General features: G+C 37.1%; 3 protein-coding genes across 3 annotated transcripts; all 3 read left to right on the top strand.

Annotated features, from left to right (window-relative positions):
- Positions 1-32639: 32639 nt before the first annotated feature.
- On the top strand, positions 32640-73564 carry BRDT (bromodomain testis associated). Its single transcript, XM_061168447.1, has 17 exons — positions 32640-32834; positions 33838-33975; positions 35388-35502; positions 39213-39382; positions 40209-40562; positions 42727-42855; positions 43668-43856; positions 44457-44629; positions 44706-44995; positions 45083-45196; positions 45630-45773; positions 52952-53010; positions 56248-56419; positions 63773-63879; positions 66983-67188; positions 67751-67925; positions 73481-73564. The coding sequence occupies exons 1-17, from the start codon at positions 32646-32648 to the stop codon at positions 73562-73564; spliced, it is 2808 nt and encodes a 935-aa protein (XP_061024430.1). The 5' UTR covers positions 32640-32645.
- Positions 73565-87156: 13592 nt separating this feature from the next.
- On the top strand, positions 87157-119306 carry EPHX4 (epoxide hydrolase 4). Its single transcript, XM_061119986.1, has 7 exons — positions 87157-87455; positions 89592-89677; positions 96815-96972; positions 98589-98717; positions 102618-102721; positions 106417-106565; positions 118849-119306. Exons 1-7 carry the CDS (start codon positions 87225-87227, stop codon positions 119078-119080), a joined length of 1089 nt encoding a protein of 362 aa, XP_060975969.1. The 5' UTR covers positions 87157-87224; the 3' UTR covers positions 119081-119306.
- Positions 119307-121856: 2550 nt separating this feature from the next.
- LOC133074531 (lysophosphatidylcholine acyltransferase 2B-like) lies at positions 121857-123557 on the top strand. Its single transcript, XM_061168446.1, has one exon. The coding sequence runs from the start codon at positions 121857-121859 to the stop codon at positions 123555-123557; it is 1701 nt and encodes a 566-aa protein (XP_061024429.1).
- The last annotated feature ends 4364 nt before the right edge of the window (positions 123558-127921 follow it).

Genomic DNA, 127921 nt, shown 5'->3' with positions numbered 1-127921 from the left:
GTCTGACTCCAGGACAATACCCAAAAAAGTCCAGAGGTTATGCCTGGAATTGTAGACTCTGAAATTCAGTTCTGAAAGTAACTCATTACAAGAAAAAAAATGTTTGTAACTATATACAGTGGTGGGTATTAATGAGACTTATTGGGATGATCATTTTGTGATACTTACAAACATTGAATCATTATGAAGGATGGCTGAAACCATACATATAATATAATGCTGCATGTTGATTTTTTTTTTTTTTTTTAAGAAAAAGAACTGGAAGGAAATTTGGAGATGATTGAATCCAGGGCTCTTGTTTTACAAAAGGAAAATCAGATCAAGATCCCAGTGGTTAGTGACATCTAGGCCTAGAAGAGAGGCTTCTGTCCCTCACTTTTGCATACCACCATCAGGAAAATGACAGCAAGCCTATGGATTTGCTAAAATTACTAACCAAGTTAGGATGGAGCCTTGTGGAACCACGAGACCATGGAGAACACAGCCATTGTGGTGGTTAGAAGGATACAGACCTAGGAGTTAGGTGATCAGCAAGGCAGAAAGAAGTAACTAGGTGTGAGATCCTGGAAAATATGTATCCGTCCCTGTCCCCGGATCCTGACACAGGGCTCCTGAAACCCTTGTAACTTCCTGAGTGATAGAAGTGTCTTTCGTTCTAATGAGGCAAATCTGGTGGCTTCTGGACAGCCCCCTGAGGGGGACTGGTCACCAGAAAGAACAAGCCATGACTAGGAGCTTGGAACTTTCGGTCCCACTCCCCATTCTCTGGAGAAGGGAAAAGGGCTGAAAAGTGAGTTAATGATCAATCACGCCTGTGTGAGAGAAACCTCCATAAAAATCCTGAAAGTACGGGGTTCAGAGAGCTTCCAGGTTGCTGGACATGTGGGTGTGCTGCGAAAGGGGTGCCCCTGGGAAAGCGCCACACACTTTCCATGCACCGTGGGTATCTTTGCCATCAGAATGACGATCTGTAATGTAGCCTTTGTCCTAATGCTTTTTATTAAAAAGTAGGTAAACAGTAAGTAAACTGTTTCCTTGAGTTTCGTGAGTCACTGAAGCAAATTTATCAAACCTAAAGGGGACCAGGGAAACCTCTGATTTACAGTCTGTCAGAAGTACAGATGACAACCTGGACATGTAACTTGCATCTGAAGTTGGAAACGGGAGCGGGGGGTCAGGGGAGGTGGGGGTAGTCCAATAGGACTGAGCCCACAACCTGTGGAATCAGATGCTATCTACAGGTATATAGGATCAGAACTGAGTTAAATTCTTAGACTCCTCACTTACTGGTATGAGGGAACAAAAGCCCAACCCCTCACACTGGACTTAGGTGTAGAACCCCTTTGGTTGGCCTGCTCCTGACCAGTACTGTGAAGCATCAGTAACAATGAACAAGGATGACCCTGCAAACATGAGCAGGAGGCTCAGAGACTGAGATGGAGAATTCAGACTATTACAAGAGGCAGGAGGAGCTCAGGTGAGAAATGACAGGGGAGGGGAAGGTCTTCGGGGGAAAGGCGAGGCAGTAAATTGATATGCTTTGGAGTTTGTTTTCTCTCTCTCTCATCGGCTACAATTCCCACACGGATAATGCTGGCAAATAAAAGATACAAACTGGGGATATCGAGATGTGTCATCTTTATAAAGTAATATCTAATAGCTTCTAAAAAAATATACCTGTCACTTTTGCTCTAGGAAGAAATTGTTTTTTGTTTTTTTCCAGTTTTACTGAGATATAATTGACATATAACATTGTTTCAAGTTCAAGGTGTAGAACGTAATGATTTGACATATGTATATACTGCAAAATGATTACCACAATAAATTTAGTTAATATCTATCACCACACATAGTGTCTTTTTTTTTTTTTCTTGTGATGAGAACTTTAAAAATTTACTCTTGGGCTTCCCTGGTGGTCCAGTGGTTAAGAATCTGCCTTGCAATGCAAGGGACACTGGTTTGACCTCTGCTCCAGGAAGATCCCACATGCCTCAGAGCAATTCATCTCGTGCACCACAGTTTCTGAGCCCACACTCTACAGCCCTCGAGTTGCAGCTACTGAAGCCCAAGTGCCCTGGAGCCCGTGCTCAGCAACAAGAGAAGCCAGTGCAGTGAGAAGCCCTAGCACAACTGTGAAGAGAAGCCCCTGATGACAGCAACTAGAGAAAGCACTCTCACAAAAATGAAGACTCACCAAAATCTACTCTTTTGATAAACTTTCAAGTAGAAATGGTTCATGCGGGTTTTTTCCCAGTCCAGACTCCACTGTTTTCTCCACTAATGTTCTTTTTCTATTCCAAGATCCACAAAATAATACATTGCTTTAGTAAAGAATCTTTTGACAAAGTTCTTAATTTTAATATCGTCTAGTTTATTTACATTTTCTTTTCATAGATTTTTTGTGTGTCAAGACGTTTTTCCCTCAGATCATCTATATTTTCTATTAAAATTTTTGAAGTATTGTTTTTGACATTTAACTTCTTAACCCATCTAGAATTGATGTTCAGTTCAGTGAGACCCCATGGACTGCCACACGCCAGGCTTCCCTGTCCATCACCAACTCCTGGAGCTTGCTCAAACTCATGTCCATTGAGTCAGTGATGCCATCCAACCATCTCATCCTCTGTCATCCCCTTCTCCTCCTGCCTTCAATCTTTCCCAGCATTAGGGTCTTTAAGGGATTTGATTTGATGGTGCAAATTAAAGATCCAGTGTCATCTTTTTCCAAATGGACTTTTTCTCAGTTTTATCAATTTATTTATATACTTTAGTATCTTCTTATTGAGTTCCATAAAAAATTTTTTGAGATATTGATTAGAATTTCATTGAAATTTCAAAACAATTTAGAAAAAAGTGACACTGTTACAATATTGAATCTTTCTTCCTTTCTTTGGGCAAATTTTATCTCTACGTTTATTTGAGTCTTCCTTCTTTGATGTATCCTAATTAAGTTTTATAAGTCTTATATGTCTTCCCTAAGTATTTAATATTCTCTGACACTACTGAAAATGGTGTCTTCTTTCAGAAACATTTTCTAATTGTTTGTTGTCATGTAGAATCTGGTATTTAGCCACCTTGCTAAAAGCTGTTACTAATAATGACAGACTTATTTCCTCTTTCCCAATCCTATGCTTCTTATTTCTTTCTTTTGGCATCTTTCACTGACTGTGCCCTACAGTCAAAGTGATGATGAGAGTATTATTGTCTTGATAGGGTTCAGGACACACTGCCACAAAATACAGCTCCTTGGCATTTTGACTATCTTAAGCTGAATACGTTTGAGAAAAAGGCAGAAACTGGAAAGTCACCCTAACTTCATCCCCTTGCCCTTCTTCCCTGAAACAGGTCTTAAAACTTCCAGGTGTGTGATACACTCCCTGTACCAGGAGGAAGGAAGAAATTCCTTTTATTTTTTCCAAAATAAAAGTTCAAAAAAATTTTTTTAATTATTTTTTAATTGGAGAATCATTGCTCTACAATGTTGTGGTAGCTTCTGTTATACAACAACATGAATCAGCTATAAGCATACATGTATCCCCTCCCTCTTGAATCTCCCTCTCATCACCCTAATCTCACTCTTCTAGGTTATCGGGGGGCATCAAGCTGCTCCCTGTGCTATATACCAGCTTCCGGCTAGCTAGCTATTTTACACACGGTCGTGTATATTTGTCAATGCTACTCTCTCAGTTCGTCCCTCTTGCTCCTTCCCCTTCTGTGTCCACAAGTTCATTCTCTACATCTGCATCTCTATTCCTGCCCTGTGAATAGGTTCATGGGTACTATTTTTCTAGATTCCATATATATACATTAATACACAAAATTCGTTTTTCTCTTTCTGACTTACTTCACTCTGTATGACAGACTCTAGGTTCATCTGCATCACTACAAATGATCCAGTTTTGTTTCTTTTAGTGGCCGAGTAATATTCCATTGCATATATGTACCACAACTTCTTTATCCATTCATCTGTCGATGGACACCTAGGTTGCTTCCATGTCCTGGCTATTGTAAATAGTGCTGCAATGAACTTTAGGTACATGGATCTTTTGAATTATGGTTTTCTCAGGGTATACACCCAGTAGTGGGATTCTTAAATCACATGTATATTCTTAAGGAATCTTCATACTATTCTCCACAGTGGCTGTATCAACGTGCATTCCCACCAACAGTGCAAGCAGGTTCCCTTTTTTCCATACCCCTCCAGCATTTATTGTTTGTAGATTTTTTGATGATGGCCATTCTGCCCAGGGTGAGATGATACCTCACTGTAGTTTTGAGTTGCATTTCTCTAATAATGAGTGATGTTGAGCATCTTTTCATGTGTTTGTTGGCCATGTGTATGTCTTCTTTGGAGAAATGTCTGTTTAGGTCTGGAAGGAAGAAATTCCTATCACTAAAATCTGGGAATTTGGAACCAAGAAATCTGCAGAAACAAGGTTTTGATAATCACTACCCTCCTAGTCACTTCTTCACCACTTACTACCCTTAGCTCAAACCCCTTTGTCTCATCAATTCTTCACAGATTTATTATTTCTTTGTCTAAAAGGTACAAAAACTTCCTACTCTGGTCACTTCTTTGGGTTTTAATTACCTTGTGAAGTCTCCCATGTACATTAAAAGTTCAGTAAAATCTGTGTGCATTTTTCCCATTACACTTGGTTATTTTAATTTTCAGAGCAGCCAGGGAACCCTAAATTGTGGATTGAATTGCATCTCCCGAAAAGTTATGTGTAAGTCAAAAGCACACCCCGCCCCCACATCTGCAAGTGTGACTTTATTTGGAAATAGGGTCTCTGCAGACATAATCAAGACGTAAGGTGGCGTGTCTATAAGACAAGGAATGCCAAAGATTGCCGGAAACACCAGAAACTGAGAGAAGAGCATAGGGCAGTTTCTTCTCTGGAGTACATCCCTCTGGATGCCTTCATCTCAGACTCCAACTCTCTGGCATTGAGAGAACACATTTCCGTTGTTTTAAGTTATCCAGATTGTGGTACTTGGATACAGCAGCCCTGACAAACTAATGCAGCATCTCTTAAGAATAACTATCTTAAAAGAGTAATGAGTCCACAAGCCAAAGACAGAGAATTTTTTTTATTTACTTTGAAATTACCATTCCTAGATTGCTATATAAAACATTTCAATTTGTCAAATAAATATCACATAATTATCCTTAAACAGCAACCAGAAAAGAGGAAAATATCACCTTGATTTATGGCCTCACAACCTAAATTCACTCTTTCTGTGCGTGCTAAGTCACTCCAGTCATGTCTGACCCTTTTCGACCCTATGGACTGCCAAGCTCCTCTGACCAGGGGATTCCCCAGGTAAGAATACTTGAGTGGGTTGCCATGCCCTCCTCCAGAGGATATTCTCAACCCAGGGATCGAACCCTGGAAACCAGGGATCGAACCAGGGACCATCTCCTGCAACTGCTGCATTGCAGGCAGATTCTTTACTACTGAACCACCAGGGAAGCCCTTACTCTTTCCAGGGAGCATTTTAATCTACGGATAATGGCTTTATAAATGGTCTACCTTCTTAGAAACTACTATTGCTTAGTCTTTTAATCCTAAGATGATGTTTTATACCCTTCTCCACTTTAGAAAACTGTTATGTTATGGACCTTTGTTAGCCAACTACTGTTCATGGTAAATCAGTAAAATTAAAACACTTCCTTTGATCATGGTACATATAAAATACTCATTCTGCTCTTTTCCCCCTCTTTGCCTTTTTCTTAAATTGAAGTACAGGTGATTTGTAATTCTGTATTAGTTTCAGGTGTAGAGCAAAGTGATTCATATAAAATATGTTGAAAATGTATTAAACAAATATAAAATATATATTAAAAATACATGTATTTTATATTTTATAATATATATAAAATTCTGCTTTTAAAATGAATTTTGTTGGATAAAAATTTCTGAATCATTGAAAGGCAGACAATCAAATCACTACAGTTGCAGTCTCATGTTACATAGTCACTTGGTAACTTTCACACCCCAAAAGAAAGATAAAATTTAGAGGAATACTTTTCATTCACAAAATCCTGGCAAATTTTGGGTTTTTTAATGAGATTATGGTATAATAAAAATTGAGTACTTGGTCTTTGTTCCAATTCCTGGCACAGAAATCCTAAAACCCTTGGAATCTCTGGAGTGTGAAATGTCTTTTGTACGATAAAGAGATGATTCGGGTGGGGGCCCCTAGATAACTCCAAGATGGGATCCTCATCAAGAGAAAAACCGACCAGCTGGCAATAGGATTAGAACTTTCAGCCCCACTTCCCTGACCTCTGGAAAGATGGGAGGGACCTGGAGTTTGAGTTCAGTTATCAGTGGTCAATGGACTTCCCTGGTGGTCCAGTGGTTAAGACTCTGAGCTTCCAGTAAAGCATCTGACTACAATGCAGGAGACCTGGTGTTCGGAAGAGCTCCTGGAGAAAGAAATGGCAACTCACTCCAGTATTCTTGCCTGGAAAACCCCATGGATGGAGGAACCTGATAGGCTATAGTCTATGGGGTCACAAAGAGTTGGACACGACTGAGTGACTTCAATTTCATTTTCTTTATCAATGGCCAAAGAGTTAATCAGTCATGCCTGCGAAGTGAAACTTAGCTTAAAATCCCTAAATGATGGGACTCTGGGAGCTTCTAGGCTGGTGAACACATTGATGTGCTGGGAGAGTGGCATGCTTCCCACCCTCTATCTTGCCCTATGCATCTCTTCATTTGGCTGTTCCAGGGTTGTATCCTTTATGATAAACTCATAAACATAAGTAATGTTTTCCAGAACTCTATTATTTAATAAATGCTCTTCCTAGTTAAATTAGCTAGGGTAGATTCTGTTCTTTGCAATTAGAAACCCTAACTGATGCAGTGAGGTATCCTGGGCATAATTAGGAGCTAACAATGTTACCCTTACTCCGTTGTTCACTTTAAGTACATCCCAGTTGCAATTAACATCGGCCTGGTTAACAGCTATATAGAGTATTATGTAGTATAAAATATATATGTATGTATTTAGTCTTTCCTACCACTGGTGGTTCAGTCAGTAATGAATCCATCTGCAACGCAGGAGACCCAGGTTCAATCCCTGGGTCAGGAAGATACTCTGGAGAAGGAAATGGCAACCCACTCCAGTATTCTTGCCTGGGAAATCCCATGAACAGAGGAGCTTAGCAGGCTACAGTCCATGGGATCACAAAGAGTGGGACACAAACCACCAATCCTAATACAGAGCTCCTAAAAACCTTAGAATTTCTTCAGCAACTGAAGTGCCTTTTGTTATTCACAAGAGGCCCCCCAGGACCACACCTGAATTTATGCTAACAATGTGGCTGAGGGTAAGTCTCCTTAAATCCACAGCAGCTGGTCACCAGAAAGACCAAACCTTGAACAGAACAGTTCCCATATCTCACGCTATGCATCTCCTCCTTGTGACTGTTCCTGTGTTGTATTTTATTTTTTTTTTTTTTCTGGCCATGCTGCACAGCATGTGGTATCTTAGTTCCCTGACCAGTGATCAAACCCACGCTCCTTGCTTGTATTAGAAGCTCAGAGTCCTAACCACTGGACCTCCAGGGAAGTCCCTGAGTTGTATCCTTTATGAAGTGAAGTGAAAGTCGCTCAGTTGTGTTCAACTCTTTGTGACTCCATGGACTTATACAGTCCATGGCATTCTCCAGGCCAGAATAGGAACTGGTAGTCTTTCCCTTTCTCCAGGGGATCTTCCCAACCCAGGGATCGAACCCAGGTCTCTTGCATTGCAGGCGGATTCTTTACCAGCTGAGCCACAAGGGAAGCCCAAGAATCCTGGAGTGGGTAGCTTATCCCTTCTCCAGCGGATCTTCCCAACCCAGGAACCGAACTGGGATCTCCTGCATTGCAGGTGGATTCTTTAACAACTGAGCTTTGAGGGTGTATACTTTATAATAAACCTTAAAATGTAAAGGTTTCTGTGAGTAGTTCTAATGAGTTACAAATCTGAGGAGGGGGTTGTGGGAACCCCTAAATTTGTAGCTGGCTGAGCAGAACTGTGAGTAGCCAAGGTACCTCATTTGTGGATGGTGTCTGATATAGAGGCAGTCTTGTGAAACAGAGCCCTTAACTTGTGGGGTCTGTGCCAACTACAGACACTAAATGGCAGAACTGAATTAAATTTATGGAAATACAGTTGGTGTTGAAAAATTGGAGGACTGTTTGTGTCAGAAAGTCCACATAGTATACTATCTAGTTTGACTTTAAAAGTTTTCTATGAAGGAGACACATATTAAAGATAATAATAATGCAAACAAATAATAATAATGCTAATAAAATGACAAAACTGACATAAACTCATAAGCTTTCCATTAACCAAGAAAGAGTGTGGTTAATTAACCAACCAAGACAGACTAATTAGATATTATAAGCAGTCATCCAACAAATAAGAAAGTAATCTGCTTTTTAAAAGATTTTTATGCTATTGAAATAAAGCTTGAAAATGGACATGTGAAATTATTTCCGGAAGGACTGATATGGAAGCAGAAGCTCCAATTCTTTGGCCACCTGATGGGAAGAGTCGACTCATTAGAATAGACCCTGACTCCGGGAAAGAATGAGGGCAGGGGGAGAAGGGGACAACAGAGGATGAGATGGTTGGATGGCATCACCGACTCAATGGACATGGAGTTTGAGCAAACTCCAGAAGACAGTGAGGGACAGGGAAGCCTGGTGTGCTGCAGTCCATGGGGTCGCCAAGAACTGGACACGACTTAGTGACTGAACAAAAACAACAAAGTTCACCTTTAAGGCATAGTATCAATAAAAAAGACTTGGAGGCATAACTTATCACTTGTTTAGAAATTTCAATGAGTTTTGAACCTGTTTGTTAAAAATATTAAAAATGCAAAATCTCCCAATTCACAAAAACATTGATTTCCACCAAGAGAGAAAGAAATTTACTAGCCAGATTTTAACAAAACCTGCAAAATTGGTGGACTGAAATGAAGAATGACTATCAAGATTCAGAAAGTACATACAACTGTGTATTTCCATTTGACTCTATATCTTGATGAGATAGCTCTATCAGCTAGGGTTATCCTCTTTTTTTTTTTTTTTTTTACATTTATTTTTATTAGTTGGAGGCTAATTACTTTACAATGTTGTAGTGGCTTTTGCCATACACTGGCATGAATCAGCCATGGATTTACATGTGTTCCCCATCCTGATCCCCCCTCCCACCTCCCTTCCCATCCCATTCCTCTGGGTCTTCCCAGTGCACCAGCCCTGAGCACTTGTCTCATGCATCCAACCTGGGCTGGTGATCTGTTTCACACTTGATAATGTACATGTTTCAATGCTATTCTCTCGGATCACCCCACCCTCGCTTCTCCCACCTTAAAACCAAATACCAAAGCACACCAAACTAGATCTTTATCACAAAGTGTTAACCAAGACTTTAACTAGCAAATGTGTGTAAATATGTCATTGCTTTCATTTTATCACTCATTATATTAAATATTGTGGGTGTATGCTAAACTGACTATTTTTACTAATTTTTACTAATGGAGTGTTCGATCATGCCAAAAAATTTTAGATGTGTCTAGATCAGTGTTTTCCCAAGTATGGTCTATAGACCTCTACATCAGAAGCAGAATCCCACAGTACTGTTGTGAGTACTGTTCAAGATAAGCAGCAACAAATGGAGATATTCTCCCTGGGGATACTCACAGGGACTGAAAGAGAACCATGGAACAATTTTACCACCATATGGATTCCCTGTAATTTAATGGTTTGTCTGTGACGAATTTCAAGACAGTGGTGAAATGCTTCCAAAAATTAATTTAGATTTGCAGCATTTCAACATAGATTTCATGTTAAGTTAAAATTAGCATTAGTAAGAAACATGGACGTTATACCACCACCAACTTTATTTAAGGGTTTTTGTCTACTTAGTGAACTGGAGAAAGAAACCAGAGACAGGGAAGTCATGGATGGAAGGAAATAAATGAATGTGGCCAGAAGGAGAGCAGCAGAGATGGTCCTTCTACAGGATGTTCTTGCTCCCAGTTTCTGAATCTCCTAAAAAGACTCTTTCATTTCCACTGCCTTTTATCTACCCACCTTGAATTACTGAACCAAACTTGGGTCTGCTTGCCCAAGGCACAGCAAAGCCAATCAACTGACACCAAGTTGTAGTGAAGGAAAGTATAGCATTTACCAAAAGGCGCCCAATATGGGGCCAAGCATGGAGAATGAGCAGCTAATGCTCAAAAGACGGGAACTTCCTGGTGACTTTCAGGGAAGGATTTTTAAAGACTGTGAGGAAAAGGATGTGTGATCAGCTTATGCACAATTGTCTGATTGCTGATAGTAAGGTAACAGTGTGATGTTTCTGGGACCTCAGTTGTCAACTTTCTAGTTCCAGCTGGTCTGGGTTTACTTGCTGGTGGTCAGCAGGCAGTTAACTTCTTCCATTTAATGTGAGTTTTAGCATCTGCAGAACGATTTAAGCATATGGTTCAGGATATTATCTACAGCCCTTGAGGAAGAACTAAAGGTCCTTGACTTTGTTTATGGTTTTTGCTTGCTTGACTATTTTCCTTTGTTTCTGCATTTTCGCACTTCTCTGATTAAATTTTTTTTTTTTTTTTTAAGAAATCAAGGAAAGCTGCTGCTGCTGCTGCTGCTGCTAAGTCACTTCAGTCGTGTCCAACTCTGTGCGACCCCATAGATGGCAGCCCACCAGGCTCCCCCATCCCTGGGATTCTCCAGGCAAGAACACTGGAGTGGGTTGCCATTTCCTTCTCCAGTGCATGAAAATGAAAAGGGAAAGTGAAGTTGCTCAGTCGTGTCTGACTCTTGGCGACCTCATGGACTGCAGCCTACCAGGCTCCTCCATCCATGGGATTTTCCAGGCAAGAGTACTGGAGTGGGTTGCCATTGCCTTCTCCGATCAAGGAAAGCATAAGAAGCTAAAGCTTTTCTACAAACAAGAGGCAGGGGATGTGGTAATTGACTCTCTGAATATCATATTACCTAGTAGCTCAGTGGTAGAGAATCCACCTGCAATGCAAGAAGACCCAGGAGATGCGGGTTTGATCTCTAGGTCAAGAAGATCCCCTGGAGGAGGAAATGGCAACCTACTACAATACTCTTGCTGGGAAATTCCATGGACAGAGGAGTCTGGTGGGCTATATAGTCCATGGGCTCTCAAAGAGTGGGACATGACAGAGGGACTAAAACACACACATTGTACTTTTGAGACAATTTGTTTATTAGCCTAATAGATCAAGATAACACATTTATCTCATCACCTATAATTTGAATTGCATCATTTTTTTGGTAAAACTTATGACCAAGAAACATGAGCATTATTGATTCTGACTTACTTTCAAATCTCAGCCTTTCTAGGTAAATAAATACATAGATGTTATATGTTTGAAGTCTAGCTATACAAAAATTTTTTTAGTCAAGTAATTTTATCATGTTAATATTATCAAAAATATTTTTACTGCTAGCAAAATTTGCACTGTAAAATTTACCTGTGTGTTAATAATTATCCCTCAAAAGTACAGTAAAACAAATTAAAAGGAAAATAAACCAAAATGAACAAGAATTTCTTTCCTTTATCATGAGCTGTATTCCTGTTTGTCAAAATAAAATTCCTCTATTGCTTGTTTTTTAGAAGCCTTCGTGTACATTATAAATTTTACCTATGTGTCAACAGTTTAAGAAATGGCCAAGTTACAATGTACAGTCCCCCAATAGAAAGGCATTCTTAAAATGTATTAGGTCTGAACAAGGTGTCAGAATTCACTAAAATTAACAACACAAAAGCTCCTAAGAAATAAAAGAATAAGCAATAAAAGAGTTTTGACAAATTGGTTTGCTTTTCTTTACGTTTGTTTTGAACACTATAACTAATTTTGCTATCATAGCTCTTTCTCTGATTTGTTCAGAGGGGATTTTATTTTTTTTGCCCCTTTTCCTAGAATTGTATAGAAATTCACTCAGTCGTGTCCGACTCTTTGTGACCCCATCAACTGTAGCCCACCAGGCTCCTCCATCCATAGAATTCTCCAGGCCAGAATACTGGAGTGTGTAGCTATTCCTTTCTCCAGGGGATCTTCCCAACCCAGGGATGGAACCCAGGTCTCCCACATTGCAGGTGAATTCTTTACCATACAAGCCACCAAGGATGCCCCTTATGAACCCTTTCATCCCCCTTATGAACCACTTATTTTAGTTCTGATCACAGAATTCAGATATTGGAAAGACTCATGGGATTACTGAAAGAACTTTTTCAGCCCCTCTTACGTGGATCATGATTGTCAAAGACAATCAAAAGACTAGGTGTAAAGTTTTCCTCTGGTCTGTTTGCTTTCTCAATACAATAGAGAATATATTTGTAAACTTTCAGTTAATGAGTTTAGATACATAGGGTCTATATAATTTCAACGATATTTGAAAGCTGGTTGCCCATTTAAATTGCTGGCAACCCCACAAAATATTAAGGAGCTCCCGAATTCACTCTTCCATACAAGATAGTCTCTTCTGCAGTCAGTATAGAGCCCTGTCAGGAAACTTCGAGCCTCTTTCCAAGCCCAGTTAAAGGCACTGTCTCCTACTTTTACTTTAGCAAGTGGATTTCTCTGTTCCCTTTATCTCTTTGTCTCCTTCATTCTCACATTTGGTGAAGAGTGGGTCTTTAGACCTGAAAAGACATTTTCCCAAAGAAGATGTACAGGTGGTCAGTAGGTGCATGAAAAGATGCTCAGCATCATGAATCATCAGGGAAATGGAAATCAAAATTCTCACATCTGTCAGAATGGCTATCATTAAAAGGACTACAAGTAACATATGTTGGTGAGGATATAGAGAAAAGGGAACCCTAGTACACCGTGGGAATGTAAATTGCTACAGCCACTATGAAGAATAGTATGGAGGTCCCTCAAACAATTAAAAATAGAATTACTATATGATCTAGCAATTCTACTTCTGGTTATGTATCCAAAAAAAAAAAAAAATGAGAACACCAATTTGAAATGACAAATGCACCCCAATGTTCATAGCCACATTTGCAATAGTCAAGATATGGAAGCCATCTAAGTGTAAAATCAACAGATGAATGGGTAAAGGAGATGAATGGGTAAAGGAGATGAATACAACTCAGCCATAAGAAAGAATGAAATCTTGTATTTTTCAACAACATGGTTAGACCTGGAGGATATTATGGTGAGTGAAATAAGTCAGACAGAGAAAGACAAATACTGTATGTTATCACTTATATGTGGAATTGAAAAAACAAACAAACAAACAAATGAATATAGCAACAAAACCACAGATATTGAGAACAAACCAGTGGTTATTAGTAGGGAGAGCAAAGGGGGAGGGGCAGGATAGGGGATTAAGAGTTATCAACTACTATGTATAAAATAAGTAAGAGTTATAAACTACTATGTATAAAATAAGTAGGTGAGGGATAGTGAAAAAGTGATATAGCATTAATGGATGTCTGATCCAGTGAAGGTGAAGGATAGCTGGATTCCCTAAGTTTCTGATTCTCTTCTAGGACAGAAATCGGAAGTCCCTTTATTTTTATTTTAGAGGGTAGGGCTCACCAATGTCTCTGTTCAGTTCCTTTGATCAGGAAGTGACTGAAAATGCAATCAAGCCCAAACAACAGTCATTCAGTCGATCAGTTGATTCAATGGGCTAGGAATTTCTGAGGCCATCCAGATTAGGTTATTACCGTAGTTTCACAGAGACATTTTTTGTAACTTTTTGTTACTTTTTGTAATATTTTTTGTAACTGTACGTGATTTAGATTTTTTTGATAGAAATTCTTTGTGTCATACAATTTCACCATTCTACATGCAAAATCAACTTTCTTTTAGTGTTTTCCAGTGTTATTTTGCCATTTAAAAAATCTTCATACATAGGATTAATGAGGAAGAATTTTACAAATAAATTTTCTTAATCTGATTAAATTCTTAAGCTTTGTATTATACAAAATTTATGGCTTCTCTTTCAGATGGAGCCCCTGTCAACTGCCCACCCTCCCCAAATTATTTCTTTGTAATCTTTACTTACTTGAAATGATTATATTAAAATAATTACTTACTAAACATATTCATTCACATTCAAGTTTGAAACTTCGATGCTTTAAAGTATATATATAATATATTTAATAATATATAATATGTAATATATTATCTATTAATATAATTAATTATAATTAATATATAATTATATATTTATAATAAATATAATATAAATAATTATAATTAATTATAATATTATTAATAATAAAAATATAATACATTAATAATATATTTATAATATATTTAATACTATTTCCAAACTAAACAAATTGTTAGAGAAAATATTAAGCTTATACCTACTGGTAAATATTATACATTTTATTGTCAAAATCATTTAAAATCTGGTATAATTTCACTTTTTAAAAAGTGAATGGATATATAAGAGCTGAAAAGTTACAAATAATATTGATTTCTAAGGAAAGTAAATTCAAAATTTCAAGCCAACAAATTGAATAGGCAGGAAGCAAGACTAAGACTAGTCATGCTTCACCTTGAAGTTAGGAAATGTGCTATTTGATACAAAACCTTTTCATGCTTTGTTGACTAACTGGCTCTATTTCTTCAAACAATTATGGAGGCGCCTACAAGCATATACAGAAGAACTATACAAAAAAGATCTTCATGATCCAGATAACCACAATCACTCACCTAGAGCCAGAAATCCTAGAATGCAAAGTCAAGTGGGCTTTAGGAAGCATCACTACAAACAAAGCTAGTGGAGGTGATGGAATTCCAGTTGAGCTATTTCAAATCCTAAAAGATGATGCTGTTAAAGTGCTGCACTCAATATGCCAGCAAATTTGGAAAACTCAGCAGTGGCCCAAGGACTGGAAAAGATCAGTTTTCATTCCAATCCCAAAGAAAGGCAATGCCAAAGAATGTTCAACTACCACACAATTGCACTCATCTCACATGCTAGCAAAGTAATACTCAAAATTCTCCAAGGCAGGCTTCAATAGTACGTCAACTGAGAACTTCCAGATGTTCAAGCTGGATTTAGAAAAGGCAGAGGAACCAGAGATCAAATTGCCAAAATCCGTTGGATCATTGAAAAAGCAAGAGAGTTACAGAAAAAAAGTCTACTTCTGTTTCATTGACTATGCCAAAGCCTTCGACTGTGTGGATCACAACAAACTGTGGAAAATTCTTAAAGAGGTGGGACTACTAGACCACCTTACCTGCCTCCTGAGAAACCTGTATGCAAGTCAGGAAGCAACAGTTAGAACCAAACATGAAACAATCGACTGATTCCAAATTGGGAAAGGAGTACCTTAAGGCTGTATATTGTCACCCTGCTTATTTAACTTATATGCAGAACACATCATGTGAAATGCCAGGCTGGATGAAGCACAAGCTAGAATCAAGATTGCCAGGAGAAATATCAATAACCTCAGATATGCAGATGATACCACCCTTATGGCAGAAAGTGAAGAGAAACTTAAGAGCCTCTTGATGAAAATGAAAGAGGAGAGCAAAAAAGCTGGCTTAAAACTCAACATTCAGAGAACTAAGATCATGGCATCTGGTCCCATCACTTCATGGCAAATCGATGGGGAAACAATGGAAACAGTGACAGACTTTCTTTTCTTGGGCTCCAAAATCACTGCAGATGGTGACTGCAGCCATGAAATTAAAAGATGCTTCTTGGAAGAAAAGCTATGACCAACCTAGACAGCATATTAAAAATCAGAGATATTACTTTGCCAACAAAGGTCCGCCTAGTCAAAGCTATGGTTTTTCCAGTAGTCACGTATGAAGGTGAGAGTTGGACTATAAAGAAAGTTGAGTGCTAAAGAATTGATGCTTTTGAACTGTGGTGTTGGAGAAGACTCTTGAGATTCCCTTGGACAGCAAAGAGATCAAAGCAGTCAATCCTAAAGGAAATCAGTCTTGAACATCCACTGAAAGGACTGATGCTGAAGCTGAAGCTCAATACTTTGGCCACCTGATGTGAAGAACTGACTCATTGGAAAAGAACCTGATGCTGGGAAAGATTGGAGGCAGGAGGAGAAGGGGACAATAGAGGATGAGATGGTTGGATGATATCACCGACGTCATGGATGTGAGTCTGAGCACGCTCCCGGAGTTGGCGATTGACAGGGAAGCCTGGTGTGCAGCAGTCCATGGGGTCGTAAAGAGTCAGACACAACTGAGAGACTGAACTGAACTGACCTGAGTAAGAATTGGCTTTTGGATTAAGCAATGCAGAGGTAACAAATATTTTTATTTATTTATTTATATTTTGGCTGCACAGAGTCTTTGTTGTGGCAAGTGCTGGCTTCTCTAGCTGTGGCACATGGGCTCTAGAACCCTCAGGCTCAGTAGTTGGGATCCCTGGGCTTAGCTGCAGTATGTGGTATCTTAATTCCCTAACTGATGGAACCCAGATCCCCTGCATAAGGAGTGTAGAGTTTTATCCCCTGGGTCACCAGGGAAATGCCACAAATATTTTTATTTTTAGTGATGAATCAACTCCTATGTCTATATATATTTTATAGCCTCCAAAATTCCATACAAACCCATCTGTAAATTAAAATTCCTTTCACTTTGAGTTCTGGGGATACTTATGACTCCATGGAAGACCAGAGAGATAGATTTCCTCTTGTTGAACATGATAATGGAATGAAGGATGGAAACTTAAAATGTCTTTTAGCTACATTCATGTGATACCTGGATTTAAACTAAAATGAATATTTCATGGAACTATGTTTGATGTTTTTCTTTAAAAATGTCAGTCTTTTTTTTTTTTTTGTGACCCCTGCCAGACTCCTCATTCCATTGAATTCTCCAGGCAAGAATACTGGAGTGGGTTGCCACTTCCTTCTTCAAAGGATTTTCTGTACCCAGCAATCAAATCCAGGTTTCCTACACTGCAGGCAGATTCTTTACCGTCTGAGCCACCAGGGAAGCCTCCCAAAATGTAATTACAACTATTTCCATTTGTCATAGAATAGTCCTGTGATATCCAAGTCTGAAACTATACTTTCTTTTCAATATTTTAGAAGCTACTTTTCTCTGTAAGTCTTTCTATCACACGTTCCCGGCAAATCTCAGTATTGGATAAAAGCAACTATCTTCTCCATTACAGTCACCAATTTCTCAACTGTCTCAAATATGTCTTACTAACACACCTTTCCCTAGTCAGCTTTTTCTCCTGTTCTCTATAATTTTTTTTTTTTAAAGATTTATTTACTTCTTTGGGTGGCTGCACTGGGTCTTTGGGTGTTAGTTGCGGCACAAAGAATCTTTTTATTTAAGTTGCAGCATGCTCCTGCATTGGGAGATCAGAGTCCTATCCACCAGACCACCAGAGAAGTCCTCCTCTATGAAAAAGTGAAAGTGTTAGTCACTCAGTCATGTCCATCTCTTTGCGACCCATGTACTATAATCCACTAGTCTTCTGTCCATGAAATTCCCCAAGCAACAATACTGGAGTAGGTAGTTGTTCCATTCTCAGGGATGGAACTGGAGAAGGCAATGGCACCCTACTCCAGTACTCTTGCCTGGAAAATCCTATGGATGGAGGAGTCTGGTAGGCTGCAGTCCACGGGGTCGCTAAGAGTCGGACACGACTGAGCGACTTCACTTTCCCTTATCCCTTTCATGTTTTGGAGAAGGAAATGGCAACCCACTCCAGTGTTCTTGCCTGGAGAATCTCAGGGACGGGGGAGCGTGGTGGGCCGCTGTCTGTGGATCGCACAGAGTTGGACACGACTGAAGTGACTTAGCAGCAGCAGCAGCAGGGATGGAACCTGCATCTCCTACACTACAGGCAGATTCTTCACTGTCTGAGCCACCAGGGAAACCCTCCTCTCTAATTATTCTAAACCTTTTCACCTTCTAACCTCCTTCTTGCCTTCTCCCATATTCAGCCTGGATTGTATTTTGAACTGTACAATAAACTTCCTATTCAAAATCTCTACCCATAAATTTTACAGGCACCCTGAATTCATCGCATTCAAAACTGCACCAATGCTCTTCCCTCCACTTCAAACTTGCTCTTCCCTCCTACAATTCCCTTCCCAGTAAATGGTGCATTCCTTAAGCCAGAAGCCCCAAATCATCTTTATATCCAATCTAACACCAAATCCTGTGAAATATACTCCCAAATTAATTCATTCTCCATATTTTTCATTTTGCAACCATTTTAAGTTTTTAAAAAAATAAAAACTCAAATCTGGTTTTGTCACTCTCCCTCTCCTACCCACCCCTACCCTTAATTCAAATCGGATTTTGTCACAGTTCTTAAAACTCAGCAGGATCAAGGGCTAATGGACTCAAAGATAATACACTTTAGAGCCTTTCATTAATTTGCACTCATTGTGCTTACTGTCCAGTGGGGAAAATAAGACATGAAATATACCCATGGCTATATAAGTACAATCTAGTAATAAGTGCTATATAATTAAGTTGTAATGAGAGTGCCTTAAACCGGAAGATATAATCTAGTGGAGGCCTCCTTGAGGAAGTGACTTTAGGTTGACACCTGAGTATGGGATGGAAGGAAAAGAGAGAAGAGCTCACTACAGAAGCAGAGAGACAGACAGAGAAAGGAAACAAGGCACTTACCAAAAGTAAGTGGCTGGAGATGGGAGCACTGCAGGAGGGATGGTTGGAGCTGAACATAGATAAATCACATAAGACTTTGTAGTTCATCCTAAAAGTTTTGATCTCTATCTCTAAATAATGGGAAATAATTGAATGGTTTTAAGAGTGTTAACATGATGAGATTTAGCCTTTTTAAAAAAGATCACTCAGGTTTCTCTGTGGAGTATGCGCTTATTCCTTCCACTGGTTCTCAGAAGAAGGAGAGCCAAAAACATGAGAGTGAGCAAGATTTGCACTAAGTCATTCCTGGGTTTCATTTCCTTTGACCTCTCTTAGCTCTATCATGGTGATGGTCACACCAGAGGTCTATACCTGGGTTACACCCTAAGTCTTACTTTTGTGCTGCATGATGAGGTTTTATACAATAAAAACAAGTATTAAATCTAAATAAAGTAAATGCTGTGGTATTAACCCTTCCATACAATTCTTGGTCATTGGGTTACTTGGAAACAAAGACTAAACAAACAAGCCAAAAAAAAAAAAAAAAAAAAAAAGACTCTCTTTGAGTAAGATTCTTTCTGATGTAAAAATGCCTACAACTCATTATTTATGTTGACCTCTAGTAGTTGTGACTTTCTTGTGAACCCTTGATCCTGATGACCTTTACTCCCACATAAAAGAGACTGGATCAAGCCATACCAAGTTGTTAATTACCCTCAGATTTACGCTTCAGGAAACTGGAGTTGATTGGGTTTTGATGGGTTTATCAAGCAGTTCTCAGCTGTTTTTCTCCTCCCCTCCCTCAACCACTCTTCCATCTAGGAATGAATATTAAGGAATTTAGAAACATTGTTTGCAATTGGATCCAAAGGCAATTACTGTGCTAAATACATTTTTCGAATTCACTCCCACAAATAATGAGGAGGTACCGGCCAAGACTCTCAAAATCCAAACTGTCCCCTTACCCAGCTGTTGTGAAATAGATCATTAAGTGCCATTTTAAACCCAAAGAGCTCGTGTTGGCTCCAATCTCAGCTTTTACCAAATGCTAAGCACTCACTACTTTCAAGAGAATGGAGTTTTGGGGAGGGTGGGAGGAAAGTATGAAAAACAATGAAAACATCACAAGGCAAACTCATGAATCCTCATGACAACATGGAAGCTAATCCGCTGATTTGTTTCGACGGTACACGCCTTGAGGGCGGCGCTCCTACTATATCCTTCGCTCTCTGTACCCGGCCTGGCTCTCAGGAGGAAGCAAGCAGTCAGCAAACGTGCACTTGGTGCACGAAACACCCAGGGCCCCGGCCTAGGACCTCGGAGCTCAGCCCTCAGGCACCCTTCCAGCCGTCGGGAGCCAGGCTGGGTCACGTGACGCGCTCCAGCCAATGGGCCCGCCGCCCGCAGACCGTCGCGGATAAAGGCGCCTGTCGCTGCCCGCTAGCGGCCGCCATTGGGGTGAGAGCTGGCGGCGACGGACTGTGGAGAACTGCTTCCCTGCACCGCTTCATCTTGTGCAAGCTGAAAGGAGCAATCCGAGAGGTCCTTTCCACAAGGGGTAAGGGAACCCCAGCGGGAAGCACTACTCTGGAATCCAGGCCCTCGCTGTCACCCTGGGTAGGGAGTAACCGTTTTTTTCCTTTTCCCCTCTCCTCCCCTCCCCCATCAACATTGTGCAACAGAAAAGGCAGTTACAGAGGCCATCCCGGTGTGTGGCTGAGGCCCAGGTGAGCTGCCGGTTGCTTTCCTTTGGTCTTACCAGCGGCAAGCTCCTTGCCCCAGTGGGCCCTCTAAAAAAAAAAAAAAAAAAAATTTTTTTTGTTTTTTCTCTTAAACCCTTGGTTCTTCCCCCCACCCCCACCCCCCAAGGAAGGAGTGGGGAAAGGGAGGTTGGGCGAGGGGGGTTGGGAGTCTAGTTGTGCAACCGCCTCCCATTTTGAAAAACACTCATGTTCTTTGTAGTTCTCGTAGGTCTTGGATTGGTGGATCGCTGCTTGTAACTGTAGTTTCGTGAATGAAGGAGAGAGCAAGGAGCTTTAGATGTAGCTGACGTTTTAGTTCTGTTTATTCTGGGCGTCATCATTTGGGACAGGAGATTTCTCGTCCTTGATTCATTAATCCATTCAACTTAACGTTATTGAGTAAGCCCTTGGAATATATTAAAGCCTCTGTTGGGTGTTGCGGAATCTGGAGATGGGCCTGGCCTCAAGGCCCTGGCTTGTGTTAATAATTAAAATAAGGTATGTACAGGGTGCTTTGGGACCTGTGGGAAGCGCCCGTAGGGTTGGAAGGCAGCCTGGGAGGCTTCTGGGTAGGGGATTACTATCTGGGTCTTGAGACCAATAGAAGTTAGTCTGAAGAGTGAGGGGAGCTCTGATGAGGAGGAGAAATTTTCCAGAGGCTTGGACATGGTGTGAGTACAGAGTAGGGTGGGACAGTGGAGAAGGGCACATTTTTTAATGTGACTGGCACCGTATTGGGAGAGTAGCAAGAGATGAGTCTAGTGAGGTAGGCAAGGGGCTATAAGAGGCTTTGTCTGTGTATCATGAAAGGCTATGGGTTGAACAGTATGAGCTTAAGTTGATGAACAAAAAAATCAAAACATCCCCATTGCATTAATTTAGGTGGGAGATTATAAGTGATTGAATGAAGGAAGTGGTTTGGAGATAGAAAATAGGAACACTTAAATATTTTCTGAATATGTAAACTTATATTCAGATAAATTGTTTAGAGGTATTTGATACTTGAAGAGCCTGAGAACTGCAAAAAGGGAGTAAACAAGACCTCTGGGGGATATTAATGGGTTAAAGAAGATGAGATTATAATTCCTTTGAAATTCTAATCTGACCCACCTATTTGTTCCCTTAGCACCCTCTTCTTATCTCCATCACAGCAATAATAATATGTATCCTGTTTATAAATCTTTGTGAAGAGATTACTGTATCCCCATTTCCCAGCTCAGTCCACCATTGTAGGTGCTTTGTAAATATTTAATAAGTGAACAAACAGAATCTGGGGAAAGTGGTATCCTGGAAACCAGAAAAGAGTTTCAAGAGAATCACAATAGACTGGTGACAGATATAGCTGAGAGGGCAAGTAAGGTATAAGATTCAAAAAGTATCCATTGGATTAAACAAGTGAATATGGTAAGTATTAACTTCAGTGTAAGGGCAGTTTTAGAGGAATGGCAAGAAAAAGTCATGTTTGAGGTGGGGAGTAAAAACATCATTTTTCGAGGTGCTCTGATGTGAGATACAGAAGAGAAGATAGAGACCCCAGGGACAGAATAGGATCAAGAGAGGAATTTTTAAAATTGAGAAAGTTTATCTGGCCAGTAAGCTAGTATAGAAATACTTAAGATGTAGGCAAAAGAGAGCAAGTGTTATTCTAGAGTATCTGGGAAAAGAGTTCAGACAAGAAAATTGAGGGACAAGCAGATGAGAAGATTGAACTGTTATGAAGAATATGCATCATCTACAAATCACCTGTTTGACCTTATTAAATGAAGCCTGAAGAAACCATTTTCTCCCTTGAACTGGAGATGTCTAGCAGTATTTGAGCTCATCACAAGGGCAGATTACTTTTGACCTGAGTCCTAGAGGCATCAGGTATTCAAAATCCACACTTACCATCACTTTTATTCAGGATATACAGGAGATAAGAGTGTTTGAAAAAAACTAAGGGTTAAGCGGCCTTTCACAAACCTAATAAAGACAGAAAGCCCAAATACAAAGAAAGAATGCTTTGAGGGATGTAACACCAGAGGTGTATAAGCAAAAATAACTTAAAGTAGGGAAGGAAAGATAGCTTAAATTTAAGGTATACAGTGTAATGATTTGCTTTACATACATCATGAACTGATTATCACGATACATTTAGTAAATCCATAATCTCATATAGGTACAAAATTAAAGCAATAGAAAAAAAAGTATTCTCATGATGAGGACTCTTAACAGAATCCAAGTTCTTTATGCTGTACTGCTTCCTTGCATGTGTGAGATCTATGAACTCAACCAGAAGTGTCACCATTACAACAAAATAACCTATTCTCTGACATTTATCAAAATAGAAAATATTTTTAAACAATCTTCATTCAAAACGTCAAAAAATTTCAACTCTATTTTACATTGAGAAGTAAGTGTGAAAAAACAGTTTCTAAAAGGAAACACAAGAAGTTGCTAAGAGTTTAAGGAGGGATATCTGGTTAACTGGAGGACAAAAATGGGAAACTTTGTTGTGTACTGTTCAAACCATGTGGATGTTAAAATTCAAATAAACAATTTTTATGAAATCCATAAATGGCATATTGTCAACACTCAGTTCTTAGTGATAGGAGATTTCATCTGCCCATGCTATCTATATATCTTTGAAGAAATATATCCATGAGTAAAATGTTAAAAGAAATAAGATGACAACTCATCATAAACATTAGAAACAACAGTGGATTTTCACATAGGCAGTAATAGGTTACAGTTTATGCATAGTTGCCAGCAGACTTGTAACTCCATCGTTCAGTATGTTGAAGTATAAGTGATTTTAGATGAGTGGTTACCTTGAAGTAACCAATCTATTTAAGTGACAAATTACTTCTGACACCTTACTGATTGTGACCTACCATTATGTCAATAATGGTAAATCTTTGGAGGCTATGTTGCTAGACCATTATGCTGGCATTTTGTGTTTACTCTTGGTTATTAAGAGTAAAAGCTAGAAAGAATAAAAGTCTTCGGAGAATGTAAAATAAAACTGACAGCTATCTGACAGAAATTTGCCAGTTATCTTTTTAAGCCACATGAGCTTTTAAAAAGTTTTTAAATAAGGAACAAAATAGGGATTGGTTTCTCCAGTGGCTCAGCTGGTAAAGAACCTGCCTGCCAGTGCAGGACATGCAAGTTCTATCCCTGGGTCAGGAAGATCCCCTGGAGAAGAAAATGGCATCCCACTCCAGTATTCTTGCCTGGGAAATCCCATGGACAGAAGAGCCTGGTGGGCTACAGTCCATGGGGTCACAAAGAGTACAAGCACACACACAGGGAACTCCCTGGTGGTCCACTGGTTAGGACTGTCACTGCTGAGGGCTCAGGTTCATCCCTCGTAGAGGCTGAACTAAGACCTCACAAGCCTTGTGGTGTAGCTGGGAAAAAAAACAGGACTAACATAACTTTGAATACTAAGACTAGGATAATTATAAAGCAGTTTTATAAAGGAGTTAATACCTAGTCCTCTATTGCTGGATAGTTTCACCTCACACTAGAAACCAGGACCTCCAGCCAAATAATGCAGAGTACTTCTGAGATAATTATCAGATTACCAAATATTTGCTCTTTTTTTGCCCAGTGATGATTATCAGAGCTTTTGTCCATAGTCCATCTGCAGCATTAAGTCACAGTGTACTTTATTATTAAAGATTGCTGACATAGAAAAATGGATAAAATAGTACAAAGGACCCCTGTACAACACCAACAGTTGTCAACATTTTGCTGTGTTTGCTTGTCTATATAGGATTCCCCCCCAAATCTTTAAACATTTCACAAATGTGGCTATTCACACTGAAGTTTTCATTTATTTTTTTAATTGAAGGATAATTGCTTTACAAAATTCTGTTGATTTCTGCCAAACATCAGCATGAATCAGCCATAGGTATACATTGGAGAAGGAAATGGCAACCCACTCCAGCGTTCTTGCCTGGAGAATCCCAGGGATGGGGTCGCAGAGTCGGACACTGCTGAAGTGACTTAGCAGTAGCAGCATGCATATGTCCCCTCCCTCTTGAGTCTCCCTCCCCACCCCACTCCTCTAGGGTTGTCACAGAGCCCCTGTTTGAGTTCCCTGGGTCACACAGCAAATTCCCATTGGCTGTCTGTTTTACATATGGTAATGTAAGTTTCTATGTTACTCTCGGTACATCTCACCCTCTCCTCTCCCCTGCTCCCAACCCGTGTCCATAAGTCTTTCTCTATGTCTGTCTCCACTGCTGCCCTGCAAATTTCATCAGTATCACCTTTCTAGATTCCATATATATGCATTAGTATATGATATTTTTCTTTCTCTTACTGACTTACTTCACTCTGTATAATAGACTGTAGGTTTATCTACCTCTTTAGAACTGACTCAAATGCATTTCTTTTTATGGCTGAGTAATATTCCATTGCATATATGTACCATAGCTTCTTTATCCATTCATCTGTCAGTGGACATCTAGGTTGCTTCCATGTTGTAGCTATAGTACATTGTGCTGCAATGAACATTGGAGTACATGTGTCTTTTTCAATTTTGGTTTCCTCAGGGCGTGTGCCTAGTGTGGGATTGCTGCATCATTTGGTGGCTTTATTCCTAGTTTTTTAAGGAACCTCCATACTGTCTTCCATAGCGGTTGTATCAGTTTACATTCCCACCAACAGTGCAAGAGGTTTCCCTTTTCTCTACACCCTCTCCAGCATTTATTATTTATTGTTGTAGACTTTTTGGTGATGGCCATTCTGACTGGTGTGAGGTGACGTCTCATTGTAGTTTTGATTTGCAGTTCTCTAATAATAAGCAATGTTGAGCATCTTTTCATGTGTTTGTTAGCCATCTATATGTCGTCTTTGAAGAAATGTCTGTTTAGGTCTTTTTCCCACTTTTTTGATTTTTTTTCTGGTATTGTATGAGTTGCTTGTATTTTGGGGGAAATTAATCCTTTGTCATTTGTTTCATTTGTTGTTATTTTCTCCCATTATGAAGGTTGTCTTTTTACCTCCTTTATAGTTTCCTTTGCTGTGCAAAAGCTTTTAAGTTTAGGTCCCACTTGTTTATTTTTGTTTTTATTTCCATTACTATAGGAGTGAGTCACAGAGGATCTTGCTTTGATTTATGTCATCGAGTGTTCTGCTTGTGTTTTCCTCTAAGAGTTTTATAGTTTCTGGTCTTAAATTTAGGTCTTTAATCCATTTTGAGTTTATCTTTGTGTATGGTGTTAGGAAGTGCTCTAATTTGAGTCTTTTACACATAGCTGTCCAGTTTTCCCAGCACCACTTATTGAAGAGGCTGTCTTTGCCCCATTGTATATTTTTGCCTTCTTTATCAAAGATAAGGTTCCCATAGATGTGTGGCTTTATTTCCGCGCTTTCTATCTTGTTCTGTTGGTCTATGTTTCTGTTTTTGTGTCAGTACCATACTGTCCTGATGGCTGTAACTTTGTAGTATAGTCTGAAGTCAAGAAGGTTGATTCCTTCAGCTCTACTCTTTCTCAGGACTGGTTTGGTTATTCAGGGTCTTTTGTGTTTCCATATGACTTGTGAAATTTTTTGTTCTAGTTCTGTGAAAAATGCCATTGGTAATTTGATAAGGATCAAGTTGAATCTGTAGATTGCATTTGGTAGTACAGTCATTTTCACATTATTTATTCTTCCAACCCAGGAACATGGAATATCCCCATCTGTTATTGTTGTCTCTAATTTCTTTCATCAGTGTCTTATAATTTTCTGTATACAGTTCTTTTGTATCCTTAGGTAGGTTTATTCCTAGATATTTTATACTTTTTGTTGCAGTGGTCACACTAAAATTTTTGAGCATGTATTTAAACTTTTTTTCCTTACATAATTGTCCTACTGTTCTCACACCTATCGAACCAATTCCCTCATTATCTCCAAAAATGTCTCTCTCTCTTTTTTTTTTTTTTAACTACACCATACAGCACACAGGATCTTAATTCCCCAGCCAAGGTTGAACCTGTGCACCCTGCAGTGGAAGTGTGGTGTCTTAACCACTGGACCTCCAGGGAAGTCCTCGAAAATGTCTTTAATAGTTGCTCTCAAACCAAGATTTGACATAGGGTAATAAGTTGAGTTCAGTTATTATGTCTTAATTCAGAGCAGTTTCTGATTTTCTTTAAGTCTTGAGTTTTTATTTAAAAAAATGGGCCATTTGTCTTATAAAATATTCCATGTTATAAATTTGTCTCATGATTTTTGTTTTATTCTAGCACTGTCAAAAAAACTTTTCTGCTGTGATGGCAGTGTTCTATAGCTGCACTGACCCATACGATAGGCACTAGGAATATGTGGCTATTAAGCAGTTAAAATGTAGTTGAACTTTTTTAAAATTAATTAATGTTTTGGTTGCGCTGGGTCCTTATTAACGTATGTAGTCTCAGTAGTTGTGGTACCTGGGCTTAGTTGCCCCAAGGCATGTGGGATCTTCCCCAACCAGGGATTGAACCCATGTGTCCTCTGCATTGTCAGGCAGATTGTCAACCACTGGCCCATCAGAGAAGTTCCGAGGCTAAATTTTTAATCTTGGTAATTTTGGTTAATTTAAATTTAAAGTTACGTATGGCTAGAGGCTATCATACTGTATAGCACAGCTGTAGCCATTGAATTTTCTGTTACAAAAATGTTAAATCTATAAGCTTGTTACAGATTTTTGGTAAAAATTCTTTATAGATGCTATGTAGACTGTAGTTTGTCTTGTCTGGACATGTGTGTGTGTGTGTGTGTGTGTGTGTGTGTGTGTGTCTTTTATCCCAATACATAGTATTTAAGTCTTTACTAGTTAGTACTGTTTTCCTAAATAATACAAAAGCCTCAGTTTTGGATTTGACTAATTTGGTACAGATATCTGATTAAAATACCACAATTAAGAAAACGTGGACAAGTGTTGAAATAAAACGGTCATATGAGGAAGTGGTATGAGTAGTTATGGGTATATTAAATGCAAAAGGGAACAATTTTAAGAGTGTTGCTAGCCATTACAAATACTACAGAGGAGTCTGGGGAGATAACTGAGGAAGGCCAGAGAGGGATTTGGAATATTTCAAAATATGTTAGTGATCTTGGGAGAGCAGTTTCAGAAGAGAGCTGGAGAAATCGGATGGATATATTTGACCTTCACAAAATTTTTTGCATCCAAGGGTTTTTTGTTTGTTTTAGAGCAGCTTTAGGTTCACAGCAAAATTGAAATATACAGAGATTTCCCATGTATTTCCGGCCCCAGCACATCCATAGTCTCTTGTTAGGAGCATCCTGAAACAAAATGGTATATTTGTTACAATAGATGAACCATTTTGTTCATCTCTATACTTTTCAATTTTGTTGATACAACATTATAATTTAAAATCTGTTGTTTGTATTAGGGTTCACTCTTTGTGTTATTCTTCCTAAAGATTTAGGCAAATGTATAATGGCATGTATCCATCATTATGGTATCATACAGAGTATTTTCATTACTGTAAAAATTCTCTGCTCCATTTTTTTCATCCTTCTTTCTCCCTACCTCCTGGCAACCACTGGGGTTTTTACTGTCTCCATAGTTTTACGTTTTCCAGAATGTCATATGTTGTTGTTGTTGTATTTAATATTCCTTTATGTCTTTTTGTGTCTGTATAAATCATTTCTTTTTAGCACTAAGTAATATTCCATTGTCTGACTGTTGCTTCACAGTTTATCCATTCTGCTGAGGAACATCTTTATTGCTCCCAAGTTTTGGTAATTATGAATAAAGCTACTATAAACATCCACATACAGATTTTTGTGTGGAAAGGTGTTTTTAAGAAAAATAATTTTAAGATGCTGATTAGAACATGTTTGTAGGCAGAGATATCAGTAGAAGTTAATAACAGATAAACACACAGAAAATGAAACCTTAAGACAAAGCAGGAAGCAGAACCATGTGTTGCATAATCTTTATTTAAGTAAAGGAAAGCCTTCATAAATGTAATAAAAAAAGAAACATACAATAATGGAGATAAAGGAATAATGAAACAATAGGTTTCTGGAAAAAGGGAAAGAAGATCCTTATGGAAGAGAGGTGAGGCACTTAGGAAATAAGAAGAAACAGACTAGGAAATAAAAGAAACCAAGAAATTAATGTTTAAAGTTTCTTATAAACTTTATAGGATCTGAGATCATTTGCAAATGGGTATAGTGAGGCTGAGGTGTTTTTTTTTTTTTACTTTCATATCCCAGTTTTAGCATGTGGGATCTTAGTTCCCTGACCAGGGCTCAAACCATGCTCCCTGCATTGGGAGCCCAGAATCTTAGCCACTGGACTACCAGGGAAGCCCTGAGGCTGAGACTTTGAGGAGTGGAACAAATTTGAAAACGGTGTTTTATAATTGATATACATTCATTCATTCATCATTATTGTTATTTTTTGAAGACAGATTCCTGAGCAGCAGGAACTAACTTAGAAGTAAAACATTCTTGATTTCTCTCCCCACTTCTCCCTATATAAACAAGTCATATCTGCTCTATCTCTAACATAAAATTGAACCTGGACACTTTAATTCAGCATATGTGGGCTCTGTCTTATGCACTGAATCAATGCAAACAAGGTCCATAAGCTGAAACAGCGTTTACATTTTGGGGATTAGGGGGAAGGTTGGATTGAAAGTCTGACAGTGACAAGTAGGTAAAAATAATAGTGAAGAAGGTATTAGCTGATAAATTAGAACTGGGGAGGAGCTAGTTAAGTATGCCTATTTAAAATGAGAATGTGAAAGAAAGGTCACTCTAAGGAGCTGACAGTTTTGAATAGATCTGGAAGAAGAGCATTTCAAGCAGAGTGCAAAGGCCCAGAGATTAGAACTGGCTTGATGCAAAGAACTGAAAAAAGAGGATGGCTGGTGTGAAGTGATTGAGCTGGGAGAGTAGGAAAGGAGGTGGAAGGAACAATGAACCAGACCTTGGAAGGTTTCAGCTGAGTCTGGAGGTGATGGTGTTAGTCTTTGTTAAAGGATGGTCACTGAGGCTAGGGTCATAGTGGTGGAAGAAATGAGAATTTGAGATTTATTTTGGAGGAGGAATCATCAGAGAAATAAAATCAAAATTACAGTGAGATCCCATCTTACACCCACCAGAATAGCTAAAATGCAAGCTGTCCATAATACCAAATACAAAGATATGGAATAAATGGAATTTTTAGACTATTGTTGTGTATATAAATTGGTACATTTTGGAAAACTGGTGGTATCTACTAAGGTTGAACATATACATAACCTTTGTCCCAACAGTTTTACTTCTGGGTTTATACCCAACATAAGGCATGTACATATACACTAAAGCATTTCATGGCATTATTTATCATAGTTAAATATTGGAAAACCTAAAAGTCCCAATAGGAATGGATAAATTTTGATATGATTTTACAATAGAATACAACAGGCAAAAACACAGATAAATCTCAAAACAATATTGGTTAAAAAAGCCAGATACAATGTAACACATAGTAAACAATACTATATTTATGTAAAATTCAAAAACAATCGCAATTTAATGTATGGGGATAGAAGTCATCCTAGTGGTTATCTGTGGAGAAGGGAGGATGTAGTGATTTGGATATTCAAAAGGTAGGCTACCTTTAAATAATTACAAAGCTAGAATAAGTGCCAGTTTCAGTTGCAACACTGAAATAGCACCTTCTTTCTTTTCAATGACTTTTTATTGAGTTCTAGTGCATATAAGATGAGAAAAGTGAAATGGTGAGATAAAATTGTAAGACTGATAATCATCTCCAAGTTAATTCATTTTGATGTAGTGGTTCTTTTGCTTAGTGGCTCAGTTATGTCCGACTCTTTGTGACCCCGTGGACAATAGCCTGCCATGCTCTTCTGTCCATGGGGATTCTCCAGGCAAGAGTACTGAAGTGGGTTGCCGTGCCCTCCTCCAGGGAAACTTCCCATCCCATGGATCAAACCCAGGGCTCCATCATTGCAGGCAGATTCTTTATGGTCTGAGCTACCAGGGAACCCCAAGAATACTGGAGTGAGTAGCCTATTCCTTCTGCAGGGGATCTTCCTAACTCAGGAATCGAACCGGGGTCTCCTGCATTGTAGATGGATTCTTTACCAGGAAAGCCCCAGTAGTGGTTCTTAATCTTAACTATACATCAGAATGTCCAGGGAACTTAAAAAAGAAATAAAGCAGATTCTCAAGCCATATCTCCAGAGCTTGGGACCTAGAAGTGGGTTTATTTAGATACACATTCTGTAGACAGTGATTCTCTGAAAAGGCAAGACAACCTTGGGAGAAATACACTCCACAGACAGTGGGTGGGCCATCTCAGAAGGGCACTGGTATTTTTTTAAATGATCCACAGTTCCTCACACCCATTACAATGGCTACTATTAATCAAAAGAACAGAAAATAGCACATGTGAAGATGTGGAGAAATTGGAACCCTTAGATGGTAGGAATGTAAAACAATGCTGCTGCTATAGAAAACAGTATGGGATTCCTCAAAAAATTAAAAATTTCCATATGATCTAGCAATTCCACATCTGCAATTGTGGGGATATATCCCTACAAATTGAAAGCAGGGTCTTGAAGAGGTATTTATTTGTTGTTTAGTCACTAAGTCATGTCTGACTCTTTTTGCGACCCCATGGACTGTAGCTCACTGGGCTTTTCTGTCCATGGGATTTCTCAGGCAAGAACACTGGAGTGGGCTGCCATTTCCTGCTCCAGGGGATCTTACTGACCCAAGGATTGAACGTGCATCTCCTGCATTGGCAGGTGGATTCTTTACCAGTGAGCCACCTGGGAAACCCATATATTTTTTTTATAGCAGCACTATTCACAATAGACAATAGGTGGAAACTACTCAAGTGTCTGTCAGTGAATGAATGGAGAAACAAAATGTGTATACATACAATGGAATATTACTATTAAGATGAAGGAAATTCTTACACAGGCTACAACATGGATGAACCTCAGACCTTATGCTACGATAGATAGTGAAGTGAAAGTCACTCACATGTGTCCGACTTTTTGCAACCCCATGGACTATACAGTCCATGAAATTCTTCCGGCCAAAATGCTGGAGTGGGTAGCCTTTCCCTTCACCAGGGGATCTTCCCAATCCAGGGATCGAACCCAGGTCTCGCTCATTGCAGCTGGATTCTTTACCAGCTGAGCCACCATAAGCAAGTCACAAAAAGACAAATACTGTGTGATTGTACTTATATGAGATTACTGGAGTAGTCACATTCATAGAAACAGAAAATTAAACAGTGGTTGCCAGGGGCTGGAGAGAGGGGAGATTTAGGAATTGTTTAGTGAGTATAGTATAGAGTTTCAGTTTTGTGAGATGAACAAGTTCTGGAGATTAGTTGCTCAAAAATATGAAAATGCTTTTGAACAGTATGCTTAAAAAGAGTTAAGATAGTAAATTTTATGCTGTATGTATTTTGCCACAATTCTACAGCAAGAGTTGAAAACTAACACTGCTTTAATGCAATATATGTGTGTGTGTGTGTGCATATACTGGCTAAATGTTAACATTGATCTCTAAAAATGGACAATTTATTTAATAATCATACTTTTCATTTTGCTGATATACTTGGTAGTACCTTTGCTCTTTTATCCTTAAAGTAATAATATTGTCTAGGGATGTTAGATACCATCTCTCTGAAATATTCATGAAGCTCTAAATTATTCTATGTTAGTTGTAGTAATATGCGCAGTAGCATTTTAACATTTGTCATTTTTCTTCCTAATAATTCACTTTTAAAATAAATCACTTTATTTAAATTAGCCAGAAAAATTCCTTTGCCTTTCTCCCTTCACTAATTAATAGTTGTAGAATAAACTGTATACTCACATTACCTTTAATATTCCCTATTACTTCTTGTTTTTTAACCAGGAATTTATAGACTTTTCCTGCTAAGACCTCAATTTGTGTTTAAGAAAGGCAGAAAGAAATTATTGTAAGACACTGGAGTAACTTAAATCACCCAAAACGAAGGCATACATAATGAAACAACTTTTAGTACTTACATAGAAAAAGGTTCGTGTTTGTTTTTCAAATTGACTAATTTGTTTTTTTTTTTTTCTTTTTTCTTTTTCTGTCCTAAACATGATATGCTTTAAAATATGAAATCTACTTTTGAAGGAAACTTTTCTGTTCCTATAGAAACCATTTTAAAGGTGCTTTGAAAATAACTCCATTTTTTTGTTGTTGTTTTGGTTTCTTTTCTTTTTTTTAATAGGTACCTGTAGACAACACTAGAATATAAGGATTTGAAGCAGTTGAGAATGTCTCTGCCAAGTCGACAAGCAGCTCTTGTTAACCCTGCACCACCAGAGTACATAAATACTAAGAAAAATGGGCGATGGACAAATCAGCTGCAGTATCTACAGAAAGTTGTCCTGAAGGCTTTGTGGAAGCATAGTTTCTCCTGGCCTTTTCAGCAGCCTGTGGATGCTGTCAAACTAAAGTTGCCTGTGAGTATGTCTTATAATTATGTTTGTTTAAAACAAATAAAGCCCTGTAAATGTCCACTGACAGAATAATATTATGAAATATATTTAATAAATTATTCAGCACCACTAAAGAATATCCCAATGAATATTTTTTCCTTAGCCAAAAAACTCATTTTTCTGAGGATTGAAATTCTCATTTTAGCAATTTCTGGTAAATTATAAGTATATGCTTTCTTGTTTATAGCATATGTTCTTGATTTTTTTATGTAAGGTTGTCTTACATAAAGAGGACAAGTTAATTTGTATGAATTTTAGAAGTTCCTTCTAAATTTGTATGAATTTTAGAAGCTCCTTCGCCAAGAAGTCACTCTCAACAATTCCTGGCAGACGCAGGTGCTTCATGCACAGAATTCAACTTTAGGTCTTAGGTTAGAAATTTTTGTGCATACTAAGTCGCTTTAGTTGTGTACAACTCTTTGGAACTCGATGGACCGTAGCCTGCCAGGTTCCTCTGTCTATGGGATTTTCCGAGCAAGAATACTAAAGTGAGTTACCATGCCCTCCTCCAGGGGATCTTTCCATTCCAGGATTCAAACCCACCTCTCCTGCATTGGCAGGCAGATTCTTTACCACTGGCACCACCGTTTAGCCATCTGATAGTAGAATGCTTAAGAATTTGTAATGTAACTAGTAAACTGTGGAGCTGAGATTGTACTCATAAATCCTAGTTTCTTTTTCTTCATGCCCTTTACTTGTTATTTTCCAGGATGGTTCTACTCTTTTATTGTTTTGTTATGCTTTCTATTTTGTTATTGGCTTTTGTTTTTCTTCTCTCTGAAGAAAAATGTCATGGTAATCAACTTTGTTTCTTATCACAAAAGGTTTTATTTCCATATTATGGCTTTTAAAGGTAATCAATTTCTGTCTCTAGTTACAGATGTTTAGTTTCTTAAAATTCTTTATGTACCAATTGTTGTGAATTCATTTTTACAACTAACGTTTTGAATTTCTTCTTACACCACAGGATTATTATACCATTATAAAAAACCCAATGGATTTAAATACAATCAAGAAGCGTTTGGAACATAAATATTATGTGAAAGCTTCAGAATGCATAGAAGATTTCAATACAATGTTCTCAAATTGTTATTTATACAACAAGGTCTGTAAGCCTTATGCCATACATGCTAATTCTTTGCTCTTACATAGAGGAGATGTATATAAATGAACAAGTATGTGGATTTCAAATTTCAAGTCTTGATTTGGGGTACATTACATATTTGTAAAAATACTGTTTCTTACTTTATTTCCTAATTTTCACATAGCAGTATTTGTTCATTTTGTTGTGTGAATAGCTATAATGGCTTATTACATTTAAAAAAAATAAAATACCAGTGATCCTGGTTTCTGTGAGTAAAGTGTTATTTCAAAATGTTCTCATTTACGCTTCTGCTACTTTAGTTATAAATGAATGATAAATCTTATTATACGCTAAACTTAGTTAAATTTTTATGGTATGGATTGCTAGCTATAACCTAAGAAGCCAAATGAATGATATACTTCTAAAATTCATACAAATTAACTTAAACTTCAGACATGTTCTGTTTTATCCCAGCGGTAGTATTTGCATTTGTTAATGTATTAGCCTGTATGATAATATATGTGTACATTGTGAGCTTAATCTTCACTTTTATTTTCATCCATAAGATTGGATTTGTGTACTCAGTCTTCCTCCATATGGGATTCCCATTTCCCTAAGTACAGCATCTTTTTCAAGTGGTCCTATCACATCTAGAAATTTTTTAAATTTATATCTCATTTATTCAGGTACTGAAATGTAATAGAAATGTTGGTTTGGCTTCCAAGGTAATCATCAGTGCCACCTTATGTGTAATAGATTTAAGACTATAGTCAATATGAATTTTTAAAAAAATCATAACTAATGGTGTTCTGACAATACCATTGGTAAATTCATTTTAATTTAACAATTCTAAAGAGTCCACTTACATTTAATTTTTTAAAAGTTCAGTAATTTTCCTAAACTATTAATAGCTAACTTAGAACTGTGTCTCCACTTTAGGCTTTTGCTTTGTAATTTACTTTTTTCTCAGTAGTCAAGTAAAGCAAGTTGAAGACTTCTAAGCAGATAGTTAAGATTTAAAAACTTAGCTCTACAGTGTCACTTTATTGCTTAGTTAATTGAAAATTGAATCACATCAAGTCAAACCATGAGGTACTTTCCACAGCCATGAATATGTTTTGTTTGTAGCCTGTTTGTAAGGTGGAAATTCTGATTTCTAATACTTTCGTGTATAAGTAGATTGGTTGGATTATAACCCTCTAGTGCTCAGAAAGGCATCCCCAGTCCTTTTTAGAAGTTAAAGGGGTAGGATGTTAGAATTTTAAGTGTGAGCTGCTATACTGTTTTCTCAACTTAATTTAGAAGCAATAAATACTGTTTAGTAAATACTAAGAGTACTATGGCACTACCTTCACTAAGGTAGCCTGAATTATAGAAATTTGATACAGTGGCCATACTGTGTAAACTTACGTTGCATTCTGTGTATTTTCTAGCCTGGAGATGACATTGTTCTTATGGCTCAAGCTCTAGAAAAGCTGTTCAGGCAGAAATTATCTCAGATGCCACAAGAAGAACAAGTTGTGGGTGGTAAGGAAAGAATAAAGAAAGGTAAGCAAGAAAAAGTTTATGTTCTCTTTCTTTGTCATATCTATTTGAATGCTTGTGTATGTATGTATAAGTTTGATGACTGGAACTAAATAATAAATCCCTGGGAGTTCCCTGGTGGTCCAGTGGTTAGGATTTGGTGCTCTCACTGCCAGAGGAATGAGTTTGATCCGTGGTCGGGGAACTAAGATCTTGCAAGCCATGCAGTGCTGCCAAAAGTAAATAAATCCCTGAAAGGAGACAGACATCTAGAGGTCCTTCTGCATCCTATTATATTGGTATAAAATGTCCCTTTAAACAATCTGAACCTTGAGCACAAAGATGGCTGTCGTAATGACTGTCATACGGGATTAGGATTACATAGATTATGGCCTTGCAGCCAGGTTTCCTGTAGAATAGGGCCATTCTCATTGTTATTGTTGTTGTCTAGTTGCTAGGCTTCTTTGTCCATGGGATTTCCCAGGCAAGAATAGTAGAGTGGGTTGCCTTTCCCTTCTCCAGGGAATCTTCCTGACCCAAAGATTGAACCCACATCTGCTGCATTGGCAGGTGGAGTCTTTACTGCTGAGCCACCTGGGAAGCCCTATGCCATTCCCATCATAGTGGGCACCAAAGAAATCATAGTTGCAATTGCTATTTTAGTGGATCATGTATCTGTGTTGTATTAATTAAGAGGGCCAAAATTGCCAATAATTTCTGTACCAAAAGATCCCCTAGCTAAGAATGAAAAGTTGCTCTTGGGTTTGAAGATTCTCTTTTTCTAATTCTTAACTCAAAACTCTAGGAGGGAGGGGAATTTCCCTGGTGGTTCAGTGGTTAAGACTTTGCTTTCCAGTGAAGCGGGTGCAGGTCTGATCCCTAATTGGGGAGCTAGGATCCCACATGTCTTGTGGCCAAAATAACATAAAACAGAAGCAGTATTGTAACAAATTCAATAAAGATTTAAAAGTGGTTCATATAAAAAAATTTTTTTAACTTTAATGGGAAATGTTTTACAGCTAATATCATAATATTTAAATAAGAAATTATAAAATTAATCTGAGGTGTTCAGAAGGGTTATTGAAGAGGTAAACCAAGACTGTCACAGTTCAAATGTTGGTTTATCTTTGGGTCACTGAAGCTATAAACCTTGGTTAAGTTCTGTAATCATTCCATGTTTCTTCATCTATGATACCTGGAAATTATTTAGCTTTCATTTTTATAAATATTTGTAAGGTATATGTTAAGTGCCTGGGACATAGGAAACTTGTTCCACTTCAGGGGATGGTTGAGGTTGTTTTATTGATAGTATGATATACTTTTTTCCTAGTTGTTAATAGATCTTTCGGGTGGATCATGACTTATAGCTTACTTTCATCCATCCTGTGAGATAGATACTTACTGGTTAATAACTTTTTATTTTATTCTTATTTTTGAAAAAGATTGATCTTAAGTCTTACAGAATAAGCCTAAGCATTATAAAACTTCTTAAAATAATAAGGCAGTGCATTAGAATAACTGTCAGGTGAAATTACACATAGCGTGTGCTGTGGTTTGAGTGAGAAAGTGACTTGCACTGGAAAAGCTGAAGAAGGCTTTAGAGGTGATAGAACTCAAGTTTGGGAAGGTGTAGATTTCCAAGTGACTTTTAGTAGAAGCTTTCTATTGCTTAAGTCATGTTATTTTTATGCACGTTGGTAGGTAAACTGCCATACAATGGTAGCTAGTCTAAATAATGTGAGTACATGTTGATACTTTATGGCAAAGAAAAAACTTTGCCATAATTGAATTGATGTTGATTTATTGATTGAACAGATATTTAGGTACTTCTTATGTACCAAAACACTATTCTGAATTAGAGTTTACATTTTGGTAGTCAAAGAGATACATACATGATAGGTTCAAAGAACATTCCAGACAGAGGGGTCGGCAAACGCCTATAACAGGATCCTTTTCTCTTTTGTTACTTTGGGCCATTGCCTTCATTTATGATCTGAATCTTGCTTCCCTCCTTACCTTCTTAAGGATTTTATTGCTTTGGGTTATCCCGTTTCATGTATCATTAATCTTTCATTCTCTATCAGGTTAATTTTATTATGCTATAAATATGCTCTAGTATTTCATCTTTAAAACTCACCTTTTCCCTGTATCCTTCCTGCTTTTTTGCTTGCTTCTTACATACTCATGAACTCACTTCAGTATAGGCTCTAGCCATACTATATCACTAAAAAGGTTCTTATCATTTCAATTCTTATCAATTCTTTATGTTGCTAAATTTAAGTAATATTTTTCTATTCTCATTTGTCAGTATTTGCTTTAGAAGGCTACTGTCTCTTGAAATGCCTTTGTTTCTTGGTACACATTAGTTCTGTGGGTTTACTTTCTATTCTGTAGTCCTCTTGGCCTTATCAGTCTCTAAATATTGAGGTATTTTTCAGGGCTTGGTATTAGGTATACTTTTCCTAAATTCCATCTGTGTTCTATTAACTCCTAGATTTATAGGATTTGGGGAGTTAGGGATTCTTATATGTTGTATGTCAAATATGATAACAGCATAGAAAAAAGTGAACTAGCGACTGGTGGAATAGAGAAAGGGGGTTGTTTTATATAGGTTGGCAGGAGAAGGGAAGGTGATATTTGAGAATTTGAGTAAAGTCTGAAGGGAATGTTGAAGTGAACCATAAGGCTGTCTCCTGACAGGTGGAACAAATAGTCTGCCTATGCTTATCAGACTTGAGGACAGCAGGCCAGTAGTCTGGAGTGAAATAAGTGAACGGGGTAGGATGATAGGAAAAAGAGGTTGGAAGGACAGTAGACGTATGGGGAAAAGGGTAGAGAGGTCTTATGGGGTCCTGAGCAGCCACTGTGAGGACTTTAGCTTTTACTTGGAGGAAAAGTTAGAAACCACTGGACATTGAGCAGAAGTGTCTCAATCTTATTTGAATTTGATTGTTATTTTTGAGAATAGGATACAGGATGTAAAAAGCAGAAGGAAAGAAGGCCTCTTAGGATGCTAGTGCAGTAATGCAGGTTATTACCACCTGTAATAGTTGAATTCTGGATAAGAAGATAGAGCAAAGTAGTTTGCTGATGGATTGGAAATGGGGTTTGAGAGAGAGAGTGGAGTCACAGATGACTCCAGCGTTTCTGACCTGAGCAATTAGAATAGAATTACCCTGATGGAAGGATGGGCATTTGAAATATAATCATGCCTCAAAATCATGAGGGACAGGTTCCAGGACCCCTCCATGGATACCAAAATCTTTGGATGCTTGAGTTCTTTATATAAAATGGCATAGTATAGTGGTCCATCATATCCATGGGTTGCATCTGAGCATTGTATCCAAGGAGGGTTGAATCTGCATGTGCCCAACCTATGGATCCTGGGTGCTGATTGTAATAGATTTCAGGGTGGTGTGATCCAAATGTCTCCAGTCTTAGCACTCTCTGGGAACATACAGGACAAAAAAAACATGTACAGATATTCCTTTGATGAGAGAATCTTGTTCACATCTGTTCTGTGTCGGCCAGTGATGGACTAATATGCAGAGCATTCTGAAGACCTCACACAGTACCATATAGTTGTCTCCAATGTGTCTGAAATTTTTGCTGAGGTTTACAGCTATGTGAAGCTAAAATCACAAAAGTTGAACTAAATGTATTAAAGTAGGATGCTAAGAGAAAAATTGCTTTATGTCTTACTCAGATACTGACTCTTGTTTACATTTTACTAGGTACTCAACAGAATATGACAGTTTCTGTTAAAGGAAAACAGTCCCCCAAAGCACTGGGAAAACTGCTTACACAGCAAGTAATTCCTTCTGTATTTCCTGAAACATCTGTTTCTCCTTCAAACCTGGCACAAGGTGCTCCACTCAACACTGTCTCACAAACAGTCACCCAGGTAAGTTTACTTTCACTTTAAAATGTTTCAATGTAAGTTTTTTTTGTGATATCTATACCTTTTCTTGAAGTTTATAGAAAAATTGGTCTTAAGCATACAGCAGTCGGACTTCCCTCATAGCTCATTTGGTAAAGAATCTGCCTGCAGTGCAGGGAGACCTGGGTTCAATCCCTAGGCTGGGAAGATCCCCTGGAGGAGGAAATGGCAACATAGTATTCTTGCCTGGAGAATCCCAGGGACAGAGGAGCTTGGCAGGCTATAATCCATGGGGTCGCAAGAGTCAGATACGACTTAGAGACTAAAGAGAGAGAGAGATACAGCAGTCAAAAGTCTTTTTGTCTGTACATATTTTGTGAACAGAGACCTGGGGTGCAAAACAAATTTTAGAAATTTCTTAGGTAGAATCTGAACCGATTTATTATCTCTATAGTATTAGTATCAGTTGTCTAGCTACTTTTTGTGTGGGGGGGGTGATATAACTTTTATTGGTTCACAACTTGGTGGGTTAACAATTTTCTTTTTAAAATTGTGTACTGATTTCAGGTATTCAGAAACTTTTTTTCTTTTTTTAATATAACCATGACTTTTCCCCACCTTTGGTTGGTCTCAAAGTTGACCAGACAATTCTTCGGGATGTGGGAAGGAAATATTTGAACTATTTATTTTACCTATGAAAGAAAAATTAACTTTTCCTAAAAACATGGATGACCTGGTGCTAAATATCATTTCCTTTTTTTAACTGATAAGGGTAATGATCAAAGTTTGAAAACTGTTGCTCTGGATGTCACCTTAAATATAATCTTGTTTTCAAATTGTTTCACTTTAGGTTACAAAGGGTGTGAAGAGGAAAGCAGATACAACAACTCCTACAACTTCAGTAGTTAAAGCAAGTGGTGAATCTTCCCCAACACTTACAGAAAAAAAATCAGGGAAAATGCCACCTATAAAAGAAAATATGCTAAAGAATGTTTTGCCGGATTCTCAGCAACAATATAAAGTTGTAAAGAATGCTAAAGTAACCGAACAATTAAGGCACTGTAGTGAAATTCTTAAAGAAATGCTTGGAAAGAAACATTTGTCATATGCGTGGCCCTTTTATAATCCTGTTGATGTTAATGCTTTGGGACTCCATAACTACTATGATATTGTGAAAACCCCAATGGATCTTGGAACCATCAAGGTAAATGTTGTCCTAATAAGAGGAACTTCTTTTCTTGACTATAACAGTAATCTTGTCATCATAAAGAAATTTAAAATTCAAAAAAAGATTAAAAAAAAGCACCAGTCATACCACCTGAAGTAAATGATGGGAACATTTTTAAATAATGGGAATATTTTAAAGTGTATCTTCTTATTTTCTTCAGTTCAAGCACATTCTTGGTTATTTTACCACAGTGTTTGAGTTATAGAATGTAATATAACTCTGTACCCTAAACTTTCACTTTGTAGATATTGTTATATATTTAAAATATTTTTAATTTGCATGATTATATTACAAAAAAATTTTTGGCAAGGCATTTATGTGGTTTCCAATCCTCTGCCAGATTGGTAAGTTTTCTTTATTGCTGATTTGGAAACTTTAAATTACTGGAAAATTTTCGTTATGTATATTTTTTATAGGGAAACTACTAAAAGAATAGAACTATACCATTTTCAAAACGATGCATTATCTCAGTGTTCTTCCTAAATAACTACTCATTGTACTCCCTGTTCTTTATTATCTGGAAGTTTGGTTCTTCTTTTATTAAATAAACACAGTTTTGTTTTATTTCATCAACATTTTTAGTGAACGTGTTACTAATTTTTGTGCTCACCCTTATTTCTTATTTCTTGCTTCTTACTCTTTCCTGTCTTGGTTTTTCTTTTTGCCAAAGTGCAAGCTTTAGTGGTTCATCCATGAGCATTTATAGGTAGTAAACTCTTAATAGTTTTATCTCTGAAAGTATCTGTGCTTTGTCTATTCTTGAATGGTTCCTTAACTAACTGTGGCATTGTAGAACTAGTTGTTTTCCCTCAGCACTAGGACAGTATCTCTTGGCATGTATTGTTGCTGCTAGGAAGTCTGCTGTCAGTCTGCTTGTCATCCCTTTGTAGATAATCTCTTTCCTCTCTCCAACTGTGTGTTTTATTTTATTCTTCTTGATTGGAAATTAGCACTTTCAAGATGAGGCTCATGTTTTAAGTTCTGAAAAAACATCTAACCGTTATGAGTTCAAAATATGCTCTTCTACTTTCCCCTGATACTTATATTAGTACAGACTGAAAGGTCATGAAACACTACCTGAAATAGGTAAACCTGGGCTGAGTCTTAAAGGGTAAATAGGACTTAATAAGTTACAGGACATTTCGGGCAGGGGAAGCAACTTGGAACACCCTGAGGTGATAAAAAAAATCCAGAATACAATATTTAAGCCAACATGAAATGTAATATGAAGCAGTGATTAGGAGAAAATGAGACTGGAAGGAAACTGGGACTTGAACATGAAAAACCCTCATCGTAGAGGCCTAGAGCTGGCATTAAACATGAGGATTATGTCGTCATATTTGTTTCCTATAATGACTTCTCTAGTAGCAATGTGAGGACTGGGCGATGAGGCTATTAAAGAATTCCAGGGATAAGAAGATAGTGACTTTATTTAATTTAGTTCTTTGAAATCATTCCAAATTGCCAGTGATCTGAGTGGTAGAAAATTATGCTTCTTGTTTTAGTTTTGTGTTTCTTTAATTACAAATAAAGTCTGGCATGCTATATTTGTTTATTGGCTTTTTGTATTTGTTAATAGATTTTATGTTAATATACACTTGTTTTTCCCAGCAGTTTATAGGATTTTTTTGTCTGATCATTTTTCATTGAACTGGCTACTCTACATCCTCACTCTTCTATCCACTTTATATGCAGCTACCTGAAAATGTAACCCATCCTGATATATCTCTTCTGTTCAGTTTTTAATGTCTTTCCATTCCCAGGAGAATTTTAATATTATAAACCCTTCATTTAGATGTTCAAGGCTGATTTAAGGAGTTTATTTACTCATTGTTTTGCTACAATCAAACTAGTCTATCCTAGGTTATCTGGAAACACTCCCTTTTCCCCTTGCTTTTGTGATTTTTGTTTCTGTTCTTTTCTTTACTTGGAATGTCCTCCTTCATCTCTACTTGTCAAAATTCATTGGGTCTTTTTCAAAGTCTAAAAATATAAAACAAATGTAGCAGAGTTTTAATTTTGTCAAATCTGGATGGATATCTGGTTTTGGTATTACCTGTTATTCTATTGTATGTTGGAATTATTTTATAATTTAAACACTTAATATAGGTGCTCAAAATTCTGTAATTTCTTAATTTAGGCAAAAATGGATAACCAGGAATATAAAGATGCATATGAATTTGCTGCAGATGTTAGATTAATGTTCATGAATTGCTATAAGTACAACCCTCCAGACCATGAAGTGGTTACAATGGCAAGAATGCTTCAGGTAAGTTTTTACTTGTGCTGTGAAAGTAAATTTCCTCTGAACATAGCTTAAAAAGTTTCATAACTCAAGAGATAAAAAATAACACCCCCTACCCCCACTAAGTAAAGCATAATTTGTACTTTTAAAATTGTGGGGTTGGGTTGTTTGCTTTATGAGGTATAGAATACATTAGTAGTAAATGTTTTAATGAAGCTGTCCTACATATAGAAGACATTGGGGAAATATTAGTGAAGAAAGGACAATAGATACCTGAGACAGAGTTGCCTGGAGTCAGTGTCCCATTCAATGAGCCTGAACGGAAGGCTCAAGGACTTTTGAGGCTGAGTCATTGGGAATTAGTAGAATGATGCAGTCACAGGGCAGAAGATCTGAAAAGAAGTCCCCCAGTTAATCTGAAAGATCTATCTTACCTGGAAAAACACAAAAGTTGCTAAGGTTGGTAGTCAGGGAAGCATGAGGTCTTAACTATATTTCTGGTAAATCTTTTTTTTTCCTCCAGTTTTATAGGTATATAATTGACATTGATTAGTTTAAGGTATATAAGATTATGATTCAATATATGCATATACTGTGAAATGGTTACCACAAAGAGAGTTCTCATCAACATATGACACTGAGGGAATTCCCTGGCAGTTCAGCGCTTAGGTCTCCACCACGCTTTCACTGCCAGGGGCTAGAGTTCAGTCTTGATTGGGGAACTGGGATACAGCAAGTTGCACGGTGCAGCCAAAAAAAATGACACTGAAATGTGTGTTACTGCTGCATTAAATCAGAAATGCAGAGGCCCTTAACAGTGTGATTTTCCATTATAGGATGTTTTCGAAATGCATTTTGCAAAGATCCCAGATGAACCTGTTGAGAGTATGCCTGTATGTTACATCAAAACAGATACCACAAAAACCTTTGGTAGAGAAAGCAGTAGTGAAGCTTCTTCTGAAGATAACTCTTCTGGTGATTCTGAAGATGAACGAGTTCAGCGTCTTGCAAAGCTTCAGGAGCAGGTAGTTCATTTTACTGATAGAAGTTTTTATATTCTTTCTATGAGCTGCTGCTGCTTGCTGATGATCTATTATAAAATCCTATTTGCAGATTAAAAGTAGATTAAAAGCTGTTATATCTAGATCACTTAGCAACTGTGACTTTACTTATTGGTACATATTTAATGTTTAATAGTTTTTTCTACTCAAAAATCTATACATCTTAAAATTCTGTTATTTATATTATAACTACAATGAGTTGATGCTTACTGAAAAATTTACATAACATAACCTGGATAGTTTATGGGTAGGATCTTTATTTAACATTTGTTACCTTTTATGATAAAATGTTAACCTGCTATGAGTTCAATCTTGAAAAATCAATGATTTAAGACTACCTGGAAAAATAATGATTCTTGGTCTGTTTTTAGATGAATATTTAAGTTTATGGGTTAAATACATAATATTCTTTGAAACACACCCTTCAAAGTGATGAATTTATGAAATGAAATATCAGTCTGAAGTAAATGAATTTCATAAAGGATACTGTTGACTTTTGAGTGCCTTCATTTTTTTCTACTTTATTTAGAATCATTAATGTTTAAAGCATTTTTCCTTTATCAGCTTAAAGCTGTTCATCAACAGCTACAGGTTCTGTCCCAAGTACCTTTTCGTAAGCTAAAGAGAAAGAATGAGAAGTCTAAAAGGGAAAAGAAAAAAGAAAAGATTGATAACAGAGATGAAAATCCAAGGAAAAAGTCTAAGCAAATGAAACTAAAGGAAAAATCCAAGTGCAAGTAAGTATCTTTAATGATGCCTCATTAAGATAACATTATCTGAAATACATTTGATTAAATTTAACTTTTGTTACAGTCTGCCAAAGAAGAGGAAACAACAGGTCTTCACTATGAAATCTGAAGATGAAGATAATGCAAAACCTATGAACTACGATGAGAAAAGACAGTTGAGTTTGGATATAAACAAACTCCCTGGAGATAAACTTGGGCGAGTTGTTCATATAATACAATCCAGAGAGCCTTCATTGAGAAATTCCAACCCTGATGAGATAGAGATAGACTTTGAGACACTGAAATCGTCAACATTGAGAGAACTGGAAAAATATGTTGCTGGATGTCTAAGAAAAAGGCCACTAAAACCTCATGGTATGTATTAGAAAGCAGTCTAGTATTTGTGTTGTACTCACTCTTTTGGTTGTACTCACTTTTTTTTTTCCTTTCTAAATCACATAGGTAAGAGAATAATGAAGTCAAGAGAAGAACTTAATTCAGAGAAAAAACTAGAGTTGGAAAAACGGTTACTGGATGTCAATAATCAGTTAAATTCTAGAAAACGTCAAACAAAACGTAGGTATCTGTTTTTTTTGTTGTTTTTTTTTAATTTATTTACTTACTTGTTTTTGGCTTTGCTGGGTCTTAGTTGCTGTGCATGGGCTTTCTCTAGTTGCAACGAGCTGGAGCTACTCTTCTAGTTGCGGTGCATGGGGTTCTCATTGCGGTGGCTTCTACTGTTGTGGAGCACAGGATCTAGGCATACAGGCTTCAGTAGTTGCAGCTCATTGGCTCTAGAACTCAGGCTCAGTACACAGTTGTGGTACACAGACTTAGTCGCCCCGCAGTGTGTGGAATTTTCTGGAACCAGGGATCAAACCTGTGTCTCCTGCATTGGAAGGTGAATTCTTAACCTTTGGACCACCAGGAAAGTCCCAGTAGCAGTTTTTAAAATGTTCCTGTGACAGTTTAATATCTGCCATTTTTAATGTCTTGTCTTATTTTGTAGCTGAGAAAACTCAGCCATCCAAGGCTATTGGAAGTGGTTCCCGACTGAGTGAAAGCAGCAGCAGTAGCAGCAGCAGCAGTTCATCAGAGTCTGAAAGCAGCAGCAGCGATTCCAGCTCTTCCGACAGCAGTGATTCCGAATCAGGTTAGCTTACTTCTGCTTGTGGGGAAATATTTCTCTTGTGATACTGAGACTTAATGTTTGTTACTTATCCAGAATCTATGGTGGGATGCCACACTTATTTAATTGCATGTTGACAGTCTTACAGCTTTTTTTTGAAAGAGATACTGTGTAAAGTGAAACTTCTTATTATACATATGTGACTTACAGGCTTGTAATATTGAAAATAAGCTTGTACTGTTGAAAATAATTTACTAACGGTGGGATAATATCAATATATAATTCAGATCTTAATACCAAAAATATCAAAGAATAAAATGCTGATCTTCTTTTAATAAAATATTATTTGAGGACATCTTTTACTTTGACATATCAAATCACTCTAATGTTGCAAAGTGTGCAGTGTTGTGACAAAATATTCTGAATTGGATAATCATTTTGAATTAAGAAACCAGTCATCCTAGAAATGGTGTAAAGCAGATTTTTTTTCACTTCAGTGTTTTCTTCACTGTAGGTTATCTTCCATTTGTAGAAAAATATACTTTAAATTCAGAGTCTCAGTTATGCTAAAGTATGATATTACCTCATAGAGTTTATCATCAACTATATCAAGTTTAACTCATTCATTCATGTTTTGTTTGTACTCTTTCATTGACACTTACATAATTGACAGGTATGGCTGCCCTCAGGATATGGTCTTGGTAGAGGCATTCCATCATTGTTCACCAAAAGGCACATTCAAATATAGGGCACTTTTAGGCATCAAATTTTGCTTTATTTTAAATAAGATATTTCTTATTTGTCATGAGATTCAGTTCTTTTTAAAACAGCCCACACAAAATGTTGTCACATCAGGAATTCTTACCATTTGTAAGAATATCCATCTTATTTCGGTCTGGTATTAAGAGTCTGCTGCCTTGCAGTATATTGTTTCACTTCTGGTTCTTTTTAGTTTGTGGTGCTGATGGCCTCATGTTGTTTTAGATTTATAAAGTATATAGTGGTAAACATTTTTGTTAGAATCAACAGAATTTTTACTTTTATTGAAATTTGTCATCCTAGAAAATTTTTTAATTAATTTAGGACTCCGTATACATTATTTCCTTGTAGTTGACTTTTAAGCAAAACATGCTGGAAAACTCTTTAAGTTGCATTTAGTATTTTAAATTGTGACTAGCATTTGTAATGTCATCTAATAAAGCATTTGTTGCCTAAGAAGTTAGACCACTTTGTCTTTTATTTATAGGATAAAACTCTTATTAAGTTATCTAATTTTATATTGACTACTGATTAAGACCTTGAGTATTAGCAGAAAAATACTTCAGAGTGCTTCAGTGAAGTACTTTAATTTGAATTATCAGTTTCCAATAGAATCTTACAATATGTTGCTTGAGGGAAAGATTGTCATCTACTGTGTTCTTAAAATAGTGGTAGTATGTGTTTTCCTAACTTTCAAACAGAATAACTCAGCCTCAGAACTCTAATTTTAAAGCACTATTGAATTTTTATTTTATGACTGACATTCTTGTTTGATGTCATCTTTTTCAAATAATGAAGTGTTTTTAAAAACACCTGTTAAAATCAATGAAGCAAATTTTTACATTTCAGTCTACTGTATGGAGAGTGTATAGATAGATTTATGACACTAAGGTCAGTTTGTCTTCTAAAATGATAGGATAATAAGAGTTTTTGTTTATGTTTAAAATTTTCATTGTTTTATAAACCAACTATGTACTTCATTGAAAAAACACTGAATATATATATAAGTTGCAAATGCAATGCTTAACTTAATGCAGTAATTAACTTTGCTTAATAAACTAGTAAATGAAGCAATAGGACCTTTTCTCCTATTAACTTCAGTTGTACCCTTTATAATACTGTAAGGCTCTTTATTTCTGGTGTATAAGTTAACAACATTTTCTTTAACTTTCCTGAGAACAACAAAAACTAAAAGTAAAAGGACTGCAAATTGTGAAAAATAATTAATTCAGACTATCATTAGCTATACCTATTGTAAAAATAAGCAAAGCATCTATCATTCTTAAATTATGCACATGATGTTATCAAGAAATGGACAAATCCCAAGTCTTAAGTTTCAGGGTGAGGGGAAATGGAGATCTGGAGAAAATAATAATTTGTAAAAATTAGGTATATTAGTAAAAGTTAACTGAAAATATAAGTAAGACTTTGTAACTTTAAAATTTATTATGATTTGTCAAGAGCTGAGACTTTAACAAGGAATATCTCAATTATCAGAACTCGGGTTAAATAAGAGTTTGGATTATTCAAAATAGGACATATGCATATAATTTCATTTTTCAAAATTTTAGTAGTGGCATCTTTTCTGAAAGTTTGTGTGAGAAATTCTTCTCTGGTCTACAGTCATACCACCCTGAATGCGCCTGATCTCATCTGATCTCAGAAGCTAACCAGGGTCAGGCCTGGTTAGTACTTGGATGGGAGAAATTCTTCTCTGATAGAAGAATATTGATCTCAAGTAATTTTTCTTAATATATTTTTTAATACTTGTCTTCCTGGATTTTTATAGCAACTTGAGACCATATGCAGTTTTCTTAACCAAGTCACAATCTTTTATAATTTCTGTTATCAAGGACACATTTCTAAATTAATAGATCTCTAAATTAGATCTCTAATTTCTAAATTCCTTGACAGTATTGACTTAAAGTTCTCCTTATAGCTTTCTTGTATTATGAGTTGCTTTCTTTACTGCAGTATTATTCTGTTCCAGGTATATTAAAATATTTTAAGGGCGACATCTGAAAAATATTTATATGTTATAGAGAGTGGTAGAGCTGTTTATTCCACATTAAATTGTTATGTTCTATGTAATCTTAAATCTTACTTTATGCATGTTTGAAAAAATGGACTAATTCTGCTTGGGCTAATTAAATTGGATTAATTAAATGGAAGAGAGGAGTAAGTTACAAGGAAAGATTTAATAATTCTTTAATTATAATTTCAAACAAGATATTAAATCAGTTCCAAGATAGAACTGTCATGAAATTCCATATCTTTGAAAAATACAAGCAAGAAATCTATTGGCTGGAAGCAGTACTTAATTGCAAATTTCAGTGTGACTTGATATTGTCATTTAAAGTATCTTCTTGAGTTACATTGGCATATGCAAATTATCATGTGCTGATAAGTCAAGAAGGATGATGGGGAATTCCCTGGCAGTTCAGTGGTTAGGCCTCTGCACTTTCACTGCCAAGGACCTGGGTTCTATCCCTGATCAGGAAACAAGATCCCACAAGCCATGAGGCATGACCAAAAAAAAAAATAATAAAATCCTATCCTATTTATATTTATGCCAGTGATTAAACATTGGCATAAATATAAAACCTTTCTATTTTTCATAACCCAAAATATCATTAGATGCCAGATCAAAAGATACAAATAGCCTTGACAATATAAATGAATTTCAGATGCATATATCCTGTGTTAACTAGGCTGTACTAGAATGTACACACAAGCAACTGAGATTTTTTTAATATTCAACAAAGATTGGCTATCTTGAGTGATATAATGAGGAGGAGTATTAACAGATTTAATAATACTGAGAAACCATCAAATGGAACAGCTCATAGATAATACTGCTTTTTTGATTCTAACTTTGTAGGAAATAGCTTCAGGAACTATCCAGATGTTAGCTCAAATACCTAACTAGTGTGGAATATAATATTTTTCAGGAATGATTATCGTTTCAATTCTTAAAACAGTTATATACAAAGAAATTGAATGGTTATGGCAACAGTTCTTTACCTGATTAAGACAAAATGAATTTGTCACTTCATATTTTGGATTTTTTGCTTTTATTGGCTTCAGTGTAATGTTCTGAAAGTGAAATTTATGAAATTCTTTAAGTAACAATTGTTTCTTTTTTTTTTAACTTTCTTAGTTACATTGACTTAAAAGTAGGAATAAAAGAATCATTTCGCATTTTAGCTATATCCAGGTCTTCTGTAGAAGTGACAATGATGCAGTTTTTGTTGTTTTTTTTTTCAAGGAAGAAAGGAAAAACTTGGTTAAAGTTTAGATTTTAGTTTACCTTTTAAGGGGGAGGGTGGTTTAGTAAATATAGGAAGTATGAAATGATGGATTCTTTACCAGCTGAGCCACAAGGAAATACTGAAGTAGGTAGCCTATTCCTTCTCCAGTGGATCTTCCTGACCCAGGAATCGTACCAGGGTTACCTGCATTGCAGACAGATTACCAACTGAGCTATCAGGGAAGCCATGAAAAGACAGTTTGGAGTAATTTTTCACCATTCAAGCTAGAAAGTTTAAGAGAAATGATTAGTATTCATCATTTAAGTATTTTAAACTTTCATTAGTTTCTTATCAATTAAGGTGTTTTTAAACCCCCAGAAGGATAAATTCAGGGACCCAGGCTTGCTTAAAAACTTGCACATATTGAGGTCTGTACTTGAGCCAGGAGTCTTAGAAATAGGATAAATTGTGTCATGTGCATTTTAAAACTGCGTCTTACTGAATAAACAGGCTGTCTAGAATAATGTTTTTCAACCTTGGCAGCAGTACATTAGAAATCACCTGTAAAACTTTAAAAATAGTATCCAGATAGCATTGGAGAGTGGGACCAGATAAATATAGTGTCAAAGTAAGTATCCATGTGACTAATGTGCTGCCATGTTTGAGAACCATCAATCTAGATGTTTTTGTTTGTTTCCACTTTCTAACTCTAGTTAAAATGACTTTGGTAAAAGGAAGAGACAGCTTCAGTTTGTTCTATATTAAAATAAGTACCACACACATAGATGAAAATGCTCAAAACATTCTTTAAAAGGGGCAAATTTTTTTCGGTTCAAAGTGGTTGATTTTTATTCGTAGAACTAGATGATAAACTTGGGCAGATTCTTTAACATCTCTGGATATGCTTTCTTTCCAATAAAATAAGGTAATGACCTCTAATCACTTTTCTGTACCCAGTCTTTTATAATAGAAGTGTGATTTGTTTTTCTAATTTAAAAATCTTCAGTAATTTTTTTCTGCTATAATGGCATTACATTCTGGTTTTACATTATGTATGGTATTATATTCATATTCAGTTTATCAAGTTTTTAAGTCAGTATTGGCTTGATGATAATATTTGGTATCACTGGAGCATTGATCTCAGTGCTTTGATAGATGATGGGTATTATTATCAAATCCTTCAATCAAATAGTTAACTCCAGATCTCTCTTTTTTGATTCTGTGATGAAAATTTGTTGGGTTGGAAGTAAAAACTTTCAATCAGAGTTTTATATTGAAGTTTTGGGGGAAATATGAAAATAGCACACATTATATACTGTGCAAAATATTCATTTGTTCAGTAGTTAACATATTTTATCCAATTGGATCCTCATAAGGTAGGTATGCATGTTATCACAGTTCCCTGGAGAAGTTAGTTGATAAGCGTATATGTTGTCACTGTAGTACTCAGTTTTATTAAGACCTGGCAGGGCTTCTTCATTTATTGAAATGTGGTCTTAAGCTTGATAGTGAAAATATATATATTTGCCTTTTAATTCCAAAGGCCAGGAACTTATAAACAAACAGAAATATGCACTTTTATTTTGTTTCTGGAACATCAACTATGTAAGAATAGGAGAAGCAAAATACTGAGTTTTAGGCTACCATTATTCATATATCTATAGTCTGTAAGACTTGTTTGAGGCATCCTATACTTGGTGTTGGTTTTTTTTTTTTAATTAAAATTCTTTGATGCCTTTTGCTCATGTTTTTAGATTTTGAGGATAGTTTTTGTAATAGTTGTGAGCTTTAGTTTTGTATCAGAAAACTAAGATAATGCCCTTAAATTTTTCATCACAACACTAATGTGATATGTTGTATTTTTATTATAGTTAAGAGTTTATATCATTGAGTAATTTGTTTAGGTGCATATTTGGATAATTAAGATAGATATATGGATGTATGTATATGATCATATTAATGAAGTCTGTTTTTCGTTTTTGTTTTTTTGTTCAAAGCTGAAATCATAATTTTTCTCCTAAATGTGAAAGCTACCTGGATCTATACCCTCAGTCTTTGCAGTCTCTTCTTGCCTTCCCTTGCCCCTAACACTTAAAATAATATTTAGTGGAGTGACATTAAGATGGTTCATGTCATTTTAAATACTTAAATTTTTAAAATTAAAGCATGTCCTTGAGTGGCATTTAGCAATTTTAACAATGTCCAGCATCAAACATTTTAGGAAAGAACAGTAACACATCCAGTGGAAACTGATGGCATTTCAGAAAACAGAAGGTAACTATTAAAATTAGAATGTTAAGTTTGAATAAGATTTGGTGTTGACCAGCCTTGGTGCCCTGAAGCCTGAAGCAAATGATGCTCAGGTGGCTCATGAAAGCTGGCTTGGAGAGATGGATCAAGGCATTCACTACCAGTTTGGTGCTTTACCACACCGACTCAGGCTTGTGACTGGGGAGGATAGCACCAGAATGAATTGTAGGATCAAGAAAGTGGAACCTGTGAACACCATGTCAGAGAGGTCTCTTTTAATATCCACTCTACTGCCAGTGTCAGCTGTAAAGGCATTTCTATAGATGAAGGAGGTGCTGTGAAACCCACCTGTTGCTCTGTAGCGGAGCCTATCCGATAGCTCAGAAGTAAACAGGATTAATTAGATGGGATCTTTACTATAATGCTTAGGAGCAGAGCAGACTTTATCATGCTTAATCAAATAGCTTCACTTTTAATAAGATTGTATCCTCTCAGATACATTCCTTTCTCTTATAGTAAACTTGTAATTATTTTAATTAAGCCTCTTAATGGCTATTTGGTAAAAGATGGTTTTAGTATAAATGGTACTGCTTGTTTAAACTCTTATCTCTGCTGTAACTTGTTTCTTTTTAAACTATCACTTATTCAAGTGGTTTACTCTGAAGTAACACATAATTCTTTTTGCCTAAAAATCCAAGTTGAAATTTGTAAGGAGAGATTTATTCCATTAGGTAGAAAAGAAAATATCCCTTTTCAAAGCAAGTATCTCTTTAGAAATTTTGACTGATTCCAAGAGGGCAGAAACCTGGTAAGTGTAAGAATTTCTTGATTTCAGAAGTTGACCGTTTTCTTAAAATCACTTTATTTCTAATATGCAAGACCTACAATTTAGATGATTTTTAAGTTGGCAAATACTAAAATATTTTTTATATACATTTGCAGAAATGTTTCCTAAATTTACTGGAGTAAAACAGAATGATTCTCCTAAAGAGAGATTACAGGTAAGTTAATTCTTCATTTTACCTCAGAATTTTAAGACTATATGGGTTATAACTACATGGTTATAATTGTTTGATTTTATTTAAATGAAGAGTTATCACTCATTTTTTAAAAAGATTTTTTTCTTATTTTTTTGTGTTGTCACTCATTTTTTCACGTAGATGTTCATAGATTTCTTCATAAAAAAGATTGAATAGTGAAATGATTTGGCTGCATTTTTCTAATGTATTTTTTTTAATATTAAGTCAAACTGTAAGTAGAACAAATTATAGAAGTTTTGGCTAAGTCTTAAGGCTCTAAATACAGAAGGAGAGTCTTGGTATCCCCATGTGCATGCAGTAAGATGTGCACAGTAAGGTGGAATTTCTCCCCAAAAAGTAGTAGGGGGGTGGTAGTAGAGTTTCTAAAGCTTATAATTACCATTTATTGATTTTAGCACATTTATGTTTGATTAGTAGTTGACATGCTTTGAAAAGGGTAAATAATTTTATCTTTTACTACTAATTCAAGTTGTCATCCTCATAAAACTTTTAATCCTTTGTACCCATTTCAAATACAGAATTATAGATATATACCTTTTATTATTCCCCTGGAGAAGAGAATGGCAATCCACTCCAGTATTCTTGCCTCGAGAATCCCATGGACAGAAGCACACGGCAGGCTACAGTCCATGGGGGTCTCAGAATTCGGATACAACTGAGCCACTAACATACGACTTTTATTAAGGGCTCCTGATAACTCAGACAGTAAAGAATCCACCTGCAATGCAGGAGACTGGGGTTCAATCCCTGGGTTAGAAAGATCCTCTGGAGAGGGGAATGGCTACCCACTCCAGTATTATTGCCTGGAGCATTCCATAGAAAGAGAAGCCTAGTAGGCTACTGTCCATGGGGTTGCAAAGAGTCGGACCCAACTGAGCGACTGGCACAAACACCCCTTTTATTAGATCATAAGCTTATGTAACAACATCTAACTCCAAGGGGAACACAATATAAATAATACTATCTTGAAGGAGCTCTTAGTTGTAAGAAGAGAGATAATCACACAGTTAAAGAGATGGTATGGCTAGTGCTGTAATCATCTATAATCATCTATATTGAGAAAATGAAGGAGGAATATATATATATATATATATATATATACACACACACACATATACTACATGAAGGAGGAAATGCTTAAAATGGGTTTTAAATTACAGAGAAAGGGAAGAAATGGTTAGTATATTGACATGCTGATTAGGGACTTTTTTAAACAGAGTAGCATGAAGCGAGTCAAAAAGCATAGGGAGGTGTGTTTGGGAAAATATGGTAGCAGATGGTGTTTGTATGGGATTAGTTGTCTTTGGAGATGTAATGGGGGGGCTTTGTACACCTAGATAAAATGTTAATATTTAATTTGCTAGATAAGGTAAGCATTAACTCTCAAAGGTTTTTGAGTGGGAAAAAGATCCAGGTGATCTGTCTTGCCATAGGTATTAGTCGAAACAGAAATTTATGTCAAGTTATAAACAAACTTTGGAATAATTCTCAATATATAGAATTCTATCTTTATGATCTGTTTGTGACCAAATTTTTCTCAGTGTCACTCACTGAAGAATTTAATGCTCATTCAAGACATAAAAACAAAGTATATTTATAGAATAATGAATAAATGTACATACTTATGTGTTTCAGAAAGTAATGTTTTGCTGATTTAAATCTCAGCATTTGACTTTAAAACTTTGGGCTTGGGTCTCTATTATTGTTGAGATAAACATTCCTATGGCCTTAATTTTATTCAAGCTAGCATAAGTATTCATACACTTGCTTATGCCTTATCAACTGATGATAATCCTAACCCCTTTATTCAGTGGAGAGGGAAGATTGTCTCATTTGTCTCTGTACTGTCTATAGTTTAGCAGATAAGGTACCTGGGCTTGGGCACTGTAACTTATCTTGCCACTGAATAAATGTGAGAATTTAAGTTACATCTAAGTCCTGTTGTAAACTGTGAAAATGAAAGTCACTCACCCAGTCATGTCTGACTCTTTGTGACCCCATGGACTGTAGCCCACTAGGCTCTTCTGTCCATGGAATTCTCCAGGCAAGAATACTGGAGTGGGTAGCCCTTCCCTTTTCCAGGAGATCTTCCCAACCCAGGAATCAAACTCAGATCTCCTGCATTGCAGGCAGACGCTTTACCATCTGAGCCACCAGGCAAGCCCACTGTGAACTATAAATGGGGATAATAACTATACCAAACTCATAGGATTATTGGAGAAGGAAATGGCAACCCATTCCATTTTTCTTGCCTGGAGAATCCTGTGGACAGAGGAGCCAGGTGGGCTACAGTCCATAGGGTTGCAAAGAGTTGGACACAACTGAGCAACTAACAGGATTATGGGCTTTCCTGGTAGCTCAGCTAGTAAAGAATCTGCCTGCAATGCAGGAGACCCTGGTTTCACTTTCACTTTCTTTCTTTTCATAGGATTATTGTGAGAAATTAACTATATAAAAGGCTCACCCAAGTATTAAATAAATATTTATTATAATACAGCTTTTCTTAATAAGTGGTTAGTGAAGTGAAAGTCGCTCAGTCATGTGCAACTCTTTGCAACTATATAGTCCATGGAATTCTCCAGGCCAGAATACTGGAGTGGTAGCCTTTCCCTTCTCCAGGGGATTTTCCCAACCCAGGGATTGAACCCAGGTCTCCCGCATTGCAGGCAGATTCTTTACCAGCTGAGCCACAAGGGAAGTCCAATAAGTAGTTAACAGAATACTCAATCAGAATTTGTTGATAATCTGTGGGTCAACCGCCATGTGATTTTTTTTTTTAAATAAACACACCCTCCATTTATAGCTCTAATTCACTAAGGAAAAGGAGGTAAAAAAAGTGGATTAGTCTCTAGATTTGGTATAAAAGCTCAGTTTTTATTTTCAGTAAGTCACAGGAAAACATTTGAAAATAGCACTGTTTAATAACATATGAGTTAAGTCTGTGTATGCTAGTAACTTAAGACCATAGTCTTTGATGCCTGACTCTACTTACAAGCTATATAATGACCAAGTTGTTTAATCTTTCTAAACCTTTTCTCATTTGTAAGATCGTGATAATTATACCTTATAAATTTATGTGACTTTAATAACATATTCAAAGACAGTGTTAAGTTATATTCTATTCTCTTGTATTTTTATTTTGTTATACTTCTTCTGTGGTTAAAGCTCTGAAAGATTTGTTTAACTCTGTCTTAACAGGTAAAATCTTCTGTGCAAGATACAACCTCTGGAGTAACTAGCCCGGTTCATCAGACTGCATGTTCAAATGGAACACCACCAAACCACCACCAATTAGTATTTAATCATCAAGAACCAGAACATTCACAGAGTGTGGAAAACATTTCACCTTTACAAATTCTGCCTCTTTTAGGTAAGAAATTAATGAGTAAATAGCTGTGATTGAATAGTTGACTTCTAAATGAAAATGCCAAGGTCATCTTAAATGTTATGTATCTGAAATACTGAAAATCATAACTAGTAAATTCCAGGGTAGAGATAATCCCTGAAACATATTCCTTTATACCCAAATGTATTCATTACATTTGAATGAAAGAAAATTATATGTACAGTTCACACACAACTTACTTTCATATAGATTATATACACTGGCATATGGGCCATACATAAAAACCTGTCACTGCTGTAGTTCATGGGCTTCCCTGGTGGCTCAGAGGTTAAAGTGTCTGCCTCCAATGCAGGAACCCAGGAATGATCCCTGGGTCGGGAAGATCCCCTGGAGAAGGAAATGGCAACCCACTCCAGTATTCTTGCCTGGAGAATCCCATGGACGGAGGAGCCTGGTAGGCTACAGTCCATGGGGTCGCAAAGAGTCGGACATAGCAAGCTCTGAGCAGACTTGTGAAATGTTGCTCTAATTTCCATGATGTCTTTGTGGGTTGGAGAGGTAGATTAGAATGGGGAAAAGATTGTTAGAGACTCTAGAGGTAGAGAAATAGTTATAAACATTAAAAACTGTTCACAGTTAAGGAAACTTGAGCTAGAAATACTAGTGGTAGTTCCCATTTAGTAGTAGTTCCCACTACTAATTCCCATTTAGTAATAGTAGTAGTGGGTAGTTCCCAGTAGCCTACGATAGTTCCCATTTACCAAAAACATCTTCCAAAACTGGAAATTTTTATATTGTTAGATTCATTTGACTTTATAAATGTCTCATCTATTAGTCTTGTCAGAAGTGAATTATCACCTTTCTCATCATGGTTCTCCTGGGGATGTGTGACACAGGGAGATGCTTCTCTGACGGGGTGAGCCCACCTAATGGGGTGCCTAAACCTTGAGACAACACAAATGTATTCAGGCCTAGACTAGGAGCAGATGTGAACATACCATATCCAGGTCTTCTGTCTAGACTGCTCCATGGTTTCCATTTGACCTTCCAAGGGCAGAAGTTTCTCCAAAGCAGAAGAAATTTCTAAGATGTTTTACTGAAGCACAGATTAGGAAGAACATGATGATCCTCCTTTGTTGCTTCCAGTAAAAGCTCCCTACTGTTCTGTGTTAGAATATTCCATTTTGTATTTAACTTGAGTTATAGCTCTTGACTGGAGGAGTGGAGATAAGGGGGAAAAATATCAGAGGCAACACTGGGGGGTATCCCAGGAAGAAGAATAAATAAAAGATCCAAAATATGAAATGTTTATATCCATTCTTTTTGAAAAAATATTTTTAAGGTCTTTAGGAGAGTAACTGAAGATGTAGTTGTTTTTAAGTCATAAATTACCTTAAATACCATTGCTACATTTGGATCTTTTATTTTGCACCCAACGAGCAGGTTCAAACAAGAGCATGACAAAATCAAATTTTACATTAGGAAGAGATTGCTGCTTGCTATATAGGGGATGAACTAAGATGAAGATGCTCTGATATAGTTGGGACCAAGTAAAGAAGCTGAGTGCTGTAGTCTAGGAAAGAAACTATGATGACCAAAAACTAAGGCAGTAAGTACAAAAAGGATGTGGATAAATTAGATATTTCTGTGGCAGAATTACTAAGCTTTATTAGAATCAGTACCTTACCAGAGTATTATCCAATAGCTGGCTTGAAAATAAAAGGGATTTTTCATTTTGGACATGTTTATGTGCTAAGTTGCCTTAGTCATGTCTGACTCTTTGTGACCCTATAGGCTGTAGCCCACCTGGCTCCTCTGTCCATGGGATTCTCCAGGCAGGAATACTGGAGTGGGTTGCCGTGTCCTCAACACTCCAGGGGATCTTCCCCACCCAGGGATCGAACCCACTTCTTTTTAAGTCTCTTGTATTGGCAGGCAAGTTCTTTAACACTAGCACCACCACATTTAAGATATTGCAGAATATCTAATTGGAAATATATAACTAGAAATAGGTTTCTGGAACTAACAGGGTATAACAGGAACTATATTTAGGAATATATAGAAGCTGTTTGAAGCCGTAAGAACGAAGGAAAAGATACAAAGCAGGAAGAGAAAGGTCAAGAACAAATTCTAGTTAACCAGACTCCCTCAGTAAAAGTAGAAAAAAATGAATGTTAAAACAAGAGGTAATCAAAACCTAGAGGAAAAGGAAAAATGGTATAATAGAAACCCGGCAGATACGTTTTTAGGAGGAAATCATCACAAGTATCACGTCCTTGTACAAAGCATTAAAGTACTGTGAGGAATGAGGAGAGAAGGTTATAATTGGCAATGTGATACTCTGGGTTTTTTGTTTTTGCGGGTGTTTTTTTTTTTGTTTTTTTTTTTTTTTTGCTTTTACAAAAGCTTCTTTTGTGGCCATTGTGATGGAGCAGAGGCAGATTCTTGTAAATTGAGAGTAATGGAATCTGAACATAAACCAGTCCACTTGGAAGTTTGCTGGTGAAGAGAATGGGAGGATGGCTATGGCTTTAACCAGGAAGACAGGTGTTTGTTTTTGTAAGACTAGAAGAGAGATTGTTTTGTTTTGGACTTTGAAATGTGAGAGATTTGAATGTGTCTGAATGTCAGTTGGATAGGGAAAAGTTGTTTTCATTATAGCAAATTCATAGGAGAATGGTGGGGATAGCTTTGAAGAAGAATAGACACTGAAAAGTAATGGAAAGAATGCAGTCTAAATGGTCTTTGGAGACTTTCCTGGTGGTCCTGTGGCTGAGACTTCACACTCCCAATGCAGGGGCCTGGGTTCAATCCCTGGTCGGGGAACTAGATCCCACATGCTACAACTAAAGATCCGGCGTGCTACAACTAAGACCTGGTGCAGCCAAATATATATATGTGTGTGGCTGTGGGCGTGTGAGTATACATTTATATTTAACAGTCTTTTGTTCCTATTTTAACATCCTATCTATGAAATATCCAGCTTTGACTAAGTCTTCAATTGGATCAGTTGTATTTTCTTGTATTTTCTTCAATTTCTGCTTTTATATGATTGTTCAGTTCAGTCGCTCAGTCATGTCCGACTCTTTGCGACCCCATGGACTGCAGCACGACAGGCTTCCCTGTCCATCACCAACTCCTGGAGCTCACTCAAACTCATGTCCATCAAGTCCATGATGCCATCCAACCATCTAATCCTCTGCTGTCCCTTTCTCCTCCTGCCTTCAATCTTTCCCAGCATCAGGGTCTTTTCAAATGAGTTGGTTCTTCGCATCAAGTGGCCAAAGTATTGGAGTTTCAGCTTCAGCATCAGTCCTTCCAGTGAATATTCAGGACTGATTTCCTTTAGGATGGACTGGGTGGATCTCCTTGCTGTCCAAGGGACTCTCAAGAGTCTTCTCCAGCATCACAGTTCAAAAGCATCAATTCTTCAGTGCTCAGCTTTCTTTATAGTCCAACTCTCACATCCATACATGAGTACTGGAAAAACCACAGCTTTGACTTGATGGACCTTTGTTGGCAAAGTAATGTCTCTGCTTTTTAATATGCTGTCTAGGTTGGCCATACCTTTTCTTCCAAGGAGCAAGTGTCTTAATTTCATGGCTGCAGTCACCATTTACAGTGGTTTTGGAGCCCAAGAAAAGAAAATCGGTCACTGTTTCCATTGTTTCCCCATCTGTTTGCCATGAAGTGATGGGACTGGATGCCATGATCTTAGTTTTCTGAATGTTGAGCTTTAAGCCAACTTTTTCACTCTCCTCTTTCACTTTCATCAAGAGACTCTTTAGTTCTTCTTCACTTTCTGCCATAAGGGTAGTGTCATCTGCATATCTGAGGTTATTGACATTTCCCCCAGCAGTCTTGATTCCAGCTTGTGCTTCATCCAGCCCAGCATTTCTCATGATGTACTCTGCATATAAGTTAAATAAACAGGGTGACAACATACAGCCTTGACATACTCCTTTCCCAATTTGGAACCAGTCTGTTGTTCCATGTCCAGTTCTAACTGTTGCTTCTTGACCTGCATACAGATTTCTCAGGAGGCAGGACATGTGGACGGGAATTTTCCGGTTTGTTGTGATCCACACAGTCAAAGGCTTTGGCATGGTCAATAAAGCAAAAGTAGATGTTTTTCTGGAACTCTCTTGTTTTTTCAGTGTTTCAGCGGATGTTGGCAGTTTGATCTCTGGTTCCTTCTAACCTTTTCTAAATCTAGCTTGAACATCTGGAAGTTCTCAGTTCACGTACTGTTGAAGCCTGGCTTGGAGAATTTTGAGCATTACTTTGCTGGCGTGTGAGATAAGGGCAATTGTGCAGTAATTTGAACATTCTTTGGCATTGCTTTTCTTTGGGATTGGAATGAAAACTGACCTTGTGGCCAGTCCTGTGAATTTTCCAAATTTGCTGGCATATTGAGTGCAGCAGTTTCACAGCATCATCTTTTAGGATTTGAAATAGCTCCACTGGAATTCCATTCCACCTCCACTAGCTTTGTTCATAGTGATGCTTCCTAAGGCCCATTTGACTTCACATTCCAGGATGTCTGGCTCTAGGTGAGTGATCACACCATCATGGTTATCTGGGTCATGAAGATCTTTTTTGTATAATTCTTCTGTGTATTCTTGCCACCTCTCCTTAATATCTTCTGCTTCTGTTAGGTCCATACCATTTCTGTCCTTTATTGTGCTCAACTTTGGTATATAAAGTAAAAATAATTTGCCCTAAAAGAAATGAAAGTAAAATTTAAGGAGGTGAAGGAGGCAGAAATTACCTGATCTCTTTGAAAGATGAATATTTCTGTATTTGTTGTTGTTTAGTCACTAAGTTGTGTCTGACTCTTTTGCATCTCCACGGACAGTAGCCCACCAGGCTCCTCTGTCCATGAGATTTTCCAGGCCGGGCTACTGGAGTGGGTTGCCATATCCTTCTCGAGAGGATCTTCCTGACCTAGAGATGGAACTAGTGCAGGGATTAACCTGGTCTCCTGCATTGCAGGTGGTCTCCCCACCATTCCAAAGACCGGTCTTCATCCAAAGATGTTGTATATGTGGAGGGATTGGAAGGGAGTCCTCTATTATGAGCTCCTTCCAGAAAACCAAATGATTAATTCCAAGGAGTACTGCTTCCAGTTAGACCAGCTGAAAACAGCACTTGACATAAAGTGTCTGGAATTAACTAACAGATAGCATACAGATGCATATGTGTGTGCCTAGTTATGTCTGACTCTTTGCAATATGATGGACTGTAGACTGCCAGGCTTCTCTGTCCATGAAGTTTTCCAGGCAAGAATACTGGAGTGGGTTGCCATTTCCTACTCCAGGGGGATATTCCTGACCGAGGGATCAAACCCTCATCTCTTGCATCTCCTGTATTGACAGGAATTCTTTACCATTGTGCCACCTGGGAACCCCAGAAAAGGTGTAATCTTCAATTTATTTTGATCTTTACAAAATTCTCTTAATGGAAAAAATTTCAATTCCCTGGAAGACTGTAAAAGTCACCTGGAACAGTTCATTGTTCAAAAAGATAAAAAGTTTGGGGAAGATGAAATTATGAAATTACCTGAAAAATGGTAGAAGGTAGTAGAACAAAATGGTGAATATGTTGTTCAGTAGTTCTTGGTGAAAATGAAAAATGTGTCTTCTACTTTTATTTAAAAACCAAAGGAACTTTTTGGCCAATAGATCAGGTTCAGGTCATAAATAACCTTAATTTCTAGAGATCTTGGACTTAATTGTAATGGTATAGTTAGTGGAGAGCCAATGAAGATTTCTGGAACAAAGTGTGTGCTTAAGTGCAGTTAATCTGCCAGTATTGTGTAGGTCAGTTGGAGGGATGGGGAATAGAGACCAGAGAAGAAGGCTAAAAACTAAGCTATTAAAGTAGTACAAAAAAATTAAGTGATAGAAAAAGGGAAAAGTTGAAAGAAAGCACAAAGGTTGAGTGAGCAGGTGTACTAAAGATGAATATATGCCAAGTTTTAATAACTAAAGGTGTATACACTTTGGGGCTCAGTCCATAACCCAGGACTGGATATGGGTCCAGGTTGACAGACCTGGAACACAGATGAATAACAGATGTCTGATGAAGGATGAGCTTTGTAGTGTTTTAAGGTGCCAGAGGGCATTCCTATGAAGTTGTTTTTCAGTCAGATCCTTAATATACTTGGTTTCTGTGACACTGTTCTCTTGATCATTACATCTCTGAATGTTCTTTACAGAGACCTACTTTTATCTGCCTGCTGTATATACTGATAGTACTCTGAAGTTACATCCTTAAGCCTTTATCATTTTACTTTGCTCCAGGCTTTTCTAGCCAGATTCTGAAGCACAGGCTTACTAAAGTAGGATCCCCTCTACCCTCAGCTTTCAGCAATAGGCTTGCAGCAGTCTTCCTACTTACTCAGGTATGCCATACATTGATCATCTTCCACTTATTATGGCATGTAAACCCCTTCATGGATCACAGCCTTGTCGTGGCGAAGGGGCTTGTGTAACTCAATGAAACTATGAACCATGCCGTGCAGGGCCACCTAAGACGGACGGGTCATAGTGAAGAGTTCTGACAAATTGTGGTCCACTGGAGGAGGAAATGGCAACCCACTCCAGTTTTCTTGCCATGAAAACCCCATGAACAGTACGAAAAGGAAAAATGATATGACACCAGAAGATGAGCCCCCCAGGTCAATATGCTACTAGGGAAGAGCAGAGGCCAATTATTAATAGCTCCAGAAAGAATGTAGCAGCTGGGCCAAAGCAGAAATGACACTCAGTTGTGGATGTGTCTGGTGGTGAAAGTAAAGTCCAGTGCTGTAAAGAACAATATATCACATGAACCTGAAATGTTAGGTCCATGAATCAAGGTAAATTGGATGTGGTCAAGCAGGAGATGGCAAGAGTGAACATCGACATCTTAGGAATCAGTGAACAAAAATGGACAGGAATAGGCGAATTTAATTCAGATGACCATTATAGCTACTACTGTGGGCAAGAATCCCTTAGAAGAAATGGAGTAGCCCTCATAGTCAACAAAAGAGTCTGAAATGCAGTACTTGAGTCTGTATCAAAAATAACAGATGTTTCAGTTCATTTCCAAGGCAAACCATCCAAAAATGTCATCTATACTTTATGTTGACTGCCTCCCCAGCCAAAAAAAAAAGGAAAAAATATAGGGAGGTAAAATTTCAAGTGAAAAATGTTTATTTTACAGTGTTACAATTCTCCAACTAACGATACCCCAAAATTAAGAAGCATAAAAATACTGGTTATTTTGTTTTCATAGTTTCTAACATAGAAAGGGGGGAAAATGTCAAACTGTGGAGAATCAAGATGAAATATATTAACTTGACTGTACTGTTCTTAAAATGTGTGCATCTAGATGATTCTGAACAACTTCTGAACGGCCTAACTGTGATGCCTCAGTCCAGCGATAATGACACAGTGATGTTAGAATCAGAGTATCAGGGTCGAGTTCCAGTGCAGAAGGTAAGAATAACGTTATTTTTTTCTCACAGATTTTGAAGAAATTTACAATTGAATACAGAAATGGCACAGAGGTATTTTAAGTGCTAATTTGAATGAATTTTGGATCTCTAAGACTTAACTTTTGCTTATTTGTTAAAAAACAGAAGTTAAACTGTGAGCAACACCTTTCCCCACCCTCTACCATCAGTCCTCATATTTGTATTTAATTTTAAATTCTTGAATGCTGGTATTTGCCAGCTATCCTTATTTTTAAACATGTTATAAAACTAGCTTTTACAATCTGTTGTAGGTGATTTCCTCATGGAGTCTTCTGTGCACTTAATCTCAGACCACACATTGATCAGTCTTTCAACAAGTATTCTAGATGTTTGGGATACATTAGATACATCAGGTACTATTCTAGACATTTGAATATAGTTGTTGTTTTTCAGTCACTAAGTTGTGTCCGATTCTTTGCGATCCCATGGCCTGCGGCACACAAGGTTCCCCTGTCCACTATGTCCCGGATTTTACTCAAATTCACGTCCACTGAGTTAGTGATGTTATCTAACGATCTCATCCTCTGCCGCCCTTTCATCTTTTGCCTTCAGTCTTTCCCAGCATCAGGGTCTTTTCCAATGAGTCGGCTCTTCGCATCAGATGACCAAAGTATTGGAATTTCAGCTTTAGCATAGTCAGGGTTGATTTCCTTTAGGAGAGCTGGTTTGATCTCCTTAAAGTCAAAGTGACTCTCAAAACTGTCAGAAACTGACCATGAATGAGATATTCACATATCCCCACTTTTTCCTCTCCCTTCCTTCCTTCTATCATTTCCTATTGACATTTTGGACTGGATAAGTTTTCATTGAGAGTAGGGTCTATACATTGTGGGATGCTTCACAGGGACCCTCAGCTCTACCCACTAGCTGCTAGTAACACCCTTGTCTTCACCACTGTGTGGCAACCAGAAACTTGACTGACGTCACCATGTGTCCTCCCTGGGCAAAGGAGTCACCCTCAACTGAAAAGCAGTACCTTAATTCTACCTCAGATCTAGCTATTGCCCCATCCCTGTAAAGCCCTATCAGAAGAACCAATGATGTCTGAAATTGCTGCATCCCTCCCAAAGTCTTGATGGTGTGAGGAAATCAGGGTCTTCTACTACTTCTCTCTCTGAATATCCACTGTGGTGATTTCCATTATGGTCTCTCTGCAGATGACTCAAATATATACTTCTAGACCTGGCATCCTGTGAGTTTTAATCCTTTTGGATTTCTCAGTCTCCTGAAGTCAAGGAATTGCTAATTTTATTTTCAAGATGTTTCCTTTTCCACTTGCACTTCATAGACCAGGCCTTATTGCCTTCAATGTAAGCTCTTTGTATTATTTATAACTGCAGACTAACTTGAAACCCTCCTTGTTCTAATCTATTTTTATTTATTTATTTTTGGTTGCACTGGGTCTTCATCACAGTGCCCAGGCTTCTCATTGCATTGTCTTCTCTTGTTGTGAAGTACAGACTCTAGGCACATGGGCTTCAGTAGTTCCAGCATGCAGGCTCTGTAGTTATGGCATGCAGGCCCTAGAACATGGGCATGGTAGTTGTGGTACACGGCTTTAGTTGCTCCGTGGCATGTGGAATCTTCACAGACCAGGGATTGAACCTATGTCCCCTGCACTAGCAGGCGAATTCTTATCCACTGTACCACAGGGAAGTCCCCATTCTGCTTTTAACATTCTTTTCTTTTAACTGTACTTCTTGATGTATTGCTCTGATCATATAATTATTATATACAAAACCTTCAATAGTTTCTAGCCTCGACTTCAAAACGAAGACTAAGCACCTTTACATTGTGACTCCAATTTAGCTTTTCAGTCTTAAGCATATGCCTATGTTCTTCCTTCAGTGAGGAATGCTTTCCATTCTCACCTCAAAATCTTCTTATTCTTCTCTGTAATATCTGAGAAACTGTCCCACTACTCCAAACCCAAATATGAACTTTCCTGTCTTAGGGTCTGCCAGAATTGTATTGCAGTTAAATAGACATTTTAAGGACAAAGCCAGAGACCAGGGTTCCATCCTCCCTCTATTTCCCATTAAGTATACTACCATGTATTACCTGTTCTGTTTTATGTCTCTATCTGAAGGCAAATATTCTTTACCTGACTCAATAGAAAAGTGAAGTGTGAAACTAGTATTTAGTCCATTCCATGGGTAGGAACAAAAACAGGTTTTATTGGCAACATATAAGAAAGACTTCATAAATACAACTGGGTGACCAATGGTGAAGGTTTGTGTGTGTGTGTTAGGGGTAAGGAAGGATGTTTTGACTCCTTTAATAAAATACATTATTAAAAGTTTACTTTAAAAAAAAAAATGCGGTACTGGAAGATTTTCAACTACATACATTTCTGTTGGTCAGCCACTGACCTTTACCTTGGCCTGTCTCCATTAAGAAGAGCGATCACAAGCAGTTAATTCTTTTCTTCATACCAAAGAGAGGAAAACAAAGCTATGTCAGAGGGTTTTCAACAAATACTGTACCATTCTTACTTCTTACATTCTTTTTGCCATCATCTTACTTTGCCTCTGATTAATCACTTGTATACTTGCATTAATTTTTGCATAGAATTATAATTTTTTTTTAAGATTTGTAACTTAATTTTGTATTGAAATATAGTTGATTTATAGTGTTAATTACTGCAAAGTGATTCATATATACATATATATATATATAATACATACACACACACATTTTCCATTATGGTCATGGAATATTGATTATAGTTGTCTGTGTGCTATACAGTAGGACCTTGTTGTTCATAAATGTCTTGATTACAGTGACCAGGTAATTTTTATATTCTTTATAGATTATCATACCCTTAACATATGTTTCATATTAAATTAACTGTCAAGCATGCTGTTTTAATTTGGTCTTAGATGAATAAATTGAATTTAGTTAATTTATTATCCTGTTTTTTTTTTCTACTTTAGTAACCTTTAACTTTAGTAAAATTACCTAAAGCCTTTGGAATCTTTATTTTTTATCTATATCAAAAATAATGTTTTTCTTCCAAATAGTTGACATCTTTAGATGTATACTGAATCAAATATTTGTTTTAGGATATAAAGATCAAGAATGCAGATTCTTGGAAAAGTTTAGGCAAACCAGTGAAAACATCAGGTGTACTGAAATCATCAGATGAGCTCTTCAACCAGTTTAGAAAAGCAGCAATAGAAAAGGAAGTAAGAGCTCGAACACAGGAACTAATACAGAAACATCTGGAACAGAATACAAAGGAACCAAAAGTATTTCAAGAAAATCAGAGGTCTGTAATTTATTGGATTAGTGGAGATTTGGGGAGATATGGACATGTATTTTAAATATATATATATATATATATATAGTTGTTATTTGTGTATTTTAAATATATTAAATTTCTTTTTTGTAAGTGACTATATTCAGCTATTTAATAGACCACAGAGCAAATTATATTTAAAAAAGTGAATTTTTACTAATTTTTAAAAAATTAAGTAGTAATACCTATTTTAAAGGGGATATAAATAATCAAGTGATTAAAGAAGCTATTAAAAATACTAATATTACTGAATTATGATGGTATCATTATTTTCCAGAAATGTCTTAATATTGTTTCCATTCTATGTATAAGAAGATAATGGTAAACTTTGGTCATAATTTTCCAAAACCTTCTCTTTGTTAACATATATTGCCCTATGTAAAATTTGACATCAGAAATATTAAAAAATAATGTCATAACATAAAGAAGGACATCTAGAACACTGCTTTATATTTGTCATTTAACAATGTATCTTCATAATAAAAGGTTTTAAGGAGCTTGAAACCTACTTTTCACTTTCCTGTTTCTTAAGGGACCATGGCTTCACTCTAGAATCTTTTCCAAATAAAATGCAAAACAAGTGTCTTAGAGAAGAGCAGAAAGAACATCAGCAGTCAGAGGAAGCTCAAGATAAAGGCAAACTGTGGCTTCTCAAAGACCGGAATTTAGCACGGGAGAAAGAGCAAGAGCGGAGGAGAAGAGAAGCAGTAAGTAAATTTTAGTTTACTGAATCTAACAAAGGAAAGATTTAACAGAGCAGTGTCTTTACATGTTCAAAGATGTATTCTAGGTGGTTCTTCAGTAACAATTACCTCTTTAGTGTGAGGAGTTACTACTTTAGTGAGGATCAAGTTCATTCTAAAATCAGAGAGTAAAATTAAAATTTCATAGTCAAATGACAGAAGCATAGTATAATAATAGAGTATCAATCCTCGAGCCTTTGGGTTTGGGTTTGAACTTTGGGTTCAAATCCTGGCTCTTCCAATAAGCAGACCTTAGAGCCTGGGCTATTCATTTAACCTCCTTGTGCCTCATGGCACAATAATAGGGATAATATAGTAGGGATAATAAAGGTAAAAGATGAAATGAATTTACTTGTATTAAGCACATCTGAAAATGCCTGGCACAAAGGTAAAATCACATATTGTTATTATTCTTGAAAAACCTATAAACTACCTGTGAATTTTGGCCAACAGATATGCCATCTTGGTGTTTATTTAGTTCAACTCTGCATCAAGTTATATGTCAGTTATACCTTGATGAAACTGGAAACAAACAAACAAACAAAAAAACCCACAAAACTTCTGTTTAAGGTGTCCAAGGAAATGGCAATCCACTCCAGTACTCTTGCCTAGAAAATCCCGTCAACGGAGAAGCCTGGTAGGCTACAGTCCATGGGGTCACAAAGAGTCAGACACGACTGTGCGACTTCACTTTCAACTTTCACTTTTCAATATTTAAACAGTGTAGAATTCTTCCTTTTATCTGTGGATTATTTAGAAGTGTGTTACTTAGTTTTCCAAATATTTGGAAATTTTCTAGCTAGTGAAAGCTAGAAAAGTAGTGATTTCTAATTGAATTCCATTGTGGTTAGAGAACACACAATGTCTTGAATTATTTTAAATTCACTAATAATAAGACTTGTTTTATGGCCCAGATTATGATCTACCTTGGTAAATATTCTGTATGCACTTAGAAGAATGTGCATTCTGCTTCTGTTGGGTAGGGCATTAAACAGGACAAGTTGGTTGATAATGTTTTTTCAAGTCTGTTAACTTCTTGCTGATTTTCTGCCTGTTTGTTCTATCAAATATGGAGAAAGGGCATTGGTACCTATGATGATATAATTATAGGCTTGGCTTTTTACCCTTGCAGTTCTATCAATTTTATTTCCTATATTTTGAAGTTGTTCTTCGGTACGTAAACATATAGGACTGTTATATCCTCTTGATTAACTGACCCCCTTTCATTATAAAATGACTTTTTTTATTCCAAGTAATATTATTTTCTCTGAAATGTTACACTTTCACCTTTTTTAAGACTAGTGTTGTCATGGTGCAAACATTTTTTCCATTCTTTTAACTTATCTGTGCTTCATATTTAAAATTATTTTCTTGCAACATATAGTGTAGTCTTGCCTTTAAAAAAAAATCCAATTTCTGCCTTTTACAGGAATGTTTAACCAATTACATTCAATATGATTATTGATATGGTTACATTTGAGTTCATCTTATTTTTTATGTGTGTCATCTATTCTTTTTTCCTCTGCACTCTTTTAGATTAATAAGTATTTTTATGATTCCTTTTTTTTCCCTTTATTGGCTTATTATAAGTAACTCTTTGTTACTTTAGTGGTTGCTTTATGGTTTATCATATATATTGATAGTTTAGCTGTCACAGTCTTCTTTCAACTTACATTACACCACTTCACATTTAGTATAATATCCTTAAAATAGTATAGTTCCACTTCCTCCCTTCCAGCCTTTAGGCTATTGTTTAAGCCGTCAAATTATCTCTCAAAGTTTAAATGACATTTTTAAAAAACTTGTATTTACCTAGTTACCATTTCCAGTGTTTTTATTCATTTAGATCTAGATTTCCAATGGTTTGATTTTCCTTTTCCTTTAAGGACTTCTTCTAAAGTGTTTTAGATTCACAGCAAAACTGAGTGACAGTAGAGTTCCTACATGTTCCTCCCCCTTCCCTACCAACACGGTCTCTCCCACATTAGTGTGGGACATCTGTTACACGATCTATGAATTAACATTGCCACACCATTGTCAATCTTGGTTTATCAAAGTCCATAGTTTGCATCAGGGTTCACTCTTGGTGTTGTAATTTATGGGTTTTGACAAATATATAATGACATACATCAACCACTGTGGTACGGCAACCATTATGGTACTCTCCCTTTGCTGAAACTTCCCTGTTCTCCTTATGTTCACCCCTCCCTCCTGAACCTTTGCAGCCACTCTTTTTATTGCCATAGTTTTGCCATTTCCAGAATGTTGTATAGTTGGAATCTTTAGTGATTCCAGTTACTTTTGCATTAGACCACTTGAAGTTGTCCCATCTCAGACATTATAGTCATCATATCAAGAAGTTTGATTTGGGTATTTTTAATGTTTTTAGTTAACTCTATTAAACTTTTGAACAATTATCATAATTGTTTAATGGGTTCTCTGCTAATTCTGACATTTGTTGATTTCAATTGATTGATTAATCTCCTTTATGATAATGTTTTTCTCCTTCTTTACTTACCTGGTAATCATTGATGCCAGATATAAATTTTATCTTGTTGAGTGCTGGATATTTTCGTAATCCTGGAAAGGTCATGTGAATTCACAGGTCACACAGAAATGCTAGTTTCAGAAGAAAAAAGTCATTGGCTTTTGCTGTAGTGTTGACTGGGCTTACCAGATGGCTCAGTGGTAAAGAATCCACCTGCCAATGCAGGAGACAGGGTTTGATGCCTGGGTCTGGAAGATCCCCAGGAGAAGGAAACTGCAACCCACTCCAGTATTCTTGCCTGAAAAATTCCATGGACAGAGGAGTCTGGTGGGCTGTAGTCCATGGGGTCACAAAGAGACATTACTAAGCAACTGAGCACACAGGCACACATGTAATATTGCTTATGATACAAATGAATTTCCTAGGAAATAAAACACAAGTTTTATCAGCTTATTTATAACGTGAAGACAGAAACAAACTGTATTGACCAGTGTTGTAACATATGATGGAGTTTACTTTAGAGCAGCAGTAGCCAATCTTTGGCACCAGCGACTAGTTTTGTGTGGAAGACAATTTTTCCACAGACTCGGGTGAGTTGCTTACTAAGATGATTCAAGTGCATTACACTTATTATGTACTTTATTATTATACTGTGATATATAACGAAATAATTATACAGCTCACCAAGATGCAGAATCAATGAGAGCCCTGAGCTTGTTTTCCTGCAACTAGATCCCATCCCGGGGGATGGGAGACAGTGACGTCTGAAGTGTGTTGCTTGTGTCCAGTCTACTCCATAATCTCACTTTGGTTGCTGTCACTGCTTCACAATGACAGGATGTTGAAAATGGAAGCAGGCTTTTCAGTGCTTTTTGGGCAGTCCAGGACATTCTGCCTTGACTTGATCCAGGGTGTGGGGAGGTGTGACGTGTGTGGAGGTGTGACATGTGTCGAGATGTGAGCGAGCTCAAACATACCTTACGGCCACTGTCATTTGCACTCTCAAGTGGTAATGTGAGCGGTGGGAAGCAGCTGTAAATATCAATGAGGCTTCACTCGCTTGCCTGGCATTCACATCCTGCTGTGTGGCCAAGTTCCTAAGAGGCCATGGACTGGTACCAGTCTGTGACCTGGGGATTGGGGATCTTTGTTACAGAACTTTCTACAATTATAGGAATGTGCTTAACTCAATCAACTATAATAACAACTAGCTACATGTTATTGAGGACTTAAAACATGGGTAATGCAACTAAGGAAGTCAATTTTTCATTTTGTTGAATTTTAATTAATTAGCAAATTTTTATACATTTTTTGAAGTTTTTTATTAAAATTTAATTAGTACTTTACTAGAAGTATTTCACTAGTGACCTAGGAATTTTTCCTTTTGGTACTCACAAGGGCCTGACTTTAGCTACCCACAAGTGTTATCTCAGCAAGCTTCCTCCTACCCAACAACCCAACTAGGTAATCTGGTATTTCTAAAATCCCAAGCATTTTTCTGGAACCCACTGAAATGTGACTAGAAGTGTCACCTCTAGCAGCTTGACAATTAAAAACTTGACTTTGGAGCTACCTACTATCATTCTTAACACTCCAAACTCTTATGCTGCAGCTTCTGGACCAGATTGGTACTGTAAATGGCAGCAATAACTTGACATCTGGCATTAGCTCCCTAGGAGAGCCTCTGCCAGTTCCCTTGACCCAAGTTTTGATCTTAAGTTTGAATGGTTGAAGTGTATATTAGGACCACCGAAAAAGGAATATCCAGGTTATAGTGTCAGCTGCAGAGAGCCTTAGTATTTAAATTGTGGTATCTAAGGTTAATTAGTACAGGCAGTATCCAGTTTGATATCAATCAATATCCACAAATTCAGATTTAGTCAAGATGGAAGAGAATCTAAAATAAAGTACTTTTAAACAAAATAAGTTTCATTACATATTTTTGGAATTTTGTGGTAAGTCTGGATACTTATAGATAAGAGTATCAGTGATATTTAAACCAGGACAGTATATCCAACATTCACTGGAGCGTTAAAATAGAACTTCTGAGGAACTATTTGCTTGAGCTAGACATTTGGTATCCTAATAGCCGGCACTAGGAAAATAGCTGGGGTTAAGATCTAAGAATTTACCCTTGTCTCTAAATCATATTTAAAGGCATTTTCATAGTTTTTAAGAATCACACAACTTCTTATTAAATAATATCCTTTTGGTAGCCAAGTCATAATTCCAAATCTCCCACATAATCAAAGAACACTGATTCTCATCCAGAACCAACTGGTTACAAACTGGTGCTACTACTGTGAGCTGTTACTGTTCACTGGTCTTAAAAAAAAAAAAAATTTGAACTTTAGTTGGTGTCATTTTACATGTGGCAAAAACTAACTTGTGTCTCACGGACATTTAGAGATGTCTTCAGAGTATAGTAAGAAAACATTTGTTTCTTTTGTCTTAGTTTAGCTTTTCCTATACTTCAGCTTATTTTATTTAGTTTTTTAGCATTTAATGAGCAAAACTGTGCTGAATGTTATACTTTCAGTCTGGTTGCTCTTCATAAATATCTATATATAAAATAAACTTGGTTAGACAATTTGCCTTAGGTTACACAGTATTTGGCAGAATCATGACTTTAACATTACATATTATAGTTCTCTCACATGGGTAAGATACTAGTTCATTCAGAAAATAATTTTGTGTGTTTATTCCTGTGTTGGTTAGAGAGATACATCAAACCATGTAATCTTAGTTCATGTGTAGATTAACACTGAGAACTTTCTTACTTGGAGAGAGAAATTATACTTGTTCTTTGTGTTCTTGTAAGTTTTAATTTTTATTTACCATGTGAGTGATATTTTAACAAAAATCAGTAGTTGAACAGAAATTAGAAGTTATATACAAACTCATTATGTTAAATGAAGTGCATTCATTTTCTGTGTTCCAAATACTGTATTATCATTTTCTTATATAGATGTAATACAATGAAAGCATAAACTTTTAAAGTAACATTTATATTTTCTCTTCTTTTCTACAGATGGCTGGTACCATTGATATGACTCTTCAAAGTGATATTATGACAATGTTTGAAAACAACTTTGATTACAACTCAGTTTTTTGATTAACCATCAACTTAAATGAATTATAAAAGATTAAAATGCAAATGGTAAAATGATTGCTTTCCAACACCAAGATACTAACTTATATTGTATTTTGACTGCTCTAAGATGATTAAACAATTTTCACTTACATTTTTTGACAACTATATGTTCATTTTTTTAATGACATAATTTATAGGAAATTTTATAGTTTTAGATACCTAAAAATTGAATAAACTCCCAAATGTTATTCATTTTACCAATATTCTACTATATATTATAGGTCCTATCTAAGCAATGAAAATCCAAAAAGATGGTCCCTTCTTGTTTCAAAGATGGTCACTTCTTGTTTTGATATAGGAATCAAAATAATAGTTCTTTTTGAGTTTCTAACTTTTTTTTTTTTTTTTTTTTTTACAGGGAGTTGTCCTTTAATGGAGTTCAGGCCTCTTTTTGGCATATAGGGCCCTTTTGTAATGTAAATAATGTTTCAGTGAGCCACGATTCTGCCTGGGTTTCTTTAAATGACTCTGGGTGGCAAAATGTGGGGCCAACAAGCAGGGTTGTTTTGTTTTGTTAATTTATTATTTTATTTACTTTTTAAAATTGAAGTATAATTAATCTGTAATACTGTATTAGTTCCAGGTATACAACATAGTGATTCAATATGTCTGTATATTACAAAATGATCACCATGAGTTTTTAACTTTTAAAACAGATATATTTGTCTGCCTTCAGAAATATTTAGAACCTCTAACAAATAACACCTGGTTTCTTTGAGTGTCAGATTACATAAGATTCTCTATTGGTTCTATATTCAAAATTTATATTTATTATCTGTGGTTTGAAAGATGTTAAATTTGAGACAAAATAACAGTGAATATTAATTATGTGTCTTTAAGAATCTATACATTTCTTAATATGCATGTGATAGCAATGGATGTCTAAATTTTTACTTTACTAAGTATTTAAATCTGCGAAATATTTTGTTTCATCACCCTCAAGTTGGAATTATGTATAATTATGTATATCAGCTTCATGTATTTTAAAATTTGGACTCTTGTAACATTCAGGCACTATTCCAGTATCATCTAAACTGAAAATTCAAAGTGTATATGTATTATAGAGAGAAAGAGAAAGTTTTCTTGACTTATTTTTATAATCAATACGATAATTTTTTGAAATATCTTTAAGCTGTCAACCATTTAAAAAATATGATTAACTAGAGGCTGAAATGGTGGTGATACCTTCATGAAACAGCCAGAATAAAAGTCATAGTCATACCTATTACACTATATTTTTAACCGAGAAGTTAGTATGTATATATTAAACAGTATGCATTGTTATTTTCCTAAAAGAGCATATGGACTTATCTATATATTCTAATTTATATTTATATATAGTCTAATTTATATATATCTATATATTCTAATTTGTTTTTATATATAATTTATATATGTATATACATATATATATATAGTCTTAGACACATCAGAAATGCATAGTGGTTATCTCTAGGTGATGGGATTATAGGGTTTTGTTTTGTTTTTTTTCTTTAGACCTTTCAATATTTTCTGGTTCATTTAAATATTATGTAATGCTTTTAAGATCTATGGGAAGTTTTCCATTTTGAAGAGAATAAAAATACTAAATAAGAACTTACTTTTAAAAAAGAAACTAACTTCTGTCAAATACACATTAACTCTTTCAACAACTGCCTTTAAATAATAAAACTGCTCAATGAATGATCTTTGTCTACACCTAAAAAGAAAGTTCAGCTTCATTAATATCCTTTTACATTAAATGGTTTACTTGAGGTTTTTCTATAAACCTTTGGAACATCCCATATAGAGAGCGATGTTATGGTTATCAGTGTTTAACCAATTTAACACTTCAACCTTTGCTCAGTCAGTAAGAGATCTGGCACATTTTAGATAGTCAACAAAATTTTAGTAGGCTTGTTTAAGTCAGTTTTGCAGAGAAAATACTGATGTATAACTGATCTTTCCTCAATTTGTACATTATTTCTTAGTTAAAAAACGCTTGGCTTCTCTTAACTTCTTGCGTGAATTTTACTTGTTAACATTATCTATATAATCAACCTTTTTGCTTTTTTTTCCTCTTTTTTTCTTGAGTTGTTCTGGAAGAGTGGTCCATGGACCAGCTTCATCAGCATCATTTGGGAACATGCAGATTCTCAGACTTCAGTTCAGTTCAGTTCAGTTCAGTTCGGTTGCTCAGTCGTGTCCGACTCTTTGCGACCCCATGAATCACAGCATGCCAGGCCTCCCTGTCCATCACAAACTCCCAGAGTTTACTCAAACACATGTCCATTGAGTCGGTGTGCCATCCAGCCATCTCATCCTCTGTCGTCCCCTTCTCCTCCTGCCCCCAATCCCTCCCAGCATCAGGGTCTTTTCCGATGAGTCAACTCTTCACATCAGGTGGCCAAAGTATTGGAGTTTCAGCTTCAGCATCAGTCCTTCCAGTGAACACCCAGGACTGATCTGCTTTAGGATGGACTGGTTGGATCTCCTTGCAGTCCAAGGGACTCTCAAGAGTCTTCTCAGACTTAAGACTCACTAAATCAGAACCTCTGGTATGGGGGCCAGCAACCTGTATTGAACAAGCCCTCCAGTGATACTAACACACACTAAAGTTTGAGAACCACTGTTCTAACTGAATCCTGGCTGTCTCCTGCAGGCTGTCACTCAGCACCTATTTTTTCAGTAACAGTTTTCTTCCCTCTGGAGTGCTACTTGCAGACTATCCTTTCCTTCCATAAATACCCCAGGTTTTAAGTTTTTCATGATCATCAGACAATACCTCCCATAGTCATTTACCATCCCTGGTTCACGCCTCCTTACTCCCCAGAGATCTTATCTCTGTTTCACTGTCACTCTCATAGTTGACAACTTCTCAGTCCCTTGACTTCTCTGCTAATGATCTTGATATCTAATCAACTTTAGCCACTCCCTTGTTATTGCCAACAACTGTAACTCTTAGTCTCAATTTCAAGCATCCTAATCTCTCTCTTGGAGAAGGAAATGGCAATCCACCCCAGTATTCTTGCCTGGAGAATCCCATGGACGGAGGAGCCTGGTAGGCTACAGTCCACGGGGTCACAAAGAGTCAGACACGACTGAGCGACTTCACTATCACTATCACTAATCTCTCACTACTTGCCCTTAACTTTTCTTACTCTGGGTAGGCCCTGACTCCAGCAATCATTAGATCTCACTAGAACCCACAGTCCTTTAATCCTAGTGCCTTCTCATAGTATTTCTCTCCTCTCTCCCTCACTTACCCAGAGTCTATAGTACATTATTATTAATAATCGCTCCCTTGCATATACTCTCAACTCCATCACTCCATTCTTCGTTGAATTACTTGGCAAAATTCCAGTGTTTATTAATCTTATTGCCTGCTCTGCAGCCATGAAATTGGTTAGAGAGAGGCATAAACCTCCAAGAAAAAGGCACAAGTCTACAGATTCCAATCCAATCACTGCAGATTCTAATCACTAAAAAGATAAAAGGGGATACTACAAATAACTTTATATTCATAAATTTGAAGAAATGGACCAATTCCTCAAAAAACATAACCATGAAAGCTCAATATGAAATCATCTAAATAGCCCTATACCATTAAAATCTTTTTAAATTCATAATTAATAGCTTTCAAAAAAAATCTCCAAGCCCATATGATTTCACTGAAAAATTATACCAAACATTTAAAGGATTAGTACCAATGTAAAGGAGACTCTTACAGGAAAAAAATCTATTTCAGAAAATATCTCTTCCAGAAATTGGCCTATTCTGTAATTTTTGTCAATAGGACAAATTCTATCAACAAGAATACTTCCCAACTAATGAGGCCAGTATTACCCTGATAGTAAAATCAAAGACAGTACCAAAAATAAGTAAAAGCTGCAAATCGTTTAATCTTCAGCAAAACACTAGCAAACCAAATCCCACAATGTATGAAAAGAATTATCAACCCTAAAACCCAAGTCATATAAATTAGAAATGAATAAAACTCTTGTTTTTGGTGTGGTTTTTTCCTTAAATTTCTTTACCTTTAATTTTCCAAAATATTAAATAATGGAAGCAGGAATCATAACTCCAATTTTAAAGAAAATGGCTGCAGTATTTCACCATACGCTATTTTGGGGGGTAATGATAATGTTAAACAGTTTCTAAATAAATTCAGTAATAGCTAATGAATTTTTGCATGTGACTTTCTACACACAAATCCCAAGAAATGTTAAATCACAGTTAATAAGTGATTTAAGCAGTGTCACAGGATACAAACTCAACATACAAAAATCTGATCTCTATATGCTAATGAGAATGTGAAAACTTAAAAAGTGGAATATCTAGGTATACACTTAAGAAAACATACAGGAACTGTATGCTGTGAAGTACAAAATGCTTATGGAACAAATCAAAGGAGAAAGACCTAAATAAATGAAGTGACAACAACAAATGGTGCTCAGACAACTAGATATCCATAGGCAAAAAAAAAAAAAAAAAAAAAACCAGAACGATCTCAACCTAAATTTCACATTTTATGCAAAAATTAACTCAAAATGCATCTTGGACTTAAATGTAAAATAAACCATAAAACTTTCAGGAAAAAAAAAAAATCCTAAGGCTCTATGGTTAGAAAGATTTTCTTTTAGACTTCATAACAAAAGCATGATCCATAAATAAGAGACTGATAAATTGGATCTCTTCAAATTAAAACTTTTGTCCTATGAAAAGATAAGCTACAGATTAGGAACAAGAATTTTCAAACCACTTATCTGACAAAAATATATACAATAAAGACCTCTCAAAACAACCAAAAATTTTAACTAGAAAGTGGGCAAAAAGACATAAAACATACTCAGAGAATATACATATGGCATAACACATGAAAGCATGTTCACCCTCACGCCATCGGTGACATACATATAAACCACAAGGAGATATCACCGTACACCTATCAGAAAGGTTAAAAAAGAAAAACAGTGACAACACAAAATGCTGGCAAGAATGGAGAAAAACGGTCACTCATACATTGCCCATGGAAATATAACGGTACAGCCGATGTAGAAACCAGTTTGCAGTTTCTTACAAACAAAACATGCAAAGCCATATGACCCAGAAATTGTACTGGGCATTTATCTAAGATAAATGATAACTTACATTCACACAAAAACCTGTACATAAATGTTGATACAAAAACCTGTACATAAATATTCATAGTAACTTTTTTTGTAATAGTGAAAAACTGGAAACCACCCAGACATCATTTAATAGGTAAATGGTTAAACAAGTAGTATATACATATGGTGGAACACCACTCAAAAGCGAAAAAAAAAAAAAAAAAAATTGATATATACAATAACTTGAATTTATAAGGAATTATTATCCTGAGTAGGAAAAACAATCCCCTAAGGTCATATACTGTATGATTTAATTTATATAACACTTTTGAAATGACAAAATTTGGCAATGGAGGACAGATCAGTGGTCAACAAAGATCAGAGACAAGGTATAGGTATGGTTATTACAGAGCAACGTGAGGTATCCTTGGGGTAATGGAATTTGACTTTTGTGGTATGTACACAAAGCTACAATATTACATATATGATATAATTAAAAGCAAAAAATACACTGGATAAAGTGTATGCAAGTTCTATTATTTCTCTTATGACTGGATATAACTATGTCATTTCAAATGCCAGTGTCAAAAAAGGTAATACTCAAAACTAAAAAAAAAAAAATACTTAAACACTGTGGTAATCATTTCACAATATATACAAATACCAAGTCATTATGTTTTTTTTTTTTTAATTTTTTTATTAGTTGGAGGAAGTCATTATGTTTTACACTTAAAACTAATACGATGTTATATGTCACTTATATCTAAATTTTCTAAAATTGGGGAATCAGGCTTCTACTTGTGATCTAGAAAACTGGAAAAAGCATTTCTCACATCATTACAATGAATTAAAAAGCCAGGAATCTCTACATCCGCAACTTTTCTTACATTAATGAGGGCTAATATTGCAGGGTTACCTGAAATTTAAGAGGATAAATGCACCCAAGGAGAGACATAACATAAGCACTGGTTCACCTGAGGCAGACACCACCAGATGCTACATAACCTGGCAACAAGGACAACAGCAGATCATCTGAAAGTCGTAACAAACTGCTCAAGGCCGGGTGTGGGCTAGCTTGAGAATACAAAACCCTTGGGAGCACAAGAGAAATTTGTAATCACTTTCAGGCTCTTCTCCACAGACCTCCTCAGTACTTACAGAAAAGATTTTAGGTGGGGACGGGACAGGATGAGGGTTCTAAGTAAGCCATCCTCTTGATGCAGGCTTACAAGAGAAGAGCAGCAGATGCAGGAAAAGCACAAAGACTGCCCAGAACCTTTTCCCCCATTTTCCCTACAAATTATAAACCCTAAGCTTCTGGAGGAAGACTAGCAAACTCTTAACAATTTTAGGGCATAAATGAAGACCCCCTGCAACTGGTGGGAAGGAAATAGAATTAAAACTTGAAATCTTAGGAGACGTGCAGGAAATCCATTGTGGGTTCAGACCATTAGAGATATCCTGTCACTGAGGGCAGGGAAGGATCATTGAGAAGGCATCACTGATATCCAAAGACATAGTGCCTGCTGGCATAAATTAATAGGACAGCAGAGAATGCTCCTCACTGCCCTGCACTTCTTACCATTAGGATAAAATGCATTCAATAACAAGCAAAAGCAGTCTACTGCAATCAGAGGTGCAAGAGCATAGAGCGAGTATAACACTAAGCATAAAGACTTCAAGGCAAGCACGTAGCAGCTGTTGAGAAAAAATCACTGGCAAACCAAGATCCATCCTCATGGTACCACCAGAGACTACTGAAAATCTGTGGTGTGCTTGGGATAACTGTAGCAACAATAAAATTCAATTCCAGCTCAACTTCTGACTAGATTGATTTCACCTCCACAATTAAGGCTAGCAAAAGAAAAAACTGTCAATTTCCAAGCTTAAATATATGTATACTTTTGTCTCTTGTTTTATACAAAATGTCTTTCAACAAAAAATTATGAGGCATAAAAGGAAGCAAGGGAAAAAAAAAATCCTACTGTTAAGAGACAAAGCAATCAACAGAAACAGACTTAAAGATGACACACAGTTGACTATCAGAAAATTTTAAATGACTATGATTATTACAAGCTGTAGAGGAAAAACAGACAATGTGTGATCAGATAGGTAATTTCAATAGACAGAAATTATAGGAAAAATAAAATGCAAGTGCTAGAAAATAAAAAACATGGTAATAGTTATGAGGAATGACTTTGATGGCCTCATCAACAGAATCAACACAGCCAAGGAAAGAATCAGTGAAGCTGAGTTTAGATTAAAAGAAATTACTCAAACAAAAAAGCAAAGAACACAAAAAAGTGGGGCATGGTAGGACCAACACAACAGAATATCCAAAAGCTACAGCACAATATTAAAAGTCTAACATATGTCTAACTGGAATCTCAGAGACGAGAGAGAGAAATGGGAATGGAGAAATATTTGAAGGGACATCAGCTGAGAATTCTCTAAAATTAATTTGTATTGGGGGGAAAAAACTAGTTTTTCCTTCTCCTTAGTAGGGAAAAACCCTCAGCTCTTCCTCCTGTGTGTCTAATCTCCAAATGTGTGTGGGATTCCCCACAAATGAATTCTCTGTGACATCATCTAGGTGTCCTACAATATAACTCAATTCTAAATGTATTGATATCCACCTGGAGATAGTATCAGATCCCATAGGTTAAGGGCTTAGTACCACAAGACTGATGCACATTTCAGATGACAATCAGATGCCTAGATTATCCACAACTTGTCTGATGTAGACAAATCAGAGATTCCCATGACCTTTTGCCCCTTGGATTCAGTTATTTGCTAGAGCAGCTTATAGAACTCAAGGACACATTTATGTTTACCAGTTTATTAAAGGATATAGTAAAGGATACAGATGAAGAACCAGATGATGAGATACACAGGGCAAGGTCTGGCAGGGTCCCAAGCACAGTAGTTTCTGCCCCTATGGAATTGGAGGTGCATCACCTTCCTGTATGTAGATATGTTCACTAACCTGGAAGTTCCCCAAACACCTTCATCACAGAGGCATGATCAATTATTAGCTCCATTTCCAGTCTCCTTCCCCTTTGGAGGAGGGAGGTGGAGCTGAAAATTCCAAGCTTTTAATCACATTTTGATCTTTCTGGTGACCAACCCCTATCTGGAGCCATTCCAGAGCCCACCCAGAATGTCCTCATTAGAACAAAAGATCCTCCTGGGGCTCTTATCACTAGAAATTTACAAGGGTTTTAAGAGCCCTGTGTCAGATATGAGTCAGAAACCAAATATTAGAATAACACATGCTCTTAGTGCTCTTATTACTTAGAAAATAACAAGGGTTTCAGGATCTATCTGTCAGGAACCAGAGACAAAGACCAATATATTAATACATTTTCTAGTGTCTAACATAATGACAGGCTCAAAAGCACAAATTCAAGAAGCTCAGAGAATGCTAAACAAGATGAAAAAAAAAAAAAAAAACCCACACTAGATATATCATATTTAAATTGCTGAAACCAAAGACCAACAGGAAATCTTGAGGCACCCAAAGGAAAAATAACACAACAGAGAGGAAAGAAGAAAAGAATATAGCAAACTTCTCATCAGAAATTATAAAAATAGTAAGAGAGTGGAGTAACATCTTTAAAGTTCTAAAACAAAACCTTGTCAACTAGAATTCTATATCCACTGGAAATATTATCAAAATTGAAAGAGAAATACTTTTTCAAGCAAACAAAAAGTGAAAGAATTTATTGCCAGCAGACCCGCACTACAAGAAATGTTAAAGAAGGTTCTTCTGATAAAAGGGATGTGATTCTAGAGGTCTCACCTGTATCTATACAAGGAATGAAGGACACTAGATATGGCATTTGTTGTTGTTCAGTCACTAACTCATGTCTAACTCTTTGTGACCCCATGGACTGTAGCATGCCAGGCTCCTCTATACTCCACTTCCTCCCAGAGTTTGCTCAATTTTAGTCCATTGAGTCAGTGATGGCATCTAACCATCTCTCATCCTCTGCTGCCCCCTTCTTCTTTTCCCTTCAGTGAAAGTAATTATTAAATTTGTTTTTATTGTTTATAAATGCTCCAAAAGATAACTGGCTAAAGCAAAACCAGTGGCACTGACAGAAGAGAAATGGGCAAATCCACCATTACAGACAGATGTCACCATTCTTCTCTCAGCAATTGATAGAACTAGTAGGCAGAAAGTCAGTAAAGATCTAATGGTCCTGAACAACACTGCTAACCATCTTTACTAATTGACATTAATGTTACACTCTCACTAAAAACAGCAGAATACACTTTTCAAATGCAGTTGGAACATTCACTAAAATAGACTATATTTAGAGGAGTAAAGCAAACCTTGACAAATTTACAAGAATAGGTAGTTCATAAGCTATCACACCAGATTTAAAGTAGAAATTAATACCAAAAAAATATCTGCAAAACATTTGGAAATTAAGCTTTTCTAAATAACCCATCTTAAAAGAGAAAAATCACAAGAATAATTAGAAAGTATTTTGAATTGTATCAAAGTTAAAATGCAACACATTAAAATTTATGGGATGCAGTGAAAGTGGCATTTAGAGGAAAATTTTTACCACTCAGTGTTTATGTTAAAACAGAAGAAAAATCTCAAATCAGTTACTGAAGTTTCTATCTTAAGAAACTAGAAAAATCAAATTAAATCTAAAGCAGAAGAAAGAACAGGAAAAAGGGAAATCATTTACATTTAAATTTAAATGAAATCTTAAGCAAAAAAAGAGAGAAATCAAGGAAACCAAAAGCTGTTTTTTTTTAAAAAAAGACAATAAAATTGATAAGCCCTCTATCCAGACCTACCATATAAAAATGAGAAAATGCAAATTGCAAATGTCAAGTGTGAAAGAGAATATTACAGATACACACACACACACACACACACACACACACACACACAGATCTGCAGACATTCAAGAAATAACAAGGACATATTATGAAGAACTCTATGGCCAGAGATTCAACAACTTACAAGAAGTGGATAAAATTCTTAAAAAATACGAACTGTAAAAGAGGAAATAATCATGAATAGTTCTATAAGTACTAAGTAAATTGAATTGTATTTTAAAACCTTTAAAAAAGAATTTAAACAATAATAACAACTCCGGGCCTACATGCTTTTTGGGAGAATTCTACCAAACATTTAAGGAACAAATACTACCAATTTTATATACATTATTCCATAATATAAGAACAAATATAGACGCAAAAATCATCAACCAAATATTAGAAAATTGATTTCAGTAATATATTAAAAATACACTATTTCATGATCAATTGGGATTTATCCTGGGAATGAAAGGCTGGTCCAACATTCAAAAATTTATAGGTAATCACATCAGTAGATTAAAAAGGAAAAACTATGATTATCTCCAGAGAAACAGAAAGCCCTTTTACAAAACTCCCCCATTTGTGGGGAGAAGAAAAAAAAAAAACCTCTCAGAAACTAAAAATAAAAAGGAACTTCCTCAATATGATAAATTGCATCTTAAAAAAAAAATCTTCAGGGAATTCACTGGTGGTCCAGTGGTTAGGACTCCCTGCTTTCACTGCCAAGGGTGCAGGTTCAATCTCTGGTCCCAGGACTAAGATCCCGAAAACTGTGCAGCATGGAAGAAAAAAAAAACATTGAGCTAATAGTATGCTTAATAGTAAATGACTGAATGGTTTCCCCTTATGGCTGAGAACAAAGTAAAAATTAGTATTGTACTGGAGGTCCTAGTTAGTGCAATAAGTGAAGAAAAATAAATGGCAAACCTATTGGAAAGGAAGAAATAAAACTGTCTCTATTCACAAATGACATGATTATCTATATAGAACATCCCAAAGAATTTTTCAAAAAGCTACCAGCACTAAAAAGTAAATTTAACAAGGTCCAGGACCTGAAACAAACAAACAAAAATCATGTAAGCACCTAGAATTAGTAACTAGAAATTGAAAAAATAACATTTACAATAATATTTTTTTAAAGAAATACTTAGGTATAAATCTTACAAAATACATACAGTATCTGTATGTTTAAAGCTATGAAAAACTGATAAAGCAAATCAAAGAAGACTCTAAATAACTGGAGAGACGTATGTTCATGGGAATCCCAGCGAGTTGCAGTCCCTGAGGTTGCAAAGAGTCGGACATGACTTAGCAACTGAACAACAATGTTCTGAATAACTCAATATTGTTAAAATATTAGTTCTCTCAAAATTGATTAACAGATTCAATGGATTCCAATCAACAATTTTTGTCAAAATTGACAAGCTAATACTAAAATTTGTATGGAAAAGTAACTACAATAGCCAAAACAATCTTTATTTTGATAAAGAAGAACAAAGTTGAAGGACTCATACTACATGAGTTGTAGACTTACTATATTACTTTACTACTTTCAATAGTCATGACAAGTATGTATTGGGATTTCCCTGCCAATCCAGTGGTTTTAAGACACCTGTCCCCCAATGCAGGAGGCACAGACCAGGGAACTAAAACCCTGCATCGCTCATGGCACAGCCACAAAAAAGGCAAGTGTATACTGCAGAAAATATAGGCATATAGATCAATGAAACGGACTAGAGGGTTCAAATATAGTCCCACATGTAAAGTGAGTTTCAACAGAGGTGCAAAAGCAATTCAATAGAGGAAGAATATTCTTTTCAACAAATGATACCAAAATAATTGGATATCCACATGGGAAACATCAATGTCAACCCATATTTTGCATCTTATGCAAAAACTAACTCAAAATGGATTATAGACCTAAATACAAAACATAAAATAATTTTTTTAGAAGGAAACACAGGTTGGGGGTCACTTGCTGACCTTAACTTAGGTAGAGATTTCCCATATGCAAGACCAAAACTACTACATATAAAAGAAAAGTGATAAATTGGATAAAATCAAAATTAAGAAATTGTGCTCTTCAGAAGTCCTTAAAAATGAAAAGACAGACTGGGAAAATATTTGCAAATCACATGATGTGTGATAAAGCATTTGTATCCAAAATACATAAGGAACTTTCAAACTCAGTAAGAAAATAAGCAACCCACTTTTCTAAAAAATAAGTAAAAGATTTGGACAGCTGTTTTGTCAAAGAATAATACATTTAAGTGGCACACAAGTATATAGAGATGCCCAACATTATTATTATTGGGGAAATGTGAATAAAAATTTCAATGAGATACCACATTATACAACTCTTAGAATGGCTAAAATCAGGAATTTTTTTTTTTTTTTTAACAATATTAAGTGCTCTCAAGAATAGGACCTAACAATAACTCTCACACATTGCTAGTGTGAATTAAACTTGCAGCCACTCTGGAAACCAGTTTGATAGTTTCCTATAAAGTTAAATGCATACCTACTTGACCCAGCAATCCCACTTCTAAGTGTTAACCCAAGTGAAATGAAACTTACACGTTCCCACCAAAAATTTTACATCAGTGACTTTATTCATAACCACCAAAAACTGGGAAAAAACTCAAATATACTTCAACTGTGAAGTGTTCCGTAAGCAAATATGGTACATCCATCTAACAAAAGACTAATAATAATAAAACAATATATGTAACAGTATAGTTGAGTCTCAGATACATCACGCTAAACGAGAGAAGCCAGAAGCTAGAAGTTGACTAGGACATGATTCTATTTACACAATCTTCTTTTTTTTTTTTTCCATTTATTTTTATTAGTTGGAGGCTAATCACTTCACAACATTGCAGTGGGTTTTGTCATACATTGACATGAATCAGCCATGGAGTTAGATGTATTCCCCATCCCGATCCCCCCTCCCACCTCCCTCTCCACCCGAAATCTTCTTGTAAAGGAAAAACCCAGAGGGACAGAAAAAAAGACCAGGCGTTGCCAGAAGCTTGACTTTATAACCAGACACCTAGCTGGTCGGATAACGACTCAGAACCTAGTTGGAGAATAGCAACACCTTCAGATGAGCTTTGGGAATGAATAAAGAAATGTCTTTCGGGTGGTATGAAAATCGTTTACTGCTCCCCCTCCCCCATGCGCCCCATAATTCCACGATCCAGAAAGAAGGCCTTAAATCTGGGGGCAAGGAGAGGATATGAACGCTGGTCAAAATGAATGGCTCTTCCTCCCACAGTATCTAGCATGGCTTGGGAAAGTCTCACCTTCATTTCCCCCCCAGTTTACCAGTTTTGAAATGGGGCTTTACTCCCTGCGGAGGAAGGCCAGCTCTCCACCCTTGCCTATCCGGTGCGGACCTCGCAGCGCTTGGGGTCCGCGGGGCGCCGCTCCGGGGCTGGGCGCGGCCGTCCCGAACGCCCACCGTGAGTGTGGTAGCCCGGGGCTGTGACAACGGACCCGAGCCGGGCGCGGCAGCACGGGGACCCGCGGGGAGGCGTGCGCGGGGCAGGCGGCCGCCGACCGGCCGGCGGGTCTGACGCGCCGCCGCGCTCGCAGTCTCGCTCCGGCTCCAGAGCGCGCGCCGCTGCTTCCCGCGCCTCGGAAGCGTTGCGTTGCGTTGCGGGCCGCGCCGCTGCCGCCGCCGGATGGCGAAGCTGCGGGATTGCCTGCCCCGCCTGGTGGTCACGATCCGGTCCCTGCTTTTCTGGTGCCTGATCTACTTCTACTGCGGGCTCTGCGCCTCCATCTACCTGCTCAAACTTTTGTGGAGCATCGGCAAGGGACCCACGCAGACCTTCCGGCGGGTCGCCCGGGAACACCCGCCCGCGTGCTTGAACGACCCCTCTCTGGGTACCCACTGCTACGTGAGGATCAAGGTGAAGGCGGGGGCGGGCCCGGCGTTATCGCGAGGGGACGTGACGGCCGTGACAGCAGAGGCCGCGGGGCTGATCGCATGACGCCCAGCCCAGCGGCCCCTAGTGTTCTCGGGGCTAGCAGGGCGCGCTGCAGGGACGGAGAAGATGCCCGGGGGATGCTAGAGGGGCGAGGTGCCACGGGAGAGGGTCAGGGGGTTGTGTGTGTCGTCATGGTCCTTGCGTGTGTGTGAGAGAGTCTAATAATCTGGGTCCTGTTACTGTCCCCTACTTCTCCACCGCAACAGCCTTCTCCAACTGTAAGGGGAAGCGGTCGTCTGTCACCTTTTTGCCCTTTAGAGCTCAGATAAGCTGTAGGGAATTGTTTCTGGTGACGCCCTACTGTCTCAGGAGATGGTCCTTGCCCACATTTTAGCGATTGGAACAGTAAATAGAATAAGTCATTGCAAATCAGGAGTTTATTCAGATCAGCAGAATGGAGCATTCACAGATGACCTAAGCAACATCAAACAATAAATAAATGGTGCATGTTTGTGGAGGAGGAAGCAGTGCTATGATGCCGGAGACCAAAGGAATGGCACAAAAAGTAAATGTCAGCTCTTCATGCAGACTTTTTAATTGTCCATGCTTGTCCCAAGCTTTCTTACAGCCCACGATTATTCTATTTCCTGAGGCTCCAGGTGGTGAAGGGAGATAGCTTTTTGTGATGCACCCTACAAATCTGACTCACAGGCCTTTCAAAAATAGCCTCCATGAAGGAATATTTTTGTCACCAGGTCTGGGGTTCCTGTTAGGAGCTAGATTGCCCTGCAGCTGGAGTTCAGACCACGGAGGGGCATGTCCTTTTTACCCTGCAGTTAACATGAGAATTAAATGAGTTAATATTTGCGAAAAACAAATAAGCTAAAACCAAAAATCTTATAACAGTGCCTGGTACATAGTAAAATGAGATGAAATATTTATTCACTAAATCCAATCAAGTTCCTACAGCCTTTCATCTTCTGAGACTCACTACCAATAAAAGAAGTTACTGAACTTCCAGGAAGGCATTCTGCAGTAGAGGGTAGAAGTCAGAGTTGTTATGTTCATCCTCCCTGAGGGGGAAAATCAGTTTAAGAATCATTCGGAATTCATCACAATGACTCTGTTCTGACTCTGGCCACTTAAAGAGTTTCCCCAGAGACCTAGAACCAAGGAATAGAAAGAGCATTGTCCTGGGCAGTAGGACAAGATGGAGGTTCTAGCCACAGTCTTGCTCTCAACCATCTTAATGACCTATAGTAACATCTTTGGACTTTAGTTTCTAACTCTGCAAAAATGATAGGGTTGAACTAGATGAGCTTTAAGATTTTTTTTCACATCTGGAAACCCAATTACTTGGGCTATCTGATGTAAAACCTGGTCAGTCTCTGGGTTTTGGTTCTTGTTTTTTTACCTCACTTCCTTCTGAGTTTTTTTGTTTCTTTCTTGCTCCACCATCCTTTCTTCTATTTGCTTTGTGTTTGCTATATTTCTGTGATTTTTCTCATTTCTATGATTTTTGTTTCCCTTGGGCAGTCTTGTCTCCCATATGCAGAGCAAAGGTTTGAGCACCCAGAGCATTCGGCTGTTAGACATACACTGACGTGACGTGAGGAGCAGGCAGCCAGGGGAACTGTGCATGCAGCTCTCAACTGAAAATAATGTGGGAGGGAGAGAACTAAAAATAAGGAAAGGAGGTGTGAATTATATAACTGATGGCACAGCTCTTGACGGGCAAGCTGAGAAAAGTATATGACTGGGAGGTAAATAATGGCAGGAATATAAATGCAGATCACAATTACTTACTTGTCCTGCAGAATTTGAGTGAGATGAAGTGTGACACATCAGTAAGAAAATTATAACTGTTTCAGAAGCTCATAATATAGATAAATTGACCTTGTAAGTAGAAGGGAATGTCAACAAAAGTGAATCTGTTAATTTACCCTGCTGATAAACAATGGTTATTTTTTCTTTCTGAAAATTAATGATACTTATTTTATCTCTTGATATTAAAAATAATGCAAATGAAATTTTTTGATGGAATGGAAATGCTAATTGTATTTTTACAGTCAACACAAAGCGTCACTGAAATCTCATGCATTCTATTTCCTACTGCAGGATTCGGGGTTAAGATTTCATTATGTTGCTGCTGGAGAAAGAGGCAAACCACTTATGCTGCTGCTTCATGGATTTCCAGAATTCTGGTAAACTTAACAGTAACTTTTTCTTTTGCACTAAAGATTTGGCTTACCATAGTGTCATTTTCTTGTAGTGATTTTTAATAGACCCCATGCTATGATCAAGTGCTGGCCTAGAGTTATTACTCCTAAGTGTTCCTCAATCACAAGAATTATATTCCTTCTGTTTTAAAGAAATGTGCATATTGTTATCCTAAATTTATTTATTTTTGAGAATTAAAACAAGTATCATGTAGTGTTTCAAATTTTTGAAATAGTCAATTGAAAGACAGTTTTTAACTTTTTATTTTATATTGTAATATAGCCAGTTAACAATGTTGTGATAGCTTCAGGTGGACAGCAGAGACTCAGCTATACATGCACATGCATCCATTCTCGCCCAACTCCTCTCCCGTCCAGGCTGCCACATAACATTGAGCAGAGTTCCCTGTGCTATACAGTAGGACTTTGTTAGTTATCTATTTTAAATATAGCAGTGTGGCTCAATGTTATGTGGCAGCCTGGATAGGAGGGGAATTTAGGGAAGAATGAATACACGTGTATGTATGACTGAGTCCCTTCATTTTTCAGCTGCAACTATCACAATATTGTTAAAGACTAAATTAGTACAGCAGCGTGTACATATCGATCCCAAACTCCCTGACTGTCCCTTCTCCCTATTTTCCCCCATTAGCAATCATAAACCAGTTTTTATAGTACCTACTGATGGACATGAGTTTGAACCAGCTCCAGGAGATAGTGATGGACAGGGAAGCTTGGCATACTGCAGTCCATGGGGTTGCAAAGAGTCGGATACGACTGAGCGACTGAACTGAACTGTGGACAAAATGCAACACTGGGTGGTAAAGGAGATTCGAAGGAAACCAAAGAATTAGAGTGCCTGTTACCTGGCAGCCTTTGGTAAGGCTTGGCTGAGGGGAAGGCAGGAGGAGAAGAGGGCTCATGGAAACTGAAAAAGGACTCTTTCCTATGCACATAGTAACAGGCTCAGATGAATTCAGGACAAATTAAGGATCAGAATATTTCATGTGGAGAAGAAAACCTATAGCCAAAAATACACAGTTGCTAGTTACCTACGGGAAAATACTCTGTTCCCCTTTGGACCCCACAGAACCAAATAAGTACAGATGAAACAACACATGATGAAACTTTTAAAAAATGAATATCTTTTAAAAGATGGTACATATTAAGGTGGTAAAAAGAAAATCAGATTTTTGCTAGCTCAGGATTATAATCTTGAAATGGAAAAATGGACCTGAAAATTATATTCTCTAAACTGACTTAAATGTAGAATGTGTGGTATGTTTTTAAAGTTCTAGGACAATGCCCTGTCCCCAAATTTCTCCTTTACTTTTGCTCTTAACACCTAGAATTCCACATTACATATTCCTCACTTCCTTTAGAATTTTAAAGATTTTGTGTCATCCAAATTCCTAATTTAAAATGCATCTAGCTCTGAAAGAGTATTTAGTTAATACTTTTAGAGTAAAAGGGCCTTTATTAATAAATGCTTTGAGATTGCTAGTGCACTAGGAAGTGTTAGGCATTGAAGAAGAGAATGGAGGGGGGCAAAACCCCATCTAGCTCATCATTTTTCTAGAGCAAAAAGTCTATGACATGCATGCATGCTAAGTCGCTTCAGCCGTGTCTGACTGTTTGCAACCTCATGGATGGTAGCCCGCCAGGCTCCTCTGTCCATGGGATTCTCTAGGCAGGAATACTGGAGTGGGTTGCCCTGCCCTTCTCCAGGGGATCTTCCCGACTCAGAGATAGAACCTTTGTCTCTTACATCTCCTGCATTGGCAGACAGGTTCTTTACCACTGGCACCACCTGGGAAGACCCTATGACATGACTGGCTTACAAATAAAATGTTAGTCTAAAGTATTCATCAAATCTGCATAAAGTAATATGGGCAGTGGATTCTGGCTCAGCCGCTTAGTTGCTGAGACTTCTGTTTGTGTAAGTCATACCCTAAACCGAGACCTCTACGTTGACATTTTGTCTTTCCTTCCAAATTACCACTGTTACTCGTTATGCAATCTAGTCAATTCCATTCATGAGCTCCATTCAGGAAAAAGTCAGTTCAAATCAGAATTTAGGATAACGCTGTTTTGATTAAACCACTTCATATCTCTCTTTCTTAGACTTTCCTTTTTCTGTTCCCAAAAGCCCTTTCTCTTGCACTTTTCCCCTTTTATGCTTGCGTGCTCAATCTCTCAGTCGTGTTCGACTGTTTGCAACCCTGTGGACTGTAGCCCACCAGGCTCCTCTATCCATGGAGTTCTCCAGTCAGGAATACTGGAGTTTGTTGTCATTTCCTCCTCCAGCGGATCCTCCTAACCCAGAGAGTCTCCGGGGACTCCTACATGGGCAGGCAGATTCTTTATCCCTGAGCCACCTGGGAGGCCCTCCTTTTTTTTTTTAAGAGCCAAAAAGCTTTGGCATTTTGAACCAATTTCAATTTATGTTGCCCATGTAAACATCCCTTTATTAATCAAGTTTTGCCTAAATGCACATGAGTTTATAATATTGTAGATCAAGTAGGTCAGATTATTTGATTCAGTGAAAACAAAATAATCATAAACTGGCAATGTGTGTAAAAATGCTTTTTAAACAGAAAATCATTATACAAATATAAGGTATTATTTGCATTTATCATCATTAAGAATAGCTGTTGAGAATTGGTGATGTTTAATATATACTATTAGATGTTATACAGAAACAATAAAATTCTGGGTCTTCTTAAAATATAGAGGAAACATCAAACAATATACAGATCTATGAATCCTTTAGCTAAATTAGTGCCAAATAAGGCTGTCACAGATGATTTTCTCCCCCTCTATCTCCACCTCAATTTGCATTGCTTTTAAAAATATTTTGAGCTGATGCAGGCAGTTTCTGGCAATAACACCAGCTGTAGGGACACACTCGTCATTACTCAAGTGCTGAGGCAAGTAAGGGCTCTTCATGCATGCAGCTGAGCACGGAGCCTGATGACTGTGGCTTTTTCTCCATTGTAAAAGGGAAGAGTATATTCTGCATCTCAAAGAGGCTAGCCTGGTAAACTAGGAGCCCTCCTTGTGTTAAGAATAACTAAGAAAGAAGTTGCTTTTTCTGAAGTATCCTCTGCTGCAGCTTCCCAGGTGACTCAGTGGTAAAGACTCTGCCTGCAATGCAGGAGACTCAGGTTCGATCCCTCGGTGGGGAAGATCCCCTGGAGACAGAAATGGCAACCCACTCCAGTATTCTTGCTTGGGAAATTCCATGGAGAGAGGAGCCTGGTGGGCTATAGTCCATGGGTTAGCAAAGAGTCAGACAGGACAGAGTGACTAAACCATAACAAAGCAACTGGGTGGGGGAGGAGGGGGACAGTGTGGATGAAAGTAGCTAGTTTTGTTTATTTATAATATTTTCAGGAGTTACTGATTTTATGTTTCATTTTTGTCTCCAGGGGGTTATTTTGTTTTATTCATGTGAATGACATGCTCATCAGTCTATCACTGGGGTGATTTCTTTTTCAGTTTAGAGTTAATGTGTAAATCAAATATGCTTTATTGATGAACTCTAGGAAGATTACATTTAAAAAGTATTTTGTCCTTTATTAAGATAGCAGTTGCAGCCTTTAAATATTCCTAGAAATGTTTAAGATATTGTTTGGCTCCACTCATTGATAATAGAAATACTTGGATTTATTTGGAAGACAATTTAAATTATTAATAACATAATGACATATGCAGGTATTATATTTACATTAAATATAAAACGCTATAGGATTGTACACATTATTTTGAGTCAAATTTCTACCTTGACATCTCTACTCAAATGAATTCTAAATGAAGACACAGGTATTTAGGATATTAAAACAATGCACAGAATTGCATGAGTAGAAATTGAATATAAATTTCCCAAGAGGAATCTGGGAACTTTAGTTCAGAGTTGTCTCAAGGTTTGAACTGGGACAGAGTTTTAATGAACAACTGGTATTTCTAGCACTAACATAATTCAGTGTGTTTGTTTTTCCATCATTTCACTCAGTCAACAAATCTTTATTGAGCACCTTCACATCTGCCAGGCAATTCAAGGAGCTCACAGTCAAGTGGAAATGCCAGGCACCCACAGATTAGTATAAAGCACATGCCCAGTACACTGAAGAGTGTGCAGACAAATGGAAGAATATGGAAGGGGCCACCCAACCCACCTGTGAAGGAGGGAACCTGGGACATCTCCTAGAAGAGAAGATGCCCAGCAGGAGGAGTTCAGTGATGGGTGAAGGACAGGGGTTGTGGGGAGTAGGGAAATGCTGAGGAGGGATGATGTTTCAGAAAAAGGAAATTGTGTAAACAAAGTCATAAAAACAAGACCCATGTTTATTCACCGCAAGCAGAGAAGTGCTGCCGGGGCAGCATAGCATGGGTTCTCAGGCCAGACCACCTGGGTTTGGATCCTGGCTCTGCTATTTGCTAACTGTGACTTTCAGCACATCCACAAACTAATCTGTACCTTGGTTTCTTCATCTGTAAAATAGGGATTATAATAGTACTTACTTTATACTACTATTTTGAAGATCAACATCACTGTATGTGAAGCACTTAGAATTGTGCCTGGGCATGTAATAAGACAGATATATATGTTAGCCCTTTTTTATTATATAGCAAATGATAGAGGGTATAAGGTAGTCAAGCTGGAAGATTAGGAAGGTCAAATCTTAGAGGTTTTATCTGCCAAAATAACCTGCTTGGGCTTCATGTTGTGAGTAACAGAGTGTCAAGAAAGAGTTTGTGTTTTTATTACATCACTCTGGTTTTATAGAAGATAGAGCCAAGGGGAATGAAACAGACACAATTAGACCAATTGATGGCTGCTGCATAAATGGATGCCTGAATGAAGGTAATGATATCAGGGATGGATAGGAAAAGTGATTAAGTAAATATTAATATTTAAGAGGTTAAATTTACCGAACTTCATTGATTGGATATGAAGGATTATAAAGAAGAATTAGGCTTCAGTTACAAAGACATAAAAGAAATCAATTCAAAATATTAAGTAAGGCTATGAGAAAATAGGTGCATGAGTGGTTCAGTGGTAGAATTCTCGCCAGCCACATGGGAGGCCCAGGTTCGATTCCCGGCCCATGCAGCCAGAGCGTCCCCTTTTAGGGCTTCCCTGGTGGCTCAGAGAGTAAAGAATTGGCTTGCAATGCAGGAGACTGGGAGTACAAACTCTTGGAGATGGTAAGGGACAGGGAAGCCTGGCGTGCCGCAGTCCATGGGGTCACAAAAGCATCAGACAAGACTGAGCAACTGAACAACAACTACTTGAAAAGTTAAAATCACATGTGTTGACAGATGAGTATCTTTTAAGGAATCAAACTGCTTCTTTTGTTTATTACAACCCAGAGAGAAGATTATCAAGATTGTTAAGAAAGACACTTTTGTTAAAGTTTTCAAATCCATGTTCATTGGCAGTGCTTTTGCAGATTTTCACAAATCATAGATATCCTAGTAATAGACCAAAGACTCTAACCATTCATAAATGTGATTGTGTGTCTGACACCTTTCCTGGTAATCTAGCTGTTGATGTAAAGTGGTTGATTTTTTTCTTTCTTCTCATTGCTTTGTGTTATTTTACATTGCAGTCTCCCTTCACTATTGGTTTATAATCTCAGATCACTCTGTTCACGTTCCTATTGTGCTCCAAAAATCTTTCCAGACAATGATCTACCATTTGGCTTTGTCAGATAGTTTTATACTGTGTTTCCATGAACAGATGTGCATGCAGATGCTTTTAATGCATATTTTGAGTTCTGTAACACAGAGAGTCACTTTGAAAAATCCGAGTCTCTTTCTCTGTTTGTTATCCATAATGATTTTGCTCCTTAGACGAAGGAACTCTCATGGAGCTCTGTATTTCAGTTAATTCTGCAGTTTCATTATCAAGCACAGGGGGAACACCTGATCTAGCAAACTTCCAGGGCCTGGCTGTCACTGTGGCCGTTCTAACTGATCAATGCCTGGGCCATTTTGGTTGTTAAATGTTTTTAACCACACACCTGCTTGTCTTTATAGTTCAGGATCTCATCCTCAGAAGAATTTTGTTTTCGCAAGCAGAGGTTTATCTTTTTTCTCTCCTTTAAATTTTATTTATTTATTTATTTTCAGCTGCGCTGTGTCTTCATTGCCACGTGTAGGCTTTCTTTAGTTGCTGTGAATGGGGGCTGCTCTCTAGTTGTGGTGTTGGGGCCTCTCATTGTGGTGGCTTCTCTTGTTGTGGAACACAGGCTTAGTTGCCGCTCAGCATGTGGAATCTCCCCACACCAAGGATTGAACCTGTGTCTCTGGCACTGACAGGCAGATTTTTAAAAAATATACATTTATTTATTTTAATTGGAGGCTAATTACTTTACAATATTGTAGTGGTTTTGCCATACATTGACATGAATCCACCACGGGTGTACCTGTGTTCCCCATCCTGAACTCCCCTCCCATCTGCCTCCCCATTCCATCCCTCAGGGTCATCCCAGTGCACCAGTCCCGGGCACACTTTCTCATTTACCACTGGCTCTCCAGGGATGTCTCAGAGATTTGTCTTAAGTAGTTGTTTTATTGGATTCTTTCCATTATCATCTTTTTAAAAATCAGCAGACTTTTTCATCCATGAGTAACTGTTGTTAGGAATGAAAACACTGAGTACTATTTGACATGTAGCAAGCTGAGTAAAATCCCCCTTCCAGGAAAATATATTTTCATCTTGCAAGTTTTTTGAAAGAATCAAGTAGTACAATATACAGAAGCACTTATAGGCTCAGACTAAGTGATAGAGGTAAGCATTATTTAAGCAAAGCTTAGAAAATTGACTTCTTAGGTACATTTCTTAAGGTTTTAGTATCTGGTATTTTGTAGTTTCAGTAAATCCTGGCCGTTTTGTTACATTCCCACTGAAGCTGGTAAAAAAAAAAAAAAAAAGTCAATTTTAATAATGTGAGTGCTTTCTTTTCAAACAGGTTTTTTCTTCCCTGCCCACACATGGCTACATAACCTTTCTCAAAAATGAGAAGTTACTTACAGTTTTCCACTTAGACAATCTGTAATGATATTCTTTATATTCGTTACTGTGGTATTTTTAACATATCTTATTTTCTGCAGGTATTCTTGGCGTCACCAACTAAGGGAATTTAAAAGTGAATATAGAGTTGTAGCACTGGATTTGAGAGGCTATGGAGAAACAGATGCTCCTGTTCATCGAGAGAATTATAAATTGGACTGTCTAATTACAGATGTAAAGGATATTTTAGACTCTTTAGGTAGGTTTTAAAAAATAGTATTAATTCTTTTTAATGGACTAACATTCAACAAATTGTGAATTGATAACCTCATTTCTTGGGAGGCTGCTTTCCATTTACCTGAGCTGTTATCTGGATCCTGTCATTTGGTGTATACAACTCAAAATATCTGTAGAAGAAATTTAAAATAATACATCCAGAATAACTATTCAGTTACCAGCCAAGAGTAACTCTCAAAATTTGTTTTTAAAAATTGACTTAATGTATACTATTTATTATTTTCAGAACTAATTATTAGAAATTTGATTCTTGTTCTCAGAAAGTTTATTTCTTCAGAACCCACACTTAAATATTCATTTAAACATATTGTTAGATGCAGAAACACTTGCATTATTTTTTATTGATCAGTTAGTGCCACAATAATATTGTGTAACAAACAACCCCAATCTCAGTGACATACAGTCAAAGGCATTCATTCCTATGCGGGATCTGCAGGTCAGCCTTAGGCTGAACCCTTCTGGGTCTTAGCCTCAGGCCATAGGTCCAGCTAGGATTGACTTGTCAGTGTGAATTGGGTTGCAGCCCCAGCTAAAGGAGAGAAGCTACCTAGGGGAAGCTCTTCTCGCTGTGATTGAAGTGGCAAGAGGATGAGCCCCATAGCAAAACATATTTCAAGTTTCTGGTCACTGCTCATTGGTCAAAGCAAGTCACATGACTGAGCCCCAAATCAAGTCATACAGCCACCAAGAAACCAAAGCAAATCACACTGCCAAGTCTCACATGAAATGGATAGTAAAGAAACTTCCCTGGTGGTCCAGTGGTTAAGACTCCATGCTTCCATAGGAAGCACAGGTTCTATCCCTGCTTGGGGAACTAAGATCCTGCATGCCTCAGACCAAAAATGGTGCGGGGGTGGGGGAGGCTTGGTGGTAAAGTATACTACCTCTATGCACTGGGAAAAGGGGAATAAGGAGTAAATATTTTTTAGTAATAATCTAATCCATTACATCCCTTTTGACTAAAACCCAGTGTGTTTACAGAGCCAGTATAGTGAGAAACCCATGAAATCAAAGACCCATTTCTACAAAAGTCTAATGAGAGCATAGATCAGGTCAAGATTTTTAGAGGAGAAAAAATGGATGCAGTCTGGGGGTGTCACTGCAGCATTGTAATTTAGTGTGATTACAATAAAATCAGAGACACTGATTTCCACCAGCCATATATCATTCATATTTTGTGTAATTCAGTCAGACTTTGCCTAATTTTGTCATCATGCAATTTTCTAGTGAAATCAATACTGTAATCTTGCTTACGACCTAGGTATGTGTAGTGTTTACCATGGTTTTCCAAACTCAGGTTTATGTAACCAGAGCTGAATTATTGCAGATTTTTTCTTTAAGTATAAATTCCCAAGAGAGATTCTGAATCTTTAGGTCTATAATGGACCTGGGCATCTAAATTTTTGGAAAAAACTACACTAGTAGATTCAGACATACAGATTTTGGAAACACCAAGCTCAGTATCTGGAGAAAGTACATAATTATGGTTAGTTTTAGAAACATATCTAGTATATATGTGGTAAAGATGCACTCACCTGTTTCTTTTCAATGATTTCAACATTCATTTCTCAATTACAGGGTATAGCAAATGTGTTCTTATTGGCCATGACTGGGGAGGCATGATTGCTTGGTTAATTGCCATCTGTTATCCAGAAATGGTGATGAAGCTTATTGTTATTAACTTCCCTCATCCAAATGTATTTACAGGTGAGTTTAAATTTCCATTAAGACATCTTTGATAGCATGACAACTCACTGTTGTCACTGACACTTTGGATTAAAAACAGTAAAAGTCAATTAATGTAATATTTTTTTAAATTAAGTGATTAAAATATGATATTAGCACACAATAGTATCAGTTATCTTGGCTTTAAATGTTCCTGAAGAGGCAAAGGAAGTGTAGCTTTATATTTGCTTGCATAATCTTATTTTTTTTAGAAGACATTTTACTGCTAACTTGGGGAGAGTTAAAGGAAAAATGCAGTAACATTACTTTGACAGTAAAGAATCTTGACAGCCTAGAAATAACTTTTCCTCTTGCTTGACTGCTTTGAATATCAAGAATGGCAGCATTCTTTAAAGCAGTAGTTCTCAAATTTTTGGTCTCCTTTATACTTTTAAAAATTATTGAAGACGCCACTGAGCATTTGTTTATATGAGTTATACCCATATGCATTGACTGTGTTGGAAATTAAAAATGAGAAATTTCTAAATGTTTATGTATTCATTCATTAAAAAATAATTAATCCAGTACATATTAATATGTATAACATTTTACTGAAAACTTAACTACATCTTCCAAAACAAAACTTTAGTGAAAAGGGTCATTATTTTACATTTTTGCAAACCTCTTTAATTTTTGGCTTAATAGAAGACAGCTGGATTCTCAGATCTGCTTCTCCATTCAATCTGTTGCAAATGTTTGAATTGAAGTATATGAAGAAATCTGGCCTCACACAGATTTGTAATTGGAAAAGGGAGGAGTATTTTAATAACCTTTTCAAATAAGTGTGGATATTCTCCTTAAATACTACACCAAACTCAAAAATTGGTGATTTCTTAAAGGTTAGTAACAATGTGCAATCTGATGTCATATTAATGAAGTTTTCGTATTCTGTCACATTAAAATCCATTGGTCTCTGTAGCCCTTTGAATGGATTTTTTTTACCTATGCATGATTTTGCAGTCATCATGCATTGAAAGATATTGGGTCATTGAGTTATGCAGGTCTTCCATAAATTGACATGTTTCATTATATGATATCAAAGAATCACTTTCATAAATATCACCCCAGTTTCATCAAAAAAGTCTTTATAGAAAAGCTGTTAAGCTCACAGTAGCAGACACAAGTTTTCAAAATTCTGATTTTCATTTGAAAGCTTGAACTCGATAATTGACAACAGACACTGTTTTCCCTCAAGTGACAGGCTTGCTTTGTTCATTTTCAGGAGACTATCTGCTAAATGCCCAAGTCTGACTGATGACAGTTTGTTAGTCATTCTCTCAAGTAAAAATGAATTTTATTAAAAAGGCAGCTAATTCAGCTTCACAGCTGAAGAATTGCTTTTTCTCTAGATAATCGTTGATTTTGGTGTTCAACAGAACTGCCTTAATATATATTTTCTAACTGCATCATAAGACACATACAAAAGGTAGAAATTTAATAAAATTAATAATTTTTGCTGTTTCATCAAACACATTCAGAAGTGAAACTGCCACTTCATTTTATGTTATTTATTCACAGCAAGTGTGTGGTGTGAAGAATACAATGTATTATAATTTGGTATTGTTTAGTGCCACAGCTTTGATCTGTGCTCAGGCAACAACAGCTTTATCTACTATTGCCTTTGTACCTTATGTGCAAATGTCAACAAAATGAGAAAAACTAATAGTACTGTATTGAAATAGTTTGACCACCTGGATCTTTTGAAAGGGTCTTGAGGATCCCCACAGGTCCACATGGGATATGTTTCAGAACCTCTGCTATAAGGAGAACTTTATAGAGAACTTTAAATCATTAAAAGAATGATCTAAAACAAACAAGCAAACAAAAACAAAACAACAACAACCTGTGAAAATGGCTAGGCACATTTTTATTTGGTTTTGACGTAAGTTTTAATTTTGTCCTCTTTAACTATTCTTGTCAAATTTTCTGAGATTCAGTACTGTTACAATCCGCAGTAGTCCCCCAAGGAAAAAAAATTAGAATAACATAGATTTATTTTTTCTTCAAAATTAGAGAAAGTGAAAGAGAAAGGGAACATGATTACATAAATATTGTATAAATATGTATAAAAGTTAAATTTTAGATACATATCCAATTATCCTATCTTGGTTAAGGTAAATAGTGTGACTGCTTAGGAGTCAAATATCAAACTGAGGTTCATCATATTTCTCTCAGTTGCATTAGGCAACAGAAATTGTGCTACATGCTTGTTCAGTTGATCAGGACCCTGGAGTAAATGTTATTTTGGTGACACTGCTTGCTATACGGGAGCTTCCTAGGTGGCACTAATGGTAAAGAACCACCTGCCAATACAGGAAACATGAGAGATGTGGGTTCAGCCCCTGGGTCGGGAAGATCCTCTGAAGGAGGGATGGCAACCAACTCCAGTATTCTTGGAGAATCCCATGGACAGAGGAGCCTGGCAGGCTACAGTCTATTGGGTCGCAAAGAGTCAGACACAACTGAAGCAACACATGCACTGCTATTGTCCATACTGGAATTGATCATTTCAGTAAGAAAATACTTGAATATTTCTGGAACCATTAATAATAGGTTCAACCCTGGTCAGGTCCATATGAGGTCTTCAAGTAATAGGAATATATTTTCCCCTTCATGGTATTGATATCTCTTAATGCAGGGCTAAACACATCTTACTCAATGATGACTTTACAAAAAGTATAAGCATAACAGTGCTCTACTTATCTGAGAAATATAATTTTAAAAACTCCAACCACGTTGAGTACAGTTACAATATTAGAAATGAGGGGGAAAAATCACCTCTATAGTGAGGAAAATTTAGTACACAATACACAAGTATGCACATTTAATATGTGTGTGTGTGTGTTAGTCACTCAGTCGTGTCCAACTCTTTGCGACCTCGTGGACTGTATCCTACCAGGTTCTTCTGTTCGTGGAATTCTCCAGGCAAGAACACTGGAGTGGTTGCCATTTCCTTCTCCAATATTTAATATGTATGATCACATTATTCCCTAGTTTTAAAACTTCAGTGTCTTCCCAAAACACTTAAATCCATTATCATTCTGGCCTTGCCTAACTGGGCTTCTGCTTTTCTTTCTGACTCATCTCATACCATCTCCTCTCCTCATTCACTACACACCAGCCACCTGGCCTTCTTTCTGCTTCTTTAATGTGCCAAGCACAGGACCTACTTTCTGTTCCTTGACATTCTTCCTGCATCCCCAGAGAAGCCTATTTCACCAGCTTTACTAAATAATAGTTCCTCTTCCACACCACCCAACCATTGCTTTCAATCAGATTACCATGTTTAATTTTCTTTATGGTATTTTTGCTAACTAAAATGACCTTTTAAGTATTCATTACTTATTTATTATGTAAGTTCCTGGTGAATGGGAATCTCTTTTCTCTTGTTCACACTAAATCCTCTCACACATAGTAGATATTCACAAATTCATTAAATGAATGCATTTTCTAGATACATGAATGAATTTAAAGGAAATGCTTTAGTTTCTGTTGAGGCCAAATGAACTTAAATCAACCTGCCAGGAAAATTTTTTCAACAATAGACAATTACTTCCCCATGTATCCTTAGGAAAAGTGTTAAGTCACTGATAATAACCTTGGAGAAAAGGTAGTGTTGTTTGAGTTTTCTTATTCCTTTTGAGTTCATACTTCACGAAATGAAACTTTATTTTTATGCAAAGTGCTATAAATATTTAAAATACCAAAAATATCCAAAGTAAAATATAAGAACATAGAAATTGTTCCAAAGAGAAATATACGGAATCCTTATTTGAATACTTTTATGGGATCATCTCAAAGGTGAAATTGTCTTAAAAAGAAGTTACTTCAATAGTAATTCATATCACTTGGATAAGGTCTAACATGGCATTTTAATTTCAGAATATATTTTACGACACCCGGCCCAGCTGTTCAAATCCAGCTATTATTACTTCTTCCAGATACCATGGTTCCCAGAATTTATGTTCTCCATAAATGATTTCAAAGTAAGTCAAATATGGTGATGGATGTTAACCAGACTTATTGTCCGTGAGCTTATTGTTTATGATTATTTTGAAGTATATACAAATATTGAATCATTATGTTGTACACTTGAAACTAACATAATATGATATGTTAATTATACCTCAATTAAAGTAAGAAAAGACTGGTGCCCAAGAGGATAACAAATTAGGAAGTTAAGAATAAAACAAAGATAGACTAAAGCACTGAAAACAAGCAAAAAAAAAAAAACCCCAACAAAACTGGTCCTCCTTATGTTGTTCTGATTTTAAATTATCATTTATTGTATATCTGTTATGTGTTATGCACTGTCTTAGGCATCTCCTCCTATGCCAAAAAAAAGAGGTAAGTCAAACAAATGTACTGTATTAATGTAATATAATGTAGTAATGTATTATTATTAATGAAAAACATTTTAAATTAAAATCCATCTTTAGGAAGAAAAACAGACAAATGCTAAAACTTGATAAATGTTTGTAAGGTTTCATTTATAGGCATGCACATTTATTTTTACAGTCTGTTTGTATGGTTGAATGCCTGGCTGTTAATTCAAATTTTTGTGAGAGCCTGTGCCCCTAAAGGCATACCTCTTTCTAGAGAACATTCCATGCAGAATGAATATGAATGCCAGATGAGAGAGTGTGACAATAGTAGAAGCGGAAGCCGTTGGGAGTAATGAAAACCCCAAGACAAAGTTAAACCTGCAGGTATTGGTGTACCATCTACAGTGACACCAAGAGTCATGTGTAGTATCTATTTCTTCAGTTAATTGGTTGCTTCTTATTTGTCCAACATGGTGTTAAGTATTTAGGGAGGTCAAAAAAGACATAGTATTTTTTACTTGGAAATGATTCTGCATATACTTCTGACAATAAGGACTTTAAAAGAAAACATAACTCTATGCCATTTTCAAACCTAAGAAAATGAACAACTTCTTAATATCATTAAATGCCCTTCAGATTCTCTTAACTGTCTCAACTGTCTTTATACACTTTATTTGTTTGAATCAGGAATCAAATAAGGACTGAACATTGTATTTGGTTGTTAAGGCTTTTAAAATCATTTAACAGTTCTTTTCTTTTTACCACCACTTTTTTTTTTATGAAGAAATTTGTTCATATGTCCTGAGGAATGGTTCATATTCTGGATTTGACTGACTCCTTCATCATGGTATTATTTAACTAGTTCTGCTAACCCTTGTCTTTCCTACTTCATAGGTGCTACTGCTCTAGAGGCTTGATGGTTTAATTTGACAAGAATTATTTTATAGGTAGTACTGTATATTTCCTAATGCATTATGTCAAAGAAGCACAAAATGTCTAGTTGTTCCAGTTTTAGTAATACTAATACTCACCAGTGAGCTTACAAATTATCAGGCTATCCAAATTGCCTAACAACATTTCACCAAATAATTCTAGCAGACCTTGAATATCACTGCCTAGGTTCATTTAGAAAATAGTGATTTTCTAGTTCTATTATTCTTTCTGCTTTTATTAACTAGAATTCTTCTATAAAGAAGAGTTTTCCACATCCGTATTTGGTTATTCTGAAATATAGTTCCCACAAGAATGGCAAGATAAATGCTTCATTATTTCCCTTTATAAACAATGTCCAGAGTAATGAGTTGGTGCCCTGGAAACCCCCAGTGATGACCAATGCACGTTTTTTTCATATCATTATGAGTTCATGATTTTTGAAAATCTGTTTGCTATGGATGGCATCACTGACTCGATGGACATGAGTTTGAGCAAGCTCCCAGAGTTGGTGATGGACAGGGAAGCCTGGTGTGCTACAGTCCCTGGGGTCGCAAAAAGTCAGACATAACTGAGCGACTAAACTGAACTGAACTGATGTATCAACTGATCACAGTCTTTATTCTATTTGATGCCCAGATTGTTACAAGCATGAACTCCTTCGCGTTGGCTCCTGTGTCCCCATGACACAAGAGCCCTTTAGTCAGGAGTAGCTTGCTTCCTTGATCTCCTAAGTTCATTATTTATGTCCTGTTCCAGATCTGGAATCAGTCATTTACTGAAGGAACTCTGGCTCCTATTAGCAGGATATAGTATTTAGAGACCATGATTTAGGTGATAATTGTTACTGAGCTTTCATTGCTTCTAGATCTTTCCAGTGGATGGGATTTGGACATACATATTTTTTAGACAGAAAAAAAATTATGAGTTCTTATCCACATTTCCAAAGCAAATTTAAGACTACAGGATTTTTACATAACTTCTGTGATGTTATATGAAACATATATATGGTTTTAAGTTAAAAGTCTAATAAAACAACATACATTCAGAAGAGTCTTATCTCTGCTTCTCTATCTCCATCCTATTCTTCTTTCTCCCATAGAAAACCATTTTGGCTAGTTTTGTTTCATCTTTTTATTGTTTCTATTAAAAACATAAGCAAATGTGCATATATGTTTTCTCCTTTTTTCACAAAAGATAACATACTATTAATATAAACACTATTTTCCACCCTTGCTTTATTTTGCCACTTAACAATATATCCTGCAGGTGACTCCATCATCAGCATAGAGAGTGTCTCCATCTTTTCTTAGAGTCCTAAAAACACTAATATGCCATTGTGTGGCTATGCCATAGTTTATTCAACCACCGCTACCTCACCCACTGATAAACATTTGTTTCCATTCTTTTTCTGTCACAAATAATGTTGCAACGAATCACCTCCTGCACGTGTCATTTAATATTTTTGCAAGCATGTTTTGGGGTTGAGGGTCTAATTTTAAACAAGAATCCCAAATAGCCAGTGGGAATCTGCTGTATGGGAATCTCCTTGTAGGACTCAGGGAACTCAAACCAGTGCTCTGTGACAAACTAGGACAGTGGGATGAGGTGGGACGTGGGGGGAGGTTCAAGAGGTAGCAGACATACGTATACCTACGGCTGATTCATGTTTTTATATGGCGGAAACCAACACACTATTGTAAAGCAATTATTCTCCAATTAAAAATAAATTTTTTAAAAAAGAATCCCAATAATTCTGATTCAGCTAGTTAAGAGACACAATTTGAGAAATACCGGTATAGAGATTTCAGATTGTAGGGGGGACCCATTTGTAAGTCATGATATAAGTTTTGCAATTCAGTAAAGTGACTTGCAATTTGAATTCTTAAATATAAAGTAGAACAGAATTGAAGATATCACTACATGCTGTAATAAGAGTTATTTCTTTAAACTTTTGTTTTAGAAATATATATGTAGATCTATAAACTGGATCATGATGTAAAATGTGTTTGTTACTCTAGGCTGTGGTCAAAAAGAAGTTCAAATGGGGTGGTGATAGATTCGTTGTCAGTAAACAGACAAACAGTTGTTAGCTGGAATATTAGGGAAGGCTTTAGGATAGAGATAGTACTTAGCTCAGCAGAATGTGAATAGACACCAAGAAGACAGGATACTTTTCATAAAGGTGAAGTGTGGAAAAAAAAGGTGAAGTGTGCATGGGGGACTAAAGGGAAGAATATCAAAAAATAAAGCCAGGTCGGCAGAAATGTATAAAATGTGCTTGTAAACAATGAGGTCTCCAGCCTGGCTAGAGCAGAAGTTGGGAGCAATCACTGTACACTGACCATCATTCTCTTTCAAAAGCCAAATATTTAGTTATTGTTAAGTAGCTGTAAAGTCTTAATTATTCTTTTCTCACTTACCAGGCTTTGAAACATCTGTTTACTAGTCATAGCACTGGCATTGGAAGAAAAGGATGTCGACTAACAACAGAAGATCTTGAAGCTTATATTTATGTTTTTTCTCAGCCTGGAGCATTAAGCGGTCCAATTAACCATTACCGAAATATCTTCAGGTCAGTATAATTTGTTCTTTTTAGTTAAACAAAATATTCATTCCATACAGAGTCAATGTTCGATTTTTAAGATTAAGTTCACCGTTTATCCAAATACTCAAATTATATTGGTTTTTATACGTTGCATAATCTTTTTTAATAGAAAATTAAACATACGGAAAAGTAAAGAAAATAATACAGTAGATCTCCCATGTAGGTGTAACTTGTTTTATCCATAACTCCATCCACTTCTGTCCCTTTGGATTTTGAATAGATGTATATTTTTAGTTATATTTTTAAATAATCATTTAAACATAAATGATTTTGAACATAAAGACTTTGAAAGAAAGGGATGAGAATGGAAGAAATAATGTTTGAATGAGGACGTTAAGGATGAGTTTGGTATTGACTGGATAAAGTTTGGGGTAGGGAGACTGGCATTCCAGAAAAAGGAAACAGCCTCTTCCAAGGCTGTGCAGGAAGATGGAAGGCTATGGTTTTAAGGAACAAAGTGGCAGATAGAGCACAGAAAGTGAGGATGCAAAGGAGAGAGGGAATGAGAATGAGTCCGAGAGGTAGGCAGCAGCTGGTTAAGCAGAGCCAAGCAGACCATATTAAGAGCCATGAATGTGAAGCCAGTGAATGAGAGTTTCAAGCAGAAAAATGATCCAATTTGTATTTGGATATATTCACTCAATATGGAGAATGTGTTGAAAGAATGAATGTGGCAAAACTTCAGAAATCCAGGCTAAAGAAGATGGCAGCTTGAACTATTCTGAAAGCAGTAGAGATGGGGAGAGTGGGTAGATGTAAGACATATTTAAGAGATAAGTTGACACAGTTGGTAATGGGTTGGATGGAGAACTGAGAAGAAGAGAGATGTCAAAGATGACTCCCGAATCCCTGCCATGAACAACTCTACGAATAGTCAGGCCAATCACTGAGACAGAAAGTACTAGAAGAGAACTCATTTTGAGGTCATAAATTATATTGACCTTGCTGCTGCTGCTGCTGCTAAGTCGCTTCAGTTGTGTCTGACTCTATGCGACCCCATAAACAGCAGCCCACCAGGCTTCCCCGTCCCTGGGATTCTCCAGGCAAGAACACTGGAGTGGGTTCCCATTTCCTTCTCCAGTGCATGAAAGTGAAAAGTGAAAGTGAAGTCACTCAGTCGTGTCCAACTCTTAGCGACCCCATGGACTGCAGCCTACCAGGCTCCTCCGTCCATGGGATTTTCCAGGCAAGAGTACTGGAGTGGGGTGCCATTGCCTTCTCTGTTATTGACCTTAGACTAGTTGAGTTTGAAATGATGCCTTAGATTATTCAAATAGTCAGTAGGATATGAGAGTCTGGAACTCATAGGAGAGAATCTGGGGTGAGGATATGTGATATCTTGGAGTCACTAACAGATAAATGAGGCTTTTGTTTCAGAAGATACTGTCTAGAGAGAAAATATAGTGTGAAAGATAAGACACGGAAATTTGTTTGAGTTTGGACTCTACATAGGAGAAAAAAGATTCTCTTTGAATATTAGCAGCCACAGACTGCCTTAAAAATGTTTAGGGGTTTGAATTTATGCTACTTCCATAATACTAGAATTCTTAGGAGAAAAAATTATATTTTAACATCATCATAGGCTGGTAACATTCCCTAGGAAACATGCAGAAACAAAGACAGAATCTCTCTGGAAGATAGACCTCAATTCAGACTCACAATATCCCCACAGATAAGGTCCACTGAAGATGAGTTGATAATCCAAATTATAAAAAATACCTACCCACCAATAGTGAGTCAGAACACAATTGCAGCAGAACTCATAAAAATTTCAAATAATAGAAGTAATAAAGACTGTAAAGTAAGTTTAAATTGTTAAGTATATGAAAGAATAAAAACATAATTAAAGAATAAGAAAAATATCATGAGAGGGTGGAAAGGGCTGGAAAAGAACCAAAAGAACTTCTAGAAATGAAAAGTATGTTACTGAAGTCTTAAAGTCCCTAAGTAAGTTAAATAGCCCGTCAGACAAGCTAAAGAGGATTATGAATTGGAAGGTAGATCTAAAAAGAATTACCTAGAATGTAACTTAGAGAAATAAAATACAAAAGACAGGTTATATTTGACATGTACAACAGAATTATAAATCATATAGATAGATAAATGATAGGTAGACATATAAAGTTGGAAATCACTCACATAAAATATATATGTAATAATTTGTTTTCTAGTAAAATAAAATAATAGAAATAGAATGCATTATTTCCAAACCAGTAGAAAGGGACTAGAAAACTATCAATTCAAAAGAAGGCAGGAAAGGAAAAAAAGGAAGCAAAGCAGGGTAAATAGAAAGCACAAAATAAGATGTTAAAAATAATTCAGTATGTCAATAAACACAATAAATATTGATGTGTTACACCTACCAGTTAAAAACCAAAATGTCAGAATGGATTGAGACACAATTAAATCACAAGGACACAAGAAGGTTGAAAGTAAGAGGATGGAAAAAAGTTGTAGCAGGTGTTACTTTCAATGAAACAAAATCTCTCAAATTCTTTGAATGTGGAATCCATGAGACTATATGAATGAAAAGAGAGGTAAATCCACATCTTTTTTGACTAACAACAATAGCAAAATGTACAAGTATAAAAATATATGTGTATTTTTTGCAAAATAGAGATGTTGATTTAAAAGGTACTTGTGTTAGTCACTCAGTCGTGTCCTGGACTCTCTTCGCTCCCATGGACTGAAGCCCACCAGGCTCCTATCTCCATGGAATTCTCCGTGCAAGAATACTCGGGTGGGCTGCCATTCCCTTCTTCAGGGAAACTTCTCGACCCATGGATCCAACCCAGGTTTCCTGCGTTGCAGATAGATTCTTTACCATCTGAGTCACCCAGAAAGTTCCAAAAGGTACTTGTAGGTAATAATTTATCAAGCAAGGCAGACATTGCAAAGGCTACAGGTTACATTTTATAGGATATAGCAACATTGTCTGAAGTTCATGTTTTGTCATTTGCTTTTCACAAATAACTTTTAAGAGAGTTATTATGAGAGAAAAATAGAACAACACATTTTCACACAAGTCTAAATTTTGAACAGGGGATAAGAATGCTGGTTTTAACATGTTCTCAATTTATCCCTTTATCAGAGGGATAGCTTTGTGATGCAAAACAGTATGTTTTAAGTAGCTAAAAAGAAAGAGGGAAAATATTCTCATCTTTTTGAGATTCTTTTACTAACGATTGATCATTCACTAGGAGGACTTGCATTCCCAAGAGTAAGCTCTAGAATCCTGTTAATTAGCTTGGAGAGAAAAAACAAAACAAAATGGAGGCCTGTGAAGTTCAAAACTCACAGTTTTACATAAAGGCAAAAGATAATTTTAAACTAGATTGTTGTAGGCTAGTGTTGTGTTAGTTGCTTAGTCGTGTCAGACTCTTATACGACTCCATGGACTGTAGCCTGCCAGGCTCCTTTGTCCATGGAATTCTCCAGGCAACAATACTGGAGTGGTTTGCTGTTCCCTTCTCTAGGGTACCTTCCCGACCCAGGGATGGAACTCAGGTCTCCTGCGTTGCAGGCAGATTCTTTACTATCTAAGCCACCAGAGAAGCCCCTGCTGCAGGTTAAATCTAGCTCAAACCTTCTGAAAGCTCAACTGACCCTTGACTCCTTTTACATACAGTAATCAAGGTCAAGTACATCATTAAAAACAAGGTATACAAATATAATGACTACAAATAAAGTATAGTACATTATACTCAGATATGAAAGTCACCCTAAGGTCTCCCCAGGACCATACTTCCATCCAAGGACACTCCAAAATTTGGATGCAAGGAATCATAATGAACTTGGAATTAGACTAGTTATAGGAATAGCCTGCAAGAAGACTTTTGAAAGTCTAAACTCGTAACAAAGCAAAATTTGACAGACTTGAAAAAAATGGGAAATCCACAGTTACTATTGGAGATTTTCATCCACCTCTCTCAGAAGCTGATCAATCAAGCAGAAAATTAATAAGGATATATATTTAAACAATCCAATTAACATCTTTAATGTGATGATCAACTCTAGAATCCTGCACCCAACAATTAGAAAATACACAATATTTTTAAGCACATATCATATTTATAAGGAGTGATTTTTACATACTGGACCATAAAGCAAGCCTTAACCAAAGGATCAATATCACATAGATTGTGTTCTCTGAACACAGTGTGGTGGGAAATTGACAGCAACAAACTTTTAGAAAACTCAATACAGTCAGAAAAATCTCAAACTTCTGTATTACTTGTGGATCAAAAAAATCATATCAGAAACTGGTAAAAACAGAAAAAAGTATTACAGCCTGTAGACAGTTAAAACAATGCTTAGAAAGAAATATATTTATGGTTTTTCTTGCTTATATTAAGAAGAGAAGATTTAAAACCAGGGAGCTAAGATTTCAACTCAAGATATTTGGAAAAGAACAACATGTAAACAAAAGTAAATTAGAAGGAAAATAAAATTAGGTAAAAAGCAGAAATTAATACAATAAAATAACAAAGACAGAATAGAGAGAATCAACAAAAGCAGATTTTTTCAACACTATTAATATAGATAAACTTTTGACAAGATTGGCTTAAAAAAGGCATGAACGAACTATATCAGGAAAGAGAAAATAGATCTAAGTACAAACAACAGATATTAAAATATAAAATTTATGTTAATAAATTTGAGAATCTTGACAACATGGGTAGTTTTTAGGGAAAGCTTAACACACAAAACTGACTCATGAAGAACTAGAAAACCTGAATAGATATACACATTAAAGAAATTGGGTTATTAATTTAAGCATATCTACAAACTACATATACATACACACCCATACAAATAGGCCTATGTGGTTTTACACATAAATTCTACCTCAGAAAGTCCCACTCTTAAAAAAAATTATTTATTTATTTTTGATTACACTGGGTCTTTGTTGCTGTGATGCCTTTCTGTGGTTGCAGCGAGCGGGGCCTTCTCTTGGTTGCAGAGCGCGGGCTGCTCATTGTGGTCACTTCTCTTGTCACGGAGCACGCATGGGCTCTAGAGTACCAGGGCTTCAGCAGTTGCAGCTCACAGGCCTCATAGGTGTGCTTCAGCAGTTGTGGCTTATGGGCTTCAGGGTATGAGCTCAGAAGTTGTGGTGCATGGCCTAGTTACTCCACGGCATGTGAGATCTTCCTGGATCAGAGGTCAAACCCCTGTCTCCTGCATTGGCAGACAGATTCTTTACCAATGAGCCAACAGGGAAGCCCCAGAAAATCCCACTCTTAAATAGACTCGACTCTTTCAGACATTATAAAAAGAAGGTATATACTTCAGTTCATTTTCTCAGGTTGGTATAACTTCTGTAACAAAACAAGACAAGGATTGTATAACACAGGAAATTAGATCAAATTGTGTTGTAAATATAGATCCATAAATTCAAAATAAAATACTATCAAACAGAATCTAGCATGCATTAACAATTAAACCTAACAGCATTAAAACCCATTAACTTACCACATTAACAGATTAAAGGGAAAAATAAGATCATCTAGGTAAATTAAGAGAAAGCGTTTATTAAAATCCAACACATCTTCTATCTACTTTGTAGACTAGAAACAGGATAGAAGGTGGACCTCAGCTAAACCTGAATTGCCTGAAGGGGTATTTCTGGGGGAAAGATATTTGCTTTACTCAGCTGTCCAAGAGAAAAATCAGGGGTTTGTACTGGAGCATTGGCAGGCATATAAAAATATATTCCGGGAATCAGGGCCAAGAGGATCAAAAACCTCCTCTAAAAGGGCAAAATGCTTTGTGGTACTGTTCACAACTGTATTTTCATGGGAAACTGGGGGACCTGAGAAGTCCTAGTTCTGTCTAAGAGAATAATACATTATTTCCTGCTTTATAAAATCATCTTTATAAGTTTTCTTCTCATTTGCCATTAAACTTGATATTCTCTATGTCTATTAGTGTCTTTCTGTTAATCATGTTAGGCTTCCCTTGTGGCTCAGATGGTAGAAGAATCTGCCTTCAATGCAGGAGACCAGGGTTTGATCCCTGGGTCAGGAAGATATCCTGGAGAAGGAAATGGCAACCCACTCCAGTATTCTTGCCTGGAGAATTCCATGGACAGAGGAATTCTGTTAATCATATTATGGTTCCATTATGACAACAATGCAGAAGGTACTTCTGTCTACCAGAAACCTGTAGTAAACATCATACCTTGTGATGAAACACTGAAAACATTCCCTTGAAAAATAAAGACTAAAGATAAACTTGTCTGCTATAACTGCTTCTCTTCTCTTCACCACTGTATTGAAAGTCTTAGCTAGCACATTAAAAAAAAAAAAACTGAAGAAGTTTATGTATAGATAATGTAGTTATATGGGCTTCCCTGGGGGCACTGGTGGTAAAGAACCCACCTGCCAATGCAGGAGACATAAGAGATGCTGGTTCAATCCCTGGGTCAGGAAGATCCCTGGAGAAGGGAATGACAACCCACTCCAGTTTTCTTGCCTGGAAAATCCCATGGACAGAGGAGCCTGGCATGGGGTTGCAAGGAGTTAGACACGACTAAAGCGACTTAGCACACACACACACACAAAATGTAGTAATATGGGCTTCTCAGGATGGCACTAGTGGTAAAGAATCTGCTGGCCAGTGCAGGAGATATTAGAGACACAGGTTTGATACCTGGGTAGGGAAGATCCCCTCAAGTAGGAAATGGCAACCCACTTCAGTATTCTTGCCTGGGAAATCCCATACACAGAGGAGTCTGGTGAGCTACAGTCCATAGAGTTGCAAAGCATTGGACATGACCGAGCAACTGAACAGGCAGGCACGCAATGTAGTTATATATTTAGAGAAAGGGAAAATCTACAGAAAAAAATTACTAGAACAAAAACAGTTCAGCAAAGTTGGTATACATAAGGTTACTATACAAAAGTTACAATCTTATAAACCAACAACAGTTATAAAACATTTAAAAAATAGATATACCTACAATAGCAACAAAAATATTAGGTATAAAGGAATGACTCTAACAAAAAATGACCTTTATGGATTATCAAAATGTATTGGAAGCAATAAAGAATATGAGCTAGGGGCCTTGTCTATTTACTAACCCATAGAGAAGTATTTTAATGTTTTAACATTGATACAGACTTGCTGATGTAAACTACTGAAAATAACACTCGTTTATCATCTTCACAAGTGAAAAACTTCAATATCATAACATTGTTGATTTTTCCCAAATTAATCTATAAACAATAAAATTTCAGTCAAAACTGTCAGAAGGTTTTTCATGAAACATAACAAGCTGATTTTAAAATTTGTATGGGGGAGCACAAGGCTGAGACAATTTTAAAGACTTCCATTTTAAAGAAAAGAATAGGTAGGTAACTAAACCTGTCAGGAGGCTAGGTAAAGAATCCACCTGCAGTGTGGGAGACCTGGATTCGATCCCTGGGTTGGGAAGATTCCCTGGAGGAGGGCATGGCAACCCATGCCCTGGAGAATCCCCAGGGACAGAGGAGCCTGGCGGGCTCCAGTCCAAGGAGTCACAGAGTCTGACATGACTGAGCGACTCAGCACAGCACAGCACAACCCTGTCAGATCTTAAAACTTACAGTGAGGCTAGAAACTAAACAGGATATGGTGTTGACTCTGGGACAAAGTGACTAATGGAGCAGAGAAGAAAGCCCCCTAATGGGACCGCATACATGGGAACTTGGTATGACAGAGAGCATTTAAAACAAGTGGTGACATGGAATATTACTCAGCCGTTAAAAAGAATTCATTTGAACCAGTCCTAATGAGATGGATGAAACTGGAGCCCATTATACAGAGTGAAGTAAGCCAGAAAGATAAAGACCAATACAGCATACTAACACATATATATGGAATTTAGAAAGATGGTAATGATAACCCTATATGCAAAACAGAAAAAGAGGCACAGATGTACAGAACAGACTTTTGGACTCTGTGGGAGAAGGCGAGGGTGGGATGTTTCAAGAGAACAGCATGTATATTATCTATAGTGAAACAGATCACCAGCCCAGGTGGGATGCATGAGACAAGTGCTCGGGCCTGGTGCACTGGGAAGACCCAGAGGAATCGGGTGGAGAGGGAGGTGGGAGGGGGGATCGGGATGGGGAATACATGTAACTCCATGGCTGATTCATGTCAATGTATGACAAAACCCACTGCAATGTTGTGAAGTAATTAGCCTCCAACTAATAAAAATAAATGAAAAAAAAATAAAATAAAAATTTAAAAACAAAAAAATAAATAAATAAAACAAGTGGTGAAAATATTCAATGCATTTTCTTGGAATAATTGAATATCCATATAGAATAAAATGAAATTAGATCTCTATCTTTTACCAAGCAAAAGATAAATCTTAGGGAAATAAAAAATCTAAATATGATAAGCAGACTTTCAAATGTCTAGAAGATGATATAAGAGAAAACTTTCATGACCTCAACTAGGAAAATTTTTTCAAATAAGACACAAACAGTTCAGCATATGGAAACTGATGATTTTGACCATACTAGAATTTAAAACATCTGTATATATTTTTTTAAACATCTGTATATTAAAAATATCATAAAATGATGAGACAGCCTCAGATAGGGAGAAGTTATTTGCAACGCACAATTAATCATGAATTAATATTATCTAGAGTTTATAAAGAATGTCTCCAAATCAATAAGGAAAAGACAACCCAATCAAAAATGAGTAAAGGATATGAAATGGCAATTTGCAGAAAAGGGATCTAGGGGCTTCTCTGGTGGCTCAGTGGTAAAGAATCTGCCTGCCAATGCAGGAGACACAGGTTCAATCCCTGGTCCCAGAAGACCCCACATGCCTTGGAGCAACTAAGCCCATGTACCACAGCTGTTGAGCCTGTGCTCTAGAGCCCGGGAACCACAACTACGGAGCCCACTGCTGCAACTACTGAAGCCCATGTGCCCTAAAGAGCCCATGCTCTTCCACAAGAGATGTCACCACAATGAGATGTCCTAACACTGCAAAGAAGAGTAGCCCCCGCTCACTGCAACTAGAGAGAAGCCTGCGTAGCAACAAAGACCCAGCACAGCCAAAAATAATTTTTTTTTTTTAAAAAGGGATCTGTCAGTAACATGAAAGATGCTCCACCTTAGTAGTGGGACATAGGTTTTACTGCTTGCAATAAAGACCTAAAGTAACAGTGGCATTAAAAACGTTAATAGTCTAAGGCTGATATGGTGGCTATATTGTGTGCAGTCATCAAAGCTGTTAGGTCACTCTTTGGTCAGAGATCTCGGTCTTTCTATTTTGTTATTCTGCCATCCCTCATATATTGTCCTTATCTGTGTGGTTCAAGATGGTTTAACAACACATCTGCATTTCAGTGAGTGGAAAGTGAGAAAGGGAAGGGGCAGGCATATTGGACACAACTTAGATGATGCCCAAATCATTTCTCATAAACCACATACCCTCACCTTGCTGCAAGAACCCTGGGAAACATAGTCAGTCTTCATTCTGGATGGTCCTTTGTCCAGCTAATAATTGGATTTTCTATCACTGTGGTAGAAGGGAAGAAGTTTGGGAAGTAGTCTCTACCATAACAGGTAAACAAAGTATCTTAAACTCATTTGATTGGAAAAAAAATTTAAACTTTTGAGAACAAGTGTTGGCAATGATATGATACAAAGCAAATCCTTATATGCTGAGGGTGGAGCATATGGTCAGTTTGGAAAACAACTTGATAATATCAAGTAATATTGATGATGTGCATATTCTCTGAGGTGGCAAGTCCATTTGGGGGTATACTGAAAGAAAACTCTCCCACTTGGGCACAAGTGGATGGTTACAAGAATGAGCTCAGTATTATTTAAATTATCAAAATAATTGGAAGTTTTAAAATGTCCAAGAAGAGAATGAATCAGTTGTGATCCATTGTATATGTAGTCATACAATAGAATTGTATACAACAGTGAAAGTAAATGAAGTAGAACTACATGTATCAAAAAAGAAAAAGAACTACATGTATCATCAATAGATAAATATTAAAAATATAATCTTAAGGCACAGAAGCAATTTGTGAAAGGATATCTGCAATCTGACACTAATAAAGTTTTAAAAATACAAGGCACCTCTATGTACTGTTTATAGAAATACATATGCTGTATTTGGGGGGACCTGACAAATAGCATCCCTTTTTCCTGCCCAGTTTCTTAACCAGTTGAGAAATCACATAGGAGTTAGCAGGTGAAAACCAAAATATGAACTTCATGACCCATAAAGGATAGATTGAAGACTGTGGCCTTCATATTAAATGAGACTTGAAATGGTCTTGATAACTGTTCCCAGTCTAGACTTTACAGCAGTTCACCTATGGGAAAATTTGAAGGGCAAACTCAAATCTCCTCAGCCCCTCAGTCCATCGGCTCCCTCGACTCTGATAAGAGAGGGAAGGAAAAAGAGAGTAAATCTCACCTCAGGACATATTATTTTATATACTCTCTTTAGTCCAGAACCCTTAATCAACAACCACCACTCAGCAGCCAGGGATGGGGCAAGGATCAAGGAGGGTTTAAGGAAAATCTCTCCTAAAGGAAACTAAAAAAATGAATGAGAAGTATCCTAACACTTATAACCGTCTCATGGGGATGGTAAGAACCAAATTTGACCTAGTTATTATTCCTAAGCCCTGTCTAACTCCCCAGGGACTGTAGCCCTCCCTGTTCTTCTGTCCATTTACCTATTCACAAAGAATTTAATTTTTAGGAGCATTACAACCAGATGATGGCCACTTGCATGGAGTCAAAAGTTAAATCTTTGGTGGACATATGTGATATCCTGCACATTCCAGTAGCATCCTATCAACCCCAAATAGACACACATTAGGGCTTTTCTATAACTAGTGAAAATATAATCCAGTGTTGGAGAGTGTCTAGTTAGATGTTCATTCTCATTCTTAGTTAACAGGGGTGAAATTAAGACCATCCCACCTTTCTGAAAAACAGCTTAGCAGAAGATGTCAAAAGCTTTAGAAATATGGAATTCCACTTCTAGGACTCTGTCCTAAAGAAGTTATCTGAGATGCCAACAAAGAGTTGGGCATAAAATGCTCATTGTAGCATGTAGCTTCATGTAAAACACCCTCCTCTTCTTTTAAGTGACGCTATAATCTAAATATTCAATTATACAGGAAGAGTCAAACCATTTATGGGTTATTATGCCATAAAGTCATGTTTTACAATTATTTTTGAAAAACCTTGTGAAATAAGAAAGTTATAATTTAGTATAGAATTTTTATATATATATTGTGTATAAACTGTATATTTTCTGTACTTATGATTTCAACTATATACATAGAAAATGACCATCTTTTAAATGATGCAATTATGCATGATTTTATTCTTTATATTTTTCTGTATTTAAGAAAATATATAATAAAAGCTTTATATTTTAAAAAGAATCTCCTTGAAAAATATAGTATCATGTAATATTAAAGCTCATTCCATATATATTTTCCGTCTTTTCAGTTCTAATTTTCACATAAAATGCATTAGATTATCCAACAAACAATTAAAATATATTTAAACAGTAACACTGTTTAAAAGCTCCCTTTTATCACACCATTCAGAAATTCTGGTTTCCTTTTAAAGCAAATTATCCTTCAAGTGATGAATTTCATATTTAATTTATAGCCTTCATTATCAATTTTGCCATCCTCATCCAATTAAAACTTTTATCGGGCCCTTTGCTAAATAGACCTTTAAATTTTTTATGATACGGATTGATTGCCTAATGCAGTGTTTCTCAGTCATTTATTTGTTTATTATCTTTCTTTGAGGCATACAGGCTTCACTCTAGTTATAGCACAGGCTCAGTATTAGCAGCATATAGGCTTATTTGCCCTGTGGCATATGGGATCCTAGTTCCCCGAACAGGGATCAAACCCACGTTCCTTGCTTTGGAAGGTAGACTGCTAATCATTGGAACACCAGGGAAGTCCCCTCAACCATTTTTTGTCATTACCTCCCTTCAGAGCCTTTTTAGACATTTTTTCATAATTTCCCCCACCCCACAAAATTTTAATATCTGTTTATGTACTATGTGTATATTCATGGCTTATATCTAAAAAGTGTAAATTTTTCACTCTCCCAGGAACTAATTTTCACCCTTTTGGTGGTGATAACTGCCTTCCTTAAAAATATGTGGCCTAAAGAAACATTTTGGGAAAATGTTATTTTAACTCTTACACTGAGTCTCAAGTCCACATGTTTTGTTTTTATAGCTGCCTGCCTCTCAAACATCACATGGTGATCACTCCAACACTACTACTGTGGGGAGAGAAAGACGCATTTATGGACGTTGAGATGGCTGAAGTCACAAAGATTTATGTTAAAAACTATTTCAGGCTGACTATTTTGTCAGAAACCAGTCATTGGCTCCAACAAGAACAACCTGACATAGTGAACAAATTGATATGGACATTTCTAAAAGAAGAAACACGAAGAAAAGATTGACTTTTTCTATGAGGAATCTATAATGGAATCTCCAAATAATTTTTAAAAATTGTTCATCAACTTCTTTAAGCTTCATTAGGAAAAAATTGTTTTAATATGCTTTATGATAAATAAGTATCCTGACAAATGATATTGAAAAAAATCTGAGAATGTGTGAACTTGTAGTATAATGTTGATTTTCTTCTGTTGTATTTTGCACAGAAAAGCATTTGCCTTAAAATGTATACACTTGGACAAAAAGGAAGTTGGAGAAAGTGGCTCAGTTTTGGGTTTTTTTGCATTCTTTACCTTGTTAATATATGGTGCCTTTTACAAATGTATATTAAAGATTAGTTGTGCCATATTAAAAGGCAAACGTGCAATGGTATAAATTTTTATTTTATTGTTCAAAAGTTCTTTTTACTATTTTTTAACCATTAAAAAATTCTGTTATCAAATATCTTGGATTTAGAGTATATTTATTAGTTTGAAAGCAAATATGACAAGGTGAATATGCTTCTTAAAATAGGCCATAAATACTACTTACACTGGGAAGATTAACAAGAGAGGATATGAAGATTCTTATATTTACATACATAATTATTATTAAACATTATAGGGAAGCAAGTCCATTAAATTATTTGCCTTAATTCTCTAGTTAAATGGGTGAGAGATTTAGGAAAAGGATCAAAATGTCCTTTTGCCCCATTTAAAGCAAGAAGAAATGAATACTATACTTTCTATGTGCACTAGAATCTCAGCTCCACAGGGCAGAGACTTTTGTTTCATTAACTGACACAATATCCAGCATCTAAAATAAGAGCCTGATTCTTTGTGTGACTCAAATATTTGCTAAATAAATAAAAATTATCTGATACACTGTTAGGCACTGTGGGGGAAATATGAAAGAAACATAATATTGATCTTTCCCTTAAGAAGTATACACAGAATGCATGTGTGCATGCTAAGTTGCTTTAGTCATGTCTGACTCTTTGTGACCCTATGGACTGTGGCCCGCCAGGCTCCTCTGTCCATGGGACTCTCCAAGCAAGAATACTGGAGTGGACTGCCATGCCCTCCTTCAGGGGATCTCCTTGACCCAGGAATCAAACTTGCGTCTCTTATGTTTCCTGCATTGGCAGGTGGGTTCTTTACCACTAGTACCACATGGGAATGCAGTTAAATTAAACAAGGGTTCAAAAGAGTAATGAACATTACAAATAAGAGTGGGAAAGGAATTCCCTGGTCCAGTGGTTAGGACTCAACCCTTTCACTGCCGGGCCCAGGTTCAATCCCTGGTTGGGGAACTAAGATCCCACAAGGGTGTGCCCCCTCCCCCCAAAAAAGAGGGAAGAATTACAGAATAGAGGATGACACCAACTTGAGAGATTACTACTCATTCTCTTGGGTTGCTCTCATTTGGAATGGGAGACAAACAGAAACAATTTCAAATCATGGCTTTTTAGCATCTACAATGGTATTCCTAATGTTTCCCTCACTAAGCATAGTTCTGAGAAATGACAGAAGTGGAATGTCTCTAAAAATTCTTATTATCGTATCCTAGCAACATGTGTTCACCAATAAAAGGCCAGTTTTCTATATACACTGTGGTGTATGAGGTACTTCTACCTCATAACATTGCAAGGTAGGGAGTATCACCACTTTAGAGATGTAAAAATGAGATTGCTGCCCACAGCATAACAGTCAGAACCAGGATCTGACCTATATTCATTTGGTTGTAAAGTCCATAGTCTTTCCACTTAGATCACATTTTGTTTAACAGTCTTTGGTATCCATACTGCTTTTCCTATTTTTATGGGTAACCTGGTATATTCCAATAATTAGAAACACCTTTCAGAAACCTACAATTTGACTTTGAATTCTGAAGGAATTTAAATTAGCATATAGCAAACAGGAATATTTTATATAGCAGATGCTACAAGCTATAGCAGAGAGCCTGGTTCAACCAACTTTGATTATGCTGCCCTCTTGATCATTTTCAAAGGGCAGCAACTAAGGAAGGAACAAGACTTTATTGACCATGTGTCGTGACACAATAAAGTAATCCTGACTTATTTTAACGAAAACCTGTTTCTGACAAATGTGATTTTAAGGTTTCTTGTTTTTGTTACTTATGTCACTTTGGAATGCTGACCAGTTCATCTGGACTAATATTAAGAATATGGGTCAAAACGTGCCATGGATGATCCTGGCCTATGATAATGGATGTTTTCTAATTTTCACTGGATGCTTCCATAGAAGAGTGCTTGCAACAGATATAAAGCCTCAAGGGTGCCATCAGTTAAACGTAGTATAAAGAGACAGTCCTGTCTCTGCAGAAATCAATTTGTAGGAAGAGTAAATAAATTTGACTTACCAATTGCCAAAGCATCTCACAGTAAGCAAACTTGACTGGTAAAGGCATTTAAATTAAAAAGTTGTGATTAACAAATATTCATCTATTTGATAGATCCTTAGTAGGTATATAATAGATGACAGAAGTTGTTATGTGAAAATAATTTACTAAGCATATATGTCAAAAGGAGGCCATTTACAAAAAAGCAGAAAAGATTGTACAGTTGATAAGGTTCTAATTCTCCTGTTACATCATTTACCATTTTTTTATTCTTCTGATTTTAAAGGTAATACATCATTTCCTATTAACTCACAATTGCCTCAAAGCATTCCAATTATGTGCAAACAGAAAGAGCACTTAAATATAGGGAAGGGATGCACTCCGGGGGCTGCCCCCAGATCCAAGCTACAGGCATCCTGAGACTATGGAAAAGTCAGCCTCATGGCACAGCCCACCTCGGACTTCGAGCCTGAAAAGTTGGACTCTGAGCCAGCGGTGTTGAGCTCCACGTCTCCATCCTTGGACTCCGAGCCTGCCGTGTTGAGCTCCACGTCTCCACCCTTGGACTCCGAGCCTGCTGTGTTGAGCTCCACGTCTCCGCCGTTGGACTCTGAGCCTGCGGTGTTGGACGCCAAGGCCACGTTGGAATCTGCTTTCAGCCGACAGACGATCAAGTCCCTGTTCCCGCCGGCAGTGGACAACCCCTTCACGCAGCACACGCATATCAGCGCGTGGCGCTGGGCCTGCATCGTCCTCATGGGGACCGTGTTGGTGCCCGTGCGGGTGTCCTGCATTGCCCTCCTCTTCATCTTCCTCTGGCCCGTGGCTGCGCTTTCCACCATAGGCCGTCGTGCTCAGCCAACCAAGCCCGCCAAGAACTGGAGAAGACTGATGCAACCAACTCTAAAGTTCTTGTTTCAGGTGACTTTTTTTTTAGCAGGGTTCCTGGTTAAAGTGAAAGGGAAAAAGGCCACCCGAGATGAGGCCCGCATCTTCGTGGCAGCCCCGCACTCCAGTTTCTTTGATGCGATCGCCTGTGTCGTGGCTGGGTTACCCTCGGTGGTCTCTGCGAGTCAGAACGTGAATATCCCGGTGGCTGGGAGATTCTTGCTGTCGACGCAGCCGGTGCTTGTGACCCGAGATGACCCCAATTCCAGGAGGACCACCCGGGAGGAAATCCTGAAGCGAGTGACATCCAACAGAAAGTGGCCACAGATCCTGATTTTCCCAGAAGGAGTGTGTACCAACCGCAGCTGTCTGGTCACTTTTAAACTAGGGGCCTTCTCTCCAGGGGTGCCTGTACAGCCAGTGCTGCTCAGGTACCCAAACCCCCTGGACACCGTGACCTGGACCTGGCAGGGGTTTACAGGCTTCCAGGCCTGTGTGTTGACCCTAAGCCAACCATTCACCAGGGTAGAAGTTGAGTTTATGCCTGTTTATATTCCAAACACCCAAGAGAAAAAAGACCCTGTCCTTTTTGCCAGTACAGTGAGGATCATCATGGCCAATGCTCTTGGGGTGCCCGTGACAGACCACACTTACGAAGACTGCAGATTGATGATTTCTGCAGGCAACCTACAACTACCCATGGAAGCTGGTTTGGTGGAATTTACAAAAGTTAGCCAGAATTTAAAGTTAGATTGGGATAATATTCATCAGTGCTTGGATAAATATGCTGAAATTGCAGTTGCCTCCAAAGGAGGGAAGATAGGAATTGAGGAGTTTGCAAATTATTTGAAACTCCCAATTTCAGAGCCCTTGCAACAACTTTTTGCTCTCTTTGACAGAAATAAAGATGGCACCATAGACTTCAGAGAGTATGTGATAGGTCTGACTGTCCTATGCAATCCTGTCAACACTGAAAAGATTCTGCAAATGTCATTTAAGCTTTTTGATCTTGATAAAGATGGTTTCATAACTGAACAGGAATTATCAGCTATACTTCGGGGAGCTTTTGGAGTACCAGATCTTGACGTTTCCACACTCTTTCGGGAGATAGCTGGACCAGACTCAGACCACATTTCATACAGGACCTTTAAGACATTTGCCCTGAAGCATCCAGTATATGCCAAGTTATTTAGTTCATACTTAGACCTCCAGGCGGCCTATGTATATTCATTACCACAACCAGTACAGGCTTGATGATTGCATTCAGATGTTAAAGTCAGCCCTGAAAATGGTGAAAGTAACATCCAAGTTGAAACTATGATTGAAATAAAAATTATCCTTTGAGGAAAAACACAATGGTTTTTATTCTAAGTGGCCTGTGTACTTAATTATGATATTTAAACTTTACTTAAGGAATATATATTTCAATTTGATTTTATAGTACCTAATTTTCTTCTTAAGATAGTAAGTTTGTTTCAGTGTGGTCTAAAGGTAGAAAAGAAAGAAATCTGCTTGTAACTTTGTTCAGTCAGCATGGTACCTTTATTATTCTGCTTCAAGTAAGTAAAATAAGTAAATAAGTAAAAATGAAGTGTCTTTTGCTAAAGTAAAGCCAGAGGAACATTATAGCCCACCACCTCCCTCACTGTTGCAGAGAAAATATCTCATTAAGAGCTCTATTAGCAATAAATACATTGTTGCCATCATTAGTCTCTCCAAAAAGGATTGGATCTGCTGCATAAAGCCTTCTTTGCTCTTTCTCAGAGTGGCCCAATGTCCATATTTTACAAGACAAAAATAAACATCAGGAAGATACAGTACTGGTAGTACCATTGAAATAGTTATAGATGGCATAGCTGCCTGTATTTTTTATTTATTTATTTTTAAGCTATGAAAATGATTATTGAGAATGTGAAAAGAAATCACAAGAGACCACAATATCCGGAAAGTTAACTAATATAATAGACATAGTTGTTATAAATACAGAAATTCTGATAAATTCTGTTATGTATGATTCTCACCAAAAGCAGAAAAGTTTATAGTTGCATGTTCTGCATTACTGAGACTATTCCTTCCATTCTGACTAGGCACTCATGAAAACTGAGGCTTCTGCTTATTTTTTTATACTTCCTTCATTATCCACATACTTCCAGCATCCTTTACTGTAAGACATCATCGCAGAGTGATGTCATCTTGAGCCCTAACCCTTCATGTCACTTTGTAGGACAAATCAGTGAAGCAGTCTTAGAAGCCATTTCTATACCAGGACAGGGAACTACAACTTATCCAGATGTAGAAGTGATTTTGAACCAATAAATATGCCTGGCAAACTCAAACTACTGTATCCACAACTCAGATTGTGGCTGAATCCCCAAAATGCCTACAGCCACTCAATGCCACCAGATATGAGAGGACATTTTACTAAGGAGAAAGAGTCTGGATCACTTGTAGCCAAAATCTTTTACTTTTGCAAACCTTACAAAAACATACCCAAGTAGACACATTCCTAGGGCTTTGCACCTACTAGAGCTTTGTAAGGGCTTGTGCAAGTGGGATCCCTAAAGCTTAAATGTTATTAGTTAGCTTCCCAGTATTTTGAAAGAGTAGAAAGAAGAGATAAGAATGGGAGAAAGGTAAGCAGATGGAGAAAGCTTAAGGAAAGAGAAAGAAAAAAATCAGATTTTGAAATAATTTCCATGCAGTTCAGATTTGAGAAAAGAAGATGGATAAGTGACATTTCATAATCCACACTATTTTAGTCCATTTGGGCTGCTATAACAAAAAAGCCATAGGCTGGGTGCCTTAAACAACCAAAACGTATTTCTCACAACTCTGGAGGCTGCAAGGTTTAAGATCAGTGCACTGGCAGATTCAGTGTCTGGTGACAGCCTGCTTCTTGGTTCATAGATGTCTTCTCACTGTGTACTTACCTGGCCAAGGGGGCAGAGGGAGCTCTCTGAGGTCTCTCTTATTTATTTTTTCTAATTTTTATTTTTGGTTGTGCAGTATAGCTTGTGGAATCTTATTTCCTCTAGAAGTGCTTGAACCAGTGCCCTAGACAGTTAAAGCACATAGTCCTAATCACTGCACCTCTGCGACATCCCCGGGGCACTAATCACTCTTAGGCAGGCTCTTCCCTTGAGACATGATCATCTCCCCCTGGGGATGATCTCCCCTATCTCCAAATACCAACACACTGGGGATTAAGTTTCCACATATGAATTTTGGGAGGACACAAATATTCATTCTCTAGCACCCACCCAGCTTGATGGTCCCATGAAAATAGTGCATACACATGTAGTTAAAATGCAGTAATTTTGTTTTAATTTTTATTTATTTGGCTGCACCGAGTGTTAGTTGTGGCATGCAGGATCTTTAACTGTAGCATGCGAACTCTTAAGATGTGGCATGTGGCATCTAGTTCCCCGACCAAGGATGAAGTCTAAGTCCCTTGCAATGGGAGCCAAGAGTGTGCTTAACTACCAGGGAAGTCTCTACAATGATCTTTTTTAATGTACTGGAAATTACTTATTTAAATAAGAGATTTTCACTTAAAAAAAGTTACCGAGGTATATTTTTATTCAAACAATGGTACTATTACTCAAATATTCAGTAAACTTTGAAATTATTTCTAATTAGATAGCTATACAAAATATGGGCTTTCCTGATGGCTCAGAGGTAAAGAATCTGCCTGCCAATATAGGAGACATGAGATGAGGGCTCGATCCCTGGGTCAGGAAGATTCCCTGCAGGAAGAAGTGGCAACCCACTCCAGTATTCTTGCCTGGGAAATCCCATGGACAGAGGAGCCTGTTGGGCTGCAGTCCATGGGATGGCAAAGGAGTCGAACATGACTTAGCGACTAAACAACAACATACAAAATATCAGAGTCATTATTTCATTATACTCTACAAAATATTAAACACAGCTTTATCTAAACTCTTTAACACATAACATATTGTATATTTGATATACAATATTATATAAGTAACAGGTGTATAGTATAGTGATTCACAATTTTTAAAGGTTATACTCCATGTATAGTTATTATAAAATATTGGCTATATTCCCTATGTTGTACAATATATTTTTGTAGCTTATTTTATACATATAGTATACCTCTTAATCCCCTACTCCTATTTGCAACCCCTGTCTCTCTCCCCTATGATAACCACTAGTTTGTTCTCTATCTCTGTAAAAGGTAACACTTAAAATAATCTTTTTATTGTAAAATGCATACAGATTAAAAACTATATCAAACAAATCTGTAGCTAATAATAATTACATGAGTATATTATATATTATAAATATAATCTATTTTAAGATAAACACTGTTGCAGCTAACTCAGATCAAGACATTAAAACTTTTCCAGCCTACGAGTTCCTCTATGCCACCAATCATAATTACAATCTCTTCCTTCTTCCCCAAATTAGATTATCTTCTTGATTTTTATAGTTTCACTTCCTGTATCTCTTTACATTTTTATTACCTAAATATGCATACTTTGATACTGTGATGGTAAATTATATATGTTGTGAAATAACAGAAAATATATATTGGCCTCTGCCCCAGTTCCTAACACAAAGATCCTAAAAACTCTTGTATTTTCCTAAGTGATAAGAGGATTAGGTTTCCCAGCTAGCAGCTAGTGGTAAAGAACCCACCTGCCAATTCAGGAGACATAAGAGATGAGGCTTCAATCCCTGGGTTGGGAAGATTCCCTGGAGGAGGGCATGGAAATCCACTCCAGCATTCTTGCCTGGAGAATCCCACGGACAGAGGAGCCTGATGGACTCCTTTGTGATAGGGTCACAAAGAGTAGGACACAACTGAAGCAGTTTAGCACACGTGCAAGAGCATTAGGAGCATCCTTAGTTTTAACATTTGGTCTTCGATCCCCATTCTTGACATAGGGTTTCTAAATCCCTTGGGATTTTTGTGAGTGATAGGAGCCTCTTTTGTTCTTTTGAGGTGACTCTTGGGCTTCTGGATGGGGGCTAGTCCCCGGAAAGACCAACCCATGATTAGAAGCTTGAAATCTTCACCCCTTCATTCTCTAGAGGGGCTGGAAATAGAGTTAATGATCAGTCAACTTATGTGATGAAGCCTCCATAAAAATCTTCAAGGTATAGATTTTGGAGAGCTTCTAGGTTGGTGAATACATGGAGGCGCTTCCAGAGTTGCACACTCAGAGAAGACATGGAGGCTCTGTGCCCTTTCCTATATACCTTGCCTCTCTCGGCTGGATGTTTACTTGTATCTTTTATAACAAACAGGCCAACAGTAAGAAAACTGTTCCCCTGGGTTCTGTGAGCTGCTCCAGCAAATTAATTGAACCCAAGGAGAGGATTATGGGAACCATCTATTTATAGGTGATTGGTCCGGATCATAGTAAAACCCTGGACTTGCAATTGGCATCTGAAGGAGGAAGCAGTCTTGTGGGATTGAACCTTTAACCTGTTGGATCTGATGCTATCTCCACATAGTGTCAGAATTGAGTTAAATTGTCTGGCACCCAGCTTGTGTCACAGAATTGGTTGGTGCATGTGCAACGCCCCACATATTTGGTGTCAGAAATATTGTGAATGTGGTAGTAGTGTGAGTAAAGGAGAGACAC

This window comes from Dama dama, chromosome 20, assembly GCF_033118175.1.
Source record: "Dama dama isolate Ldn47 chromosome 20, ASM3311817v1, whole genome shotgun sequence".
NCBI lineage: Eukaryota > Metazoa > Chordata > Mammalia > Artiodactyla > Cervidae > Dama > Dama dama.
This window is presented reverse-complemented; position numbering and strand designations above follow the sequence as displayed.

What these genes read in the sequence shown, in the direction of transcription:
- EPHX4 (XM_061119986.1), top strand. Translation starts at nt 87,225, where the DNA reads ATGGCGAAGCTGCGGGATTGCCTGCCCCGCCTGGTGGTCACGATCCGG. An exon ending in CATGGATTTCCAGAATTCTG is followed by an intron (nt 89,678 to 96,814) that starts GTAAACTTAACA and finishes TATTTTCTGCAG; the next exon opens with GTATTCTTGGCGTCACCAAC. An exon ending in GGATATTTTAGACTCTTTAG is followed by an intron (nt 96,973 to 98,588) that starts GTAGGTTTTAAA and finishes TCTCAATTACAG; the next exon opens with GGTATAGCAAATGTGTTCTT.
- LOC133074531 (XM_061168446.1), top strand. Translation starts at nt 121,857, where the DNA reads ATGGCACAGCCCACCTCGGACTTCGAGCCTGAAAAGTTGGACTCTGAG.
- BRDT (XM_061168447.1), top strand. Translation starts at nt 32,646, where the DNA reads ATGTCTCTGCCAAGTCGACAAGCAGCTCTTGTTAACCCTGCACCACCA. An exon ending in CTGTCAAACTAAAGTTGCCT is followed by an intron (nt 32,835 to 33,837) that starts GTGAGTATGTCT and finishes CTTACACCACAG; the next exon opens with GATTATTATACCATTATAAA. An exon ending in TGGATCTTGGAACCATCAAG is followed by an intron (nt 40,563 to 42,726) that starts GTAAATGTTGTC and finishes TTCTTAATTTAG; the next exon opens with GCAAAAATGGATAACCAGGA.